The sequence below is a fragment of the Hirsutella rhossiliensis genome (genome assembly GCF_020360975.1).
Source record: "Hirsutella rhossiliensis strain HR02 chromosome Unknown scaffold00001, whole genome shotgun sequence".
NCBI classification, from domain to species: Eukaryota; Fungi; Ascomycota; class Sordariomycetes; order Hypocreales; family Ophiocordycipitaceae; genus Hirsutella; species Hirsutella rhossiliensis.
In genome coordinates, this window is record NW_025408667.1 from 3936870 (window position 1) to 4072939 (window position 136070).

The following is a 136070-nucleotide window of genomic DNA, read 5'->3' on the forward strand; positions in this document are numbered from 1 at the left end:
CGTTCGACCCTACTTCTGTATATTGTCCATGTATCGGGACCCTGCCTTGCCAAAGACGGACCTTTATCGATCCCACGCCCAGGACGCGATCCCCACGAGTTGATCCGGCACTGCGTACATGTATGCACAGTTATGCACGCAACGCACCTTTGCCTCACACCCGCATCCACCTCCACTCAAAGGTCTAGCCCAGATGAGTCGACGGTGCGTATTATAGTGCAGACAATCTCAAAGCTCGTTGAACCGTCCATGCACAGTACCGGACCCAAATCTTTCCATCTTCACGGGGTAAATTAGTATAGCCCTTGGGGAAGCCAAGTCACTTGAGAATGTCCTGGAATATGCCGTCTCAGGTCCCCTGACTGCGCAGTTGTACTTTCAAGGGGCCTTTTTCACCGAGTTGGACGGGACAGTCTCGAAAGAGTTGACAAGCTCCACAGACACGTGCTTCGAACACATCTATCTCCCATTAGCTGTCTTCAAAACAGGTGCTCCAGGGTCAAGCCCACCGGACGCCAGGCAGCTGCGAGACAATGACCAGAGTCTCGACCAGATTGGGATCCCACCAAAGCGCCACCAAGTCCAACCTTGGACGCAGTGCAACCAACCATCCACAATATTCTTCATGTGAAGTCGGCTACATGCACGGTACATGCAACCCGTTCAAAAGACTCCGAGACTCTGAAACCCCAGAATGGCACAACATGGGACAAATCTACGTCCTGTTAGCAGGTCTGGACTCCTCCATGGCCTGTTAGCAAGTCTCGCCATTTCATTTTCAGGCAAGGACACCATGGGGTGAATACACCGCGTTCCATCCAAAAGTCCCAATGCCGCCTCGCAGTGGCCTTATTTTCCTTGGTTGAGTGCTTGAAGTCAACTTCCCCTTCCTGGAGCCCGCTGCAGTCATCTCCACACGCAATCGTCGGCCATGCACGGCAGCAGCTGCCGAAATTCAATTTGAGACCGCATGATCATGTCCGCATTTTGCAGCACCATGGAACTACTTCAATGCCTATACTGGTTGCTGGGCTGTTGGAGCAGCCATTATCTAGTACATCGACTCTCTCAAAGCTTCTTCTTCGCCGAGCTGCTTCTACGTCTAGATTCTTGGTTAGCTTGGTGAAAGTCGTCGACTTTTTCATCTGACCGGGGTGCAGCCGCGAGGATTAAACAGTTCCCGTCTCAAGAAGTTTATGGCTCTATGTTCGCGAGAGACTTTAATGTTATTTCAAGAGAAAATAGGCGCAAGTCTTCGACAAACCATAGTTCATCAAGACTTCATCAAGGGATGAGTTGGTAGGAAGTTCTACATTATGGCCATGATAATCTAAATCCAGCTTCAGTTACTAATCCCCTCGCGGCGGCAATACAAGGTAAGAATGAACTCAAGCACCAGCGTAGCAAGCTTGACGAAAGCGAGGCAATTTTAGTACCATCCCCCGTAACATGTCCAACCGCACACTTTCAGCTATAGGTGTCGTTCAAATTTCTATTCTTATCAGCCAGGGGGACTAGAACCCTTTCTCGGGATATTCGTCTATACTTAGTTCAAAACATTAGCGTTGAGTACCTATAATTAGCTTACTTGGAAAGGTTGAAACCTCGATGGTCTGCAAGGGACAAAGCGGCCTAGCGAGCACGAATTGGAAACTCAGACGAAACCGAGGATATGCTTTACATGTGTCACCCTATCAAACGCTCTCCATTCCCATGCCCCGCCGTACTAGTGCTACGAAATTTCAGCACACACTCGTCGGACCGGGCAGTGGTGGTATAGACCTCGGTAGTCAAAGCCATTGTCTGCGTGAGTAAGTTGGCTATATCCGCCGATACGCCTCTTAGCTCGCTACTTCAGACATGCTATTCTTGTTTTGCCGTTCAAAATACGAGAAAGTATCTCCATCTAGGGTCTTGTAATGCCGATTCAGATTCTCAAGGGAGTTGGAATTCGTGAACATACTGCGAGTCAGACCTACGAAGGGATGCTCAGTCAACAGACAGTCGGATGCAGACTGAAAGTCGACAGCGCAGCGTTTTCTTTGTCCCCGCTCTCGTCGCCAGAGGCACCTATGATACAATCAGAACAGGAGTCTAGACTAACACTTGGCATTCTCAGGTCGAGCTGTTAGTGAGGTATGGCCAAGGCGCTGCCAAGTTCATTAAACCTTGAATGTCGTCCTTAAGTGACGCACCACCGCCTTCAGCTCAGCATTTACGACAAGCTCATGTCCAGCGACTCACCGACAAAGGCCAGCATGGGCCATTCGTTGCATGATAACCACCGGAGAATTCCGCGTTGAATGCTCTTGTCCAAGAAGGCTGGCCTAGCAGAAAGCCAAGGCCTAGTCCCCAGGCACCAACTCCACTCCCCTACCGAGGAAGCCCGGCGACACCGAGAGCCCCTTGGCAGGGCTGAGAGGGCATCCGTCAAGGCAGCACGTGTTCCACCGCGTGCCTTTGCGGGGTGATTCAAGAGCGATGTGAACGAACCCGCGAGCATTGGAAGAATTGACTTCAAAAAGGCTGGGATGAGACATTTAGCCGTGGTCCCTGAGCGGCTCGCCTTATCAACCCCGTGTGTCAATCCCACGTTCCCCGAGCCAGCGGCGCAAATGCTGAGACCGTAGACAGTATTCAGTAATCCTCGAAGTCCGAATCCGAGGCTCCGGCACCGGCCCCCAAGAAGACAGGAGGAGACAGGGAAGCCAACTAAACAAGACGCCAAGCTTGACCAATAGGGGCAACTACAAGGGCAGGATGAGAACGTCGCCGCTGTCAAGGAAAAGCCTCCGATGGTGCGGAATTTATGAGCCTGACGACGATGTGATGAACGATGCTGAAGAATACACAAGTACACAAGGCCACTTCATGCTCCAGCCACGGGGAATTCCCCGTCTTCTTGGTGTGCCTCACTGCCTAGTCTGCCCTCGGTAATACCTTTTGGAGTTCCTTGTGGGTCAGCAGGCCGTGGATGGACGGGGCCGTAACGCAGGGATGACCTTTCTTTTTACAACTTCGTTTGCTGAGATTCTTTGCGTCTGCAAAAATGATAGACCGCCGGACAAGGCTCCCTTGCGAAGAATCAAGTGACTAGCGAATACACGCATGACGAGACGCGGTTGGAGAAAATTTCAAGCATGGTATTTGTCCGTACTCTGCGGACTTGGGGAGAGGCATTTTAACTGTTGAAGCCAGCATAATACGTGGTTGAGTCTTGGTCATATTACACTAAGTTTGGATGGAATTCCGAGGACGACGGGTAATAATGACAGCCATATCTATAATAGCCAGACAAGCAGTAGGGTCTAGCCTGCATATTGTGTTCCAGAATGTTTCTTCCCCCACAGAGCACCACGGGCAACTCCGGCTCTCCTACACTCCGAGCCTATGTAGCGTTACAATAGTAACAACGCCAGGATGCCAGCACGCCGCACCGGTGCAGGTATAGTACCAACCGGAGGACGATCTCATCGCCGATCATCCCAGTGAAACTGAGATCTCGATAGCACGCATTGAATGAAACATTGCATGTAGACGTGTAGGAGCTGCACCCGCTTCATGGGCGCCGTTGACTTAAACCGATGTGTAAAGCCATTCAGCTGATCGTGCCAGCCATTGCTCGATCGCCACCTTGGGAGCAGAGTTTAGCGATTGTCGTCTGACCCTGTAATATCAGAGCAGTCCTATGATTTGTCCCCACGTATTCCGAGTGCCACCGTTCATCGGCCCTAATCATACACCGGCTAAATTGAAGCACCACGTCCTTTTTTTATTGGAACTCTATGTGGCTATTGTTCAGTATGTTTTCTCCACAAAATTTTCTGCGAGGGATGGGCTAGCTTGACAAGAAGCTGGAGAAGCTTGTTAGCAATACTCTATATTCGTCTGTTTTGAACTTTAAGTCGTGCCAGTGTTCCACTGCAGTGAGAAAAGGGTATAACGGTTGACGGCTCTCGCATCTCACGAGGTCAAAAGGGCGATACGAGCTACCGGATGTGAGCTCTCCTGATGTAGGATGGTACGAGATCAGACTTAGACACCTTCAGGGAATACATGACCTGCTCTCCGGTGCTCAAAATACGCGCACATGGATATTCGGGTTCATACGCCTTAGAGCCGTTTCGCAATGGCATGCTTGTCTTAAGAGAGACCGCCCGCGTATATTGCCAGCGTGCAATGGATACCTTTGTTCAGCAGTCCATATCCGGATGCACTCGGCTATACATGTTTGTCAACAACAAAGCCTTACCGCTGTGGCTTTAAGAGCTCTGGCCATTTCGGTGACTTGCTGGGCAGGAGCGTTAATCAGTCCAATCGTCCAACTCAACGTCACGGCGTGGGTTGCCACTGACATTGCAAGAAGCCTTGTCCGAGGAAAGAAGCATCGACCATAAGTAAAGCGGCTTCTTTCTTCCCCACACGGAACTGCCCGTGTCAGCCAAGATTCAACAAACCTGACGAGAAACTACCGTGCCGGGTGGAGAAGACCTGAGCCTATTCAATGACTAACCGCGCGTCATTACATGTTTTGCTTTCAACGCGTGCACTGAATGGCGTGAGTGCCAAGATGGATTCATCGAGAGGGTCGAAGGCCTCGGCACATGGACTGCATCACTCTGACTGCGCGTTCGTGTCGTAGGCAAGTCGTCAGGCCACGGCAGTGAGCTGATAGTTCCGGGACAACAGCTAAGTTGTTCGAAATTTGTATTTCCAATCTTGCTTGTGGGTGTGTAATCTAAGAAACTCCAATCGCTTGCTCAATGTGAAACAAGATTGGCTCCCCAGAGCTTATTGGGCTGTGATATAGCCAGCTGCTTCCTCACCGACAGAGACTACTTACGGAGCATTCGTATCAGCAGATTATGATACATGATCTTGGGGTATTACCATCATCCTATAACAAAGAGCATTGGACGATGCTGTACGACGGTCAATGCCGGATTGGACCACGACATCTACGTTGCTTAGTGGCAGTCGAGGTGTCGTTTATAAATTCTTGCATGTCCTCTCCCGTTTCGTCGGCTACCCCGGCATCCTCACTCTCTGTTCACCTGTTCTTAAGACTATTCTGGTAATCCAAAATTTTAATGCCCAACATGAAAATTACATCTGCTGCTGCCGCCCTTTTCGGGCTTGCCCTCAGCAGCCCTGCGCCACCACCCGCTGGGGAAAAGCAACCTTGGCTCGAGACAGACTGGGACATCGTAACCAGATTCCCGCCCGAGGATCTATGGAAACAGCCGGAGAACGTCCAAGGCACCTGGCTCTACTGCTCGCGCTTCGACCACCCCCTCGAGTATCGGCCGGTTGGGGACTACACGAGCGCCGCAGACTGCAGAGCCAAGCACTACAAGGCTTCCTGGCGTCCGGGAAATCCTCTCTTACCGTGCGACAGAGCCACTGGCTACATCCTCGAGAATTGCGGCAAATATGCGTACTGTAAGCAGTACGACGTGGAGGGAGATAAGCCTGTGCCCGCGTTGTTCGACAATTCAGAGCTGTGTAACAACTTTTACGAATCGGGGCCGATCACGGAGGACAGTTAATAGTGCCGAGGGCTGTCGAGACCATCACCATGGCTCAAGGCGAAGAAGTCAATCAGCTCCTGTATAGCTACCTACATTCAGTTACCTGGCCGGGATATGTTAGGGAAAAGCCATTGATTAAGTCTAAATGGATATGCGTTAGCCTGAACATATTTTGCAACGTCCTGGCGGCCTTCCCTGGTCTATTGAGCGGGGATTTTGGTATGATGACTATTTGAGAATGAGCTTGAGCTGTCGTAGACTCGTAGCTATCATGTAGTTTTACTTCCATTGACTATATGTCCATTCCAAGAGAGGTTGTATAGAGCTGGCGAAAAACCATATGTTGATGCAGGACCCGAAGGATCCCCAAGTACCCGATATTCCCAAGGGCTGATTTCCCTTGAACTGGACGTGGACCGGCTTATGAGACCGCCCCTCTCACCTGTGAGGGAAAATGATCAAAGAGTCGCGCGCGAGACCGTTCCTGTTTGCATTTTAATGAACAAGCGGCATCGAGGACGCTTGAAAATATGTGCTGCCCTCGTCTCTGCCATTCGAAACTTGAGTGGTCCGACAATGACACTCAGGGGACTGATGCAGCAAGCTACTGAGTTATATGTGTCCCTTAGTTATGACTATCTATCTGGGTTGACCTGTAACCGGCGACAGGCGACGGAACATCAAGACGGGCACGTTAGGGTACTGGGGTTAGGATGTACAGGCCATCCCTTTGGCTGTCATGAGACCGCACCTATGTCACGGGCCCCAAGCGAGGTAGCTACAGTGCAGATACGGGCCACGGCGGCTCAATAGCAAGACAGGGATTTCGAGCTACGGACGCATTTACACCCATTTCGCAGCATAACTACGTCTAACGGTCAAAAGGCTCACTCTGCGATACTTAGCAAGGCTTCAAGGCTGGCTGGCTAATAATTATCACGAAGTCATGGTACGCCGCTTAGTGCAGCCAGCGGCAATACGAAGGGATGCGACGAGGGCAATGTAGCTATTTGTATAAACTAGTTGTAAATTGAAGTACGGAGTACAGAGTACACCCCACTAGGATTACAAAAACCCTTGCAGCGACAAGCCCCACAGACATAAATTTGATCGGCTATATCAGCTATAAGTCACTTCTCGGGCTAGCTACTAGTAGAGGTACCGCCGGCTTGATCTAATCTTTTTCTTTAATACTACTTTGGGCTGCTTATGAGGCTATTCCGGAACATTTACTTAAGAGACTAGCTCGAAGCATGCCCGCCCGCCCTCACGATGTAATTCAGAGTGTGGGCAGCAGACGAAGTAGCAGCAGGGACACCAGTACCTATTTTCCCACTGAATTAACTAGTGTTTTATGTCTCTATACTCTTATACTACTTGTGGGGCTTGTAGTTGCAAGGGTCTTTGTAATCTTAGTGGGGTGTACCGCTGACAGCGCGACGCTCTTATTGGTCTATATCCCTGCCCGGAACCTACGCGCGGTCCTGGGACGCCCGGGGGGAGCACGTGACTGCGGCTCCTCGGGCAGCCCCATTGCTGGAAGCCGGCGATTGGCCCGCGGTGGGGCCGGGCTGCGGGCCCGGGCTCAGGTACAGATCGAGTGGCCGTGTGGCCGTGTCTTAGGTAAGCCGCTGCACGCAGGCTGCCCGATCGACGATGTGCAAATCATGACTTCATCGCCCTCACGGCCTCTCGAATCGGGCGATTCTGTCACCCATCGCGCCCGGGCCAGCTTCATCGCCCGTACATGACATGAGCGCGTCCTCTGGTTGGTAGTTACCCGCCTCCCACCGCCCTTGCTCTCAGGCCTCCGATTCCTTCGCTCGCTCTACGCATCGATACAGCTTAGAGTCGCACCCCGACGACAGCGCGGCACGCAGCCTGGGTGCCATGACGTACCAGCAGCCGTCATCGGTCCTGATCTTCGGATAGAAACCTCCGCCTGCTCGCCTGTGCTCCCCAGCCAGACAGACACCTTGCAGCCGGGGGTCTCGCAACTCGACGTCCACTTGTGCAACCAGCAGAGGCCTCGATATAGCCAGCCCTTGCGCCATCGCCGCCCGCCTAGATAGGCCTCTGCATGCCTCCCTCCCGCCTCCATTTCCATTGCCTGTGTCGCCAACCGCCGTCGTCGTCAAGTCTTCCAGCCAGTGCCCAATTCGCAAGCGCAGCCATGCCCCCGAAGCGAAAGAGGACCGGCCCCCAGCCTCGGCAGACTCGGTCCCCGCCAACCCAATCCGACACGCCGAGGAGGAGCAGCCGAAGAACGGCAAAGGGCGCCGAACAGCAGCGAGACGGCCCCTCCAAGTCCACGGCCACGTTGAGTTTGAGAGAAGCCGTCGAGCGCGCCATGCAAGACTTGAGTCAGATAGAGCACAAGTTGCACAGCGACGCCAAGAGGCAGCGTCTGGCCGTCGAAAGTTCCGACTTGAGCGTCTTGGCCGAGGCGGGCACTGCCGATCAACCATCAAGTACCGCGTCCACCATGGCGGCGGCGGCGGCGAAAAATCGCCCTCACGACGATGCCGCCCCTGGCGTTGCAGGCGCTGCTCTGGATGTGAACGCCATCTTGCCTGGCCTCGCCTCCGAAGGGGACGTCCAAGAGAGGGGTGCCAGACGACGGCCCCCCGTAAACAGTGAGAAACTGCCTCTACCCTGGTCCGGTCGGTTGGGTTATGTGAGAACGCCTGGAGAGCAGATTCGTGGCCATGCCGCCCGTCTGACACGCTGCATCCATCTCGAGAGAGCTGACTTTGGGCCCAGGCCTGTCTCAACACGTATCTGAGAGCCGCAAACCCACCGGTGTTCTGCTCGCGGACTTGTCGCCTGACTTCGATACTTGAGCACCGGCATCCGTTGCTGGACCCTTCTCAGCCTGAGCACGCCACCAAGAACCGCCCCGACAAGTCGCAGCCGGCCGACGTCAAGCGGGGCCTCGCTTATATGCAGGACATTGGCTTCGCCAACGCCGCCGACATTGTCAAGATGATTCGCTGGAACGACAAGTATGGCATCAAGTTTATGAGGCTAAGCAGTGAAATGTTTCCCTTTGCAAGCCACAAGGAGCACGGCTACCGTCTGGCCCCCTTTGCCTCGGGCGTCTTGGCCAAGGCCGGCAGGGTGGCCGCGGAGTTAGGCCATCGCCTCACGACGCATCCTGGGCAGTTTACGCAAATCGGCAGCCCGAGGCCTGAGGTTGTTGAGGCAGCGATGCGCGACCTGGAGTATCATAACGAGATGCTCTCCCTGTTGAAGCTCCCTGATCAGCTCAACAGAGACGCTATCATGATCTTGCACATGGGTGGCACATATGGCGACAAAGATGCCACGCTTGCCCGGTTCCGCAACAACTACGCCAAGTTGTCGGATGGAGTCAAACGCAGGCTGGCACTAGAAAACGACGACGTCTCGTGGAGCGTGCATGACCTGCTTCCCATATGCGAGGAACTCAACATCCCGCTCGTGCTCGACTTTCACCACCACAACATCGTCTTTGACCCGAGCATCCGGGAAGGAACCCATGATATCGTGGGCATGTATTCCCGGATCAGGGCGACGTGGACGAGGAAGATGATAACCCAGAAGATGCACTACAGCGAGCCGACGGCCGCGGCCGTGACGCCTCGTGACCGCAGGAAGCACTCGCCGCGGGTCAAGACCCTGCCTCCTTGCGCACCGGACATGGACCTGATGATTGAAGCCAAGGACAGTGGTGCCGCATGAGCGTGACGATGAGCCCCGCAAGGCTGTGCTCAAGAAGACTAAGGTGAGCAAGAAGGCAAGGGCCAATGGCGGCGAAGCAGAGGAACTGGTCGAAGTCCCGGCGAGAGAGGTGAGCCCCGACAGCTTTGGCATGGGCGGGCCGGAGAACAGGGTATACTGGCCCGAGGGCATGGAGGAGTGGTTGCGGCCCAAGAAGAGAGAGGCGAAGAAGAGCAAAAATGATGATGTGAAACGTGAGGAATGATGTATATAGTACAGACATTTTCGGTTCACTCTTTTGTATGATTCAGAGCGGTCGTCCAGGCGTGTCTCGGTGGTAGAAAGTGCTTGGCCAAATTTTGAGACTCAAGACTCGATAGTAGAGAGGTGTATTGCAATAATTTGCTGTTGAGTCGACGGACGATGCCAAGCTGCATCTGTTGCAGCATGTAAGTTAAAGAAAGCAGACCAGACCATGGGTGTACGGACGCACAGTGCAGCAGCTGGCACCCTGCGCGCGCTAGTGGTGAGTTGACGCACTGTGCATTTTTTTCACCCCTTGGGGGCATCCGCTTGGGTCAAACGTCTGCTCACCATCAGCGTCCAGCCAAGTCAATGGGCCTCCAATTGGCATCGAGCAGTGTCAATCGAAGCCTTTGAGCGTTGTCCGAGATTATCTCTGGCTAAGATGGCTTCGCCCGCCTTTTGCAGCACAACGGCAGCCTTTGTGCACTGGTTTCAGTCTCTTCCTGGCGCAACATTTTCCAACTCGATCGAGATCGTCGACTTGCGTTCTCGCAATGCCGGTCGTGGGATAGGTGTGTATGCCGTGCGGCGGCGAGTAATGACCTGCTAATCGCCGTCAGTTGCCATCCGCGACATTCCCGCAGACACCACCCTCTTTACGATCCCGCGCAGGGCCATTGTCAATATCGATACGTCGACGCTGCGCTCACAGCTTCCGCATCTCTTTGAGAGCCAAGGCGATGGAGACGATGAGCAGGAGCTGGACTCGTGGAGCGCCCTCATCCTGGTCTTGATGTACGAATACTTCATGGGCCCGTCGTCTGCGTGGAAACCGTATTTGGATGTCCTTCCCGATGCTTTCGACACGCCCATGTTTTGGTCCGACGAAGAGCTTCAGGAGCTCCAGACCAGTCCTCTGCGCTCCAGGATTGGCAAGACCGATGCCGAGGAAATGTTTCGCTCCAAGCTACTGCCCGTCATCCGGAGCAGGCCGGATGTCTTCCGTTCGAGCGAGGACTACGGCGATGAGCTTCTCGTTCAGCTCGCGCACAGAATGGGAAGCACAATCATGGCGTACGCTTTTGATCTCGAAAAGGAAGACTTGGACTTGGACTTGGACGACGACGGCTGGGCTGAGGATCGCGACGCCAAGTCCATGATGGGCATGGTCCCCATGGCTGATATGCTAAACGCCGACGCCGAGTTCAACGTCAGTCTTGCCTCTGTGACTCACCGGCGAAGCTGACATGACGCAGGCTCACGTGAACCACAGTGACGAGAGTCTGACTGTGACGTCGCTGAGACCAATCAGGGCGGGCGAGGAGATTCTCAACTACTACGGGCCTCATCCAAACTCTGAGCTTCTTCGTCGCTATGGCTATGTCACCGATAATCATTCGCGCTATGACGTAGTTGAGATTCCCTGGGACGTTGTCGAGGGTGCCGCGGCAGCCCAGCTGAACATATCCAGAGATGCTTTGGAAGCGGCGGTAGGTCAATCGATGGACGGCACAAATGACCTGAGTGCTCGCTGACCGTACCAAGCGTGGCCGAATTGGAGAAGACGAGTGGGAAGACTCCTTTGTCCTGGAGCGCGAGGCGGGCGAGCCGAACTCGGATGGCACATTAGCCGGCGCGGCGTCCCTGAACGACATGTCGGCCGAGTTGCAAGACCAACTGAGGATGTTTCTCAAAGCTCTGCAGGAGATTGATGACAAACTCGTGCAAGGCAAAAGGAGCCGGCAAGAGGCTCTGCAGCTCATACTGCTCCGGTCGATCCTGACCATAGAGTCGCAATACCCGACGACCATTGCAGAGGATGAGTTGCTCCTTCACAGAGACGGCCTTGGCCTGCGCAACAGAATGGCTGTCCGAGTCAGGCTTGGGGAGAAGAAGCTTCTGGAGGAGGCCAAGGGGCTCCTATCAATCTCGTCGGCAGACGACGAGCCCGACAGTCAATCGATGCCTTTCAAAAGGCCCAGGCGGAGCAACTGACAGCGGCTCTCAAAGCGACAGCTCTCTAATCGCCGAGTCCGGCCGGCCCCAGTCGACAGCTTTTGGGGATGATCGGAGAGGCAGATGAGGCAGCTGCGCAGCCCTGGAACTAACTACGCAGCCGTCGGCTTATGGTGAAGAGTCCGGACGGACCCCTGGCTGTTTCATGGAAGTTGCCCCAAGATACTCAATACATGGGCCGGAGTCACATTTCACCGAGCCTGCTTCTTGCTCATCGCCCATCACACACAATCCTCGGCTGATGCGCCCAGTACCAACTCTGGTGGACCTTGACAGCCTTTGTGCATGAGAGTTGGCTAGGCATGCATGGGCTGGGAGCACCAAATGGGGGCATGCAACAATATCACGCGACCCTTGGGCTTCAACAAAGGTTTGCTCGTGGGCAAGAGCGGGTCTGCCGGGATGAAGAATGGATAGCCTCACTTTTGCTGACCGGTCCAGAACATCATCCGACTCTCTTTGGGGTTTTGTTCTGGACTCGCCCTGCTCCCCTCGACGAGCCCGTCGTTGCCTCTTCTTCAAACGGGATGCTCGACGAGGACCTAAACGGTGGCACTCCATCCCAGACACCGGGCCAATCAGCGCAAAAAGTGCGTGAGTGGATTCGCCTGATTGCTGTCACACCGACTCCGAGCTGGTGGCCGCATTCCAAATGCTGTGTAACACAGCAGCAGCAGCACGTTCCGTGTTGCATGAAGTGACCAAACACTGCCCGTGAAAGTGACGAAAGATGACATGGGCTATATAAGCTGGCTTCAGCAGCGCCCTCGCCACTGGCCAACGACGACGAGGACGCTCTCATTCGATGAGGACCTTGCGCAGCACCCGTCCGGCCCTGTCGCTCTACCAGCCGTTGTTGTCCGTCTCCCAACGCATCATGGGCGCAACCCCTCTTTCCATTGCCGATCTTGCGTCCCCGTTGTCCATCTGCGGCGCTCTCGAACCGGCCAGGCATGCCGACGTCTCTGGCGTGGCTCCTTGTTCGCCATTTTTGCTCAGCAAAAAGGACTCTCCGACATACAATACACAAATGCTGAGGTTCAGATGGCTTGCTCCGCGATCACGCCAACGAGCGGTGGTTGACGGTGGCTGCATGATCTGACATCTCGGCCGGTCCTCGTGAGCTCTATCAACTTGGCAAGTCCAACAGCCGTCCTGCCATGTCACCCCGGTCATTGCCAATCAAGCCCTCGTCTCGCGCGCGGCTACTGCTCACACGGCCAGGGTGTCTTGCGCGCTGCTTGTTGCACGAAAAGCCTAGACTCGTTCCCGACGTTGGGGCTTCTTTTCGTGTCGACGTGGCCTATGGTCTTGGACGGATAGTAAGAGGCTGTCGATAAGCCCCCGGACACGGCCGTAATCGTCGTTGACAGCCCGTCGCTAAACTCGGATGCAATGCCGACCTCGATTGGTCCACGATGACTCTCTGGCCCTTTGTTGATGGGACACCCTCAACCCCACTGCCCATCGAGCTCTTCATTCGCCGCCAAACCGTTGCCTGCACATCGACGTCTCCTGGGCAGAAGACGTGGTTACATGCATGGCCAAGTAGAAGTCATGGCACGGCTGGCCGGTACATGTCAGAGAGCGGGAGTGGCCACGGTCCCACACGTGACGGTTTCGTGGTCGTGAAGTCGACCCTCTGCGCTTGACTCTGGAGAACGCGAGGGCCCGAGCCGTGCAGCTCACGAGGTAGCTCCCGCGTTGACAACGTACTGTATGTACTACTCCGACGGCCAGGTCTTGCATGGAATCTGGCGCCGCTCCCCCCTCGCCCAGGAACAGGCTGCTGGCCAGGCTGCTTCGCCCCCCTTGTCTGCCGGCCGACATCAACACCCGTGCCAATTACAGCCCAGAAGCCCAGACCACCTGCCGCGGCCACCTTTGGGGTCGAGAAGTCGGCCGACCAGGTCGCCGTGTCTGGACGGTTGATGAGGCCAGCTTGACGCTATTCGGACTTTGTTTTCGTCTTTTGGTTTGTTTCAGGTGTCGGTGCACAGCATCACGGCCTAATCTCACCGACGGTCCTCTTGGATACTCGACCTTGGGCAGCGATACCTCTGTTGACCGCGAGACGTTGGAGGCGGAGATGGGCACCCGAGGCACGATATGTAGCCCGGGCCCCCTGCAGCTGCTCTGCGTGTATCGCCTTCACGGCCGAGTTTCGTGGCTGAAGAGCACCTCCGGAATATCTCCCAGCGTCGCACTACGACGACATGTCCTCCATGCTGGACGCCTATGTGCGTGTATCCCTTATGGTGCGGTTCCTGTTGAAACTCGCTGATGCGCCTCGTCCTCCTGCCGCAGACGAGAGGCGGTCGATCTAGGAAACAGGCGGACAAGCACAAGACCGGCAAATCCAAGTCGAGCTCGAGCAGCCCGCCCGTCGGCTTCCTGTTTGTGGTCAATAAGCTGGACTTCTACCGGGGGGAAACTTGTGATATTAATAGAGACACCTGGCACAACACCTTGCCACCGCGCAACTGCTTGGGATACGAGGGCGAATCTCCCAGTCGCGTCATGCGGTACGAGGGCGGCCAGGTCACCGAGGCATGCGGCTACCAGTGGTATCGGCCAATGCTGCGACAGGAGGGCTATTGCCTCGACCCGACCCTCGCGCCCGTCGAGCGCCACAGCCACGCGGCCGTCTTCTCGTGCAACCCGCACCTGCCCGTCGTCGTGATCCCCGAGGACCCGACGACGCTGCCCGACCAGGAGCAGACGATGCACGCGCTGCACTTTTTCCACCCGCTGGCGCCGGGTCTCAAGGGCGTGTCGCAGGCCACGACGGTCGACGCCAACTACCTGCCGACGGGGGGCGGGCCCCTCAAGTACGTGGCCGGGCGCAACCCGAGCTGGATGCCCGGGCTGGTGCCGCAGACGTACGCCTACCCGGGGTCCGGCGGCCCGCCGTCGCGCGGGCTCGGCGGCCACTTACCCATTGTGCTGGGCCTCATGGCGTTCAGTGGCCCGCCGGACCAGGTGTACATGAGCCGCAGCGAGTCGGGGCATCGCGGGTTCTGGCGCGATGGCGTCTGGACGCACAACTCGCCCCCGGCTCTATGTACGTTTCTTCCCCCCGCCCGGACCCCTGTTCATGCATGGAATTCAGTGGCTCGCCGTTCCGCGGACTTTGTTTTGCTGGCGCGACGTTTCCTGTGCCTTTCAACGTTGCTACCCGCCCCTCGGATAGATCCTGCTAACACCGGACGCGCCCCAGATCCAAAGACCGACGGCAGCCCCCGCGGCTTCTATGTCGCCGTCTTCTACGACCCGGAGAACCCGGACGGCTCGATGCCCGAGCGCATCCGAAGCTTCGAGTGGGACAGCCCCGTGGTCGGCGAGTATCCGCCGGGCTCCTCCTCCTCCTCCTCCGCCGGCGCCTCGTCGTCGCGGAGATGAACAGGGAATATAGCAGCTTACCACCACTCTCCCCTTTCCTTGCCTCGTCCGGGCTCCCCCCCCACCTTTCGCCTCCGTGCCACCCGTCTCCGCCGTCTCGGCGAATCTCCCCTCTCCTACACTTCTCCGGCCCTGCCTCTCTGCCTGACGCGGGCGCGGCGTTCCTTGTCCGCGTGTCATCAGGGGAACATGGGGGAAAGGGGCAAATGGGCTCCCCCGCGCGGAACGAGGTTCGCTCTGCTGGGAGACAAAGTATTGGACAGAGGTTTCAAGGCCGAGTTGGAAGGCTTCTCGCGGAGACATAACCCTCGTGTCGTGGGATGGGGCCTGGGCACATGCCGGCGTCGTCTTGCCATTTCACCATCATTTCATTTTTTTTCCATCTATTCGGATCGGTCTTTTGTTTTCCAGGTTTCCTCTAGTCCCTCATGAATTGACAATGCTCGCTCATTCGACGACATTCCTTTGTCTCCTCCGCGCAACACGGGGTCAACCGACCCCGTGCTTAGCCACCCCCCCCCCCTTACAAGCACGACTGCACAGCTCTCCCCGTCATGTCATGGTGCGGCTGCGATATGTGTGTCCCTGTGCCCCGGAGCCGTGCAGCTCGGGCCGCCTGACGATCCGTGGCCATCCCATCCCGCAGCGTAAACGGTGTGCCTTGCTTTTTCTCCCTCCTCTTGAGTGTGTGCGTGCGAGGGAGAGAAACATCCGTATCCAGCACGCACCGCCATGTGTACGACCGCGGACACTGCGCGGCGTCGGGGCTGGACTACGTGCACGAGCCGGCAGGCCCTGGCCTCGTCGTTCGACAGCCGGGGCTTCAGACAGCGTCGGGAAGCCGGACGGCAATATCGCCCGACTGCGTAATGTAGCGAACCCACGGCAGGGAGGGATATTGAAGCTGCGCCGCAAGTCAGCGAGGCGTCGGTGGCACAGTATGGGGGAATAGCTGAAGCCACTTACCTTTGGTTCCGTGATCTTGAGGTACCGCACTTGAATGCCGCTCGTGGTGAAGTAGGGAATCTCAAACTTGACCTGAATGGGCCGCTTGGCGCCCTTGCCCATGCCACCGACGCCGCCCATGCTCCCGCCGAAGCCGCCCGTCATGCCGCCGCCGTGCTCGTCGTCGCCCCGGACGCTAGGCAGGCCGAGCTCCGCGCGCATGAGAAACTCCTTTTGGCCGCCAAACTGCTTGATCTTCCAGACAATGGCGCTCTGCTCCGGGGCGTAGTGGACGGAGCCGATGTTTGTGCGGAAGCGGGGCGAGTCGGCGTCGTCGGGGACGGGGACGATGATCTCGACATTGTTTGCGGTGCTGCGGCGCTTGAACTGGGCCTTGGCCTTGAGCATGTACTCGATGCGGGAGCCCGAGTGGGACTCGACGACGCATTCGACCCAGATGAGGGGCTTGACCTGGGTGTTGAGGCGGTACGACATGAGCTCGAACTCGCCGTCGGGAGGGATGAAGGAGATGGTGCGGTCGTTTTCGAAGCGTGACAGACGGACGCACTGGTGGAACTTGACGTCCTCCATCTCAATAGCCTTGCCGCGCGTGGTGCGGCCCGTCGTCTCGAACATGACCTTGTCGTTGAGCCCCAGGCGCAGCTCGGGCATGCCACTCAGGTAGCACTTCATCTTGATGGCGCCGAGGATCTCGCTGCGCAAGACGTTGCCGTTGGAGCTGACGAGCAGGTTGAGGCTCTCGACGACGTCGAGGAAGACCTCGTTTTTGCGGTAGCGGATGCCCTCGGAGCGCCAGGAGACGGCGTTTGTGACGGCGATGGGCGGGCGGGCCTGGACCTCGAGTTTGTGGGATTCTTGGGTGATGTACTCCTGCAGGATCTTGGACTCGGTGGTCTGGGGGTAGCCAAAGTCCATCATTTCGTCGAGGAGCTCATAGATGATGACGAAGTTGTCGCGAATCGACTCTTCTTCGAGGGCTTTAAAGTACTCGGTGAAGACCTCGACGATCTTGTGGAGGAAGAGGAGAATCTCGGCGGCATTGGTGTTGCGCTTGGTGAGGGCGAGGAGATAGAGGTTATTGTGGCGGATGTAGAGGTACTGTCGGCGCGCCGTCAGTCTGCTGCGCGCAAGGAGGGAGGGGGAGGACGCACGTTGACGCCCTCGTGGGAGAAGCAGGGGGGGACGGCGGACGATTCTTCTTCGGCTTCGGAGAGGAGGACGGGGAACTTTTCGACGGCGGACATGGGGATGTCGCCCCTGTAGTTGCGGGCGAGAAGGGTCTATCGGGGGGGCAGGTTAGCCGTTGGCCCTGGGCCAAGGGGAAGGGGGGGGAGGGGTCATTTGTTACCTTGCCCTTGAGGTCTAGAAAGAAGAGCGCCGAGGCCATGGCTGGACGATGGCAGCCGGGCGAGGCAAGCGGGAAGCAGAGGAGGAGAGCAGCGGCGGAGAGAAAGCCGAGCGACGGGCGGCTGTTGCGGCCAAGGGGGGTGGTGAGGAGACAGCGAGAGGCGGAAGCGGTGCCTTTGCCATGCGCGGGCCGGGGGCTAAGGGATGTTGTCTTGTCGCGCAATAGGGCGGCGTCAGCGAGGAGTCATGATGGGGAAGCTCGGCACGCGAGAGTTGTCGAGCTTGCTGGCTAGCTGGCGGTGGTGACGACGGCGAGTCGCTAGTTGAGCCCGGCCCAGGTTGACGCGGCAAAACCCCGGGCCATCCTCAGGCCAGGTCTCAGGCCAGGTCTCAGCAAAAAGGGTCCAGATCACGTGATCCCAGTTGACGAAGGGGCATGTAAAGAAATTTTCAGCACCGCTTTTCCGCGTCCCCTTCTTCTCCTTCTTTTCTCTCTCCAACGCGCCCATTAGACAGTGCAGCCCGTCCTCTAGCCCGCGCCCGGGTGGCATTTTGCCGCTCGGGATGCGGCGCCGTGGACGGCCAGCTGCGATTTGGCGGCGCGGAGAGCGGAAGGATCACACCTGATGGTTCCATTAAGAGCTGCCCAAGCCTCCTGTTGTTGCAACAGCACCGTGGCTACGGCGGCGTCAGAGGAGCCGCACATTTCTCTCCCAGTCCCCTTGTGAACGCGCAGTCGCCTTGTGTGATGCTCGTCCTACCTCACGCCCCCCCCTCTCGCGGCGTGACTGGACGGCGGCCTCCGGCAGCGCATGTCCGCCGCCCGGTCCCCAGGGCTCTCGATACTTTTTCGAAGGCCGCCGTTGGTCCCGTGCCATGGCGACAAAGGCCCCCGTCCGAAACTGGTCAAGCCGAGGAACAGAGTTTGTTCAGGCTCACAGGCACGATGGAGCTGCAGGCTAGCTTTGACGGAATCCAGGGGGCTAGCCCATCGGCCATGCTCGCAAGGACGTCATGTGTCACCGCTTAGCAATCACCCCGTGCTTTGATGAGCTGCAGGTGACAAGAAAGTAGACGAAATCGCCACTCTCTGTTCTCGTCGGTGCGGGAGCACGGCGGCATGCAAGCACGACTTGGCAAACGGGCCAGTCGGCATCGGCAAATTATGGTGGTGGGCAAATCCTCCGTACGGAGTGCTGTACAGTACAATGCGTTACTTGCCGGGCGAGGCAGGCGAGGCAGCGGCCACGATGCCCAGTGATCCGTCGGGAAAGATAAGCACTAATGGCCGGGGAGGATCCGGACCTTGGGCATTTGCGAAGCCATCCTCGACGTGCATGACAGCTCCGGCGGCCGCTCAGCCTGAAGACGGCCGCACCCGGTACAAGCTCAGGCCGACGACGGAGCACGGTGCACTACAATGCCAAGTGCCTCCCGAGATGGCGACGGAGGAGAGCGATTTCAGGGCCGGATCCGGGATTCGCAATGCCAATGGTATTTTTTGGGGGGGGGTTGCATTCCGTCGCCTCTCCTGGTCACGCTCGGCTCCGAGAACACCGGGGCGGAACGGAGCACTTTCGGTACATGGAGATGCACTTCCAGCTTCAGCAGCCAGACCTTGATGTCTGCCTCTCGCGGTGAGCGCCATGTCAGCATTGGTGGAAGAAGTCGGACGATGCACTGAGAGCAGTAGCATCTGCCTACAATGACGTGAACACTTGGCACTCTTCTCTTCTGCTGCCTCCTCTTGCGTCTTCACATGCCGTCCGAGATACGAGCGAAAGTACCGAGTACATTATACCCGCCTCGCCTATGGGGGCCTGTCGACATGTGCCCTGAACCTCCCCTGCCAGCAACAGCGCAGCATAGTACCTACCCAGTACTGTACCTCTAGGCCTCAGCTGGTATCTGCATGCGCTGCAAGGCAAACCCCCAGGGGTCTCAAGTACCCAGTACACGCGAGTCAGGGCGGGGCCCGGCGCCCGCCACAACATTTCGCCGACACGTGAGACTGGATGAAGTGGCCCGCAATCACATGCTGCAACGGCCGCCCCCCATCGTGAAAACCGGGAACCCCCCCCCTCTCTCTAACTCTCTCTCCCGCCCCATTTGCCTCGCACGGAATCAGGATCCATTGTTGCCCTCGGGGCCGCCGCCACAAACTCCTCCACATCCAACACCACATTCCTCGTGCTGCTGCATATTCGTACATGCCATAATTCCCTGCGCATCGCTGTCGACGGCCGACAACCACCTCCGCCCGAACATCGCAATCAGGCACATGCACGACGACGACAAACCCGCCTCTTGGCTTCCACACACCCACGTTTAGCTTTCTCTCACCGACTGTCTAGCCTCTCCCCTAACAAATGGCCTCGATGCAATTCTCGCCGCCCCCCGACATCGACCCGCTGCCCACCAAGCTCCCTCCCCTCAAGAGCCATGATCGCGACACCATGCTGCCCTCCCTCAGCAGCCTGACTGCCGACGTGCCGCCGCCGCCGCCCTCGAACTGGCCGACCCTGAACAGCCCGCTGGCCTACCGCCCGCCCCAGTCTCTCGCCTACCAAGTCGACAGTCCCGCCACCATGGATCTCGACGCCAGCAGTGTCGTGAGCACCGCCACCTCGGACCGCCAGTTCGACGGCGCCTCCAACACCGGCCTCACCCTCGACGACCCAGACGTGCGCTTGGCCGCCGAGGCCTTGGGTGACTTGAGAGCCGGTCAGTGCCTAGCCAACTCGCCTGCGCCATGTGCACCCCTTGACTGACCTGGCCATGTCCATCGCAGACTTTGTCTCGTCGCCCCCAGACAGTGGCTCTCTGCCTGCAATGAGCCCACGCGCCAGGAGCGCCCAGCCCACGCCCCACTCACGAAGACCCGGGTCGCCTCAGCATGAGCCTTTGTTGTCCTTGCTCACCACCTCGCATCCGCTCCTGGCAAGCACCATTGGCGGCGCCAGCTCGGCCTATGGAGGAGCCAAGAACTTTTCGCCCCGCTTCAAGTCGAGCGCTGAATACGTCGAGGGCTACCTGACCCCCATCGCCAACACCGTCAACTCGGTTGGCCGTGTGACCGGTGTCGAGGGCGGCGTCAGGTGGTTCCTCGGCGCCAACCGCCGCCATGCCTCATCCTCGGACTCGGATCTCGGCGGAAACTCCAACAAGCGACGCAAGGTGGACAGCGAGCGAGACATGGCTGGCCAGGACCACGCAAGGGGCATGCAGAAACTCTGGGCTGAAGAGTCGTCCCAGTTCACTCCCAGGACCCCACGTCGCCTGTCCTCGACGAGCACCGTAGACACCCTGCCTGCCTACGACGAGATGCGATCCCCGGCCTACACAGAAACCACGGGCCCGCAAAACCCCCCGCGATCCAGTCCCTCGGCCGCCCCATGGCAGTCCCGTCTCATCATGTCCACGTCGGGGCTCAGCGTCGCCATGAGTGCCGAGAGCTTGCGCAGCCTCAAGTACTGCCTACGCTGGCTCCGCTGGACCAACGACCACATGGGCCGTGTCATTGGAACCCTCAAGTCGACCCTCGAAGAATACGAGAGGACAACTCCCGAGAGGGCCCGCATCCAAGGCTCCGCCGGCGAGGCAGGCTCGGATGACGAAGCGTCGGAAGCGGCACCGGAGCAGTCTCGCGTCGAGCTCGCCAACAGGATTAACTCGCTCAACGGCGACGTTCTCAAGACGCTCCAGGATGCCATCAACACTGTATCAAAGTATGCCGGTGGCGCGCTCCCCGAAAACGCCCGGGTGCTCGTTCGCCGACATCTCACCAGCCTTCCTCAACGGTTCCGCGTGGCCACCATGTCCAGCGCACCCGAGGGCGGTGATGGGGACAGCGAGTCGGCCATCCGCGACGGCGCTCAGAAAGTGCTCGTCCTGGCGAAAGAAGGGCTCGACATGGTGACGCAGATCAGCGGGGTTGTCGACGGCACCATTGTAACCGCTGAGGAGTGGTGTGAGCGCGTGGGCAGGAAGAGGCAGAACTCAGGCGAGGAGGAACAAGAGCCTGCCGTCTGCCGGCAGGAGCCGGATGGCGATGTCAAGGTGAATTGAGTCGAGACGCAAGGAAGCACGTTCTTGCCTCGGTCGGCTTCAGATACGGCGACGACCGGAACCTGCCCTGTGGCGTGAAATCGTGACCAAGGTCCGACGGGCACGGCACACGAGATTGGGTCTCCAACACACGCTGGCCGACTCGGTCTGGGGGAGAGGCGAGCGCAGCGTGAGGTGTCGGCGAGCGCCATGCGTTCCTTGGTCCGTTGTGAGGACACGACCATTTTTCTTTGTCCCTTTCCCTTTTCTCGTTTCACCGCATGTCATTGATGAGCAAGCGTTTTATCCGTCCTGGGTTATTCTTGGAGAGCAAGCGGCACAGAGCACGAACTGCATTTCCCGGGAAATGATACCTCATTTGCGTTTGGCTCCTTGGGCCGGGGATCGGATTATTGTTCATTTTCAAGGGAACGGGAGCATTGCCACGGCCGCCATAGACGAGGTTCGCTGGCCCGGACATGAGGATGGCTGATGCTGACAGACCATTCCTTGACGGCTGATTTTGCTTTCTTTGGGTTCTCCTTGCTTATCATCTAGCTTCTGTGTCTGGCGTTGATGGCGGGCTTGGCAGATGGGCTTCAGTAGACGACGCTACAGCTTCTTCTTGTTTGAAAGCGTTTGAATCAACTGGCTTCTCGAGTAACAGCCAAGATGGGCTTGTCTCATCGTAACGGCTTCCTGGACTTGGGAGTCTGCACAGGATAAGCCCTTTACGCCTTTCCATCGCTCGAAATGGACCTACCTCTCGTTCGGCGTGTTACTTCGAGGCCTCGGCGGTTACACGCGTGCCTTGTCCCATTGCGGCCGGATTGGCATCCTAGTGATGTGCGGGGAGTCGACGTTCGTGTCTGGGGGCAACATGGTTTTGAAAACGCACCGCTGGCAGGTCGGATGACCAAACAGAAGGGCATTCTGGAGCCTTTGGACTCCGGCAGACAAGTACTAGTCGCACAGCTCGAGCTGCCTGAAGGAGGATATTGAATATCATCAACCTACGTTCATGGCATTTCGAGTAGTAGTTGTGAGTGGTCATAGCCTTTAGTTTGGAGATGCCCATGATGGGCTGGGCGCACATCTGGCACCTTAGCGGTGTGTTCCATCGCACATTGACAGGAGTGAAGCGAAAGAGCATGTGCAAGACGCAGTATGAGAATGGAGAGAGATCTTGATCGGAGTGAAACGGTGGCAGGAGAGCCCTCGTTGTGTCAAGTATCCAAGGGCCTTGCTAGGGAATAGTCCGACTACATGGACCTCACCGAAAGATCATAATCTGCAGGGTGAGGGCCCTTGGATGAGACTTTGGGTCTTTAGCATATCTCAATCGGGCCTGTTGGACGCTTGTGGCGCAACGAGTTTGAGCAGATGGTGCACTGATAGAAACTTTGAAAGCATCCAATGCTACGTTGCTGCGAGGGAACTATTCCTCAACTGTACATGTGCTCCCAACTCCCATACTTGGCTCTCCACGAACTGGAGTCATCGTGGGAGCTGAAAGAGACCCCATGGCGCCGAGTATCGTGTACATTATGCCGGCCTATGTCACTGTCCATTCATGTTCTCACCTCATGCATCGTGTGATTTGCCGGTGACGTTCTTGCCAGCACGGTGGGCTTCCTTATCCCCGGCGCTTGGCTCGGCCGATCCGCGACTCTCAACCAATCGAGTGCTAGTTGGCGATGGTGCGTTCCCTTATAAACTTCGTGGCTAGACGCCACAGTCTAGTCAGTCTTATAAGCCGGCGGCCTCTCTACATGTAGTTACCGTAGCACGCGATCCTCCCGTGTCCAAGTTTACCTTTCTCCTCCTTCCCGTAGCACGTCAACATTAACCAAGTCGGGCTCGGCTCGGCTCCAGTGGCGTTTCTTTCAAGCATACTTGCCCTCTTCCCTTTCGAAGCTCTCCGCTGACTAGGCCGTCAAGAGAAGCCGTGAAGAGGCTAGCCCTGGCTAGAGGCCGCCATGGATCGGTTGGCGGCCGGTGAGGGTAGTCTGTGCTGGCAGAAGGCCGCCGGTCAAATCTTTTCAAGATGTTCGTAATGGACGTCGCTTGATCACCGGGTCCGAGGGCGGTTGGATTTTCTGATCGGTGGACCAACCGGTGGGACGGATGTGCCCACGGTAGTTGGAGTAGTGAAGTTGACGGCGTGAACGAGGTGCTACGATAATCGAATACGACGTGCCGGGGGTTCGCAAAGTCGGTCACTATAAAGATGGTCTAGCCCCTTTCCCTTGCCAGATGAAATGGCCAGCAGTCTGTCAGAGTGAAGACCACGCTCCAGTTTTCTTAACAGACAAGCACATTCTCTCGCCCCTCAAGGCAACAAACAATGAATCAACAGCCTCTACGATCAACCATGATGAAATTTGCCCTCCTTTCAACCTTGATGCTGTCTTCAGCAGCCTTCTCCGCGCCGCGCCAGCCCCGGGAGGCCGCGGCCGTGATGGAGAACAAGATGGGCAGTCTCATGGGCATCAAATCGTCTCATTTTGAGAAGAAAAAAGCCGCCGGTGCGTTTGCCAAAGACAAGTACAAGGCCATGGGCGCCACCCCGTGCAAGGACGGCAAGGCGGGCGAGTACAGCTGCGAGAACGTGGACCTTCAGGCTTTTGTCACCCACGGAGACATGGGTAGCCAGTCCCGAGCGGGAAACGACATCTGGGGTGAGTGAGAGGCATTGCCGAGCGATTGCCTCATCCCTTGGCAGTTTTGCGCCGATATCATGGCATGTATTCAGCATAGCTAACTGTGTAAAGGCTGGACTTCGGACGACGGCCGCGAGTTTGCTCTGGTCGGCCAGACAGACGGGACAGCGTTTGTCGAGGTGGTCAAGAACGGGTCCTTGAACTACGTCGGCCGGCTTCCAACGCAGACCGAAGACGCCATCTGGCGAGACATCAAGGTCATTGGCAACCACGCCTACATCGGAGCCGAGTCGAGGGACCACGGCCTGCAAGTCTTTGACCTGCGCAAGTTGCTCCTCGTCGGCGGCAACAGGACCAAGAGGTTTGACGTCAAGACGGACCTGGCGGCGCTGTACACGGGCTTTGGCAGCAGCCACAACATCGTGGCCGACGCCGAGACCAACACCATCTTCGCCGTGGGGGCCTCGCGGGACGCGGCATGCAATGGCTCCAACGGCGGGCTCATCATGCTCGACGTCGAGGAACCGTCGAGGCCGACGCTGCTGGGCTGCGCGGGCGACGACGGCTACGTGCACGACGCGCAGTGCATGGTGTACCGCGGCGTGGACAAGAGGTATGCCGAGCGGCACATCTGCTTCGCCTTTGACGAGTCCAAGCTCGCCATCATGGACGTGACGAACAAGACGCAGCCGGCGGTGCTGTCGCGCACCTTCTACGACGGCTTCAACGGAAAGGGGGCCTACACGCACCAGGGCTGGACCGTGGACAAGGACATGCGCTACCTGGTGCTCGACGACGAGCTCGACGAGCAGATGCGCCGCAACGCGTCCCAGGACACGCACACGACCACTTACATCTTCGACCTGGCGGACCTGACGTCGCCGCGCTGGACGGGCCGGTACAAGAGCCCCGTGCGGTCCATCGACCACAACCAGTACGTCGTCGACAACGCATTCTCGTACCAGGCAAACTACGCCTCGGGCTTGCGTGTCGTCGACGTCGCCGGCGTGCCCGACGACCCGACGGGCGGCAACATGAGGGAGCTGGCGCACTTTGACTGCTACCCGGAGGACGACGCGGATCCGCAGCCCGAGTTCAACGGCGCCTGGAGCGTGTATCCCTGGTTCAAGTCGGGGACGGTGGTGCTGAATTGCATCGAGAGGGGGCTGTTTGCGCTCAAGGTCAACACGGGCAAGTAGATGCTTTGAGTGCCTTGTTGTTTGTGGCTTTTGGTTGTTTGATACCCGGCAATAGAGTTGTTTTCCTGCGTACATCTGTCGGGGCTTCTCATCTTTCGTTGCGATTCTAGTACATATATGATTTCTTGTCTGGCCGAACCCGTATAGTTGGCGAAGCCGTCGGCAGCTTAAACGTTTCTCTACCCGATACAAGCCTAAATGTGCATTACAAGTAGGCAATTTCATGTCAAGCCATGTGAATACATGATGAAGTTGCCGAATAACCCTATTTACAACTATGCCTTCACCCTGAGGAGAAAAACACTGTCCTTGCACCAATGGTCCAAGGACCAGTCTGGTGACGCCAATGCAGGAATCCGGCCGCCGTTGAAGGATCAAAGCAAGCGTTGCCGGTGAAGAAGGGGAGCTTGACTATACACTTAGCTGGTGGTATTTAGGCATGGTGTCGAAAACCTAGCATTCGAGTGTATTACTCGTGTATAAGATTATGCAGCGACTTACATGCTCTAGTAGACACCTATCTTGCATGAAGCGTCTATGGCTGCAACTGTTGCTACCCCTCTCTGTAGTCCCGGCTACGTCTTTAGAATGAGGCTTCTTCTGGAAAATATTCAAGGTTTGAATCTGTCTCTTTTTTCTTCTTCGTCGTAAAACGCAAGGCATTATCACACCTTCAAGCTGGATGACACCAGCAGCCGATCCTTTCGAGAAATGCAAGAACGCGGTCGAATGCTAGCGCAGGAGCTCTAGTTTCATATTTTCCTCTTACTATATTGTCCAAGTTTGCTGCAAAGTTGACATGAAACAGTCCGGTGCACAAGTTCCGGCCTCCCACATGCCCCTCCTCCGCCTCCTCCGCCTCCTCCGCTGAGGCACTACAAGCACTTACACTCAATACCTGATTTGTGCTCAGCAAGGCCCATGGTCTGAATGTCACGGCCGAGTCTCCGGACATGCCGCCGCCCCACGAATCGGCCTCGCTCCATACCCAACCGTTAACCGTTTGGCAAGGTCAAGCACTAACTTTGTCCCCTGTACGGTTTCATCTGTCATCCGGACCGTCCGTCTCTGGTACGGGATTCCTTTTCATCTATCCTCATGTCCCCCCAGCGGCGCAGTCGAGACCAGGCACGATCCATGGATCCACTGCAGCTGAGCTGGCGTTCATGCTGCCCCTCAAACGGCGAACTCTCCCCTGTCAATGCAGCGGTTGGCCGATCCCGAGGGCACCTCCAAAGTACAGTGGTTAGCCAAGCTGGAATTTCCTATGGGAGCATTGCATTCGATTACTCATGAGGCTACAACGGCTTCCTTCGCTTGCGTGATTGAGTGTCAGAGAAGGCTGATACTCGGCGCACACGTCTGCTATTGACGCTTCAGACGAAGAGTCGAAACACAATCCCTGCAGCGGCCGTCAATGCTTTCGCACATGATCAGACGGACAATGTTTCGCAGCATCCGGAAACAGGGACGTTCGACCGAAGTGGGCGATATCCAGTGCTCTTATAAGGGTCGTCACGCTTCCACCATGGAAGCTGTTGATCATGTTCGTCAGGCATCTGATATTCGTCTACTTCAATCGTTCTTGCAGATATATATATATATTCCATTCTCTACAGTTTGTCCGCCAGCCCAACTTGCGGTTCCCAAGCGGCAAGCCGCCATACAGAGCCATTTTGGGATCCAATAGGCCACCGAAATGCACTTCAATAGAGTCAGCACCCTAGCCGGCCTGGGGCTGGCCATGCTCGGCAGCGCTCTCAGCAAGCCCCTCATCTTTGGCTACATGCAATTCTCGGACAAGGCCAACCTTGAGCTCGACTTTAGCAAGTATACGCACATCAACCTGGCCTTTGCGATACCCAAGCCAGACGGGTCCTTGGCCTTTGACGGCAACGCGACACTGCCTCAGGCCGTTGACAAGATTCACGAAAAGGGGGCCAAGGCGCAGATCTCGATCGGTGGCTTCCTGGGCTCGGCCAACTTTTCAAACATTGTCAAAGACCAGGCTCTTCGCAGCACGTTCACTGAGAACATAGTCAATTTCCTAAAAACCAACAAGCTTGATGGTGTCGACGTGGACTGGGAGTTCCCCGGCAGAGAGGGCGATCCGTGCAATGTCGTCGACAAGGAAAACGACTCGGCAAACTTCCTGATATTCTTGACCGAGTTGCGCCAGAGGTTTACCACGGAGTTTGGCAAGGACAATATGCTCATTACCATGGCGGTTCGCGTGCAGCCGTTCGACGGCCCGGATGGCCCGATGAGCAACGTCTCGGCCTTCGCAGCGCAGACCGACTACGCGTTCCTGATGGCGTATGACATCAACGGCCCCTGGGCCGCCGAGTCCGGAGCCAACGCCCCGTTGAATTTTGAAGTGGGCAAGGGCGCTCAGTTCTCCGCCAACTCGAGCTTGGATAATTGGCTGCTGGCCGGATGGCCGGCCGAGAAACTCGTGCTCGGTGTCCCCTTTTACGGCCACGGGACACAATTGGAGAACTCGACGGCAAATGCCACAAGCATGTACCAGGCGCAGTCTACACAAGCACCACTGGGCGATCAGGAAGACGCCGTGTCGACGGATGCTTGCACTGGAAAGAACGCTTCGTCGGGGGCATGGAGGTGGAAGCACCTCCGGGGCCAAGGGTTACTGGACACTGCGACGACGGCCAAGGAGCCGTGGGTCAGGCAGGTGGACGCTGCAGCACAGGTGCCGTGGTTGTACAACAAGGAGAATCACCAGTTCATATCCTACGACGACCCAGATAGCCTCAAGGCCAAGGCCGAATTGGCAAATCTTAAAGGCCTGGGCGGCATGATGATCTGGTCGATTGATATGGACACGAACGACTATGAGTTGACAGATGTGATAAAGGACAACTTGAAGGTTGACCAATGCGGTAAAGGACCAACATCTTAAGGGGTGATGACGGACCGTGGGATGCAGAATACATTTCCATGTATAGATCAAAAATACTGGATTTCTCCACGCCATATCGGGCTCTACATGTAGCCGGTCTCTCTACACGTAGATGGGGCCCATCGTGCGTGTGGATGACCCTGGCACAGGCCTCTTGATTCATCGACTGGTGAGATGGATCAAGAAGAAATCATGTCCGTATTTGTACCAGTTGCCCAAGTCTGGGACAGGGCTCGCATGAACTTGAATAATCATGGTTCATGAGCTTGCTTATATATCGGTAGCCACTTTGATTAGATGGGTGTACCGTTTCCCTACTTCTTCCTTGCCGGTGGTACTGAAATGGAGTTTGTGGCCAGGTAGTATTTGATAGTGGCCGAGCCCAGCCTGTTGGTTCCGCTCGACTCCCCAACAGGTACGGCTCCTGCCCTTTATTCATCAAGCAGCAAGCTTGGACTATGGAGTATGGACAAGGTGAGGGGCTTGAGCCGCCTCTTGATTTACAGACCTGGAGAGCCATGGAGTCCTCCCGTCACCCTGCTCTCGCGCTAGGGCTGCGTGCGTCGGTCATGGTGACGGCGAGGGTGATGAATCCTCGGACAAAAAGGAACGCCGAGGCGAGAATAATTGGGTCCAACGGATCGGCCAATGTGGCCAATGCCCAATCGCGGCGTTGCTGACCACGTCAGGCCGGCCGGCAGGGGCCCGAGGCCGTATTCCTCGCGTCCAGAGATCCCCGATTACGACGAGTCCAGGCGGTCAGATTATTTTCCCAAAGCGGTTACAACCATGGAAGCTAAGACCTGTTTGCTGTCATCCGATGACTTGGCCCCTTGCGGTTTTCAAATCCGCCAGGTTCATGTCGGCGGTCAGCTTCGGGACTCGCTGCCATTGGCGATTCGACATGGGGCAGCGTAGGCGGCAGCGTGAGGGCTTGGGATGTGCTTAGATGCCTATCACGGTGCATTGGCGCATTACTTGAGGCTATGCTGGCCGTTGACGTTGGCCATTGCGTAGGTATCCCGAGACTTCGCTGAGTGATGATGGCGTTCATATAAAGAGGCATAAGTAGCCATGCATGCTGGGCTCTCGCATGGATATAGAATCGTTCCTCAGCTCCTTGGGTGAACAGAGTTGAATTCAGCAGCAACAACATGAAGTTCCTGACCCTATCGTTGGCACTTGGCCCCTGTGCTGTCTCCGCGATAGCCTCATTGCCCCCTACCGCCACCATTGACACCGGCCCCCTTGTCGGCGTCACGACCAACTTGCCCGGTGCTCTCGGGCCGGTCAATAAGTTCCTCGGCGTTCCCTACGCTGCACCCCCCGAGCGATTTAGCCTCCCCCGGCGCCCCACGCCATGGACCTCTGCGAGGAATGCGACGGCTTTCCAAGCCTCTTGCATCCAATACATGGTCGACGCTGGTAAGTCTTCTGCCTCGAAGTGTTCTCGTCTTTGTGACGGTTGACCAACTCTCTTCCTCTTCCTGGAGATGTCGGTCCTGGCCGGGACGTCATCGATGGGCTTTTTAACACGCACCCCCGAGAGAGCGAAGACTGTCTATACATGAATGCTTTTACGCCGGCGACGCAAGGGCCGCCCGAGGGTCGCGCCGTCGTGGTCTTCATCCCCGGAGGTGGCTGGCAGTTGGGAAATGGCCTGCTGGACCTTTCTGGGTTCGCCGGCTACGAAGACATTGTGGCCTTTACCTTCAACTACCGCACAAACAGTACGCTGGCCCCTGTCCTCTCTTTGATATGTCGCTGACGTCGTTTGTTCCTCGTGCTCAAGTTTTTGGCTTCCCCAATGCCGCAGAGATAGGCCTCAGCCAGAGGAACTTAGGCCTCCATGACCAGCGCCGTGCCCTCGCCTGGGTGCAGGCCAACGCGAGAGCCTTTGGCGGGGACCCAAAAAAGGTCACCATCTGGGGCGAGTCGGCCGGGGCTATGTCCGTCGACCTTCACATGCAGGGCTACGCACAGGCGCGCCCGCCTCCCTTCCGGGCGGGGATCATGTCCAGCGGCCAAATGTCCTTTGGCTTGCTTTCCATCACGAACAGCCCTCGAGACACGCGGAGCTGGGACAATCTCGCGGGAGAGGTTGGATGCAGAGGAAACAGCAGCCTGGCCTGTATGCGGAGAGTCCCGGCCAAACAGTTGGTCGAGGGCATGGCCAAGGCAAACATGACAGCCCTTCCCATCGCCGACAACTTGACGGTTCCCGCGAATCGAGCGGCGGCCTGGAGGGACGGGAGAGTCGCCAAGGTGCCGGTGTTGATGAGTACCATGGCCCAAGAAGGACGGGCCCTGGTGAATCGCAACATCACGATGCAACAATTTGTCGGGACGTACCTCCCCGAGACCCTGGTCACTCCCAAGCAGCGGGACGCCATCGTGTCTTTGTACCGAAGCAAGCCAGGCCTTGAGTCCGACTTTGACGTGGCCGCCGCCATCTATACGGACTTGCTCTGGCAATGCGTGAGTCTTGGTGTTCCTCGAAGGGGTTAAACACGAACTAGAGCTGATACCAGAGATGGGCGCGTAATTCAGCCGCAGCAGAATCTGGCCAACGTCTCGGCATCCACCGGACTCGCAGTCTGGCGCTCGTACATCAACGCCTCGATCGCCGAGCTCCTCCCCGAACAGTTCCAGTTCCTAGGCAAGTTCCACGGGGGGGATGTCGTGCTACTCTTCTCGACCCCGACGTTTGAAGGCGGAGGCGGCGGCGACGGCTTCAAGCTGACGCCGCAGCTGTACGCCTTTGCCAACTATTTCCGGGGCGTCATCGGCACCTTTGTTCGGAACCCGCACGGCGGTCCGGGCTGGCCAGCTGTAGGGTCGTCGTACGCCCCCTTTGACGTTGTGGCTCTCGGCGACGTGGGCGAGCAGCGCAGCGCCGGGGCCACGCCCGTGAACCAGACGACGTTGGACGCGGACTGTGCCGTCTTCTCAGACATTTACCCGCTTGTCGAGAAGTTTCTATCCGTGTCTTGAAGGGAATAGTACGGACGCGAGTGTATCTTGTCTCACTTGTATATTATATATTTAACCTGTGCCTAATCTGTATCTGTCCAACTTCTCCGCGTCCCTGTCCTGCCAGCCACCGCCCGCGGACTGTTGCTTATGGTCAGGATGACAACACTTGGGCGCTCGGTGCAATGACTTTTGCTCGAGTCTTGTAACTTACCGCCAATCAACTTGTAGAAGATGTCGAGACAGACCGAAGCAGAGATTCCGATGCCAAGCCCGGGCCAGTCTTGGCGCCCGGCCCGTTGCGGCATGCGGTGGCGGAACCTCGCGTGCACCAATGGGGATTCCTCCATCATCGCACCAGCATCCACCAGTATCGTGTGGTGTTGCAGAAGCCGTCGTATGTAGTCAAAGATTCATTCGACACCAAGGAGGAGCCCGTTGGACCGACGGCTCCCGTTAGTCAACAATGGACGACAAGTGTAGGACAAACGTAGGTTTTCATGCCTCTAAAGGCTGAAGCTGGTGGCGAGGGCGTCGCCGAGTATAAGACCGGCATTGCCTGCCGACATACAAGTTCATGAACATATCTACTGCACATATAACACCTCAACCAAAAACCGCAATCCCATTCCCGCTTCACACAAACCCTTTTACTGACCGCATTGGGCTACCTAGACACCTTCACCGGCTTCTGTGTCGACGGGCCGGACTCGTGGAGCAAATTCCACAAGGCCGAGCTCAAGCCGAAGCCGTTTGGGGACCACGACATTGACGTTCGAATCGACGCATGCGGCGTCTGCGGATCCGATGTTGACACTTTGACGGGAGGGTGGAGAATATATCAGGGCTCTTTCTGCGTGGGACACGAGGTCGTCGGCAAGGCCGTCAAGGTCGGGCCACACGCCAAGGGCATCAAGGAGGGTGACCGCGTGGGCGTCGGTGCTCAGATCTAGGCGTGCCTCGAGTACGACCTATGCCGTGACAGGAACGAAAATCACTGCCCCAAACTCGTCGACACATAAAACGCTCAGTATCCAGATGGCTCGTGGGCTCACGGCGGCTTTGCCTCACATATACGCACCCACGAGTATTTTACCTTCAAAATCCCAGACGCCCTAGACATAAACATGGTAGCTCCGCTTCTGTGCGCGGGTATTATAGTCTACTTACCCACGGTGCGTGCTGGCGTCGGACCGGGGAAAAGGGTAGGCATCGTCGGCATCGGCGGGCTGGGCCACATCGCCATGCAATATGCCGTGGCCCTCGGAGCCAAGACGGACGCCCTGACGCACTCGCCCGGCAAGGAAAATGACTGCAAAAGGATGGGTTCCAAGGACGTCATCGTGACCGGAAAGGAGGGCTGGCAAGAACCGCACAAGTTCAAGTTTGACTTGATCCTCAACTGCGCCAACGTGACGGACCGGTTCGACATTCCGTCTTACTTTTCGCTCCTCAAGCCCGGATCTGACTTCTACATGGTCGGTCTCCCTGATAGAGCCCTGCCATAGATCATGGCGCAAGACTTTGTCGGCAACGCGCCCCAGCTGAGCGGCAGCCACATTGGCAACCATCAAGAGATGGAGGCGCTGCTGAAGCTTGCTGCGGAAAAGGGCGTGAAGCCGTGGGTTGAAACAATTGATGTTTCGGAAGAGGGTTGCAAGCACGCCGTCGAACGACTCGAGGACAATAAGGTCGCCTACCGGTTTACGCTTACGGGTTTCGACAAGGCACTTGGCCGGGCATAGACGTGCTGTTTAGCGGGGGTTGGAGGCCGGGAGTTGGGAATGTTGATCAGCGTGGGCGATTGATGCAGAGAAACCGGAGTCGAAGAAGAGAGTGAAGAGCAGCATCATTTTCATAATGCACAATGCATTCTACTATTTCAAAGCCTGCATCGATGACATGATGTAAAGAGTCTTGGAGTAAGCAGAATTGTGCAGCAAGAGCTGACCCATTATCAAGGGCTCGGCGACATGAATGAAGGCAACTTTTCCAGCGGCAATATTCGGTTCACCAGCGAGACCTCTTGAAAGAGGATGGAGATGCTTTGGTCGGACATCGAAAAGGCGTCTTGCGGCGCATTCTCCGCCCGCCTCAAGCCAAGTTGCTGTCCCAGGACACGTGTGGTCGAGTTTCGATGCCGTAAGAAATGTTTTCCAGAACAGCCCCCTGAAAACACACTTATTCAGCGTTGCATATCGCAGTCGAAAATCTGCCTTTGAGTTCAGGCCGGCTGGACCCAGTCTCCAGTGTGTCTCGAGCGGCGAAATGTCATAGCCGTATAGGTATTTTTAAAGTGTCGCCCCGCATGGTGTAAGGTTCCCGTAGCGGAGTGGTTACCGCGTGACTCTTATAAAATCAGGATGCTTTTGGTTTTATGGTTAGACATGTCAAGGTCCGGGGTTCGACCCCCCGCGGGAACATTTTTGCCTGCTAGACCTGGTGGCCGTGCTCTTGATGGACATGTCTTTTTTTGTCCTTGAATCAATGTTCTTGCTTTCTTTTGCCTCTGCTATTCTGTTCAAATTTGCGTGACGTTACTTTCCAAGAGGCTGGTCGAGCACGCGTGCTAGAAAACCCCATGCCCGCCATGCGTCCTCTCATCCCACGGCCGGACACGCACGATGCATCATCGCCTTTACTTTTCAGTTCCCCTTTTCGCCCTTCTTTTGAGCATTTTTCTCCCCTTCAATCCGTTCTTGACAGCCAGCCAGACATGGTTGCCATGACTTACCTTAATACGCCGAGCTCAGACGCCTGTTGTGATGATTTCACATTAGCCAGACTCGACTTACGGCCAAGAGCCTTCATTATAAGCAAGCATCAACCTACCAATGGCCCTTGCAATGGCCTCGCCGACCCCCTTGGCCGAGGCAGGGTTTTGGCCGGTAATGATCTGGCCATCGACAACAATCATCTCGCCCCAGGGCGACGGCGCCATCTGGAAATCGGCGCCAACTTCAAGCAGCGACGTCTCGAGCAGCAGCGGCATGGCGTCGTCGAGCTTGACGTCCTTTTCCTCACGGTTGGTGAAACCGGTGACGCGGCGGCCCTCGACGAGCGGCTTGCCGTCAATCTTGGCCTTGTAAAAGACAATGGGCCCGTGGCACACGGCGGCGACGGGCTTGCCGGCCTTGTAAAACTCCTCGATGAGCTGCAGCGAGTCCTTGTCGTTGACCAGGTCGTACATGGGGCCGTGGCCGCCCGGGTAGAAGAGGGCGGCAAACTCGGACGCCCGGCCGAGGAACTGCTTCAGCGGCGTCGTCTTCTCCCACACATCCTTGTGCTTCTTGAGGAAGTCGGCCGACGACCTGTCGTTGGCAAACATCTCCACGGAGCCGGGGTCGAGCGGGGCGACGCCGCCCTTGGGCGAGGCGACGACGATCTCCGTCTTGGGGCTGAGGACGTCGTAGGGGTGGGCCAGCTCGGGCTGCACACGTCAGCCATGGTCACACATGATCGGGACTTCTCTCATAGTAATTATGCAAGTCGTATGTCCGCGCCGGCCTCGGAGCGGGGATGCACAAGGTGCCCCCGGAGAGGCCGGGCCGGGAATGCTCACCAGAAACCAGCCCGTGGGCTTGTCGAGCCGGTCAATACGATCATGGCTGGTGAGCACGACTAGAACCTTGGGAGCCATGGTGAAGTATCGTGGTGAAAAGGCTGGAATAGGCCTGTCTTTTCGAGATGGAGGTGGGGGGTGGAGGGATCATGTATGATGCAATGCAGGCGGTGCGGAGTGGCTTCGTTGGTTATACGTATACCTGTGTCAATCAATGCCTCGGCTGGCAAAAGAGGGGGAAGCCGATTATAAAGCAGGAAAGGCCGAGCATGAAGAATGATTTTGTGTCTCAAGAGGCCAAGCAGGCTTTGTGCCGGCGATGCCCACGAACGGATATCCGGCACCACGCCAGAGGAGGCTTTATACGGCCAGCTGTTGCTCTTCGATGTCATGCTGGTCTTTTAGATCCGTCGTGGGTGTTCACGCGTGGCAAAATTCAGTCGTCTGAATTATAACATGCACGGCCACCAACTATCTATATAGGCCACGGCACTGCCCTTACTAGCATGAATGATTTACACGCAATCCATACACGCATGTGCGGTTGCAAGGGCTCATCCCAAAGCGATGGGACTTGGACACTTTCTCAGCCAAAAGCCGTTGTTCTCTCGAGAACAGACACAGTGCCGTGCTCTGTTGGTCCGGCACAAGCTACCCACCCCGTGATACTGCTGTGCACCTACAGCAACCCTGTTGCCCTGGAACGTGTGCAAGCACAGACTCCGGGCCTCTCATGTCGTTGCTGCCGCCCTCGGAGGGGAGGCCCCATCGGTACTCTCCCTGGAGGGCAAAAGCGTTGGAACCCCCCCCTTTTCTTTCAAGCCCACGCACGCTCCAGCAGGCGGCCAAGTCCGAGGTGCTTGCCGCAACTGGACCAGCGGTGATATCCGTCCACAGGCCTTCGCGGTTGGTCGTTGGCCCGTTGGTCGCTGTCTGTCCAGAACCCCTGAGCCACTACGTCGCATAAATTCGAAATTTGCCCTTGCCGTACGAGACTCCGGCTCCGTGACCCTGTCCAGCGTGTCAACTGCGTCAAACTGTACCAGTAGCTCTAGGCTTTACCTTCTATCCATGCGCTCGGTAACGGCGGCAGAGACTGGATCCAAATGATAACGTATGCTCCGGGGAGACTGGAGCTCCGGGCTTGTGCGAGTCTCGCTGCGCCATGCCACCTATATCGTCGTGACTCTCTCTCCCGATCTCTCTTCCAGGTCTTTGCTGGACTCTTCCTCCTCGAGGGCCAGCTACGTCATCTCGACCATGTCTCCCAACAAGCCTGGTGCCGAGAACAATCCTCTCCTATCGACGACGACCCCTTCCGATGCCGACGACTACGACAGCAGCGACGCGTACGCAGCCGAGAAACATGTCCTCCCGCGCCGCATCACCGTCGTCATCCCCTGCCTCTTGCTGCTGGTAGCTATGGAGATTGGAGGCACTCTCGTCGGCGTGCCCATGAATCAGATCCAGGAGGGCATCCTCTGCCGGCAGCGGTACCCCAACGTTCTGGACACGTCGACCGATGCGCGGTGCAAGAGCAGTAATGTCCAGTCGGCGCTCTCTTCCTTGCAGGGCTGGGAGCTCACCTTCAGTCTCATCCCGGGCATCCTGACTGCCGTCCCCTATGGCATCGCGGCGGACAGATATGGCCGCAAGGCTATCCTCGGCCTGTCGCTGTTGGGAATTTTTCTCGTACAAGCCGTCGACATTGTCGTGTGTATGTCAAGTCACGGCCTTCCGAGCTCCTGAGCTACTCGGTCAAGACTATGGCTGACGCGTCAACCTACTTCCAGGCAGCTTCCCCCAGATCTTTCCCATCCGCCTGGTATGGCTCGGCGCCATGTGCAGTCTGATAGGCGGCGGCCCTTTTGTGTACTCAGCAATGGCCTTTACCATAGCCAACGACATATCCACTGACGCAACAAAGTAGGTCAAAGATAAAGGCCTTTCCCCTTTCCCACCGAGCAGCCCGGGCTCGGTCGTTTGGACATCAAAGCTAACTTTGACCCGCTGGCCATCCATCTTCTTCTACCTGTCGGCCGTGCCGATGGGATGCGAGCTGATATCCATGCCACTGGCCTACGTCGCCATGCAGCGCGGGCCATGGTTCTCCGTCTTCGTCGGGCTCGCGTGCATGTCCACGTCGGTCCTCATCGCCCTCATCTGTCCCGAGACGCGCAGCATGGCGGCGCCGGAGAGTGACGCCGAAGGCGTGGAGCAAACCCTGGGCTGTGGCCGGGTGGCGCTTAAAGACTTGCGACCACGACTCTTGACTCTCGTGGAGCAGGTGACCACACTGTTCCAATCCATGTTCTTGCAAGATAGGCGTCTTGGAATACTTCTTTCTAGCTTGTTGTTTACCACACTTGGAAGATACGCATCGACCATTCTCATGCAGTACACGACGAAGCGGTTCGGCTGGTCCTGGTCTCAGGTAAGGAGCTGCAGGGCATTTTCTTTCTCACTTTGCTCTGAGCAGCGGTATCCCGAGCGACGCCCCATAAAGTGTTCATATACTGACACCTCTCCAAACAGGCCGGTATCATGTCCTCCGTCAGCACCCTGGTAAACCTGATCCTCGTCGTGGCGATATTGCCCCCTCTAAGCCACGCACTCCGCTACTATCTCGAGCTCGGGCCTATGATCAAGGACCTGTGGATCGCGCGGGCGAGCATCTTCGCCCTCATCGCCGGCTCTTTCGGCATTGGACTGTCTTCCACCTCGCCCATGCTGATGGGAAGTCTCATGGTCTACGGCCTGGGGTCCGGCTACGGCGCCGCCATGCGCGGGCTCCTGAGCCAGGTGGCAGGGAACAAGCACGTGGGCGCTCTCTACACAACCATGAGCGTTGTCGAGAACATGGGAATGCTCATCGCCGGCCCGTTGCTGGCTGCGACCTTCAGGGTCGGCCTCGGCTGGGGGACCGCCTGGACTGGCCTTCCGTTCTTCGCGGCGGGAATCCTGTTGGCGTTCGCGGGTGTCATTGTGAGTGGTGTGCGGCTTCAGGGGCTGGAGAAGAATAGGAATGAGGAGGAGGAGGAGGAGGAGGAGGAGGAAGGGGAGGAGGTTGTGGTGGTAGAAGAGGAGAGATTGGGAATCCGTCTTGCTTGATGGACTTGAGCCTGCTTGTGCAGGTGGTGAATATGATGCACGAACATCGGTACGTGTTTACTGCAAAGAAGCTTCAACGCTAGAAACTGGGCTTGAGCATTGCGAGAAGAGCATATACATTACGGGCCCTAGCCTACATGTCCTCAAGCTCTCACCACATCCGTCTCCTCGTTGGCCGAGACAAGCACACACTCGAATACGTTTAAGGGAGACTTGCACAATCATATTTTGGCGGCCTATACTCAAAGATAGACCGCTGAGAATACGTGGCCTTTTCTTCCTCACTCGTCCCCAGCTCGGCGACTGAAGTCTGCAAAGTCTCACCTAATTGACATGCCTCGAAGCGATATCAGGACTGCGTTGACAATTGACATAACCCCCCATCTCCCCCTTTTCCCCAGTCATAAGAGTAATAGCCCGCTTAAGCCAACTGGCGACAGCCAAATTGACTCGCAATTTTCATGCAGGTAGAAATGAACTGGTCGCGGCAGGAAGCGGGAGCCCGCGTGGGAGAGGATCAACGCTCATGTTGTTGGTTGGAGGTTCGACGAGGGCCGAGCCGCCGTCAATAGACTCAATAAGCCGCTAGGCGCACGGGGCCTGTTCTTCTGTCTCTTCATGTCATGCCCATTTGAACTGAAGAACTGCTCTCACTGTGCAGATTTCCGTCGTCAAGTCTGGCCGCCGGGACCAAGCTGTCATTTAACGCCAGGGAGGAAACGGTAAGCGATTGGATAGTGCAGCCCAACGAGGCGTTTGCCTCGAGCCTCACTCCTTTCGGCTGCGTGCCGCATGGGTCTTGTTCGTGTATGCTTCAAGGCCCTATTTCGACGCGACGGCGTTCCGAAATGACGAGAGCCGCGACTCCGGTCCTTGCCGTGGTCTCGACTGCCAACCTCGCGCCCCCTTCCCCCGAGCCAATGTAGGCAGGATGATGACATGGTCCAGGGGGTATTGGCCTGCCCGTCCCGCAAGCCATGTGAGAAACCTTTCCCAAACTCAAGCGTCGGCTCGCCGCCGTAGGGAGGCATCCCCAGCCATGGACTCGCCGGCGGCTATGACTGACGCCTCGTTTGGTCCGCGGCTGTGGCCAGAGTTTGACTTTACCCTGCTGTTCGAGCAAACGATACTCACCATCCTTCCATCGGTCTTGCTGCTGCTCGCCGCGCCGATCCACATACGCGGCGTCGTCCGCAGACCCGTCTGCGCCAGACCGGGACTTCTCCTCTGGGCTAAGCTAGTAAGGGCAGCTCTCCACCTCTCTCTCCCCCTATACGCTTCCATCCGGAACCTCTTTCCCCGCCTGTTGGCTGAAGCGCTCCTAACCGTGGTCACACAGACCGCAGCTCTCGCCCTAGTTGGGGCGGAGTTCACAAACGTGCTCCTCTGGAGCCTTGCCGCCGCTTCCGCTCCCGCTTCCAGGGTCTCGCTGGCCGCTGGCGCCGTGTCATGCGCCGGTGCCCTCTGCATTGGCGCCGTGCTTTATGCAGAGCACCGTCATGCTCTCCGGCCGTCAAACCTCCTCGGAGTATTTTTGACCCTGGCTGTGCTCTTCGATGCCGCCAAAACCCGTTCGCTGTGCCTTCGCTCCGGCCTACCTATCGAGGCCGGCCTGGCGGCAGTCGTCACGGTGGTCAAGGTTGTCCTTCTCTTGTTGGGGGAGGTTTCGAAGAGCTCTTTGTTGTGTGAGGACTCCTCGTCATCTGACGCAGCAGGGCCAGAAGCCACCGCAGGATTTTGGAACAGGTCACTGTTCATATGGCTCAACTCAACCCTCCGGATGGGCTTCCAAGGCCTTATCCGCATCGACGACCTGCAAAGCATGGGACCTTCGTTGAGCTCCGAGCGTCTTCTCTCTAAATTTGAAGTTGTCTGGGTAAAAGGTCAGTCCTCTGCGTCTTTTACCATACCAAGCAGTCTCGCCCCCTTATTTGAGAATCGATGAGTTTAGTAATGGCACAGAAACGCCGTCCAAAGCTGATGTCTCCCACAGCAAACAAAATGTCAGCCCATTGCCTGGCCAAGGTGTGCCTGCGCGCACTCAAGCGGCCCTTTCTGGCGGCTGTACTTCCTAGGCTGTGCTTGATCGGATTCACATTTGCCCAACCGTTTCTTCTCCAAACGGTGGTCCGCATCATCGGAGAAAGAGATTACCCCCACGAGGTCGTCGGCGGCCTTGTTGGTGCCACCATTCTTGTTTACCTAGGCATCGCGGTACGCTCGACATCTCGCCCGGCTCTGTAGCTATTTCACCTACAACCTTGACGGTATGTACTGACGATGGCTTTAGGTGGCCAAGGCTCACTACATGCATAAGACCTATCGGCTCATGACCATGCTGCGCGGGGCCCTCATCTCGGCCATCTTCAAGAAGACTCTTGGCTTGGAGCTTTCGGACGCTAGGGGTTCGGCCGCCATGACCCTCATGAGCGCCGACATTGACGGCATACAGACCGGCCTCTCCGTACTACATGATGTCTGGGCGAGCGTCATTGAGTTAGCTCTCGGTATCTACCTGCTCGCCACGCTTGTTGGTAGTGCGTGTGTCCTCGCGGCGTTGCCGGCACTTTGTGAGTCTTGCCTTGTCTTGAGCTTCCGTTCTTGAGTCAGCCGCTGCTGAGGGCCTGCATCTAATCGTCAACAATTGTCAACGACATATAGTCACCACGCTGGCTTCCTTCGAGATCGCGAGGAGAATGGGTCCCGCCAGGGTAGCGTGGAACGAAAAGATACAGACGAGAGTGTCGGCCGCATCAAATGTCCTTTCCCAGCTCAAGAGCATCAAGATGAGCGGCCTTGCGCCCGCCGTGACAGATTATCTTCAGGAACTCCGCGTCAACGAGATGAAGTACTCCAGGAAGCTCAGAGTGCTCTTCATCGCAATGCACGTCATTGGTAAGGCCTCTCCATTCCGCGTCATGTATGGGGGAAGCACAGCCGCTCACCGTGCGCACAGCATCCCTTTCCTGCAGCATGACTTCCGTCCTAGTCATAGCCGGCGGACTGTTTTGGACCAAGCTTTTCGGCCCCCTCAGCGCTGCCGAGGCGTTTACGACTCTTTCCATCGTTGGCCTCGTTTCGCAACCCGTGACCATCTTGTTGGTGGCTTACCCACAGGCGGCGAGCACGTTGAGTTGTTTTCATCGCATTCAAAAATTCCTTCTCTTGCAAGAAGTGCCGCAGCACCGCAACGTCGATGGCCACCCCGACAGTCAAGATGCATCCACTTCCTGTGCCGGGTCATCCATGCACAAGGAAGCACGTGGCGGATACGGTCAACAAGGGGTCCTCATGGAGATGGATTCGACATCGACTCTGAGGGTAGGTGGATGTGCTGCCGAGCTCATAAACGTGTCGATAGCGTCAGAGAACAGATCCAGGGTAATTTTGCGAAACCTCAATATCAGGCTCATGCCGTCCAGCCTTACGGTGGTACTCGGGCCCGTCGGCTCCGGAAAGTCGACCCTATTAAAGGCATTTCTTGGGGAAGCGCACCTGGTCGAGGGCTTTGCATATATCGAGAGTCGTAGCATGGCCTTCTGCGACCAGCTGTCCTGGCTTCGGAATATTGCCGTACGCGACAACGTCAAGGGTCAAAGTCCATACCACCGCGACTGGTACGAAGCCGTTCTCCACGCCTGCCTGCTCGATGAAGACATGAGGGAGCTCCCCGAAGGCGACCAAGCCATCGCAGGGAGCGGGGGGGTGAATCTGAGCGGAGGTCAGAGGCAGAGAGTTGTATGCCATACCTTGGTCCCCGCAGGAGTGTCGTTCTAAACCCATTCTTTAGGCTCTCGCGCGCGCAGTCTACTCACGAAAGTCGATTCTTATTCTCGACGATGTGCTCAGCGCTTGCGACGGCCGGACCTCGACTGCCATACTTGCCCGGCTATTCGGCAAAGGCGGACTGTTAAGAGACTCAGGAGCGGCAGTGGTCATGACCACTCACTCACGTAAGCACAGTAAGGTCTCGGTGTAGGATAAGAATACTAATAAATCGCCATCGAGGCAGTTGAGCCTCTCGCCGTGGCTGACCAGATCATCGTGCTCAACGGAAAGGGCCAAGCATCGGAGCAGACGGCAGTGAAAGGGAAATGTTTGAGTGACGACAACTCGTTCCAAGATTCGCTACAAATCAGTTGCGATGGCATGCGAGAGAGTGGCTCGAGCAGTGGTTCCAAAACGGCATGTCAGTCCGCCACTTTGGCATCGAAACCGCTCGCAATCTCAGAAGATGGAAGCAGTCTTGAGGTCCAAAGAGGAGACATGAAACTGTATTCGTTTTACCTCGAGTCCATAGGCAAGGTGCTCTTTGCCACCTGGCTCTTGACCGTTGCTGTGGCCGCCGTCTCGGACAAGATGCCGCGTAAGTTCATGCGGCCAGTTCGTCCCTCGCTCCGCCGTTGTCAGCTTTTCAGTCTGTCAGACTTCCAATGTTAGCTGACCTTTTGATGCAGAGATATGGATCCGGGTATGGCTCGAGCAAGATGCAAAGGACAATCGCTATTTCGCCGGATACGCCGCTCTTGCTGGGCTGAGTTCTGTCTTGATCTTGATCACGCTCACGTAAGTTGGGAGAGTCCCTTGAGCCTACAGTTGACGCGAAACATGAACTCACCAAGCTCCAGCTTCTATATCATAAAACTGGTCCCCATGTCAGCGGAGAGACTTCACCAGATGCTTCTGGAAGCCGTCATGAAGTAAGAAGACCCGCCGCCCTTTCAAGAACCCGCCTGCTGACGAGACTCATTCTAGAGCATCCCTCTGGTTTCTCTCCTCCACCGATAATGGGTGCCTTCTCAACAGGTTCGTGGTTTTCGCCCCGGGAGTAGCGGTGTCGAAGCTTGCTGAGCACAGAACGCGTGCAGGTTCAGTCAGGACATGACACTTATCAGCCAAACTCTGCCCATTTCAGTTGCCAATGTTGCGTACCGTATGCCACGTTCCCTCTCTTTATCATGAATCTTGCTGTTCCCAAGGTCAGCTTCCGGGCTAACCGTTGTTGTGGAGTCTCCTTTTCTGCCCTCACCGATATCACCATCATCGCCTCGGGAGCCAAGTATGCCGCAGCCAGCATACCCGTTATCGGCATTGCGCTATGCTGTCTCCAAAAGTTCTACCTGCGCACTTCGCGCCAGATGCGGCACCTCGATCTCGAGGCCAAGGCACCCCTATACACCCAGTTCACCGAGACGGCGGCAGGCGTGCAGCACATTCGGGCCTTTGGCTGGCAAGCTGATGTCCTAGCCGAGAGTCTGAGGCTCCTGGACCGTTCCCAGAAGCCGCACTACTACATGTTTTGCATCCAGCGCTGGCTGATGCTGGTACTGGACATGTCGGTTCTCGTGTTGGCGGTTGTACTCGTGGCCCTGGCCCTCAGCTTCCACAGGACGACGACGCAGAGCGCGATTGGCCTGGCGCTGGTTAACGTCGTATCCTTCAGCGAGAGCTTGTCACAGCTTATCGAATCATGGATGGAGATGGAAACCTCGCTCGGAGCCATTGCTCGACTGAGGTCGTTCCTCGTGCAGACACCCATGGAAAAGGAGCCGGGTGAGGGGGTGGTCGAGTTGCCAGAAAGCTGGCCGCGGCATGGCAAGCTTGAGCTGAGATCTTTGAGTGCCACATATAGGTATGTCTGTGCTACCAAGCACTCTGCCTTCAGGATTGGTAGGTTTTGACGCTCACACGTTGCTAGTGGTGGTGATGGCCACGAAGCCCGGAGGCCAGTCCTGGACGACGTGTCGATCGTCATCCAGCCCGGACAAAAAGTCGGCATCGTGGGCCGCACAGGGAGGTAAGGAGTCTTGCCCACCAGACAAGAGAAACGGGGACAGACGAGCTCACCACATACATGCATTATGTGAAGCGGCAAGAGCTCGCTCATGCTCACGCTTCTCAACATGCTCGACCACACGGGTTCAGTGGTCATCGACGGCATAGAAGTGTCGCGAGTAGCTCGCCACCAGCTCCGGTCCCGCATCACGACGTTCCCCCAGGAGCCCGTCGAGCTTCCCGGCACAGTGCGCAACAACCTCGCGCCATCGGATGCTCGGCAGGGGGGTCTCGGCGACGCGGTCATGGTGCAGGCGTTGGCCAGCGTCGGCCTCTTGGCGCACATTGCATCACGCGGTGGACTCGATGCACAGCTTGCCACCGTGGGTCTCTCGCATGGACAGAAGCAGCTGCTGGGCCTGGCGCGCGCGCTGCTACACCACGGCAGCTCGGGAAGCCGGGTCGTGCTGATAGATGAGGCGACGAGTAGCTTGGATAAGGAGACGGAGGCTTGCATGCAAGCTCTTATGAACACAGCGTTTGCGGGCTGTACGCGGATAATTGTTGCCCATCGCCCCGAGGCGATACGGGGTGCGGATGTTCTCGTGGAGCTCGTCGCAGGCAGGCTTGTCCAGGTAACGAGGCACTGACGATTGTGTCCCAAGAACTCGTGATTCTAGATGGTAAAGTCGACGGAGAGGGGCACAGCGCGTGTAAAAATATGCATTTGATGCATTTGATAATGCGATGATAGTCCAAGTTATATCTCAGGTGCCATGACAAGGCCATTTGCTTCATCTGCGTCGTCGTCAAGCAGTTAACCATCAAGGTGCCTACCTACCCTAGACCTCAGACCAACATTCCGGCCTCAGCCACACCGGCACCTCAGCCTTATTCAGCACCGCCTCTCCTCACTTCAGCATAAGCATCAAGCAACCCCTCCTCCCATTCATCTCCTCAGCCTCGCGCCTGGAATCGCCAATCCGCCATTTCCACCAGTTCCTCGCGCGCTGCGTCACTGCGCGCCCCCTCAAAACCCCATGGCGACCGACAACATCAAGCCCAAGCTGCTGTGGAACTCGGAGAACGTTAAAGACGTGGCCGAGTCGGTCGGCATCAGCAACCTCAACGAGGAGAGCCTCAAGGCGCTGACGCAGGATGTCGAGTACCGCGTCGGCCAGGTCATCATCGAGGCCCTGCGCCTCATGCGTGCCGCCCGCAGGACCACAATGACCGTCACCGACGTCGCCCTCGCCCTCAAGGTCCTCGACGTCGAGCCGCTCTTTGGCTACGACTCGACACGCCCTCTGCGTTACGGCGAGGCCAGCCTGGGGCCGGGCCAGCCGCTGTTCTACATTGAGGACGAGGAGATTGACTTCGAGAAGCTCATCAACGCGCCCCTTCCCAAGGTCCCGCGCGACATGAACTTTACGGGTATGTCTTGGCTCGCGTACCGGCGTCTGTATGGTATGTGCTGACCGTCCACTCAGCACACTGGCTTGCCATCGAAGGCGTCCAGCCCTCGATACCCCAAAACCCAACGACGGTCGAGTCTCGATCCCAAGACCTTTTGCCCAAGGGCCCTGGCACCAACCCGTCCCTAAATGCGCTCGCCGGTAACGACAACCTCTCGGTCAAACCCTCAGTCAAGCACATTGTGAGCAAGGAGCTCATCCTGTACTTTGACAAGATCCAGGCTGCTATTCTCGATGACAACCCTGACGAGGAGGTGGTGCGCCTGCGACAGGCCGCGCTGGGCTCCGTGAGGGACGATCCGGGCCTGCACCAACTTATCCCCTACTTCATCAACTTCATCATGGATCGCGTCACGCACCACCTCGACGATACCTTTACCCTCAAGCAAATGATGGAGCTGACACACGCCCTCATCGAAAACAAGAGCCTCTTCCTTGACCCGTACGCGAGCTCGCTCTCGGCACCTGCCCTCACCTGCCTCATGGCGAGGAAGCTGGGCACCGACGACGGCACCGACGTCCTCCGGGAGCAGTACGAGCTGCGCCAGCTGGCCGCCTCGCTCGTCGGCCGCATCGCCCGCAAATACGCCGCCTCTAACACCCTCCTACGCCCCAAGCTGACGCGTACGTGCCTCAAGTACTTTTTGGACCCGACGAAGCCTTTGGCAGTGCTGTACGGCGCCCTTTACGGCCTGCTCGAGGCCGGCGGGCCCGAGGCCATCCGCGTGCTGGTGCTGCGGAACCTCAAGGTCTTCGACTCGGGCATCCTGCAACCCCTCAAGGACAAGTCGGACGGGAGCATCGACTACGAAATGCTCGTGCAGGGGCTCGTACAAGCAGTGGCGTCGCTGGCCCAACGCGGCGAGGGCGACTCTGCTACCAACGGGGTGGGCAGCAGGGCCTCGGACGTTGAGGCCGCCGAACTCATTGAGTTTATCGGTCCCACCGTCGGCCAGAGGATCGCCTCGTCAACGAATAATCGGGGTCTGATCAGGACGATCCTGGACGCTCGGCTTCTAGAATGAGTGACGTTGTCGGCGCGGTTTGGATGGGAGGTCATGATATCCGGCAAGAGGCGAATGGCGTTTTCGGGAGCAGATACCAACAGTTCAAAAGGGGTATGCCTGGAAGAGGGCCTTGGGCGAACGGGGTTCTTTATTGCGCGGAAGTTCGAACATGACTTGCGTAGATTGGAGGTGCCACCCATAGTATGGGTCAAAGCTCAAAACAATGTGGCCTTTCTACGAATGTTCCATGTTGGAACTCTTTATTCGAAGCTTGGAAGCAGACACCTTGAATCTGCCGTGTAACCTATAACCGTATCACCCTTGACCCCTTATTGCACCTAGACTCGCGAACAATCGTCCCGTAATCTCGCGTCCCAAGTACCCCTCGTATCAAACGACAACGTCTCCATCCTACAAGCCGAAGGCCAGGTACAGACCGCTCAGGATACTCGACACCCACAGGGCAATCTCGCCTCTCTTGATGGTGGGCTTGGAAAAGCCTTTGCCGAGGTCGTAGACGAGGTGCTTGATGCCGTTGATGAAGTGAAAGGCAAAGGGAAATCCGAGTGCGAACTTGACGGCGCCCTTTGCGAGGAAGGGCAGGCCGGCAAAGGCGGCGGCGAGGCTAGCACTCTCGAGGTGGAGGCCGAGTAAGGGGGCGACGAGGTACGAGGCGAAGTAGGCGTATGCGGCGCCGGAGAGGGCGCAGCCGGTGATGCGGGTCCAGGCCGAGGCGCCGAACCACGTCTGCTCCATCTTGTAGATGCCGAGGTGCGGGGAGATGGGACGGTTGAGGCGCTGATTTGCGAGGATCTGGTGGCCCTCGTCGTTGGAGAGCTTGGCCGTTGCGACGAGGCTGTTGATGGTGTTTGAGGTTCGGAGTCAGCCGGAGGGCTTCGGGAGGGAGAAGCGGCGGAAGATTGGGGAGGCATCTGCTTAGTTAGCCGGGCGCAAGCTTACCGAGATTGGGTCATGGAGGGGCTCGAGGCGAGAATCAGCCTGGGGACGGTCTGGTTGAAGAAGACATTGGGTTTCGTTGCGCCTGCGGGGAGGAGAGAAGCCGTCTCAGTTAGCGAGCCTGTTTGTGGAGGTGAAGCACAGGGCGAGGGACATGGAGCAAGGAGCATGCAATGGAGGCAGCAGGACGGGAACATACCTCTGCGCATGGCAGCAACGCCGACCCGTTGAGCAATCATATCGGTCAGGGGATGACGGTGATGAGTCGGCTGGGCTGGGCTGGGCTGGCGCGCTTCAAGCTGTCAAAGCCGCGCCGCGTCTTGGTCTCGTTGTTCAGTCCTGTCCTTGAGAACAATTCCCCAGTCGCGGCCGTAGTCACCGTCGTCGAAGGCGTCGGTAAGGAGTTGCGGTTCGCTCGGCAGTTGGATGTGTTGACGAGGGCGCTGACGACGTCAACGATGATGGGCGATGATGAGGGAGACGGCAGCAGGCGACAGCTCGGCTCCTCGGTCCAGCGCACCAATCACTGCCCGCCAATTCCTCATCTACCGCATCACGTGAGGCCCATCCATCGCCTATATGACCACATCACGTGCGCTCGGCACATCCCCCGCCGGCATTCCGTCCATACAAATTGAATGAAAAATCCTCTCGCCTTTCTGCTCGTCTTCTTCTCCTTTCCTCTCCAGATAGCCACGAGCGCCCGCCGCCACGCCGTCGTTCCCGCACCCCCGTGGGCGGCGGCTCTGGCTGGCAGGGGGATTCACGTCCCTTCAGGGCAGTCGGAGAGGAAACCGGATCCTTCGTTAATCTCGACACCTGGTGTTTGCCTTTGCCCCGTCTGGGTGTCGTTTCATTCTGAGATCTACATTGTAGCAGCACTGGCCGTCACTCGCTTGCTTTTATGTCTTTGCTTACATTGATGAGCGAGTGGGAGCACTGGTAGTGTGCATGGCCGCGTGCTCAGGTCCTACTGGCCGCAGCGAACAGGCACAACACAGAGCAGCCACATCGTGAACTCGCCCACGACCCTCAGCGTCTCGCAATCGCACTTCCAGCTTCGTGAGGCTGCTGTTTCTGCACGCTCTCCACACTCTTGTACTCCACGGCCATGCAAAAGTGAACGCTCCCAACACGAACTCGCAACACCATGTCTCCGTCTCGCATGCGGAGCCCCGTCTCATTCAGGATGCTCCTCGTATAAATCAAAGCCCAGCCCCCTTCTTGCAAAGCCTCTCGTCACATCCTCTGGTCCCGTTCTATCCACGGCACCGGAATTGTTTGTCCAACGCCATATCATGCCGTCCGTCCTCATGGCTCTCGAAACACGTCGACGCCGCACCACCCCCGCCAGGCCGGCCGGTGCCGCTTCGAAATCCTCGGTCGTTGTACGCGTCCTTTCCGACGTGCCTCCGACTCACCTCGCCCACAATCCTCTCCGCCGGCTCCGCTCTGAGGGCCGCGGCGACGGCGGCACCAACATCTCGAAGCCACGAGTAAGGAAGAGGACGGTGAGAAGAAGGTCTCCACGCCCTGCGAGCCTACAGCGCTGGCGGCGCCATCGGCATCCGCGCCCCCGACCCGCTTCCTTGGCGGACAGCAAGTCCGGTGGCCCGGCCGAGAACACCGAGCACGACGCCCAAAATGATGGAAAAGGGATGTCCCGTACCTTGTCAACGGGCGATCGCCACGACTATGTTAGTCTGGCGGGGGCGCCCTTCATGGTTGAAGTGCGCCATGGAGTCCTCTTTCTGAGAAAGCGTCCTTCTCAAGCACCTGCACCCAAGACAGAAGAAAAGAGCCAGTCGGGGACAAGCAAGGCGGGATATATTGCGAGGTGCACTTCGCGAGATGCGTGTTGGCAGACGGCCCCCAAGGCAGAGGAGCAGCGAGGCACAGCGTAGTAGAGATTGCTGAATATATACGGAGTATATCGAGAATGTCATGCCAAGTGTACAGTGACGGACCCGCTCGCCCACCCAAGCAGGCAGGGTCCATCGGGTTTTACATCAAATGTTCCTGTGAGAGGAGACGCTCCCTTCTCCGTTTCTATCCGCCCAAACGCCATCAAAAGCAGAAGCATGCGAGTTGGCGCCCAGCGCCGTCGAGCCCCGCGCCATTTTCCTCCATCTCGTCTGTACGTATGGCTCTTTCCTTGCTGCCCAACTCTCGTCCGGTTGCGGCTCTGGAACCAATCATGGCTGCCTCAAAATGAATCCGGGATTCCCCTGTTCACAGCGCGCTCGGCCCCCACGCTTGGTACGTTGCCCAAGCCGAGGCCGCCAAACATGGCCGCCGACAGCTGCTCCCCGCCGTTGCCCACCATGTCTCCAAAGACATCCCAGTTCAGCGACGCCATGTCCAAGTAACCGCCCAGGAACGGGTCCATCTCTCCGTTCTGCTGCTGCTGCTGCTGCTGCTGTAGGTTCAGCTGGGACGGCCGCTGCTGATGCGGGTGCGGTTGTGATGATGGCAGAGTCGGAGGCGTTGCCGATGACTGCACCGACGAACGGCCGTCGTGCGACGTAGGGACGAGCTCGCGCAGGCGAAGGATAAAGTGCGGCGTCTCGAGGGCCTGGCCGGCCTGCATAAAGGCCCTCTCGCGCGTCTTCCAGGCCTTGACAGTGAACTGGGCCTGAATCGAGTACTGTTTCTGCGACATGTCATACAGCTCGGCATGGTGGCTGTAGACGCGTTCCGTCACGGCCCACGCCCGATCTGCGAGGCTCCCGGTGGGGCGCTGACACAGCTGGCCCGTCATGACTGCGAACATGTCGAGTTGAAAGTGCAGCTTCACAAACCAGAGGAATCCCGTCTGCTGCAACTTCTCAAAGGCGTCCATCCGCTGCTCGTTGCCCATGATGACCACCTTGAAGAGGCTGTCCTTTGGGCCAAAGATCTCGGTCCCCCACTCCGGCTGCTCGCGCACCGGCACCAGCATCTCGCTGAGCTTATTGGTGATCATGGGTCGGATGGTGAGGGCCGCCTTGTGCACGTTGCCCGCATTGACATCGACGTACTGGTTCTCGAGCTCAATCAACTTGTGCTCGAGCGCTTGGGCTTGCACCCGAAACTTTGTCAAGGCTGTCTGGTGCGTCGAGGTCGAGTCACTGGCGCCGTCCAAGTCTTGTCCCAGCATGGCAGCCTCAAACGCCGGCGCATCGTTGGCGTTGTCTGCGGCCATCTTGAATTTGTAAATCTCGTTGAACATGAGGCAAAACGCCATCTCGGTCGGGCCCTGGCGCGGCTGGACGGGCTCGGTGGAGCCTGGGATAATATCGGCGTCGTTTACGTTTTGCGGCATCTCGGTATCCCAGCGATGCGGGAGCATGGTGTGTCGGAGCCCGGACAGCATGGCGTACTTGGAGTCTTGGATGACGATTTGCCACCAGACTCTGCGTCGCATCTCCGTCTCGAAGGGTTCCAGGTGAAGCTGCTCACCGTCTCGATGATAGCCCATCTTCTGCGCGATGCGGACAATGGTGCCACTCAGGATCCACGCCGCGTGCCGGTCGTAGCGCCCTTGCAGCGAGTACTGCCTGATTGTTAGCAAGGTTAAGAGACGGGGTGTGGCGAGGACCCGTACCAGGTACAGAACCAGAGCCTGCAGGACAGACATGTTGTAGTTCTTTAGAAAGTTGAAGCGCGACAGGGCAGCCTTTGTGCCGGCCGTGAACCTCTGGATGGCCTGGTCCCTGGAGAAGCCAAAGGTTTGGACGCACTCGGCCTCGGAGAGGGAGATTACGGCCATGTTGTAGATGGAAAATAGAAGCGCCTGGCAGTGAAGGGGGACGTTTCTTATGCTGGTCGCCGCCTCCATGACGTATGGCTGGACGGTGGGCGCATGGATGACCTTTGTCAAGGGGTTGACGCGGTCGAGGAAGAGCTGCCATAGCTTGAAGCCGTGGATAGGGTCGGGCTGGAGGTCGTCGAGGTTGACGGTGGCGAGGTTGCCGGGAAAGAAGAGGTCGGTGTTGTTATCTGGCGTCAGGTCTTCGGAGCCGAGAATGCTCGAGTCCTCGGGGTCGTCTGTTTCGACAATGTCACGCATGGCTTGAAGCTAGAGAAGTTAAGAGTCAGCGACAGGAACGGGGGGGTGGAAGCTGTTGGCCACTCACCTCCTCGTAGACGCTGGCCCAGATGTAGCTGTCCATGAAGCGGGCGCCTCCCTCGTCGTTGACCATGATGCACGCGGGCTTCCAGCTGTCCTGGCTGTCGGAGCTGATGGGTGTAGAGTCCGACGGCTCCGACTTGACGTGGCCGACGGTGGGCGTGGGAGGCGATTGGCCCTGTGGCGGGGGCGGCGCGGCGCCGTTGGCATACTGCTTGAGCAGCTCTTCGCACCGCGACAGGCGCTCCTGGAGGTCTTGATTCGGACGGCGGCGCTTCCGGGCCGGGGCGGGCGTGCTGGGGGTGCAGGTGACGTTTGCCTGGGCCGAGAAATGACGTCAGTAGAGATTGCAGAGAGACAGGGACAAGAGCGTCGGCGGGGAAAAGAAAGGAAGAGGAAGAAGAAGAGGCAGGCAGACAGACCTTGATGCAGTTTGCGCAGGGAAAGTTGCGGTCGCATTTGATCTTGCGATGCTGGCAGAGGACGCAGGCCAGGACTCGGGCGTGCCTGTGAGGCGGCACGGGATTGGCCGACATTGTCTGCAGTGCGGCGCTCGCTCTCGCATGCCCGTTGGCAAGCGAGGATCCGGAGGCTCTCTCGGCGGGCGTATGGGACCCAACGGGGCGCAACGGATGGAGGAGACACTAGATAGGCGAGGCGGGCGAAGAGACACGGCAGCAATGGATTGCGCTTATCCAGACAGGCAGGCGCAAGGCACACTGGCTGGCTCTCCGATATGTGAGGATGGGTCTTGAAGGAGAGACTGGAACCAAAAACTGGGACAGATGGGGTAGGAATCACGGCTGAAGGGAAGTGGTGGAAGGTGAGGCGTGGAAGGGTGAGGCGTGGAAATATGCCAGCGTGGGGTTATTAAAGGTTGGATTTAGGGGTTGCGGCAACGGGTTCCTAATGAGGCAAGGTATCAATGGAAGCCTGCTGCTACGTGCTTGGTGCGCGTATGTACATAAGAGATACGAATTTAGGTCGTAGTACGCAAGGCTGGCCATGGGGGGACAACGCTGGCGATAAATCAGCAGCCCTTCTTGGCCTCTTCTCTTCTTTGGCTTGTTGCACGCACAGAGCGCAGCGAAGCGGCTGAAGACAACTCGGAGATCGGCCAACGCGGACGTGTGCTGGCCGGGGATGCCCGCTTACCTAACGCACTCGACTCAGGGCCCAAGTCAGGGGCGGGGGAGGGGCATGTACTGGGTACCTTTGACAGGGCCGTCTGCCTATCGGTACCTACGTAACCTGGGCGAGGCGGAGTAAGGTAAGGTACCGAGGTAGGTAGTGGACGGAGCGGAGATTGTAGCGGAGGTGGACGCACAAGCGGCGGAGCTGAGCGTACTCACTCGTCTTCAAGTGACGCCTGGCCGCCCTTTTTCCAGGCTAACGCGTCGTCAAGTCTTGTTGGGCTTGCAGAGATAAGAAGCTGCCGGGAATCAAATGTCGGACAAGAGTCCTCCTAGCCACCTCCGTCTCAACTGCTCGGACAACAAAGGTACCGAGTACCTGTGATGGGCGTCCCCGTGACTCGGTGAGTCCGCAGGCAGGCTTTTGGCGTCTAAACGGCGATTGGCTGCCAAACGGGGCCAATGTCGCTGGGTCAGAGACTCGGCAAAGTCTCACCCTGCTCACACGGGATGACTCTTCTCTGCACCTGGCCGAATTGAAGACGCTGCTGCGGCACAGACGAAGCCGAGGGTCCCCGTGGCAGATGAAACCCAGATTGCCTAGTGTCTCCAAACTTATCATCATGGCCCAAACCATGAATGCGTGTCATTCTTGCTTGATGCCTGACGTACTGTATGTGTAGTCTTGACTAACTCGACATCTACCAAGGTCGGCTATCGCGCGATGCTACCTCTGTTGATGGCGAGTCCTGCCAGCCTGCTTGATTCTTCTATGTCTCCTGTCATCTTCTTCTTCCACACAGACACATCCCGCCCTACTTGGGTGCGCGGCCAGCTCACCGCCAAAATGCGGCGTGTGACTCAGAGGCCAGATGCCTGGGTAGGACCAGAAAGGAAAAGAAAAGTGCTGCAGGGCCAGCAACGGCCTCGGACACGCCCCATGGCGCTACTACACGAGCCCTGGCGGCTGACGGGTGACGCAGCCAGACAAGGAAAAACCATCATCCTGCTCAACAGCAGTGACTGATGTGCCTTGCTGTCCGGGCTCGACTGCTGCAACGTTGTGTGCATTCGGACCTGCAGAGACTGAGAGAGTAGGCGGCCATTGAATGACGCATATCGCAGATAAGATAAACGGAATGAATAAGCGGGTGGGGCCTGGCTCGCCAATCTTAGCGGGCCAATGGCGGCCACGCCAATTCTGATTCAACAATCGCGGCCAACCCCAGATTTCGATACGTATCTCTTTGCCGAAGTTCGCGCGCCATCGTTACTGTCAGAGGGAGCAGACTGACGGTCTAATCCGCACACGTATAAACTCCGGTGAAAGAGGCAGGTCAGACACAAGGACTTGAGTCAGGTATCGATACAGTAGAGGAACATTGCCCTAATCGGGATACACGGGAATTGGCACTGATTCAGGGCCACCACGGGTCCCAGATTGGTATCTATTCGTATAAATACCCCCTCAATGTCGCACAGATAGATAAAAAACATGCATCATCGTTTGGACTCAATTGTGCCTGCCCTTATCCTTCCGCCCGCGCTCTCAGCTTGCTGAGAGTTATGAGCCCGGTTTGCGGTGCTCTTTATCCTTCGCATTCCTCTACCAACTGTGAGGCTATCACGAATCTCAACGCACCATATATCCTTCACCCTTGGGGTTGACGCGAGGAAGAGAGCAAAATTCAGGGCAACACCCACAACTACGCAGAGTCAACGTGACGCGTGCATCCTCGCAGGAGGTAAAACACACGATGACACTAGGCCCCAATATCAGAAGGGGAGGTGTACATCACCACACTCAAGGAAAGCCTTGACTGGACCCCATGGATTAGGGTATCAAATCATGGGCTCAAACGCACCACATCTGGGAGTACGTTAACCCAGAAGGGACCGTGGTGCTCGAGGAGCCCCTGAGGCCTAGCTGGGAAGAGCTACTCGAGAAGGTAGGGCAGAGGCCCCACTGAGGAAGCTTTCCCAACGAAGAAAATAAGTATAAGGCAGCAAGGGAAGACTTCAATGAGAAGCTTCAAGATGCCAAGGACCTCTTTAGGTACAAAGAGAAGACCTTCCAGGATCAATTGGACCGCTTCAAGGCTAGAGAAAAGCCATGATGCAGATCGAGGAGGTGATCAAGAAGTCCATCAGTGAGGGGCTCCAGGGCGAGCCCCTGATACAGCTGACGCCCCGGACAAGATCAAAGAACTCAAACAGAAGGTTCTCCCTCAGCGGAGGAAGAAAAGAACCTTATCGATGAAAGGTATCACCAAATCATCAACAAGAAAGGAACCCGGGACTGGAAGGCCTGGGCAGAGCAGCTGGGCCAAGTCATCCTGATTCAAGAGACCTAGCGGTCTCGACTATTAATGACACAAAGATTCGTCAGGACTTCCTCAAAGGGACCGAAGAATGGGACCCTAGCTGGCCCATGACGATTAGGCTGCTGGACGCACTCCTGGAGAGAACAGGACTCCCAGCAACCCCTTTGCGCACCCTGATTGCCGACTTTAAAAGGGAGGTTGGATTCAGGAAGAAAGGAAACCTCAGAAGACCCCAGGGGTCAACAACGCAAACAACGCTCCAAGATCATCTGATCAGAGGACTAGGAATGGCCCAGAGGGTCACACAAGTGCCCGGCATGTAAGCAACACTGGGTCAAAAGGATGAGTGGTGGGAAAGCTGCTGGACCTTTAGAGCGATGTTCCAGAAAGACCCCCCCGAAGGATGGATTCCCAGGGACCACCTTAAGGAGGCCATCAACCAGCACCTTAAGGAGAACCCCTTGACAAGACCAAAGCCATGGAGTGGAAGCCAAAGCCAAAGACATCACAGTCCCGCAGAATAACAACAACTCGAGCAAACAGGCTAATACAGTGTCGCACGTGCATAGCACTAATACGAGTGAAGACTCTCTCGAGGACAAGGCCATCTATGATTCAGGGGCTAGCGTACATGTCTTTAACGACCTACGATGGTTCGATGAGGATACCTTCACCTGGGGATCGTCAGAAGAAGTCCGGGCAGGAGAAAACTCCCTCCAAGTCAAGGGGGTAGGCATGGCCGTTATCCCAGTGAAAAACGGGATCAATTTGAAGCTTGAGAGCAGCTACTACATCCCAGAGATGCCAACAAGTGTGTTCTCAGCTCGTCAGGGGATTGTTGCGAAGATCTATTGGAACCAGGTTAACGGCACACTCTACCATGAGCCCACAGGGCGCACTCTGGTCAGTCTGCAAGAAATTGAAGACCAATACGTTATTGCAAGCCTCTCAAAGCGGCCCCAACACAGCGTCTTTGTCACAAGCAGGGCTCCTAAGCCACCAATGGGTGGGCAAGCAGACCTTTGGCACAGACGGCTAGGACATCCGGGGCCAGAACCCCTTAGCCACCTAACCAAGATGGGGGGACCGGCCACGTGTGAATGCGAGGTCTGCGCAACAGGCAAGGCAAAGAGGCAGGTCTCCCGTGAGGAGCCCACTTTACGACCCAGAGGGGCCGGAGCTCAATTTAGCTTCGACTTACACCCAGGCCCGGTGGCCGGATCTGGGGTGAAAAGTACTTTGCGCTCTTCACATGCATAACGACCAGGATGAGGTTTTATTACGCGTTGAAGAGCAAAACCGAGGTCCGAGATGCCTTCAAGAAGCTAACATCAATGCTAGAAACTCAGTACGGGATAAAACTGATCAACCTGGCTTCTGACGGAGAAAAAGCCCTTCTAACAAAGGAGCTAGTCAAATTCATCGAAGGATTGGGCATTCGGGTCTTCCAGTCAGCTCCATCCACGCCCACGCAGAATGGGCATGCAGAAAGGTCCGGGGCCGTGGTCAAAGAAAGGGCCCGGCTTATGAACCTGGACTCCCGCATCCCGGAGGAGCTCTGGACCGAGACCTACCGCACAGCAGTGTATTTGCTCAACCGTACGCCACTTAAAGGATCTGATCATAGCTGGAGAAGCCCACACGAACGATGGTGGACCTATATGAGGGACCACAACCTCTATACGGCCACATCAAGCGAGTCCAGCCGAGCATAAATCACCTGCGTGTCTTCGGCTGTGTGGCCTACCCAATGACAATCACTGCGTTGGAGCATGTAAAGTCACATAAGACGCAGTCCCCGCTTGAGCAGAGAGCTCATATCGGTTACCTGGTGGGCTACAGATCGACCCATCAATATGTCGTGTGGATACCCTCGATCCGCCAGACCAAACTGATGGTCTCGGCGAATGTACAATTTGATGAGTCAACAATGTACGATCCGAAGAGGAAGAAGACGCGGAAGCCTTCCAGGTCTATACATACGATGTTCTTCGTCAAATGGTGGCGATAGACGTCCCTGACGACGAAGACATAGAGGAAGCAGGAGTGCGCAATTACTCCGATGATGAGACAGATGACGGAATGACGCCGTACACCTCGGAGTCAATTGCGGCACCCTCTGCAGACGAGGCGACACAAGAAGCACCGAATTTGAAGACTTCGATGAGGGCTACAACGGACAGTGCCTATATTTCGCCTCCAAGCACTTCAAACAGTAGGGTGGAGGAAGAAACCTCGCCCTCCCCACCAAGCTCTGTCACCACTAGCGTGACCCAGCAGGAGGTCACACACCACGGGAGTCAGGACCCGGAGGTGGAAAACTCAAGCATTATCTCGAGCCCTACGCGGACCGACCCGGAGCCTCAGGTATCATTAGGCACGCCGATCCTAGACGTATTGAATGAGCGATTGAATGAGCCGCCTGTCGATCCGGGGGGTGGTGCGCTCGAAGAGCCACAATGGTCAGAATTCGAGGAGCTGTCTCTGGGGGGTGGGGAGAGCCCGACCCCAGAGTCACAATCACAACCTGAAAACGACCCGCAAGGCGAGGACAAGTCTCAGGGATAAACCCGCCAATGTGCTTGAGGGCAAGAGACAGAGGAAGCCGAAGAAGGCCTTCATCAATAACATCATTGCTAATGCCTCGAAGCACAGGCTTCACGTTGAGGATATGCCTCCTGTGCCAACCTCCTTTAAAGCCGCGATGGCTTCGGAATACGCCTCCCAATGGATAATGGGGATGGGGCGTGAAATTGAGGACCAGATGAAGCTCGAAACGTGGACCAAGGTGGCCAGAAAGATGGTTGAAGAAGCCGGCCACTTCATAATCCCGTTGCGATGGGTATATGCATATAAACTGGATGAGCAGGGCTACGTCACTCGCTTTAAAGCCCGACTTGTGGTCCGTGGAGACCAGCAGCCGGAAGACAACGAGGACACATACGCGGCCACACTACGAGCAAGAACCTTCAGAGTGTTAATGGCCCTCTGCTGTCTTGAAGACCTTGAAACAGAACAGTACGATGTGAAAACAGCGTTTCTGTATAATAAGCTCAAGCATGCCATCTATTGTCAGATGCCACCAGGCTACCTTGAGCCTGGGCTATGCTTGAAGCTTCTCAAGGGACTATACGGGCTTCGAATCGCTCCAAGGCTGTGGTTTGAGGAGCTCGGCTTCTTCAAGAAGCTGGGCGCTCAACAACTCGTCGAAGATGCCTGCGTGATGACTTATAAAGGAGTCATCATCTTCTTCTTTGTGGATGACATCGTGATGATGTATCCAAAAGAAAAGAAGGCCGAATGGGAAGAACTTCACGCTGCCATTATGAAGGAATATACCATCAACCACATGGGGAACTTCGCTGGTTCCTAGGGATTGAAGTCATCAGGATAGGGCCCAGAAGAAGCTTTGGCTCGCTCAAGCCTCGTATCTCTCGAAGATGGCCAAGAAATTCCACATTGAGGACGATGATCAGATCCTGGCGTGCCCCAGATCCCGATAACGACCGAAGAGCTCAAGCCATACGAGAAGACGGCTACTAGGGACGAGGTTCATCAATATCTCTCTCTAATTGGCTCAATTCTTCACCCAGCGATTCACACCAGACCCGACGGTGCGTTCCCGGTTGGAAAACTGGCACAATTCAGCCATAACCCGGGCCCGAAGCATAGGAGAGAGGCAGGAGATGCCTGGCATACCTCTATCACACGAGAGATCGCTGCATCTGCTTCTCAGTCAAAGAAGCTGAACGCAGGTTCCTCTGCGCTTCTGATTCATCCTTTGCAGACAACCCGGAGACTCGAAAATCCTCACAGGATATGTCTTCTTGTTTCTAGGCGGACCCGTTGACTGGAAGGCTACGAAACAAGCGACTGTGACGACGTCGTCCACAGAGGCCGAATTGCTGGCCCTGTCAAGCGCGGCGAAGGAGCAAATGCAATTTTCCCGGCTAATTAAAGAGCTTGACATCAAGGTAGAAGGCACCAATGAGCTATGGTGCGATAACCTGCAGACCATCAGGCTCCTGACTGAACTAAGCGCAAAGCTCAAGACGAACCTTAAGCACATCGATATCCATCGTCACTGGCTTCGACAGGAGGTTCAGGAAGAAAGACTCCAGATCACATGGATCAAGTCTACGGAGAATCCCGCTGATGGAATGACAAAGGCCCTTCCCCAGCAAAAGCACGAAGCTTTGTCAAGCAGCTAGGGATGCAAGGGAGACCGGTGGCACCAATTGAAGCCGATGCGCCGGAGGACAGTTTCGACAGTATCACCACCCAGAGAGATATAGATGCTCTCGAGCATCACCCAGGCACGGGATGGACCCATCATTTTGCTGGTATTGACTTGTTAAAATGCTCCTGGTCACAACACCAAGGAAGACATCATGAAGAGCATCTCCTCAACGGTAGTAGCCTCACTCGCTGGATATTTGATAAGATTGGATGATTCGTCTGTCTCTTTTGCTTGTTTGCCTCACTCACCCAGTGAGACCGAGGCAAAGGGGTGTGTCAGAGGAGCAGACTGACGGTCTAATCCGCACACGTATAAACTCCGGTGAAAGAGGCAGGTCAGACACAAGGACTTGAGTCAGGTATCGATACAGTAGAGGAACATTGCCCTAATCGGGATACACGGGAATTGGCACTGATTCAGGGCCACCACGGGTCCCAGATTGGTATCTATTCGTATAAATACCCCCTCAATGTCGCACAGATAGATAAAAAACATGCATCATCGTTTGGACTCAATTGTGCCTGCCCTTATCCTTCCGCCCGCGCTCTCAGCTTGCTGAGAGTTACTAATTACTCCTTCGCCGAGACCAGAACTTTGAAAGGCTTTGCCATGCTGCCCAGCCACGGAGACCGTGCCCCTACAATCGAGCCTTGACCAGTTGCCGACCTCCTTCTGCCTCCTACGACTTGCCCCGACGGCGCACCGCCCAGATCATCCGGGCCCCGATGCTGTCTACAGTACGCCCAATGCCTTGATCGTCCCTCGCCCTGCTACCTGGACCATGCGACAGGATGGCTAACCGTTGTTCCCCTCTCCGCAGCAAAGGGCCGCGGCCCGATCCATAGCCCGGGCGCCGGCCCGGCTGCTCCTCTCCCGTCCTCGAATCCTCTCGTCCTCGTCTCCGTCTTCCTGCTGCTGCCGCCATGCCAGGCTGAGCACGTCTCGCCCCTTGCGAAGTACCCAAGCCTCCCCCTCGCAGCTGCTTCAGAGCACGAGCCTCGCCTCCAACCTCGGCGCCGTGTCCGAGAACCCGCAGACACTCACGGAAAAGATTGTCCAGCGGTACTCAGTCGGCCTCGCACCCGGCAAAAAGGTCAAGGCCGGCGACTACGTGACGCTCGCGCCTCACCACTGCATGTCGCATGATAACTCTTGGCCCATCGCCCGCAAGTTCATGTCAATTGGAGCCTCGAGCATCCACGACAACCGCCAGGTCGTCATGACGCTCGACCACGACGTCCAGAACCGCAGCGAGGCCAATCTCAAAAAGTACAGGCAGATTGAGGAATTTGCCGCTACCCACGGCGTGGACTTCTACCCGGCCGGCCGCGGCATCGGCCACCAGATCATGATTGAGGAGGGCTACGCCTGGCCTGGCACCGTCACCGTCGCCTCCGACAGCCATACTAACATGTATGGCGGCGTCGGTTGCCTCGGCACCCCCGTGGTCCGCACCGACGCCGCCAGCATCTGGGCCACCGGCCGCACCTGGTGGCAGATCCCCCCCATCGCCAAGGTCACCCTCACCGGCGTTATGCCCCCCGGCGTCACCGGCAAGGACGTCATCGTCGCTCTGTGCGGCCTCTTTAACAATGATGAAGTCCTCAACCACGCCATCGAGTTTGCCGGCTCTGACGAGACCATGCGCTCCATCTCCGTCGACAACCGCCTGACAATGGCCAACATGACGACTGAATGGGGGGCTCTCACCGGTCTCTTCCCCATAGACTCGGTCCTGACCTCGTGGCTGCGCGCAAAGGCCACCGCCTCGGCCATGCTCAACCCGGACCTCGGCGCCAAGGGTCGCTTCAACCACCAACGCCTCGATGATCTGCTCCAGAACCGCCTCAGCGCCGACCCCGGAGCCACCTATGCCAAGTCCCTCTACCTCAACCTCGCGACCCTCTCCCCCTTTGTGTCCGGCCCCAACTCGGTCAAGGTCGCGACCCCGCTGCGTGACCTCGAGGCCCAGCGGATTCCCCTCAACAAGGCATACCTTGTCTCGTGCACAAACTCTCGCTCCTCCGATATTGCCGCCGCCGCCCGTGTCTTCCGCGAGGCGGCCAAGGACGGGCCGATCCCCAAGATTGCCCCCGGCGTCGACTTTTACATCGCTGCCGCCTCTATCCCCGAGCAGCAGATTGCCGAGGAGGCCGGCGACTGGCAGGTGCTCCTCGACGCCGGCGCCCAACCGCTCCCTGCCGGCTGCGGCCCGTGCATCGGCCTCGGTGCCGGTCTACTCGAGCCTGGCGAGGTAGGCATCAGCGCCAGCAACCGGAACTTCAAGGGCCGAATGGGCTCGACGGATGCCAAGGCGTACCTGGCCAGCCCCGAAGTGGTGGGGGCTAGCGCTCTCAAAGGCTACATTGGCGGTCCTGACTGGTACCAGAAGCCCGACGGCGTGGAAAAGGTCATTATTGGCGAGGGCAGCGGCGACGTCGCAGCCGACACGGCTGCCAGCGTGGGCGATGCCTTGGACAAGATCATTGCCGAGGCCGAGAGCATGATAGCCGGAGCGGAAAAGGACCTGGGTGGTGAAACTGCCACCACCGAAGCCACTGAGCAGGCACTGGAGACACTGACGGACATCCTGCCTGGCTTTCCCGAGAAGATCGAGGGCGAGATCGTCTTTTGCGACGCCGACAACGTTAACACGGACGGAATCTACCCCGGAAAGTACACGTACCAGGACAACGTGTCGACAGAAAAAATGGCCGAAGTGTGCATGGAAAATTACGACCCGGCGTTTGCCACCATCGCGCGGCCCCGTGATATATTAGTGAGTGGTTTCAACTTTGGTTGTGGCTCCTCGCGGGAGCAGAGCGCCTCATCCATCCTGGCCAAGAAGATCCCCCTTGTCGTCGCCGGCAGCTTCGGCAACATCTTTAGCCGCAACAGCATCAACAACGCCCTCATGGGCGTCGAAGTACCCCGCCTGGTCCGCCGCCTGCGAGAGGTTTTTGCCTCCAGCGGCCAAGTCGCCACCCGCCGCACGGGATGGACGCTCGTCTGGGACGTCCGCCGCAGCAAGGTCGTCGTCACCGAGGGCCCGGGTGGCCAGACGTGGAGCCAGAGCGTCGGCGAGCTGCCCCCCAATGTGCAGGAGATAATCGCCAGAGGGGGGCTGGAGAAGTGGGTCAAGGCTGAGATTGTCAAGTAGGGGAGCGGCCATCATTGGTAGAGAGAAAGAGGCGGAAGGGAGCTGCCAGAGATACCCCATGCGACAGTTTTGTCATCTCCCTGCCCAAGGGGGTTACGGCTTCATTTACCGCGAGAACTTGGGCTTATAGAAAGTGTGTTACTCGGGGCTGTACCCATTTGGGCCGAGTTGTCTTGCAAGATGGGTTGATAGATTTGGATAGAAGGGCGCCGGCCATACATGGTCACGGGCCACTACCGAAGCTCAAAATAAAGACGCTATGTTGGGGCTCGACGGCGGCGACGAGCTACCTGCCTCGGCCGGTCCTCCGGGGGGCTCGTACGGCACGAGCGCCAGCTTCTTCCTCTTCTTGATCGCCCTCCGATGGGCCGCGCCCTTGACGTGCCTCGCCCACGCCTGCTCCGTCAACACCACCGTCTGGCAGACATCGCAGGCCCGCCTGTGCGGCGTCTCTGCGGACGGGGGGTCGCCGAGGCTGGTGAGGACCTCGGCCGCGCGCAGCGACAGCTCCGTGGCCGGCGGAAGAGACTCGCCGTGCAGAAACTGCTCGGTAAGCCTTGCGGCGGGCTCGACGACGGCGGGCTCGAAGCGAGACACGTCGGTGCTGTCGAGCAGGTAGAGGCTTTGCAGTGCTTCCGGGCCGTGCTCCCGGAGGCGGCGCATCTGCTTGAGCCGGGTCCACCGTGTCTGGTAGTTCGCGTAGCGCCGCGTGGCGGTCTTGACGTCCTCGAGGGCGTCCGCCTTGAGCTGCTCGAGGGCGGCCGCGTCCTTTCCCTCGTCGAGAGCTTCGAGGTACGGCTCAAACTGCCGGTAGCCGATGGACTGCCAGATACCCTTGGACATATCCACGAGCTCTCCTTTGGCTGCCTTGTCACGCTTGAGACGGAACAGCTCTTTGACCTCGTCCAGAAGACCGGCGCGAAGCATCTTGTCTAGGCGCTGGTTCAGCCGCTCGCACAGAATCTCGCGGTCTGTGTACACCCAGAACAGGAGCTTTTCCCAGGGCTGGGCGGCGACGGCCGCAGCCTTGCGATCCTGCTGCTCTGCGTAGAGTTGCGAAGCGGGCTTCCCGGTGTGCAGGTAGATCTCGAGGGAGCGGAGGATCTTGCGCCTGTCGTTGGGGTGCCAACGGTTAGCCATGACGGGGTCGCATCGCCTCAGCTCCTCGAGCAGGACATCTGTGGGCTCGTCGAGGATAGCAAAGGACTCTTTGCGGTCAAGCGCAATGTCGTCGAGGATGACGTCGGTGAAGAGCAGCGAGTCGACATAGTAATGGGTTCCGCCGACGAGGATGGGCAGGTTGCCGCGCGCGCGGATCTCGGCCATGACCTTGGTCGTCTCCCGCTTGAAATCCTCAACGTCCCAGGGCGGCTCGGCGAGGGAGATGTGGCCGAGCAGATGGTGCGGGATGCCGCGCTGCTCCGGTAGGGATATTTTGTTGGTGATGACGGGCAGGCCATTGTAGAGCTGCATGGCATCCGAGTTTATGATTTCGCCTCGAAACCGAGTGGCCAGTTCGACGGCTAGCTGTACCTCGTGTCATTCAAAAAGGCCGGTCAAGGACTAGAAACCAGCCACCCACCTCTGACTTGCCCGTCCCCGTCGACCCGAGGACGACCAGCAACGGTTCGGCGGGAGCTCTGCGGGTGGCCATTGTAGCGGCATTGCGGCGGAGCAGGGGCTCTAGTTGACGGAGCATGCACGTCTCGAATGGACGGCCTGCTATGATGGCGCGATGCTTTGCGGCGGCCGCATCGGGATCGCATCGGGATGCGGAGGCTGAAGATTTGTTGCTCTGGAGAAGCGGCGGGAATTATTTATTCAATTTTGCAGAGCCCTTCCCTCCTTATCTTATCACAGTATGAAGCATTTGAAGTATTGCCCCACCGACAGGGGCTGACAGAAGGCGTAGGCCTAGCTACAGGCCAGCGATCCGCTTCCCATGGGCTGGTCACGTGGCCAAGGCCAGCGGGCAATTTTTGGACTGGACACATCTACATTTCCGCGCCACGCCAACCATAGAAGCCAGATCGCCGCCAACCTCTCTCCCTAAACTGGCTTCCTCCCATCGGCCTTCTTCCTCCCCCCCCCCTCCTCCTTCTCCTCCCAACCTCGCCTCCCGAGCCCACCACAGCTCGACCTCCTTCTCCCCTTGTTTCCGTCCTTCTCTGGATGAATTGAGCTCCATTCTTTTGTCTCCCCTGTCTTTCCGCTGACCACCGCCAAGATGAGCTCCTGTGAGTTGCTCCCCTCGGGCGCGCTTCATGGGCCTGCCGACCAGCCGTTGGCGAGGCGCGGCGGCGTTGACTGCGCGCCTCGCCGGCTTCTGAGGACTTGCTGCTGACGTGCGCCATGCTGCTGCAGTGCGATTTCTTGACCTGGTCAAGCCGTTCGTGCCGTTCCTCCCCGAGGTTCAGCAGCCGGAGACCAAGATCCCCTTCAACCAAAAGATGATGTGGACGGCCCTGACGCTTCTCATCTTCCTCGTCATGAGCCAGATGCCCCTCTACGGCATCGTCTCGTCCGACAACTCAGATCCCCTCTACTGGCTGCGAATGGTGATTGCGAGTAATCGCGGCACCCTCATGGAGCTTGGCATCACCCCCATCATCTCCTCGGGCATGGTCTTCCAGCTTCTCGCCGGCACCCATATGATCGATGTGAACCTCGACCTCAAGTCGGACCGCGAGCTCTACCAAACGGCCCAGAAGCTGTTCGCCTTTATCCTCTCAGCCGGCACCGCTACCGTCTACGTTTTCACCGGCCTCTACGGCCCCCCTTCGGATCTCGGCGCCGGCATCGTCTTCCTCCTCATCCTGCAGCTCGTTGTTGCCGGCATGATTGTCATTCTGCTCGACGAACTCCTGCAAAAGGGCTATGGCCTCGGCAGCGGCATCTCCCTCTTCATCGCCACAAACATCTGCGAGTCCATCATGTGGAAGGCCTTTTCCCCGACCACCATCAACACCGGCCGCGGCCCCGAGTTTGAGGGTGCCGTCATCGCCCTCTTCCACCTGCTCATGACGTGGCCCAACAAGCAGCGCGCTCTGCAGGAGGCCTTTTACAGGCAGAACCTGCCCAACATCATGAATCTGCTCGCCACCATTGCCGTCTTCGTCGCCGTCATCTACCTCCAGGGCTTCCGCGTCGAGATCCCCGTCAAGTCGTCGCGCCAGCGCGGCGCCCGCGGCTCGTACCCTGTGCGCCTCTTCTACACGTCCAACATGCCCATCATGCTGCAGTCTGCCCTCTCGTCCAATGTCTTCCTCATCAGCCAGATGCTGTACTCGCGCTTCTCCGACAACCTCCTCGTCCGCCTCTTCGGTGTCTGGGAGGCCAAGGACGGCTCTTCGCAGCTGCACGCCATCTCCGGCCTCGTCTACTACATGTCGCCCCCGCTCAACTTCAAGGATGCCCTCCTCGACCCCATCCACACGGCTGCCTACATCGTCTACATGCTCGGCGCCTGCGCGCTCTTCTCCAAGACATGGATCGAGGTGTCCGGATCCAGCCCCCGCGATGTGGCCAAGCAGCTCAAGGACCAGGGACTCGTCATGGCCGGCCATCGTGACCAGAGCATGTACAAGGAGCTCAAGCGCATCATCCCCACGGCTGCTGCCTTTGGCGGCGCCTGCATTGGTGCGCTCTCCGTCGCGAGTGATCTTATGGGCGCTCTTGGCTCCGGCACTGGTACTCTCCTCGCTGTAACGTGAGTCATTTCCGCCTCGTCCCCTTGATCTTCGATCCATGTTGACTGTCGCTAACCGATTGGCAGCATCATCTACGGCTACTTCGAAATCGCCGCCAAGGAAGGAGACTTGTCCGGCATGAAGGGCATGGTCATGGGCTAAGCGCTCCGCTGCGACTGGTGTAAACGTATCTTCGGCATGGGATAACCTACTCGAACTGGAACAGTCTCGACGCCGGATAGCAGAGAGGGCCGTTTTTTTATGTACCAATAGTGGCATGACTGGAGCCAGGGTGGAAGGAAAATATACTGCAAAGGCATATGTGGTTTTGTTCAAAACAGCGAAGAGGGAGCCCCAACTGAGTGAAACTAACGGGCTATCGGGTTTGCGCAATCGCAATGAATGGGCGTCGGAAGCCTGCACTATGGTGGTCACGACAAAATTCAGCTCTGGCACCGCAGAGAAATAAAGGGACAGGATTGATTCAAGATGCTGGTCGTCGAGTCGACGAGGCCCACGAGGTCATGAAAGGGCATTTCGATGTACCTACCCAAGACGAGTTGAAGGCGTGGGCAGCAACGAGGGAAGACGTCAGCTGAGCCAAGGCGTTTTTTGACACTTTAAAAGGTGCAGATGTTCAGTCGGGGAAACAACTCTCATTTTGTAGTTCGTCTTGGAATTTCGTGCTTCTCGCTCCGACAATTTGGTCTACTACCTCTGCCTTCCCCCCTGGTCCTGGAAACGCCGTCCGAAGCCTCGAGGCCTCGGAGAAATCAGTTGAAACGCCAGGGACTGCTTTGCGTCACGAGACGGCCTTGTACGAAGGGTAGTAGAGTTACATCTCTCGCGGACGTAACCCTCGTAATCGACTCGAGAGTCGAGACAGCCAGCTTCAACACCGAGCATTAATTGACAGCCAAGCCAACTTTGGAATCCGCGTTTGATACACTCGTTGGCCCCATCTTCTACGAAGCCGACGGGGCTCCCCATCGGTCGAGTCTTCGAGTCCGGCGTCTCAGATCTCGGGTCTTGCCAATGCCAGCCCCGGTGGGTTTTGCTTAGCTCGTAACGGAGCGCCTGTTTTAAAGTCGCTTGTGGTTGCGGGAGGCTCTGTTGTGCGATAGATTGCAGCTTATCCACCATTGCCTCGCCTTCTACGAAGCCTGCTGCGGATCATTCTTGGTTGGCAAGTTGACACCGGAGAACATGGAAGACTACGGATAGAGAAAGACCAAGCCAAGGCAAGCCTGTTACGGCCTTCAGCAATCGGTTCAGACGGCGCTTCTTGAGATTGTGCCGCCTAAACGCAAGACTTCGGGTAAGCAGATCATGTTACTGAGGGACAAGGGCGGCACGCCCGCGGGGATGCTGCGTGGAAATAGACTGTTGAATGTGGATCAAGGCAGGCATCTGGAGGGCGGGAGCGGAGGCATTAAGACTTAAGCTCATTGTGCGAGGAAGCATGATAGCTAGGTGGTCTTGGGCTAAGTCGAGGTCAGTGCAATGGGACGAGGGGGTGGGAGAGCGAGCTGTTGATGTAGGAAGTTCAAATGGACGAACGCCTTGTCGTCAATTACTGGGAACAACCATCTCCGCCGCCAAGAGCACGCCGACATACGCTCGCAGATACTGTTTCCCTTGTTTTTAAAGTTGCTCGAAATAGACTCAAACACTGGTCCGGGATCCCAGAGTTATGGCTTGACACGTCTCGCCTCTCGCCTCTCGAGACAAGGGGCCGCGGGGACTAACAACGGCGACTTGCTCTCGGCAGGGGCCTGTCCACACGCCGTCGTTCGTCTGTAGTGGCCCGCAGAAGCGCCCTTTGGATGTTTCTCTTGACGGCGCCCGCGCGCAACGTCACTCGGACGGAAAAGAACAGGCCCTGGCGCCTTTATTCGTGGCATAGGTGCCGCTGCGGAGCCCGTGGCCCCCTCGGGGGTCCGAGCGACTCCTGAATAGAAATGCTGAGAGAACCAAGACCAGCAGGGCGTAACCGGCCGACCACTGGTTTTTTCCGGAGCGCTTCCAGATTATAGAGCCGCTCTTTGAAGCCTGGCTTAGGGGTACGTGGTTGCAGGCCGTGCTCAATATCCGCGTGGGCACGAGATCCAGGAGGCCCTTATTTCAACTCCCTCGAGTGGCTAACTTGGCTGCCTCTGTAAAGAAAGGACCCCGAGCTGTTGCAGATGGGGCCACCGGTAGCGCCATGACAGGTCATAAGTTACAAACCCGCAACTGCTAAAGCTGTTTGACAGCTTGAAGATCAGAAAATAGCTCTTCGCACCACACCCTCTCCGCTCGGAACGGCCGTATGAGCCAAACCAATCGCTTTCCACAGACAACATTAGCCTCGAAACATTGGTGTACTGCTCCAATTTTCGTCAATGCTAATTCACCGCCGTGAAACGAGTGTGCCTGGCAGGGCTATGCAGTATGGATTCGCTCCCAGCCACCCACTTGAGGCTGTCTTGCTGCCAACTCCCCTTCCCATACGCGATGCGCAAGCCATGAGTAATGCCAAAAAACGGACAATTCGAGATCCGATAGTGACATTTTTCTTGTCTCCGCACCCCAGTATTCACAATATTCTCCGGCGCTGCTCCATGGTCAGGACTCATAGCTTAATACATACAGCCTCGTTGCCACTCAACCTCATCCCCGCCCTGTCACATCTGTCCCTCAGCCTATCTTATTCACAAAATACGAGAATAGTCACGATTATCGTCATAGGTCCTTTTGGCTGTTCTTGTTCTTACGAGTTTGTATTTTAAATGGCAAAGGGCCCGGGAACTATGCCGGTCTTACCACGTCGCTCGCTCGTTTAGCTTCGTGACAATTATTACTTTACTTTTCTTTCTACTCTCTTATACCGTCTCAAACATTCACTTCTCATGATGCTTTCCAACGCTGGTTCGGTATGAGCTCCATTTTCCGCAAACCCTCTCTCCTTCGTTCTGTTCACCACTAACTATACCAGTTTGGCACTGTCCTTCTTGCTGGACTTGCAGCTGGAGCCAAGACTCCTGGTACATCGTCCACAAATCTCTCGACATGACCAACTCGGTCATCCACTACAACCCTTCCGCTAACGAACCTGTCATCTCAGTGTCACAGGAACGGTTCGACCAGTTTGTGCGATATAGTCAGATTTCCTCCGCCGCGTACCAGAAAAGCTGCGCTGCACCGCCGCAAGGCATCAAGCTGGTGAAGGAGCTGTCCGACGCTGCGACCAACACGGAAGGCTTCATCGCCGTAGATGGAGCAGCCAAGGAGATGATTGTGGCGCTTCGTGGCACGTCGAACTTACCAGACGCCTTCACCGACCTAAACTTTGTCCAGACCGACTACCAAAGCCCGGGTGTGAGGGAATGTAACGGGTGCAAGGTGAGAGGACCGCGGACATATATGAGACAGCTCAACTATTCATACCGCCTCAAATTCTTGGTCTCAGCAAAGATGAAGCCCCAGACTCTACGCCTAACACCTCCGAAGCTGCTCGAAACAGCTCCATGTGCCCACCTTGGCTGACAGCTCTTTTCTACCCAGGTACATGGTGGATTCCTGGCTGCGTGGAACAGTATCGCCAACGAAACCATCTCGACCGTGCAGAGCGAGCTCGCCGCCAACCCAGGCATGAGGGTGACTGTCACGGGGCACTCGCTTGGAGGCGCCCTCGCATCCCTTGCAACCATGTCACTTAACGGCTCCGGCATCGAAACGACGACCTTTACCATGGGCCAGCCCCGTACGGGCAACCAGGCCTACGCCGACTTTGTCGACCAGAAGGCACCCAATTTTGTCCGCATCACGCACTCCAACGACGGCGTGCCGCAGATCCCTCCCCGCATATTGGGCTACCAGCACCATTCCGGAGAGGTTTGGCAGCCGGAGAAAGCGGTGCCCCAGGAGACATTCCAATGCGAGGGCCAGGAACCAGGTGTAAGCAAAGTCCAATCGAATCCTCGAGCGTCGGGGTGGCCATGGCGTACCGTTTCAATACAGAAAGGAATGAGAGACTGATCATGATATTACAGGACTGCAACAACTCTGTCCCGGGGCTGGGTGTCAACCTTGCCCACCTCTCTTACATGGGCGTCCAGATGGGTGACTTGCCCGGCAACGCAAAGATTTGCGGCGACGAAGAGAAGGGCCTGCTGGGAACGCTGCTCGGCTTCGTTGGTGTTGGCACAACTTGAAGACTGTTCCATTCAACCTGGAGCCGAAATCCAAGAGCAGGCGCACTTAGAATACGCTTGGAGGAATGAACGCGAGCTGTCTTGACGATGTTCACAGTTGTTGATGGAATTTAAGCCGTCAGGCACAGCTTGGTTTACTTTACTCATGTTCACGTATGTATTATGGCCGACGAGCAAATGCAAATCGAAAAAGGTATATATTCACCGCAAGTGTCCTTCCATTTTATGGGGAAGGATGCCATTTACCGGGAATTTTCTACCCGCCGGTCTACGGATTGATGACCCGTTGGTCAGATGTAAATTTCATTATAGCTCTGGCGGAAAGGAGCAAAGAGACGTACTGTAGAGTAATCCGAGTCAGTTTCTGAAATGCAACCCTGCGGTAAAGCTACGTGCCTGTACTTTGTGACAGATTCTACGGTACGGGGTCATGGCAAGAAACTGTTGACTGAAGCGGCCACTCGCTGCATTAGATAGTTTCTTTTAAGAACCCCCCCCCTAAGATCATGTAACGTTTTCTCTCACTCCCCTGTCTTCTCTTCTCTTCTTCCCTGGTGTCAAGACACGGACAGCTCCTGCGGTGCGCATATATCGTTCAGCGGGCAGGTGTGCAACGCCTGTATAAGTGGATGAGTCGAGACCAACAGCACAAACGGGCCCAATAAACACTCGACACGCGAGCACAGGAATCCCGGGCGTTTAATTTAGCTAGTCTTTTGGTGTCTCCGTCCGTGAGGCAAATTTGCGACGCCAGCCAACGGCATGTGCAATAAGTCCGCAACTCCGCATGTACAACAGAGGACTGGTCAGCTGTTGACCAGCTTCAGAGCTATTCTTGAGATGGCTGTCGAAAGTCTCCTTGGCAGCAGAAGATGAACTTTTTTGATTGACGTGACGTGGACTTGTTAGGGTTCGTACATGTTGGATCGCAATGGGCAGCAGTTGCCACGGGGACCTTTTCGAGAGCATCATGAGTTGTAGTTGATACGGGAGCTGCTGCGTTTCACCCTGCCGCACCCTACAACTGGCAACGAGCTTTCATTTGGGTGTATATAGTTCGGATACTATTCTCAATTGACTGGCGCTATCCAGGCTGCTTTGCAGCCGTGATGCCTGGTGTGGGACACAGCTGTCCGGCAGCGAGGTAAGTTAGCTATTAAAAGAAGGGTAAATGTAATCTATCTTGAATAACCGGCTGAGTAGTATTCTTAAGCCCTCGCTGATACCTCTTTACTCTTCTTACTCTCGTCCTCCTCGGTACTCGGTACTACAGCCTCTTTATTCTCTTCGAGGCCATAATCAGTGTCTAGCTGTTTTCTCAGCTCCACGTCGCGCTCCGCGCCGACGGCGAAGAAGCTAAAGAGGCTGATGCCCAAGCAAACCCACCAAATCACCCTCAGACTCTGTGTGTAGACGTCGAGGACCTGGCCCCAAACGACGGGGTTGGGTGTATTGTACAGTGCATGCGCCTGACTTGCAAACGAGTAGGCAGCGCCTCCCTGTAGCTGAGACCGGAGCGACTCATTGGAGATGTGATCGAGGTTCTTGTCGAAAACGGCATTGAAGATGACGCCGGGCATAACGACGCCCCAGATATAGCCAAAGGTGCGGACGAGGCTATACGTGGCCGCGGCTGCCGCCACGTCTGTCTCCGGAAGCGGAGCCATGACGGCGGGCAGCAGGGTGGACATGACGAGTCCGGCGCCGGCGCTGTTGACGAGCTGGAACAAGACCCAGGCGACCTTGGGCGTGACAGCGTCAAGACGAGTGAACAGACCGAAGGCCAAGGCTGAAAGACCAAACGCGACGGCATGCAAAGGCCGGTAGACACCGAGAGTGCTGAGCAGGATGCCGCCCAGGATGGCGAAGACCAGCGAGCCCATGGCAAAGGGCAGGAAGAAGGTGCCTGACTCCTGAACCGTCGTGCCTTGGACGGCCTGTAGGTAAACGGGAAAGAAGTAAGAGATGGCCTGGACAAGCACCGACGACGTAAAGGTCAGTAGTAGCGCCGTGGCTGATGTGCGGTTGCCAAATAGCCGCGGCGGCACGCTGGGCACGCTGGCAAGGAAGACCTGATGGGCGAGGAAGGCGAGCCAGCCGATGACACCGAGCACCAGCGGCACGATGATGCGCCATGACGACCACGGGCGCTCGACACCGCCCTCGACGAGTCCGATGAGCAAGGAGACGGTGCTGGGGATGAAGATGAGGTTGCCGACATAATCGAGTTGCTGGGCCCGGGCCGCCAGGGTCCCTCGCCGTGAGTCGGCACTATTATCGACATTGCCGGTCCCGACGCTCATAAAGAGAAGCAGACCGGCGAAAGACAGGCCACAGAAGGGGAGGTTGAGGTAGAAGATCCAGCGCCAGTTGGACGCGGCCAGAGCGCCGCCAACGGGGGGCCCAATGGCAGCTGCGACGCCCGACCATGAGAACAGCAAGCCAAGGTACTTGCCGCGCTCTCGTAGCGGCACGAGATCGCAGCAGACAATGTCGAGCAGGACATACATGCCGCCGGCGCCGGCGCCCTGGATGGTGCGGCCGGCCAGCAGCATGGCGACGCTCTGGGCGGCGCCGCCGAGGGCGCTGCCGAGGGCAAAGAGGGAGACGGCGGCCACGAGCGGGCCGCGGCGGCCGAAGGCATCGGCAAGCTGCCCGAAGAGCGGCTGCAGCACGCACGAGGCGGCGACAAACGAGTTGGCGATCCACACGTACTGCCGTGCTCCGCCAACCTCGGCCGTGATGGTGGGCAGTGCCGTTGTGATGATGGCCACGTCGAGGGCCGAGATGAAGGCGAGCAGGCACAACGACACGAAGATTCCCCAGAAGCGAACGCCGTGCTTGGGCCGGGGGCTCATTTTTGCCTCGCTGTTTGGCTGCGCGGTGTTCTCCCCTGCGCCCTCGTGCTTGATGGTCTCCATCCCTTTTCTTGGGTCGGATGACATTGAGTGCGGCAGGGGAAGGGACGGTAGACAGCTCAAGGGTAGGGGGCGCTGCAGAGAAGCAAGAGGTGGAAGGGTTGAGGGATGGATGCGAGCACGAGCGTCCTTTGATTTTTTGTGATAGTCAAGGCCATGTATAGGACCTGGACCACTAAGAACTTGCTGGAACTGCCGCTACATATATCAATGGGCCTTGGGGACGGCACTTGAAGCCGGGCTCTCCTGCAGTAGCTTTACCAACATGGTCAAGGTGCTCATGGGTTGGTTGATGTGCCTCGCCCGGCTCGTTCAAGTCCGGTTTGGGGACCAAGGATTCAGTCAACCTGCAGGCTGCGCTCATTCTGTACTCTGTCCGAGTTGGGCTGGACCAACTAATTAAAGGCACCCTCAGGGGCCTGTGTTGGTCAGCCTGGCAACAATCTACGTGGCGAGGGGGCAGCCGTTGGCCCAACTTGCATATGCACAGAGACGGCTCTTCCGTACTCGGTAGGTAATTTGCAAGGGTAGTAAGATTGTTTGCTAATAAACTGCGTGCTTGCGTTATGCGGTGTTCAAAAAACGACGCCCCCGTCCGCACCTGTTCTATGAGAGAGGGGGGGGGGGGGTTGTTCACCCCTTGCGTGCCTGTGAGGGAACGATCATGTGACTTTCATACTTTATGAAAGGTCCCGCTTTTATTCATGTAAATAGCGAAAGTCAGAGTCTTCCTTAGGAACCTCTTTCTCTCTTGTAGACAATCACTTTACCCAAGTCGCACTCGACCTTGTTCGTGCACTTGTACCGTCACATATTGTCTACCGACTACCCTTCCTCAATAGACCACTGTCCGCGACGTGACTATTGATTTCGATACCTCTAACCTCACCAAAACACCCTGCAACCAAATTTCCACCTAAACCACCACCACCGCACCAAATTCACCAATCAACGAATCAGCAAACCAACAAACCAACAAATCACAATCGCAAAGTCAACTAAAACGTAACGAAACTGTCGAACGCCACCTGCACTATAGCCATCACCGTCAACAACCCAATGGCTACCGCTACCCCACACCCGTCGATCGAGTGCCCCCTGCCCCTCCTCAACGCCAGCAATACCGATGAAACGTTCCGAAATGCCTTTGTTGCTAACCCAGCCGGTCTCATGAAAGAAGTCTTCCTCGTATGCAATGCCGCATACAGTATGCAAGCGGTAATCGATTCACTACGTGCCTCGACCACGACGACAAATAGGGCAATGGAGGACCTCCAAACCCGCCTAGAAAACACGCTCATTTCTAAAAGTGATGGAGACGCAATGATCGCCCGTCTTATGGCAGAAAATGAAGCGTACATAAAGATCATTCAGTCAAAGGAGCTTCACACCGCACACCAGAACACCCTGATCCTGAGGCCTTCACCGGAGAGGACCCCACGCTTCTGCCGAATTTCCTCCAGCACCTCGAGTTGAAGCTCGAAATGAATAAAGATTGGTGGAACTCGGAACCTCAACGTATGGGATATGTCGTCTCATGCCTTAAAGGCAAAGCACATGACCAAGTCCGCTACAACATTAAAGATGGGGTGGTTCTCTTCGACGATGTCAATGCCATAAAAACACCCTTCAGTCAGCCTTCGGGGATATTGACGCTAAAGCTACCGCCCAACTCAAAATCTTTGACATGAAACAAGGCCATAGATCCCTTACGACATTCCTCCCCGAATGGTATGCCGTCGCCAAGCTCACCGACTGGGATAGTGGGGCGCTCATTGCTCACCTCCGACGTGCCCTCCACGACAACGTTATCTGGAGACTTTCTCACTAAGGGCAAAGATACTCCTACCGAAATTAGTCAATTTATGGACCTTGTCCGTATCTGCGATAACGAATGCCGTCAAGTCAATGCCAATTACTTCAAGAAAAACACCGACAACTCAGCAAGTCACAATGCAACCTTACAACCCTCCACTACGCCACAATCGACGACCTCTAACGGCGGGGATTCAATGGATTTGAGCGTCATCACCTGGGGGGCCAAAGATGTCGCCTCTGGTCGTAGACCCCAAACGGAAGCAGAGAGCGGCACGCAGAGCCTATTGCACAGCGCATGGACTCTGCCATTGGTGCAGCTCAGGCAAACATCGTTCCTCAATTGCGACACCGCACCATGGAGGACGGAAAAAGTGTAGTCTCCGACGGAAGTCGCCGCAGGAGACGCAAGAAAAAGGGCGATCTACTGCTCTCTTCTCTGGACACTAACCAAGCTCATTTGCTACTGCCTTGTAACCTAATCGAAGACAATTCCACTCTGATTAAAACCGAAGCAATGCTTGACTCAGGTGCCACTGGAAAGGGGTTTGTAGACGAATCCTTCGCGCACGCCAACAAACTCACGCTTTATGAACTACGAAACCGTCGCCGGCTGAACGTAGTCGATGGAAGACCCTCCTCGGCTGGCGATATCACTCATGTGGTGAAACTCAACATGGAAATCAAGGGACACAGGGAGAAGATGCTATTTTACGTAACGAAGCTTGGGAAGTACAATGTCATACTCGGAAAACCCTGGCTGACAGATCACAACCCAATCGTCAATTGGAGCACGAATGTGGTCACTTTCAACTCTGATCACTGCCGCAAATACTGCATGGAGAAAGGACAATACCAACTGCCTGTTTCTGGAGCTCCCTCTTTGTCAATTTCTGCAACCACGACTATACTGGCACGCCCATCAATCCCCCGAAGAGTCGGCGCAGCCGCATTCCATATGCTGACCAAAACCGCGACGTCGACGTATTCTCACTATCACTGTATGAGATCGACAAAGGCTGGCTGAACTTGGAGTCATCACAGAAGCCTCCACCTTCGTAGAACCTAAAGCACGCCGAAGGGTCCGATTCGACTCTGCACTCACAGACATGGACAAGATGAACCGAGAACTCCAGCTACAGGACGGAATCACCTCCCTTGACCCCAAGGACCAACAAACACAGGAACCTGAGCTTCCCGGAAAACGGCAGCCGATATGTACCTTTCAGGGCATCACTCGAAGACATTCACAAAGCCCTCGAACCCAAGACTTTGATCGATCCTGCAACAAAAGTACCCCAACACTACCATGAATTTTTGAAAGCATTCGACCAATCAGAAGCGGATAAACTCCCCACACCGAGACTGCGACCACGAAATTGAACTTCAACCTGGAACGACTCCACCACATGGACCTCTGTACGGGATGTCACAAGACGAACTTCTCGTCCTCCGGAAATTCCTTCAGGAAAACCTTGATAAGGGTTTCATACGCGCTAGCACCTCACCGGCAGCCTCGCCAGTGTTATTTGCAAAGAAACCAGGAGGGGCCTTCGTTTTGCGTGGACTACCGAGCTCTTAACGCGATAACCATCAAGAACCGTTACCCCCTACCGTTGATCCAGGAGACCCTTTCCCAGCTAAGCCAAGCCAAGTATTTCACCAAACTCGATGTCGTCGCAGCGTTTAATCGAATCCGCATCAAGGAGGGTCAGGAATGGATGACGGCGTTCAACACAAGATATGGTCTCTTCGAGAGCATGGTGATGCCTTTGGACTATCAAACGCCCCGGCTACCTTTCAAGCTCGAATTAACGAAGTCTTACGCCCATTCCTTGATAGATATTGCACGGCCTACATCGACGACATTCTCATCTACTCAGACGACCTTGCCACCCACAGACTCCACGTCAAATCAGTACTCCAAGCACTTGAAGCCGCAGGCCTACAACTTGACGTCAAGAAATGCGAATTCGAGACTACTGAAGTCAAATACCTGGGCATGATCATCTCAACCACTGGAGTACGGATGGACCCAGAGAAAGTCAACTGTCTCATCAACTGGGAGGCCCCTATCAATGTCAAAGATGTCCAAGCCTTTTTAGGATTCTCAAATTTCTACAGACGGTTCATCAAGGGATTTTCACGCATCGTACGACCACTTGTTGCCCTGACACGGAAGCTAGTCAAATGGAACTGGACTTCATCTTGCCAAGAAGCATTCGATATGCTCAAAAATAGCTTCACTTCAGCGCCAATCCTCAGACACTTCGACCCCGCAAGAGAAGTGTTTGTCGAATGCGACGCGTCCGATTTTGTGTCTTCGGGTATTCTCTCCCAGGAAGACGATCAAGGAGTGCTACACCCAGTGGCTTTCATGTCCAAAAAGTACGACCCGGCCGAGTGCAATTACGAGATATATGACAAAGAACTTTTGGCTATTGTACGCTGCTTCGAATGCTGGAGACCCGAACTCCAAGGCACACACCACCAGATTACAGTCATCACTGACCATGCCAACCTTCGATATTTCATGACAACCAAGCAACTTTCAAGACGACAAGTCAGGTGGAGCGAATTCCTATCACAGTTCCAATTCGCTATCAAGTCAGTGCCTGGGAAAGAGAACGGAAAGCCTGACTCACTCACACGGAGATCACAAGACTTACCGAAAGATGAAAATGACGACCGCATCCAGTACCAACAACAGTCGCTGCTTAAGCCTTCCAACATAGACTCCTCTGTACAAGAACAACTAAGGCTTGACCCCGAGCTCTCAGAGCTCTTTGCAAATCTCTCCTGGGAACAAGAGATTGCACTATGTCCCGCCATTCTTGACGAAATTCAGCCAGAACCAATCAACCACAAAATCACAAGACTTCTAGACAAGGGCTATGAGGAGGACGAATGGTGGATGAAAATCAGGGACGAGATGCTCAAACCCCATGGAATTCCCCACTCAAAGGAAGTTTCTATCGGAATGCATGATAAACGAAGGCCGATTATATTTCCGAGAGAGGCTATACGTACCCGCAGGCGAACTACGGACCCTTCTCACTCAACTCGCCCATGACAGCGTCGAATCAGGCCACCCCGGGAAAAACAAGCTATACGAACTCATTTCACGCTCTTATTGGTGGCCAAAGCTTAGCGCCGATACGAAACAATTCACACGCAATTGCCACGGATGTCTGAGGAACAAAACCTCCCAGTTGCGGTACCAGGGGACATTGAAACCGCTCCCAATTCCCTTGCAAAGATGGAGAGACTTATCCGTTGACTTCATTGGCCCAATTCAGCGCACAGCTCGTGGATTCAACGCAATCATGGTGGTAGTCGATAGGCTGTCAAAGGACAGACATTTCACGCCCTGCAAGACCGACATGAAAACACATGACTTGGCAACACTCTTCGTACGAGATGTCTGGAAACTCCATGGACTACCGGATTCAATCGTGTCTGATAGAGGACCACTGTTTGTCTCGGAATTCTGGAAAGCGGTTTGCCACCGTCTACGGATCAATATCAGCCTTTCTACAGCATATCACCCCGAAACTGACGGCCAGACGGAAAACGCTAACTCATTTCTCGAACAATACCTTCGCCAATATGTTAGCTTTGCTCAGGACGACTGGGACGAGTGGCTCCCATTGGCCGAATTCGCAGCCCGTAACGTTGTCAGCGATTCAACGGGAATGTCCCCATTTTTGCGAACACAGGCTATCACCCCGAATGAGCTTTGGTCCCCTCGCGCAATACCACTCGCGGCATCCAAAGACCTGGCAGAACGCTGCAACGAGGGGAACGAATTTGTCGCCAAGATGCAAGAAATCACTGATCTACTTCGGACAAACCTGCTCTCAGCTCAAGCCTCACAAGAGCAGTTCGCCAACGCAAATAGATCACCGGCGCCAGCTTACCGAGTTGGAGACATGGTGCTACTTAGCACACGCAACATTGATTCAGCCCGACCCATCCCAAAACTAGATCACAAGTTCATTGGCCCTTTCGAATCGAGCGCGTGCTCAACCTCACTCCTACCAACTGAAGTTGCCACATGAACTAGACTCAATTCACAATTCATTTCACACCAACCTCCTGCGACCGTCACCAAACGACCCGCTCCCCGGCCAATACAACACACCGCCCCCACCAATAACGCTAGATGCAAAGGGGGAGAAACTCTGGGCGATTGAAGAAATACTGGACTCGAAACGCACAAAACAGAAAGGCTTCCAGTACCATATACTATGGAGAGGCTTCGACCTTGAGCAGGCAACATGGGAACCACTACACAACGTCGTCAACGCTCACATCGCCATCAAAGAGTTCGAGAAGCACAACAAAACAAACCCAGACCGACGAAACAAGAAGCGCAAAATGCTCGCCTACAGGCTCAGCAAGACGTGGAAGAATCAGAAGCGATGGAGTAAAGGAGGCCCATGTGTGAGGGAACGATCATGTGACTTTCATACTTTATGAAAGGTCCCGCTTTTATTCATGTAAATAGCGAAAGTCAGAGTCTTCCTTAGGAACCTCTTTCTCTCTTGTAGACAATCACTTTACCCAAGTCGCACTCGACCTTGTTCGTGCACTTGTACCGTCACAGTGCCTCTTTACACAGTTTGTGGAACGCCCCGTTCAACATCCTCCCGTTCAAACTCCCGAGATCAGCACACCGCATCGAGACATGCAGAGACCCATGCTGCCATGCCACCTTCAACGTCCCGCCCTTCTCCGGATTCGTATATTTGCGTCTGACGGATACTTGACCCACATCATGTGAACCGGCTTTGGTCTGGACTTGAGGTACTCGACCTCGTAGTTGAGCAGCAGGTTGGCGACAAAAATCTTAAGCTCGAGCAGTGCAAAGAAGCGCCCTGGGCACGCGTTCCTGCCAGGGACGCCAAAGGCCAGGAAGCTCTCATCGAGCGTCACCGTCGACTTGACCTTAAACGACTGTTTCTTCTCCCATGTCACGACTTCGTTGTTATCGTTGTCGGCGGGCTGCACGAAGCGAAACGGGTTGTAGAGGTGCGCTTCGGGGTATGCTTTTGCGTCGTAGTGGATTGGCTCAACCGGAACGACTATACGAGTGCCTCTGGGCACAGGGACGCTCCAGCCGCCGATGACGATGCCGTCAGGGTCCAAGACCTATTGGGGTACGTGGCATGAGTATGGGACTGACTGTTTTGTAGCCAAGAGAATACTCGGTGCAAACAACGTCACAAGGGCGGTTTGCGACACGCTATGAGAAACCGTACCTTTCTGGGTAGCAGGACTGATCCCAACGGCGAAATTCTCATCGACTCTCGAATTGCAGCGTCGACAAGCCGTAGATTCTCCACCGCGTCCGGCGTCCATTTGCCCCCCGACTCTCGAAGCACGTCTGCGCATTCCTCGCGCAGCGCATCGACGTATCCTCGAGCAGGGTCCGAGCTGTAAAGGTCGAGAATAAAGTTCTGCGCAGTAAACGCCGTCGTCAAGAGTGATATGTCGTTGGCGATCAGGAGGCGCTCGCAGACGCGCCCGAGGTCCAGTTGCTCCCGGTTTGGGCTGGCGTAGCACTCATCAATGATCCATTGGAGAGCGTCTTGCTGTACGTGGGTAAGTCAGCCGCCAATGATTTTGCTTTCTGCAGGATGAAAGGAGAAGAGTAGGGGGGGCTTCTTGCCGGAGGTGTCCACTCGTGGTCGGGATCGGCCTTGAGCCTGGCGGTATTTTCCAGCCTCTCTCTCACAATCGGCCGGCTTCTCTTCATCACTCGCTCTGCCATGAAGCGGGACACTATCATGAGTATAGGCCCGAACACGCGCTGGAGCGCCGAGGGCAGGCAGCTCATAGCAATCGCGCCCCCAAAGAGGCTCATGGCGTGGTCCCTCAAGCGGTCCAGAAATACCACATCTCGACCTGTCAAGCCATGTCAACATACGCCGGTGAACCATGACTGCGGCAAGACCTACAGAGCGGAAGGCCACAGAAGGCGCCATTGGCGGCGCCCGCGATGATACGCAGCGCCGAGCTCCAGGTCCTTACCTCATTCCACTCGCCGTCGTAACCCCAGCTACGCTCAAATCCAAATTCGATCTCGGCAGCAACTCGTGGCGCAAGTATGGGGATGTTCTGCGTTAGCTGATTCCGCACAACCGTGATATGAAGTTGCTCCGCGTGTAGGTGCGGATCCGGAAACGTCCAGCGCAGCTGCATGTTCTCGTGCTGGACTTGCTTCACGTCCAGCACGCTCTCGGACAGGCCATAGACCTTCTTGATCTGCTGTGGCGGGATCACCACGGTCAGGCCATGCTCCAGCGACGGTATGGCGAACGGCAGATTGACTTTGCAGTACTAGATTTATGCATTTCTTGTTAGAATAGATGCTCATATTTGTACAGGCGCAAGACATAAACACTTCAAAGGAGAAGGGAGGGGGAGAGTTGGGAAATAGGCCCGGCATTGGCGGCACCAGCCTGACCTTTTCATATCCTTCAAACGCCCATTTACTTGTCTCAGTGAACGATCTCAACCGAGCTCGGACCCAGCGAAATCTCTCTTCGCGAATACCAAACACGGGTTGCGTCTTCAAAATTCTGGTGTCGTCCTTGTCTTGCTTGTGGGCGAGGCTGGTCAGTCGCCGCAGATGCAACAGTCCAATGACGACGACTAGAAGCAACCCCAATGCTTGTACTGATGCAAACATTCTCTCTCAATGCTCAGATGATACGGATCTTCAAGTTGCTGTGGAATTTTGTGCAATGCAGGGCGACCACCAAAACGGTCAGATCTATAATTGCTTGCGACTGGCGAGATATCCTCAAAGACATGACCACCTTAACAATCAAAACAGAAAGACGACTCTCAAGGGAACGCTAGGATATCGTGTTGCTTGCCCTGGCTGGGCTCGACTACCGCAGCCCTTCTGTTCACAATTGATCAGGGCCATTCCGAGGTCTTGCAGGAAATGCAGTGTTGGTTGGCCCCCCCTGCCGCTTATTCCTCATTCTCGTGCAGGGGTTGAAACAACGTTGTACACGCGAATGCTCGGGTAGTATCTACCCGTTGATCTTGGTGTGGGGCCACAGCAGCCCAACTAAGTGTCTTCGCCACTTAGTTGGCCCAAAAAATCCGGCACAGCCCAAAAAATCCGGCACAGCAGCCCACCTCCAAAACGTCAACCCTATGCATCTCAACCGCGTTTTCTCGCGCAACTTGACTTTATTTACGTATCTTTTTGCCGGAATACATTATGACAGATAACATGGCTACCCTGGAGGCAGCAAAAGCCGTTCTGGCGTCTCGTCGCGACCCCAGAGCCGATGTTCGTCGCTCAACAACACCAAAAAGAACGCCTCTTTCCGTGCGAGATGCGGCCATCCGTTACAATGTGAAGAGCTCATCCGTACAGAGAGCCATTAATTTCATAAGAAACCCTTTTCCCGTGCTCCAGGGCGTCCATTGGCGCTGACGGAGGACGAAGACGACGCCCTGGTTGCGTATGTACAGTGGATGGAACGCACCGGCATGCCCGCCACGAGAGAGCAACTTGAAGCTGTTGCAAATGCAATAAGAATGCGTCGAGATCCCAATGCCCGCCCGGTCTCGTCAAGTTGGCTTGACAATTGGCGTGGAAGTCATCCTGCGATCGCGAAGACGTATCTCAAAGCAGTTGAACGAGCCCGGAAGTCCTTTGAAGCCCACGGGGTAGAAGAAGTCGAATTTTTCTACTCAAAGCTTCGAGAAATCATCACCAGCTACCGTATTGGCAGTTCAGAGATCTGGAATGAAGACGAGGCCGGAATACGCATTGGGTGCCTGCGAGAACGCATCCAAGTTCTCATCACGCGCACCACTAGAGTCAAGAGCACCCGGCCCCGAGTTTTAGACCCAGCAAACCGAGAATCCTGCACGGTAATTGCCTCAGTTAACGCAGTGGGGGACTCTCTTCCACCCTGGCTTGTTTTCCAACATTACCCTACCACCAACTGGGCCGGCATCGACATCATGACAGGCGTACGGTTTGCCCAGTCGCCAACTGGCTTTTCCAACGCAGAGATACACCTTGAGTGGGCAAGGCATTTCAACTGCTGGTCTTGGGCATCGTCAGCGCAAGCAAAACAGTCAGGAAATTCGCTGGAAGAGTGGTTCGGCTGTGACGAGCATCTTCGGCGCCCCAACATGGGGATGAGTCGCGTGGAGGCGCCGCCAAACCAACGGCCTGACGACGAGAAGATCTACCGATTGCTTGTTGTGGATGGCTTTACAGGGCATACCACCCTTGACTTTGCTGAGTATTGTATCAAGTTTGATATCATCATTGCTATTTTCCTCCACATTCCACCCACCTCATGCAGCCGCTTGATGTTGGGGTATTCCAGCCACTAAAGTCAGCACATCAGAAAGCGCTTCGGAAGTCGCTCGCAGAAGGCAACATATCATTTTCGCGGGTCAACTTCCTCACAGCTTTTCAGGACGTATATGAGGCTGGCTTCACGCGGCATAACATTATGGCGGCATTTGAAAAACAGGCCTCTTTCCTGTCGACCCAGCGCCGGTGATCACCAAGATCCTCCACGAGCAGCTACGACAACAGCAGCCGATCAATCCTGCATACGCCTCGCTCCTACCCTCGGAGACGCGTTTCCAAGTCGCCGCGGATGCCCTCAATGATATCCGGCAACGGTATGGGCCCCTCATGAGCTCGCCATCACGAGAAAACTTGCGGGTTCTTGCGAAAGTGAACACCGAGTCTATCGCGATGGCGTCACATTCCCAGGGCATAGTCAGCGATAAGAATAGCCGAACCCAGGCGTATGCGAATCGAATGAAGAGAGGCAAGATTGTCAGGCCGCGCGGAGAGTTTATCACGAGCTCCAGCATGGCCGACATCACCCGGGAGTATGAGGAGCTCCAGGCAAAGCAAACCCGGCTTCAAACGCGCCAGGAGATAAGGATGCATCTTAAACGAGTTCGTGGAGAGATGCAGAAGATCCGAGAAGACTATAAAGTCGGGAAGAAGCAGTTAGTCAATGGCAGAGTCAAGACATTGAACTTTAAGCCCTGGCTAGAGTTTACGGGACGAGACGTTGAGTTCTACACTCTGGAGCAAAGTTGCGATACCCTCATGCGGGAGCTCAAAGAGCCATCCAAGGAATCCTTTTCTATGATACCACGAAGAGAAATAACTCCGCCAGAGATGTCAGGGCGCGCAGCGACCCGACCTCGCCCACTTACAGATATGTCGTCGTTGCCCGGCAGTGACGATACCGTCTATTTCACAGGCCTCGATCTTGACAAACATAGTGAGGATGGCGCCGACGATGAAGACGAGGACAATTTACTCGACACGCAAGAGAATATACCTCATCGCCGCCGTTAGCAGCGGTTGAAGCGGTAGTCGATACACCATGCCCTCGACCGCGCACCCGATCGTCCAACAAGATACAGCAGACGCTCCAGGAACACAGGTATGGATAAAATAGCTCTCAGAGACGCACAACAGGCGAAATTACTACATAATACGTCTATTTGGACTCACAAACGCGGTCTTCCTATCTCTTCGACTGGAAGGCGGCAGCTCCTAAATAGGCCCAAAGACGTGATTTTTCACTTTTCGTTGTTACTTGCGTCTTTAGGTGATCCGCAGCTATTGATCACATGTATATTTTAGCTATTTGAAGTCGCATTGACGGCACCATGAAGCGAAGCGTAGAATTTCCCTTGATTTTGCACCCCAAATTGAGGACCCTGCTGTGCCGGATTTTTTGGGCTGTGCCGGATTTTTTGGGCCAACTAAGTGGCGAAGACACTTAGTTGGGCTGCTGTGGCCCCACACCAAGATCAACGGGTACATTTATAAGCACCTTGGCGCCCTAGCAATATAGGTAGAGGCAAAGAATTAGGGCAACAGTGTAGGGCAGGCGCCAAGCGATAATGCTAGCAACCTATCCAATATGTTCTTTCTTACTCAAGGTGTTAGAGTAATGCTTATAATTAACCTATAGTAGCTAGCTAGCCAAGTTCATACTGCCTAGGGAACTACATATGATATCGCCTAGAATATCGGCGCTAATGTATCAGAAGATCCTCTGGCTATTGTTATAGTAGATTCTGATGGCTGTGATGGACTGCTGTATTTAACAACTAGCCAGGGCAGGAAAATCCCATCTATCCTCCCAGTATGACGGGGATGGGTGATGGTGGCATGCGAGAATAGCCCAAAAAGCGTGACACTCTCGGGAGATGCAGAAGCCGTTGACAGGACTCTCGGCTTAATCAAGTCGAAAGACCCGTCCATTTTCACCCGGCGATAACGCGTTGACATGGCATACCACTCTCGTGAGTTCTGCACTCACTTTCTACCCACTCTCTGGTAACAACCGCTGATCCGCGATACTTGACACTCTAGACCACATACTTGACATTGGGGACATGTACGAGCGATTGCTGGAACTTCACGTATCCGGGAAGGAAGCCACCGTTCCGCTCTTTTCTACTGTGACCGGCGAGCGTGTGGCGTCCGAGTTTCAATTTGGCCCGAAATACTGGAGAGACAACCTCGAGTCTCCAGTCCCCTTCAACACCACCGTTCAAGGAATTTTGGACGAACTTGCACCCGGGGCCATCTTCTTGGAAATTGAGCCACATTCAGCTTTGCAAGGTCCCCTCCGTGAGATCTTCCGGGCCAAGACGGACAAAAGACCCAACTACGTCCCAACCTTGGTGAGGGGAAGCGATGCAGTGGAATCAGCACTTCGGGTTGTGCGCCAGCTGCTCACACATGGTTATCCAATCGACCTTTCCTACATCAACCCGGAGACGCCTGTTCTGACAGACCTACCTAAATACCCCTGAGACCACGGTTCGGAGAATTGGAGTGAGAAGCGCATCACACAGGCCTGGAGATTCAAAAGATATCCTCACAATGAGCTGCTCGGCTCCAGGTGCCTACACGGAAGTGATACGGAACCAGCATGGGGAAATGCGCTCAATGTCCTTGATGTTCCATGGCTACAGGACCATAAGATTGGGGATAACGTGGTGTTTCCCTGCGCCAGATACATGGCTATGATGGGTGAGGCGATTCGACAAGTAACGGACTCTAAAGCATACACATTACAAAACTTGGTCGTTAGGTCTGCCATGATATTGGGGGAGTCAAACACGATTGAGATCATGACAACCATGAGGCCTGCGCGGCTATACAACAGTGAGAATTCCTCCTGGTACGACATCTCAGTGTCTTCTTTCTCCGGGACATATTGAGCTCAGCATTGCGTCGCTCAGGGAAAGGCTGCCGTAGAGCGTCCACCACGGGAGGAAGTCATAACGCCCTTTCCGCGGATGCTGCCAGAAACCTTTTGGTACGATAGGTTGCGTCATCTGGGTCTCAACTACTTCGGTGTATGCTATCTATCTAAACCTGTGCTCTCTAGTAGAAGCCTAGATTTTGCTACGCAGGGCTCAACTTTCGCGTATGTGCTCGCACGAAATCACCTCCCTACATAGGATAGTGCCTGATGTCTCTATAGGATATCCTCATGACAATGGGAATTGTCGAAGGTCCCAAGTTAAAGTCGGTGATCAAGTCATGGCCATGGACATTGGCTGCCTTTCTACGCGCAAGGTGGTGCCCGGCAACTTGGTGACTCGTACTCCGGACGGTCTGAGCCTTGAAGAGGCTGCTACCTTGCCCATTGTCTACGCAACTGATATCCATGCCGTCATTAACCTAGGTCGGCTCAAGAAGGGACAGGTCAGTTGAGACAAGCCAAGGCAACGGCCAAAGGCTAACAATAAATCAGTCGATTCTGGTTCATTCTGCTTGTGGAGGAGCTGGGCTGGCCGCCCTTGAGCTATGCACCGCACCCGAGGCAGAGGTAGTAACTCCGTATATCACACGCCTTGGCATATTCTAACGCTTCTGTAGATCTACGTCACGGTAGGCAACGATGAAAAGGTTCAATATCTGATCAACAGCTTTGGCCTTGCACGGGAGCGCATCTTTCACTCCCGTGACGCCTCTTTCCTCCCTGCAGTCATGCGGGCAACAGGTGGTCGTGGTGTCGACTTAGTGCTCAACTCACTGTCGGGCGAGCTTCTGCACGCCTGTGGCAGTGTGTTGCGAGGTGCGGCAGCATGATGGAGATTGGCAAGTGTGACATTCTTGGCCACGGGGCTTTGGCGCTCAACCCGTTCAACGAGAACCGGACATTCCATGGCATTGGCTTGGCTGGCCTGCGACAGGACAATCCTGCCCAGGTTCAAGAGTAAGTGTGCCTGTATAACGCTGGACGCCGACACCGAACACTCAGAGAGTGCACATATTCAACTTGGGTTTATTAGGTTGATGGAGCAGTGCGTCTCCTACCATAAGCAGGGCATCATCAAGCCGATCCAGCCTATTCGCGTCCTCCAGGCCAGCCAGGTGGCCGAGGCATTCCGCTACATGCAGAATGGATTACATCTTGGCAAGGTACTCATCAGACTTTCAGGAGAAGCGAGAAAACTTCCTTGCACCAAGCTACGGCGAGGCCCTACCCTCTCCAGTACATCAACCTTGCTCCTCGTGGGGGGGGGGCTTGGCGGCCTGGGAAAAGCCATCACGACATAGTTGGTGGAACGCGGCGCCAGAAACTTTATGTTCTTGTCTCGCTCCGCAGGCAGATCTGCCGACGACTGCGCATTCTTCCGCGAACTAGAGTCACAGGGCTGCCACGTGGAAGCTGCTACGGGGAGCGTGGCCGACAAGGAGGATGTTGAGCGAGCTGTGTAAGCTGCGCCGATAGGCATTGGCGGTGTTTTGCAAATGGCCATGGTGCTAATAGTATGTCAACCTCTGGTAGGCGGCTAATATCTGTTTGCTAATATAAATTACTGAACCTTGAACCGTAGGACTGCCCTTTTCAGCAGCTAGGTCATGATGCTTGGGGTAGCGTGCAGAACCCCAAGGTCAAGGGAACGTGGAATCTCCATCGGGCGCTTCTGGGCACCAAGCTGGACTTTTTTGTTCTCTTCAGCTCCGTGGCCGCTGTCTGGGGCCAACCCGGCCAGGCGAACTACGCGTCCGCCAACACGTTCCTCCATTCTTTTGCACAATATCGCCACAGCCTCGACTTGCCTTGCTCTGTCATTGACATTGGAGTCATGGAGGGAGTTGGATACGTCAGCCAAAATCCTGCTGTTCTGAAGCAGCTACGTCTCATGGGTGCCCATACGCTTCAAGAGCAGGAGCTGCTCGATGCAATGGGGACCAGCGTCGAACGTGGCCTGCCCTGGCACAAGGCATCAGCCGGGCACCACGGCGGATCCAGCAATCCGAGTCAGGTAACCATTGGTTTGAGGTCGTGCCGGCCATTGTGCGAGCCTAGCAACCGCGTCCCTTGGAAGCGCGACATTCGCATGAGTTTATATCGGCAGGTCGAGTCAACCACTGTCGTGAGCTCCGACGCCGGCAACAGACGCCTGCAGGATTTCCTCAGCATGGCCGAGGGAACCCCGGGCGTTCTGTCCGACGAGGCCAGCATAAAGCTTGTTACGTGGGAGATTGCTCGCACCCTATGCGGCTTCTTGCTGCAACCGGAGGAGAACTTGGATATCACCCGGAGTCTTGCTTCCATGGGCATTGACTCTTTGGTAAGCGTTGAAATTCGCAACTGGGGGCGCCGAACGCTGGGGGTCGACATCAGTGTCCTTGACATCGTCAATGCAGGAACGGTGGAACGACCAGGCAAACTCGCAATAGCTTTGCTGCAGGAGAAGCACAAGGCCAAAGACTCGATAATTTCGAACGAGAGATTCCTAGCAACGAAGGCTCCCTGAGAATTTAAAGCTGCCCAATACACAATCCGAGTCTTGATTCTCCCAGACCATGGCATATTATGCAAGTGACAAATCTCCCATTAAGTCGGTGATGGGTGAGTCTTGGCTGCATTGGCGGGCGGTGCGTAGGTTTCCGGGTATATAAACTCTCCCGTTGCTCAAGAAGTGGCCTTTCAGCAGCCTACCATGCACTTCGTTCATACGCAGAGCCAGCAAAACCTTGGCTTTAGTTCCTTGAATCAGGCGCCATAAGCCACCCTAGCTACTTTTCACAATTTCTTCTACTCGCCTACTGAAACACTGTTACTAAAATGCGTTGCAAAGAGGCTAGGCTTCTTAAAGCTCATGTGCAAAAGACCAAGAATCGTCTTGGGCAAACCCAAGATGCAAATTTGACCACGGTTGCACGTCAATTCGAAATGCTACATGGCCGCCCGAGAAGCCGTCTTGACCGAAGAACGAGCTAGACCGACCGCCAACCAAAAACCGAAGATAGACAAGCCAAAAGAAGATGCACTGAAAAGCAGGCAAGGGTTAGTAAGGAGCCAGACAGTCTTCGAGACCAGGTGCGGATGAGAAGCCTCAAAGCGAGCCGAGAAGACGCAAGACGCATGTCTACACACAAGGGAATGACTCGATTGTACTAGGTAGAGCGTGCAAGCATTTCTGGGCAAATGACGAGGCATAGTAGATCCCTCCTCACTTCGTTCCTCGATCCTCAATGCATTGACAACGGGAAAGCCACGCCGCCCTCCCGCTGGTGGACCCGAGCTCGACAAGATCGGTCATGACACCGACGCCATGCTGCCAGCGGCAATAAGCCTGGCCCTTAGGTCGGGCAGGGTGGCGGCCAGGGGCAACAGACCAGACGAGACCTGCTTCTCCGCGTCGCTTGTTTCCTTTTGCCTAGGAAGGAGGGGCGCTTGAGGGGCAAGACAGGTCGCCCCTTATGCGTATGTACAGGCTTGGTGTCGCGTTGGGGAAGGCCCGCAGGGTTTCTTCCAGCTCGCGCAGGGCGGCCCGGGTGCGGGAGTAGACGTTTTCGATCTCGTCGACGCCGTCGGGCAAGAGGCGCGCGGCACGGTCCAGGCGGGCTGCGTAGGCGGCCATCCAGGCGGCGTTGGCGGCGCGGCCGTGCTCGAGGGCGTCGAGCAGCGGAGCGACGTCGAGCTCGGTGGGCGAGCCGCGGAACAGCGGGGACCAGTCCTCCCAGGGGGCCTGATCGATGTCGGCGTACGAGGCGGCGGCAGCGGGGGGCTCGAACCAGGGGCCGACGAGGACCAGGGAGCGCAGCGACGGGCAGCGCGTCTTGACCTGGGCGAGCGAGTGCCAGAGCTGGGGCCAGTCGCGCGGGTTGAGCACCATGTGCTGGACGCGGGCCAGCACGTCGACGTGCTGCTGCATCATCAGGCCGCGGTCGGCGCGGGCGTCGCGGAAGAAGAAGAGGTGGCGGGCAAAGTCGAGCCAGCCGAGCCCGTCGACGTGCGCGCACGAGGCCTGCATGACGGCGCGGGCCTCGCGACAGGACTGCGGCACGGCACGCGGCACGGCGCCGACGAGCCTGACACGGCCGCGGTGGCGCTTGAGGCTGGTGACGGCCCAGCGCTGGGCGAGGGCGAGGCGCCAGACGTGCTGGCGGATCTCGGGCGGGAGCTGCGCGAAGAGCGGGAACCCGCGCTCCATGATAGCGCTGTCTGCTCGGCGATGCTGGAGCCGCGAGCGGCGTTTGGGGGGGGGGGCTGTCGTGGGTGGTCTTCAGAGGCAGGGAAGAAGAAAAGGCGGAGAAAGGAGCGGAAGCAAAGGCCGCGGAGATGGCGAAGCAGGAGTCCGAGCAGGAGCAGTCAGCTGATGCAGCCACCGGCGACTGCCTACTCGGGTGCTGTCACTGTCAATCTGTCAATCTGTTGGCCTCGCCCTCTGCCGTTGGCCCGCCATCGCTGAAGCCTCCTACACTCCTTGTAAGCCGTCGGCGAGGACAAGACGACGCATGCTACACACCTTGTATGCAATCATGACACTCGGCACGCCGAGCGTGTCCGCGGGCGGCGGGCAGAGCGGCATATAACGGCGGCCTTGGACGGCCATGGCAGTCGACGAGGGCCAAAGCCGTCCATCCATCCACTCGCAACCGCCAACAACATGCCCTCCCTCCGCAGCGTCGTCCTTGGCCTCGTCGTCCTCGCCGTGGCCCCCGTCTCCCTGGCCGTCCCCTCTCCGCCCGACGAGGGCTCTGTTGCTCCGCTGCAGCAGCGTGACGGTACGTTGTTGCATGCCCTGTGGTGAGCCGTGGGTGGCTGTGACTGCACTGACGCCAGCTCCCACAAGTCGCAGCCGACGCCGCCGCCCCCTTTGAGGAGCCCGACGCCGGCGAGCCGGACTCGGTGCTCGACGCACTCGCCGGGGGTGCCCAGGCCGCGCGCAGCGCCTGCTATGTGACCAATAGGCGTGGCCAGACCGGCTGCGCCGCTGCCACGTGCATCCCGGCCCAGCAGTGCCGGCCCAGCAGCAAGGGCCGGTGCGCCTTCAAGGAGAAGAACATCAGGAAGAGGCCGTCTGGGTGCCGCGCGTGTAGGTGCGCCCGGTACAAGGGCTCCTAGCCAGCTTGTTCAGACGACCGGTGGTTAGGAGAAACTGTATGTAGACCGCAAGACGCTCGTTTGAAGCCTTTGAAACACAATCATTACACACAGATACCGCTGCTTAGATAGTACACAAACAGTCGCTCATATAATATTGCATCATTGTCATGATGAGGACTCGTGGATTTTCAATGTAAACGCGGGTAGGAAGTTGAGTTTTTATATCGAGCGATCCCAGTGCTAGAAACGGCCTGCTACCAACACCGACCACTGCCTGTTAGGCAATATAATGAATGTGTGACTGCTGCCTGCTAATAAGTGAGCGACCTGATCCCAGCAACTCGTCTAGTTGCAGGCTACGAAGCATCGAGCTTTCACCACCCGAAAGGGGACGTGACCAACCTCTACTTCGTGTTTATAAGGCTCTCGACCGGCAGCACGACAACGTTGGCGAGGCTCGCGTCAGGAGGCGAGTAGCCTTCGACGTTGCAGAAGTTACCGAGGGCGAAGGCGATCTTGGAGCTCGAGTCCTGGCCAGTCACTCTAGAACTGTGCAAGATAGGTTGGACCTCCCAGACGGACATTTCCTTAGCCTTTGACTTGCTCGTATCCCAGAAGCGCCGGGGGGCGTGGCTCCCGCGGACAGCGAGGTCGTCACGTAGGCACCAGATCCTATAAACATCGGGCTCATTCCAGCCCTTGTGCGCAATGTCGCCTAGCGAGATGTAGCCCTTGGGCGGCACAGGTCGCCAGAAGGAGACGGGCTCCTTTGCTCGTCCCAGATCTGGGTATGGCCTGTAGGGGAGGCCACGGCCGGCTTTCGGCTATGATGGAGATTGGACTCAACCAGGAGTGACCGACGATTGCCGTTGATATCATCATAGCTTTCAACGCCAACGCTGCCCAGGGGTCGCAGAAGCCCTTGTGACTTGGGATTCCAGAAGCCGGCGTATCTCGTAGCGCCAGTGCCACGATCGAACAAGACGGCATCGTACGATGACGTTATGGTAATAACGAGGTCGCTATACTCGGAGGCTGAGATGGACATATTCAGATGTTTAAGGTTGAAGATGAATATTCCTGAAAGCTTTTTAATGCTCCGCGCGGCTTATAGTAGATCTCGACACGAAGGCAGTTTCTTCATTATACTTATACCGCGACTGTAGTTTTTCGGAAATGCCGAGCCTAGTTGTCCCGTTGACGCTCCAGTAAGGTCATAAAGTACTGCGGCCGAGTTTCCTCGTTGGGCCAACCCGTAACGTGATCTGTCGTAGGTATAACGAGCCGAGTCTCGCCGTCCGTGCTGGATCGACCTGCAGCTTGCCCGATGCCAACGATTGAGAACTATCTACATGTTTAAGAGGCGCCTAGGTTCTGGCTCCCGTACGGGAGAATTCTGCAGTAGCCGGTTAAAGATATAGCCCAGGTTACGATACGATCATATCATCATGCCAAAAATGAATTTACAAAAACTCGATTTTCGTAAATCCAGTGCAGCCGGATCCGACCAATCAAATCTAATACGTATGGTCTTTTCTGCCAGCGCGTAATGCATGCCTGGGAGTGCAATGTATTATTTAGTACAGACTAGAGCCTCAGTCAATCAATCTTTGCGTAACCGCTGCCCATGCATCTTGTCGGCATGTGGTTGACGTGGACCGTGGGAAATGGTACAGATAAGCAGAGTTTAATATCTATTAAAAGCCTAAAGGGTCTGTAGTACGGTGGAGGATCGCTAACTAGTTTGGGCGCCTGGGTGTATAGGTGCCTGTTAAGCTGGTAAAATACCGCTACACCATGCAAAATGAGGGCACCCCCGATAGAGGTGTTACTAACGCGTATTATAGGCCGTTGTCCTGACAGTGCCCATATACTGGTCGCCATCTCGCTCGCTTGGTGAGATCTAAACGTAACACCACTGACACTGATGCGCCAAAAGGATGGCATGGCAAAGTATGGAGGGGTTACTGGTCCGCAATGGAGATGGAGGAGATTCCCGCGAACTAAATATAGAGAGGATCGGTAACTGATATCCACTCTGTGTATATAAGATCCATCGGCCACCGACTTCCTAACTTAAGTTTGAGTACAGAGCGGGCGCTAATTATGGCCTACCCGCTCTTCGGGCGCGACCCTGGAACCGGCCTCTCGTTAAATTAGTTGTTACCACAAACTGTCTCCATGACATGCCGACTAGACCGTACCCATCGAAAACGCCGTGCGACCGCCACGCCAAGGCGGCACGATGTTCCTGGTCCCCTCCTGTTCTCAAAGCAGAGATGTGCAATTGATATGCTTAGGAAAAATAGAACTGCTAGACTACCTAGTTTCCGTCCTTAACCATCCGAGATACATGTCTTGCCGCATCAACAAAGCCCTGATATCCTCCAACATGATTCCTCCATCAATCCAGACGTCCGATGTTGTCTTGAGCCTTGTACTTGTCATGAGGCGTCAAGTGTGTTGTACATCAATTCCCATTGCCATCCTCCCATCGCCATCCGTGTACGCAATGCAGGGTGGCTCGATGCAAGCTGGACTGCACCGTCACGGGATGCACCGCTCACCCAGCGCCCAATAAGCGCATTGTCTCTCCGTAGTCGAGTCTACAAACGTGCCAGGAAGGCGGTAAACGGTTTCCGGTGGCGTCTCAAGAGCTGGCGGCCTTGGCTAGGACCGTGGCCTTCGCTCGCGACCGTACCTGTCGACAGCGTCCTCCCGGGCATCAGAAATTCTTGCTGCGCGCCTGTGGGCAGCCTTCGCCTCGCGTCTATGTGGCGACCGTGGCGTGGCAAGCTGCGGCTCCCGACTCGGCGTACGGGTAGGTTGACCACTCCGCCGCGCGTGCCTGCGTGGCGGATAGACAACCAACGGGGGGGTAGGTGACGCCGCCGGCCGGAGAGTTCTGCGGTCGTCATCCCTCGTTGGCAGACGGTTGCCTGGGGCCGGCCTTGGCTCGGCATAGGGCGCAATGGGAGGGACTCGCGACCTGGGTGTCGTCAAGCCCTCGCCGCCGAAGAAGTGCATGAGCATCTGCGCGGCCGATGCCCGGTGATTTGGATCAAGCCTCCCCATAGGCTCCAGCTTGGATGACAAGTGACATTTTTTCTCGAGCACGCGCAAAACAACGTGGTAGTCGCTGGATTTGGGGGGGAAATCCTGGAAGGCCGACTGGACTGCAACGATGCTCGCAAAGAGGGACCAGATGTCTAGCTTAGGACTCTGGCCGGCGTAAACATTGGAGAATTGAGGGTGAAGCTCAGGTGCTTGGTAGTAGCCAGTACCACATATGGTCTTAGCTAGCATGCAGTGATGGGCGAGTCCAAAGTCGGCCAACTGAAAATGGTAATAGTTATCGCCTTGCTTAGAATAGAGAATGTTATCCGGCTTGATGTCCCGGTGGACGATATTCTCATTTGCAAGGTAATCAAGGGCACAAAGCATTTGTTGGAGGGCGATTGTGCCAAGATTTTCGTGGGTGATCCTTAGGTCGGGTGATTTGACGAGGGATGTCAGGGTCCCATCACGCAGAGGCATGAATATCTCGGGGTGTGGAGTATGGAAGAGTTGATGGCCTAGATACTCGATGATATGGTCCTGGAAGTAAAGTCAATGTAAGTCACAGGAAATACTAGGCTGGGGAGAAAAGTAACTGACGTGATTCAACCTCTCCATGATTTTGATCTCTCTATGGAGAACAGCTCGAGCGGCCTCGATATCGAGGTACTGGTTGGAGGCAAGGTCGACAACTTTGATGGCAAAAAGATAGCCGGAGGAGCGGTCGACGGCTTCAAACACCTTGCCAAAGGCTCCCGACGCCCTCGCCACACGAAGCTTCTCCATATCCTGGAAAAGAGGGAGTTTTGCCGTGTTGAACCTAGTAATATGCCACGATAGCGCCTCAGAACCATCGACCTCAGTTGGCCGGTCACGCGACCTCAAACCCTGCACTCGTTGAAGAGATGACTGGAAACCCTGCACGGTGAGGCGCTTAAGGTAGTGTTCGGATATTGGCCGCCAGACTAGCGAGAATTCGTAGGATGCAATGCGAATTTCATAGTTTTGCCCGTAGAGGATAACACCTCCGCCAGTGATAGTCTCTGCGTCGTCGTTATCGGGAATTTGAAAAGTGACCGACGTAAGGCGTTTCGATCGGACAGATAGAAGCACATGCTGTGTAGCCGGGTTGATCTCGAAAGCGACATGAGTGGCAGACATGGGCTGTCGGGACGTGACCTGTCGCAGGATCAGATCAGCATCTCGCCCAAGTCGGGTGATGACATGACCCCCAGGCTTGGACGGAACATGAAAGCCAACTTCGAGGCCGGCCGAGCGTCCATTGAAGCTTGAGATGAAGCGTTGGTTGTCTGGGTGAAGCAGAGCATCGCGGGCAGTCTGGTTCGTGGGCTTGAGGTGGAAGAGTGTCTCCGGATGGGGATTTGGAGGCATGGCAACGACCAGGCCAAGATGTGATTTTGGAAATAAAATTCAAAATAAAAACTGAGACTGGATGCAAAGCTAGGTATCATGAAGAACAGCCTGGACTGGATGCCATCTGAGAAGTTGAGAACCCTTTTTAAGTTATAACACAGTGAAGGCCGCCAGACGTCTCGCCCAGCCCAAGTCGCGGCTGAGTCAACGGGCGCGTAGCCATTGGACGCCAGGACCCGGGCCCGTAGCGCCCGAGAAGATGCGCATATGCGGCCGATTGGCCAGATAATCATCGGCCTGCGGCCTGCGGCTGCGGCCCGGATGTCTCTCCTCATTGGTCGAGCAGGCGAGCTTCCTTTTTTGTCTAATGGCCTGATTCTTTGTCCGAGAGAAGGAAGGGGCGACGTGACTAATAATCCCGTGGCTGGCCTGTGGTCGCCCTCCAACCAAAGCTCGACAGACACCTCGTCCCTCCGCCTCCTTTTCTTCCTCCAAACCAAGCTGCATCCTCGGTGCCAGAGCCATGCCTCCATTCTTTGACGGCGCCCAGATCCGCGATGCTCTTCGATACCAAGCGATCCCCGCCATCGAGGCTCTTGCTGCCAACGAAGACCTGCACCGCCGGTCGCTCAGACGCTTCGAGCGCGATGATCCTCCGCCCTACGCATCGTCGACTGACTCGTCAGAGCCAGACGACACTCCGCTCTTGTCATCCGACGAAATCGACGCAATCCTAGACCCACCAATCACCGATCAAGAACGAGATTGGATGGCCCAATTCATGGCAGACATCTTGCATCCTGGCAAGGTCTATTACAAGGAGTGCCAAATCGAGGCTAAACGGCTAGACTACTACCGGTCTAGAAACGTGATATTCAGCGGAAAGAAGGGCAGAGAGCGATTTGGCGTCATCGTTCGTCGCAACGTCAGGCATCGCTGGGAGAAACTCGGCATCTGGAATCCTGCCTGGGGGTTTCCCGGCCGTAGCCTGGAGCCCAAGGACCTCATCAGCACGTGGAACTGGTGGTGGCGACAGTCCGGCCCCTGGAAAAAGAGTGATGGGGAGGAGCTCGTTGACCGTGCTCTACGCCAGCGCCAGAACCTTCGTCGCGGCGAGAGCGTACCTGTACCTCCACGCTCTCACTTGGAACACGGCATGGACGCGTCTCAAGCCGACTCTTTCATCGTGACCAGACCTTGGTTTGTATTCCAGCTCGAACTAAACGAGGAGTCCCTAAAGTGCCGGCGCCGCCTCCCCACTGCCCAAAGACATCAGGTTGACGAGATGAGTATCCAGCGTGTGAACGGGTGGTGGAGAGACCGCGGCGACTGGAGAAACGAGTTTGACAGCACTCAAAGACTTACCTCGTGGAAATGGCGGCATGAGTCTCCTTCCCCAGAACCCGAGGATATCACGGCCTTCGAGCCAACCAACAACACTGAGGACAACCCGCTCGACACAATGGACTTGACCCCCTCGGAAACTGATGCTCTAGAGACCATTGAGCTGCCGAGGTCCGAACAGCCCAAGAAGTTCTGGGCCATATTCTCGGGAGACTTCCCGCCCTTCTTTCCTGGACAGCAGCAGCCGGACCCTGCCGAGGACCAGACTCCTTCCCCAAGGTCTCAATCTGCACTCCCGGCGTCATCGCCTCCCGGATGGGCTCTCTTCAGACCGACGACGCCATTGCCACAAGAGCACGTCGAGGGGCCACCAGAATTCCAAGAAACTTCGTCACAGCCGCAACAAAACACTTCCGCCAGTCCTCCCCCTCAGAAGCCACGACGCCGGGGCCGGGGCAGACCACGACGCGGGGCAGGCAGGGCCCAGGACCCGCAGTCCCCCTCCCTGCCGCCTCGCCGTAGCGCCAGGATTGCAGCCATGAAACGTCCCGCCGAGCTACCGCCTGCGCAAGCGGCGCCAAACAAAAGGCCCAAGACCAGGACAATTCCACAGGCCACAAGGCCCGCCGCCCCACAGCCTCCTGCGCGGGATACTCCACGTACCAAGCCAAGGCCCATCCCTGCGCGTCCTCCGGTCCTTACGGAGCCTGAACCTCTTGTCCAACGAGGGCGGGGGCGTCCGAGGAAGGAGCCTGGGCGGGACAACTCCTCTGCTGTGACGAAAAAAAAGGCGGGGAGAGTGGCCGTGACGAAGAAACCAGCGGGGACGACTGCTTCAGCCGGGACCCCGGTCCGGCCGCGAAAGAGGGGTTTGAGGAGACGAGGCGCGCATTGTACGTAAGGGCGGGTCGTCAGGGTGGCTCATCGGCATTCTCCCTGTTGTGAAATATATGAAAGGATTTAATACATGATGCGTCATTACAGCCATGCCTGGCCACCTGGTAGCCGAGGCGCTGCTCGGGTTCTATTGGAAATGTGGTCGTGGCGCGGCTTCAGAAGTTTCTTGTTGTGAGACTTGCCAGGTTATTAACCGTCGTACTATATTGCATCGTAACCTTCCTATTCAGGAATTCTTGGGAACCTCTAGCTTCAACGAGCTACGCACATGCCCTGGCTGCCTCTCTGTCGCCTACCCCTGCACGCCTTCGGTCATTGCCCGGCTCGCTTGAGGTTCTTCAAACTGGGCCGCTCAATTGACGGCCTCGCATTCAACCCGCTGGGGCGCAGCTCGCCCGCGGGTGATCCGTCCGCCTTTGTCCTCCCTATGGTTGCCAGAGTTGATCCCTGTCTATAAGTCCTTTGCAGACGCGCTTCCACGGCATCATAAAACCCCCGCCGCCATTGCATTTATGCCACGGTGTTTCATGGAACGAACTAAAAGTATTCCGCGATAGATGATTCGTCAACCAAGAGGATAACATGGCGGCTACTCACACAGGGGACCATGAAGGCGCGTCGCCATTGTACATATAAGACAAGACGTTATAGCACGCCCGCATACTCAGGTGCATCAAACGAAACATAGAAACCAACCGCGGTCATAATATCCGTGTAAATCACATGCAATATCACCAACTTGCAGTACCAATGGCTTGTGCCCCGTCCACTTGTTAGGCGGAGGCCGGTCGGTAAGACGAATTTGTGCACCCTGCAAGTAAGCGCTTGGTCTGGCACATCTTGCCAGAGGTCGGTTGGTAAGACGGGCTCGTGCATCCTGCAAGTAGGCGCTGGGTCTGGCGCATCTTGCCGGCTGCAGGAAGCATATTTATCGAGTCAAGTCTTCAATATCTACCCAACACCCAGCATCGCCTCACTCAAATTGGAACAGGGGCATAAGGCGGCCATGTAGGGTCCGTATGTGGTCTCAGCACCCGCACGCCTTGGAATAGACCTTGACGGCTCCCAGACAAGCGGGCCTACCAGGAGCCGCGGGATATACTCCATCCCCATACCGAGTTTCCGACCTAGAATTGGCAGCATAGCAATAGAAATTGAGAGTTCATAACCGCCTCTGCCCGGGCCGTGTTTTTGACAACCATATTGTCAGCGAAGTAGAAGATCCATATCGCGGGGAGAAGCCCGAGTCGTCCCACACTGCGAGCTGTGCCATTGGCCGCAGCTTATGCGCTACAATAGTTTCCAATCAATGGTTTTCACATCGAATTCGTGTGATGGGTGGCGGGAGTGGTTTCTCTCCAGAGGCGGCATCATAACCAGAAGCAGCCAACCGCATTTATCGCCGGAGACTTCTCCTGAGATCAGAGTCTTTTAGAATAAGTTGGGCACGTCCCGCCCGATCCAAAGGCAGGAGCGAAAAAGGCTGGCAAATACCTTGAATGTCGACATCTTGGGGCGCTACCATAGTTCTAGCCATAATATCAGCTGTAATAGTGATTAAGGACTGAGATGTGTCAAGCGTTTTTTCTCTCGCTCTTTCACCTGTTCCCTACGGGAGCTGGGGACGGAAGTGCTGCCCCACCTTCTTGAGACCGACGACTTGACAAACAATCAGTAACACAGGCAGGATAGATGACTGACAGCAAAGGGGCAGAGTTTCCTATTGTATCAGGCAAGAAGTATTTCTTGACTAGCAACTGAGTCAGTCATGGTGGTGCCGTTAGAGAGGAATCAAAGGACTTATGGCATCGATTCCATTGTGCCGCAGCAGACTGAAGTTTAATCGACGGCCTGCCTGAGTCACCTCACCGCCCAGCACAACCCCTAACTCATGACCTTCACTGCCCCTATCATCATAGTTGATATGGCAGTTCGCGACTTATTGATCCATCTACTGTGTAAGACTACTTTGGGAGAAAAATGGATGGTCAAGGAGCTGGGCGATCTGACTTCGTCTCGTAGGCTCTGTCGTAACCATCCTTCGAATGAGATCGAGAAACACCTCACTCCCAGAGTCGCTTTTTGGTCGACGAGACTCCCAGGCCTGGTCCGTATCGAAGAAGGGTAACACCGGCTGTCTCCAGCTCTTGGTACTCGCGCAGAACGTCGTCAAGTCCCAAAACTTGGACCAGTCCCTCGGTGGTGCCCCACCGAGCCGCAAAGCTTGGTAAAACTGATATTGGAAATCGCCTTGCACTAACAGGAGTTGGCATCCTGTCTTGAGCTGGTATGCCTGTCCAACCCACTTAATACATGTCTGGCGTGGTGTTCGAAGGAATAACTTACTATACACCCAATTGCCCAGATGTCTGCTTCTTTGCTCCAGACGGATCCGATTTTCCATCGGATAGTATATGCATATAGACCTCGGGCGGCCGAATCGTGGGAGGGGCAGCACCTAATAGGTCTCCGGCAATTTTATCTGTCCAGAAGGCTAATGAGGCACGGACCTGTTAGTAACCTGGCAGCGTAACGCGAGAGGGATATTGGCCTACCTCTTCCAAAATCCAAGATCTTGGAACAGATTTCCTCGCTTGGGGGAAAACAGTGCTTATCGGTGGTGCCCGCAATTGCGTCGTAATTCACTTAGACCACGTGACCACTTATCGCCCGCAAAACGCCGCCCGTGAAATCGTGTGCAGGACGCCTGATAAGTGCATTTGATAAGTTCCCACCCGACTTATCGGGTTTCCGGCCAACCCAGCCCAGACATTCGCCCCGTAGGAAGGTTGCCCGATCGACCGAGATGGCCGCGGACGACTCGTACACGGCAGCTGACGAGCGCGCCCGTGCCGCCCGGAGGGCGGGCATCCAGGCGAAGAAGGACGAACAGCCGGCGAACACGACGCGGAGTTACGCGGCGAAGCAGCGGGAGTGGAAGGCGCGTCCCCCGGCCGGTCCTCCACTTCGATCCCTGTCACGTACGGCCCCCTAGGCGGCTAACAGACAAATGCGTATAGGCCTGGTGCCATACGCCTCGGGCTGCAGCAGACGGCTCGCTCTATAGCTGGCCCGACGGCGAGCTCGTAACGCCGGACAAGCTGGCGGCGTGGCTCAAAGAGGATATCCTGTTACGACGCGTTGTGCCGCCGCAGAAGAAGAAGCCGCGCGCGGGGTAAGATTAGGGGCAACGGCAACGGCGAGGCCGTACAGGTACGGCAACAGCGCGAACAGGAGCAGCTCGAGGCCGCGGCCATGGCAGAGGCCGAAAGCCTGGCCGAAGCTTTGAGGTCCCCTGGCCGAGGCCGCCGAGCTGCTCGCTGACGACCGCGAGGGCTACGTGCCACCCACAGGCCTCGCGACGGCTGCAGTAGACCTTACCGAAGGGTCTTTGCTTACGAGGGGCACTATCGACGCCTATATCGCGGCCGTTATCGAGCTATGGAGGCTCCAGGTGGCTCACGGCAACGCGAATACGGAGAATCCCCGGGGCGCCGCCGTACGAGGATTCCTTGAGCAACGGGGCCGCCAGCGGGGGAAGCACGACCGCGCCTCCTTTAAAGACCGCGGAAGCGACGGGATCCAGGCCGGCTACCTCCCCGATGAATGGCTTCGGATCCAGGATCTCCTTCTCACTGGCGCCGCGTATACGCCGCAAAACCTCCGTACGCGAGTCGACCTCCTCTCGGCCACTACTACCTCTTACGGGGAGAACCGGCGCAAGATGGAGCTTGCAGACCTATCCCTACTCGACTATCCGCCTTCGGAGGGCCCGACCCCCTGTGGTTGCCTGGTAAGCCTTTTACGGGACGGCAAGCTAAATAAGACGGCGAGCAAGGAGTTTATGGGCGCGCTCCGGCACAAGGACCCCTTATTCTGTACGCAAGGGGCCCTAGCACAGCTCTTCTTTGGCGCTGGCACGTCGCCGGCGAACCCCGTCCTTCCGGCGCCGTCAGGACTGGTATCGGATCAAGGTCCTCGTCGGGCGGGACCGCGAGCAGGAGCTCTCGTACCCGACGCAGCTACAAGAGACCTGGCGTATCTTCGGCGCTGCCGGCCTTATCGCGTCGAAGAAGACGCACCTCCCGCGCAGGGTGGGCGCCCAGGACGCGGAGACCCATGGCACGTCGCTCGCCCAGATCTCGCAGGCCGGCCGCTGGAACCAGAGCGTGCTCTGCCAGGCATATCTTACGCACCTACCGCGGCAGTTCATGCGTATCGTCGCCGGCTTCTCGGCCTCCCCGGGGACTACTCGCGCGTGCGGCTCACGAACCCCGTACGTCTTACAAAAGCAGCTGTGGCCGTGGATCGAGGAGTGGAACCCGCTTTGAGGCGCGCGCGCGCCGGCAATGCTGGGCAGAAGGCGGTCTCGACGACGACGACCCAGCCGCTGACGGCTTCCTTGCTTATGCGGCGCCTGCGTATAGTACTTCTGCAGGACCTGGCCGTCCTACAGCTCCGCTACCCGTCGCTACCGTTCTTCGCCTACGCCCCTTTGGCGGGCCCGAGTGGGACGAGTTCGCCGTCGCCGTGCGGTCCACCGCGGTAGGGGCTATGGAGCCGGTAAGCCTGCTCGTACGACGCGCGCTGCCGGAACTAAGCGGCGTCATAGAGAGCACGCGGGAGGCCCTGTTACAGAATAGTCAGCGGCTCGCCATCCGGCTTGAGGCCCGGCTGGACGGGATTCAGGGCGGCCTCGATGCCCTCCTCCAAGGCAAGGTCCCTATCACCTTTACCGGCTACTTCGGAGCCGGGTCAGCAGAGGCGCTGGCCCCAGCCCCGGCCCCGGCCCCGTCAACAGTACCTACCTTGAATCTCAATACAGCCCGGCCCGGCCCCGCCCCCGCCCCAGAGCCTCTGGTACCAGGCATGCCTATCGTCACAGCCCTGGCAAGGGTCTTTACGGTGGGGACGTCTGGAAGGAGTGGAGGAAGGGTTTGCAGGTCAGAAGGCCGTACGGGAGCTGGAAGAGACGTGGGAAGCCGCTGGCGCCGGGGAACGGGGTCAGAGTGCAGTTCTGTCGCCCGAAGGTGATCTGGGACGAGCTGTTGGCCCGTATGGCGTCCGGCAAATGCAAGGAGGCGGCCGTTGCAGAGCTAGAGCTGTTACGCGCCGGCCGAAGCTTGAACCGACTCGTCGACGAGCTCAAACAGCGCCGACGGCGGGGCCAGGATCGGGGCCAGGGCCAGGGCCAGATACGGGTACAGGTAGGGACCCCGTGCCCGATGACCCAGGTCCAGGCCCGACCAGGTCCAACTCGAGGTCAGGGCCGTCGGGGCGGAGGACCCGGCTGGGAAAGCGGACCGCCCTCGTCGACGTAAGCCAGCCGCCTCGTAGAGTCTTTATACATATTTATATCCATGTAACTAGACATATTTTTGAGGATCAAAGGCCGTAGGATCAGTGCATTACTATCTCGCAGTTCCTGTAGCCGAGCCTAGCCCCCCCATTACCCATTCGCGGCGCTGCAACGCAAATATCTCGACGGACAGTAGCCTATACGGAGTGCTCCTCGACCAAACGCGCCGCCGGAGTGGATTAGTCCCCCAGGCCCCGGAATGGCCTCGATTGGGCTGCTGGCCGTGGAGATATTCGCGTGCGCGGCGCCGGGCACTTATCAGATGGTAGATATGTAATCGCATACGATTTCCCGAAATTACTCCGCAAATCGACCCCACGATAAGTCCTGCTTATCTAGAATGAATGATCCTAACGAGACACTTTCGGCAACGTAACTTGGTATCGAGTCTCTTGGAAACGATGGATCACGCGGCACCACTGTTATAACAGCAGGGTCTGCGAAGTAATCTGCTATCGTCTTTGCATCAAACTGCTGTAACTGTGGTATTGCGATACCAAAGTTAGCATAACTGGGGTCTACACACCAACCGTTAGCTATACACCTCTGTAATTACTCACGTTTAGGATTTGTTCATTGGATTGAGCCTTACCTCCATGCACCAGCCCCTCGTTGTGTAGAAAATGAAACTCCCTCAATACTTGTTCAATCGCTTTCCGAGGCGGGAATTGCTGTTGGATAGACATATTTTCGAGGGGCACAACGACTTCTGTTACCAGACATCCATGGAATCCATTCGGGCTCCGTATCGTAAAGACATCGTATATTTCGACAATATTATTATAACCAGGCTTACCTTGTCCAGTCTGACGAATTTGACAGAGAATTCTCGTTTCATTGCTCTGAATGAGCTTGTTAGATCCGTGACAGACTTTGAGAGCAACATATCTTCTGTCAAACGATTACTGATTGCCAGCCAGTGCTTGCGTTATTAAAGGTCAAGACTTACTCCTCGCCGAGGTCACGCGCTAGCCAAACCGTTGAGAATGCTCCAAATCCGAGCTTCTGCGCGATCCGATATCTTGGCTGCTTAGCCTCGTCATTCATGCAACTGCCACGCTTTGGAAGGACATCGCCGAGAACGATGGGATGAAGTCCGCCAGGCTTGTATTTGGCCAGGTCTTCAACTCCTGTGCCGTCCCCGTTGTAAAAGAAAAGATCTTGCTGGCTGGGCTACATCGTGACTGAGGGACGGGCGATTCAATAAATGATGTAATACAGGCCCAAAGGATGCTTAAAGGTAAGTATTATAGTCCTTCTGAGTTGTTTTCCGATGAGAAAAGATATTAACTAACTGTTGAGGAGAGTAGGCATAAGAGGCCATAGTCATGCCTAATAGACCTAATAGGCATGCACAAGGAAGCCTGCCTGACTAATATGACTCCCCTAGCCTAAGGACATTATATAGGCCTAACTTAGGTATAGGAACATCTTAATGCCCTCTTTTAGCTAGCTATATATAGTCACTATACCTATATAAGCCCCTCCCTTATCCTAATAGATAGACTAAGATATATATTACTAAATTTACCTTTCTATGCCCTTATTTCTTCTACTATACTCTTAAGCTATAGCTTAAGAGTTATAAGCCCGGCCTATACGGCTAGATTATCTTTTGCCCGCCGATATTACCTTTACAGCTATTTACGAGCTATTAACGCCGAACCTAGCTATACTAAGGGGCACTACTAGAAATATATAAATTATATAAATTACGTATCCCTTAAAGAAGGATATTACTTATTAAGCTAGAACCCTTTATTTTCCTAAGATAATGTTAAAGGAAGTAAGAGGGGATAATTATATCGTAAGACTAAAGGAAAGCCTTAACTAGACCTTATAGATTAAGGGGATTAAATCGTAGGCTTAGACTTATAAGATTTAGAAATATATTAACTTAGACGGTATAAAAGAGCTTAAATAGCCCTAATAGCTAAACTAAGAGTAATTTATTATTAACCTTAAAGGGAGACCTTTTTAATAAGAAGATAAAACTAAGGCTATATTCCTTATTATAAAAGTCTTTAACTATTATAGGTAATAGGCTTAGGCCGTAGCCTAAGCCGTATAGTTACGTACGGAGGGCCGGATCCCGTATATATAAGGGCGGGCTAGCCGCGTATAGAAGAGCTCTATATAGCTTATTAATATTATCCTACGGACGGCACCTACGTATACGCCTCTGCCTACTCCGTAATAGTATAAGCTATTAACTAATAGATCTAATAGATATCTCCCTAGAAAGGGTGCCGCTTCCCTAAGGGAGCACCCCGCTACCTCCTAGGCGGATAGAAAGTATTGCAGCTATCCTAGAAGCGATTAGAAGCGCGATAGCTAGCGAGAAGAACGAGGTTCTCGCTATACTAAGGGAGCCGTCTATAAGACTAGCGTTAACCCCTATAACCTTAGTAATACCGGTTACGGCGGCGGCACTATTAATATAAAAGCCGCTTCCTTAGCTAACTTAGGACGGTAAGCTTAAGTCTTTCTACTTCTTCCTTAGCTAGCTATAGATAAAGTTTATAATAAACGAGAAATAGGGCCTAAATAGCTATTATAATATAGCGTAGTATTCGCTCCTCTATACGCTATTAGAGCCCTAGATATAGCGGATCTCTAGATTCTAGGATAAGGGCGGCCCTAGAGGTAAACGCGACCTATAGGACTTCTTTTAATACCTTATATATACGTTCGGTAACGTATAGGAGCGGGAGAAGGTATAGGATAAGCTATAGACCTATAAGTAGAGGGATAGGTAGACCTTTAGCGAATTCCTCCCTAACTTTAAAAAGACACTCTTATAAGCGGCGGGAACTATAATATAAGAAGATAGCGCGAAGCTTATATAGTTACGGAACTTAATTACGCTAGCCCTATAAGAGCTACTTATCCTTATAATTATACCTATTAACTACGGCGAGTATATAAGCCGGTTAATAAAGGTAGTATAGGGCTATAAGTAAACGCCGCGTTTTTAAAAGCTTTATAAGCATACGCTATACATACGCTATATAGCGGTAACGGGATTACCGCCCCTCTATAAAAGGAATAGCTAACTATCGATATTAATAGAGATACCTTAATATCGGCTACCTATATAGACCGAGCTAAACGCGGTAGGAAGTTATTATTAAATATCCTTTATACTATCCCGCTCTCTAAGTAGCGGGCAAAGTAAGTAACGAGTAAGGAAATTAGGAAAAAGAAGGCTAACGGCCGCTACCTATATTATAGCGCGTCTATATACTTTATATTAAAATACCCCTTCTTTTAAGCTAAGCGGCCTATAGTAGTTTAAGTAGCGAAGATAGAACCGCTCCTTGCCTTAGATAATAAAGAGGACTCCGCTCCCTTAAGCTTAGAGGAAAAAGAGTAGCTCTAGAGTAAAGACGGGCTCTAGAGCCCTAATTACTAATACTAGTAAAGGAGAAGGAGGAATTATCTGCCTATATAAAAAAGGAGCTTACTTTAATATAGGTTATAGTTAATAACTCCTTACCTATCGCCGCCCTTATAGATAAGGGCTACTAGTACTATACTATAGTTAATAAGGCGCTTATATAAGAGATATAAGTACTAATAGAAAAGATTGCCCTAAGGTAAGTAAAGGGCGCCTTAAGCGTAATAAAGGGTATAGTAATTAAGGGTATTATATAGCTAGCTATAAAGGTCGATAGTTACTATAAGCTTATTATAGCCTATATAATCCCTTAACTAGAGTTTCCCTTAATCCTTAGGAAACACTAGTTATTATATATAGAGTTATACTTAGTTTTATACTAAAAGAAGCTATAGTTTAGGCCTACGTAATAGTAGGTCCGCTATAATAACGGTTTTATAAGCGTAGGACTAAGCGTATAAGCTTTATACTTAGTATAAGAAGTCCTTACCTTTATCTTTATAGGAACTATATAACGGTTAAAGTAGGAGGAAGGCTAGGCAGCGGCTAATATAGCGGTCTATATAGTTAGCCTAGTAGATATCGATAAGGCCCTTTAAGTAAAGAAGCTAAAGTCGCCTTCTAAGCTATAATAGTAGATACTAGAGCGCTTTTATAACCTCTTACTACTATTTAAGTCCTAAGAAGTAGATAAGCTTAACCTATATAAGCTAGGGGTAAACTATAGGATTATACTTTATACCGATAAAAAAGGGTAGGAACTACTTATACCGTTTAGACCGCTATATAGTATATTATACGCGGAGCTATTAATACTAAAGAAGACGCTAAGAGACCTCTTAAATAAGGGTTTTATTTAAGTAAGTAGCTTTAAAGTAAGAGCGCTAGTCCTATTTATATATAAACTAAGGGGCGGGATATAGTTTTATTACGACTATAAGGCTCTAAACGTAATTATAAGGCTAGACCGCTACCTCTTACCCTTAATCTTAGATACGCTCTATAACCTTTTAAAGGTAAAGTAGTTTATAAAGCTAGATATAAAATAAGCGTTTTATAAGGTATAGATCTTAGAGGGTAATAAATAAAAGACAGCGTTCTATATATACTATAGCTTATTTAAGTAGCTTATAACGCCCTTTAGCCTCTTAAGAGCGTCCGCTACCTTTTAGTATTATATTAATAATATACTTTAGGACTTCCTTAATAAGTTCGCCTCTATATATATAGATAATATCCTTATTTATATAAGCGGCTCATATAAGGCCTATATATAGAAAGTATAAAGGGTCCTAGAGCGCCTTTAACTTTATAGGCTCTACCTCGACCTAAATAAGTACGAATTTAAGGTTAAGAGGGTTAAGTACCTAGGCTTTATTATCTATATAAGCGTAGGTATATAGGCGGATCCTATAAAGATCTAGGCGATCTAAGACTAAGCGGCCCTAACTATATAGATAAGCGTATAGAGCTTTCTTAGGTTCGCGAACTATTATAAGATATTTATTAAGGGCTTCTTTTATATTATAAGTCCCTTAAACGAGATTACTAGGAAATAGACCGCCTTTTATTAAGGGCTTATATAAGAAGGAGCGTTTTATATACTTAAGGACCTATTCTTATAGGCCCTAGTATTACTTTAGTAGGACTTCGACCGGTCTATATTAATCGAAGCGGACTATAGCGGCTAGGTACTTAAAAGAATACTCTCTTAGGAGGTAGACGGGCGGAAGTAACTAATAGCGTTCTACTCTTATAAGCTAACCTTAGCGGAGCGGAATTACGCTATTTATAATAAGGAGATACTAGCGATTATTAGCTACCTTAAGTAATAGTAAGTAGAGCTCTAGAGCTATAAAAGCTTCGAGGTTCTTATAGACTATAGGAATCTTAAGTACTTTATAACCCGCTAGTACCTCTTAGAACGGTAAGCCTATTAAGCGGAGTATCTCTTATACTTTAACTTCTTAATTAAGTACCGGCTAAGGTAGGACTCTATAGTCCTAAATACGCTTTCTTAAAAGGATTAAGACCGGCTAACGGGAGTAGATATCGAGGCCTAGGATCTATAGCTTATCTTATAAGAAGCGCTATAGACTTATATAAGAGCTTCCTTAGTAAAGGAAGGCGCGGCGCTAATAGATAAGCCTTCCCTTATACCTTTACCTTAGCTTAGTAAGGAGGGATAGACCGGCCTAAGGGCGCGTATAGCGTAGGTGTTTTAAGATAAGGTCTTCTAGCGCTTATAGGATAGGATGTCGTCTCTAGACCGTACTTATAAGAGCGTACGCGGCGCTATTAAGTCTAGCGCTCGATGCCTCGATCTAAAGCTAAAGCTAAAGGTATAAGTAGCTAACTATTATATCGACCTATAAGGGTATCTACGTTAGCGGGGGAGACTATAGGTGCTAGGCGCGCTATATACTATAAAGGCTAGGGAGAAAGATAGACCGCTAAAGCTAAACGAACGAAATAAGCTTTAAAGGAAGCTAGTTTAGCTCGTTTATAACTTTAGTATTATAAGCTACTTAGGTAGGTAGGGTATAGTAGTAGGCCTCGCGAGGGATTTCTACTAGCCCTTCTTATAGTACTATATTCGCTACTTCCTTTATAACTATAATATCTATAGCTATACTAAGATTTAAAGGGTATAGCTTAAGGGGCTACTTAAGTAGCTTCCGGTACCCGACTAGTTTTATATATATATATAGATAGACTTTATAATAGACCTCTTACTTATAAAGGGCGGTAACTATTATATATAAGTAATTAAGGACTAACTTAGTAAGTTTATAGTATTAAAGCCGATACTATCTATAGATATAAAGTCTTATATAGAGCGCTTCCTATAGTATTAAGCCCGCTTATATAGCTAGCTAGCCTTTATTATAAGCGATAAGGGATCGAATTAAACTAGCTGCTTTTAGTAGTACCTATACTAGCTACTTTAGATTACGTAGCTACCTAGTATAGTATATTACTTATAGACTAATAGAGGGCCTAAGAAGGTTAACTAGGAGGCGTAAGCTTACCTATAGGCTATTATAGCTTATAACTAAGTAAACTAAGACCGTTAGCTCCCTATAGCCTAACTTATATTAAATAGTAAACTATATACCTTTATTAAGATAGCCCCTCTCTTTATAATATATAGCTTTAAACTACCCTTACTAGTTCCCTTTATTATAGATATAGTAGCGGAGTAGTATAGTAATTTATTATTAGAGGGCCGTACCTCTACGTTTATATAAAAGCTATAAGAGACTATAGATTATTATTAATCTACGATAGCCGCCGCGGCATAAGATTAAGAGCGGCACGCTAATAAGACTAAGGCCCTAATAGATAGGTTTATAGTAAGAAATAAGGTATAGCTAGACCTCTATAACTATAGGTCGGTATAGTTAAAGAAGAAGCTTAACTAGCTATATATAAAGTTTATAATATAGAGGGTTATTAGCCTATAGGTTATAGAGCTTAATAGTCTCTTAATAGGGGTCTATAATAAGATTAATATAGACCTCTTTTATAGAGCCTCCTTTAACCCGCTACTTAAATAAGAAGTAGTAAACGCTTAACTGCTTATAATTAAGGTAAAGGGAGAGGACGAGTTTAAGGTTAAAGAGATATAGGCTACGCGCTAGAAAAAGGTTAGTAAGGGGAAACGCTAAGAGGTCCTCGTTAAATAGTATAAGTATCTCGACCCTATATAAGAACTTATATATAAGTTTATAGGAACTATAGCCCTTAATAAGTTTAAAGCCTTATTTAAAATAGTAAATAAGAATAATAAACTAATAAACTACTAATAATAGCCTAGGCTAAGACTATAAAGTAAGTAAAGTAAAGTAGGTAGTTATAATAACGTAAGTATAATAATATAAGTAGAGATAAAAATAGCGTTTATTTTAAGGTAGAGCCCTTAAACTACTAAGACTTACTCCTTATCTTTATTATCGTCTTTATCCTTATCCTTATTATCCTCCTTTACCTTATTAATAGCGGCGGCGCTTTCTAGGGCGCTTAGGCGGCCCTCTAGGCCTATAAGCTAGTTAGTAGTAGCGGCGGCTCTAGGTGCTCTAAGAGTAAGGGGGGCCTAGCTAGTAGCAGCGGCGGGGGCGGCGGCGGGCATAGCTAAGGGGACCGCTAATAAGGCGACGGAGGTAGTATTCCTAGTACTAGGAGAGTTAATAGCGGAAGTAAAAGAGCTAGAGGAGAGGAACTTACTTAGGGATAAGGCCCTAGCGCTTAAGGGCGCGGAGATTACGATAGGTAGCGGCGGCGGCGGTAAGGCGCTTCTTAGTAGCCCCCTATACTTACCTATACGCGCCGGCCTTTTAAGCTAACGCTATAGCGAGTAGGACGGGAGGCGCCGCCTTATAGGCGCGGCCGGCACGCGCGTACTAGTAATAACTACTACTATAGCGGCGCCCGACTTAGTCGGTATAAGGGAGCTCCTATAACGCGCACCGTATATAAGGGGCCGCGCGGGCGGCTCTAGCTTATACTTAGCGTTTATACTTTAAGAAGTTAGCGGAAAATAGCTACTACGCTTACTAGGTAGCGGACTTACGGGGGTAGTAAAGGCGGAGGCGGGGGTAGAGGGGCCGGGCGTTATAGCTAGCGGTAAGGATAGCGTTATTATATAAAAGGGCGATATAAGGGCGGCTAGCGTAGTAGAGGTAGAGGCGGCGGCGGTAGGCGCGGTTATAGGGGCGTAGGTAGGAGTAGCGGTAGCGGCGGAGCCGTTGTCGGCTATACTTAATATAGCGTCGACGAACGACTCTATATACTCCGAGAAGGAGGAAGTAAAGGAGGGGGAGGTAGATATATCTATCGCGGAAGTTAGTATTATAGATTATAGCCTCTTACTTTATAGGGTAAAGAACTTACTAGTTAAAGTTATTATTATTAAGGCTATTATTACTACTATAGCTACTACTATAAGTATATATTAATAAAGCGGCCTATATAGCTAGGAATAAACTAATGCCTTAAGTAAAGTAAAACTTACTTATTACTACTACTACTATAGTTAAAGAAGGAGGAGAAGGAAAGGAAAAAGGAAGGGGGGGATGCCGCTTTATATACCCCTAGGTAGAGGAGGCTACCTAAGGCCGAGGGAACGGGTAACCTAAGGCTTACGTAGGTCTAGGCCGGCCGCCGGCTACCTAGGGGTATATATAATAAGTCGCGCTCTTATTTAAACGGCTAGCCGGCCGATAAGTATAGAGCCCGGTTCTAGCTACCTAAGCTAATAGGCATAGGGATAATAGGGCTAGTAAGGCTAGTACGATTAACGGGAAAGGGTAAGGTAAAGCTAGCGGTATAGGCCTAATAATATAAAAGCTATTAATTAGGTAACGCCGCGCCGCGCTTAAGGGAGGGCATTATATAAGAGTCTTTAACTATTATAGGTTATAGGCTTAAGCTATAGCTTAAGCTATATAGTTACGTATAAAGGGCTAGATCTTATATATATATATATAGGCTAGCTATATATAAGAGAGCTCTATATAGCTTATTAATATTATCTTATAGACGGTACCTATACTTATACTTTTACTTACTTTATAATAATAAGCTATACTAAGCTTATATTTCGTTCCTAATTATACTATAAGAGCTTACTAAAATTTAGCTATAAATATATAAGGAACGGTGTTCCTACTATAAATAAAGTAGCTATAATATACTCTCCCGATTATATAAGCTAATAAGTAGTATATTAATTATAGATAAAATCTTATCTTATAGAGTAAGAATTACTTATTATATTATATATTATTATATATTAAACGGGTTGCCGGTTATTATATAATTAGGAATCGAAGGAATAGAGCTAGCTTAGAATACTAGCTAAGACCTCTTAAAAACACTAGTATAACTAACCTCCTTTAAATACGAATATTAGTAGAACTAAGATACTTTTAGATTTACTTAAGGTATTATAGAATTCCTTAGTCTTAGGGCTATATAGTAGCCTAAATCTAGTCTTAAAAGGTTCTTCCGTTAGCTATAATTATCTATATAAGATAGTATATCCGCTAGTAGATAGATAGAGAATTATAAACTTTAATACCTCTTCTATATACTAATATATTACTAATAAATTCTATTAAAAATCCTACCTTATACTCCTTCTTCCCCTCTATTACGTAGTCTTATATAATTCCTTAATTTCCTAAAATTCCGCTTTTGCTTATATACCTTAAGAGGTTATAAGCCTAGCTTACTCCTTTTAAGCTAGGAAATTAACTTATACCTTTAAAATTCCTTATCGAAATACCTAATTAAAATTCCTCTCGAAAATCCCCTTAACGACTTCTTCTACCTTCCTACGCTCTTAAACTCCCGCCTAGACTTCTTAATCCCTATAAACGATATAATACCGAATTTATATAAAATAGGTAGATAGAAAGAATATAAATTCTCTAGACTTAAGGGAAATTTAAATTATACTCTTTAAACTATAAGGATAAGAGCTATCCTTACTAAGGAAAAGCTTATCGCTACCTTAGAGTAAGAAAATTATATAAAGACTATAAAAGCTTTATCTTAGATTTTTCTTTAAGTCGAAGATAGCCCTTTAATATAAATTAAGTATTTAATAAATACTAAAGCTACTTAGGATAAGCTTATAAAGCTATATAATCCGTCGAATTTCTCGTCGAATTATTTACTTATAAAGCAGCTCTTTAATCTTAGTCTTTTAGGCTTTAATTTAGAGAAATACCTTTATAAGGTAAAAGAAATCTACGAGGATTTAAAATCCTATAATATAGAAATTCTAGAAGTTATCCTTATAGTATAGATTCTTAATTGCCTTAATAAGGAATTTAAAAGCTATATTATAAATATTATATAGAGCCTTAGGTATAATTCTATAGCGTTTACCCTTAAATCCCTAACAGCTAGTCTTTTAGATAAAGCTAGAAGAATAAAGGATATAGATAAATCTTCGGAGAAAGCCTTCTTAATATAAAGGAAGCCTTAGAAATCCTATAGAAATTCTACGGATACTCCTTATTATAAGGAATGCAAAAAACCAGGGCATTTTATAGTAAATTGCTATAAATTATACCTAAATAAGGCTCCTACTTATTAGGTTTTAAATAAAGGAAAAAAGGATAATAGGACTTAAATTTCTAAGAAGAGAAAATATTCTTCTTTATCTTCTTCTTTTAGAAAGAAATCCCCTTTTAGTAGTATTTCTACTACTAATAAAAGAAGGAAGGCTCGAATTATAGAGCTAGAGTCCGATTCAGACGATAGTAATAAGGTCTTAAATATAGCTTTATAAGAAAATATAGACCTAGATATCGACCTTATAGACCTTTCTAAGGCTCCGACCCTTATATAAACGTCTAAGAATTTAAAGGTAATTTTAACCTCTATAAATACCCCTATAGTAGAAACTAATAAAGACTCTCTTTTAAGACCTTTAGAAGCCTCGATTCCTAGAATAAAGGAATTAGTTTTAAAGGTAAGAGAAGGAGTATTTCCTAGTTATAAGAATAAAAGGATCTTTAATTTTATTTATAATACTAGAGCTACTAGGTATATAGTATCGAATAAAAATTTTCTTATTAACTATAAAGAAATTAAGTCTAAAGTTTACTAGGGAAAAGCTTCCTTTATATTAGTAAAAGGAAAGGGGGACTTAGTATTTAAGTTCCCGTATAATAGTAAAAGGTATATCCTTTAAGACTGCTTTTATATACCTAAATTAGGGGTAAATATACTATCCTAATCTTATTTTAATAATACCTATGCCTTAATAGGAGGAAATAAAGTCCTTTTATTAGATAATAAGGCTAAGGTCCTTACTAAAGGATTTCTTAGAAATAAATTATATTATATTCTTATAGAACCTTTATTAGAAAGCTAATTAATCCTTATTACATCTTTAAAGGCAAAGGATATAGATTTTTATACTTAGTACTTACGCTTAGGGTATATAAATAGTAGGGCGATTTTAGAAATATTAAAAAGATATAATAAGGATATAAAAATGCCTCTAAAAGAGGAAAATAAAATAAGGTAATGCGAAATATATATTAGAGCTAAAGTAACGAATAAGGTTAATAAATAACCTATATATAAGTCTTATACCTATTTAGAAAAAATAGTATTAGATATTTAGGGGCTAATTAAAGTGCCTACTTATAATAAATATTACTATTATATTTCTTTCCTAGACGTAAGAACCTAATATCTAGAAATATACCTTCTTTAAAAAAAGGGGGAAGCTTTAGATAGGTTCTTAGAATTTAAAAATAGGGTAGAAAATAACCCTAAAAATACTAGGATTAGAGAAGCATTTTCTAATAATGCTAAAGAATTTATATATAAAATAAAGCTTTATTATAAAAAAGAAGGGATTACCTTTAATTTTAGTCCTCCTAGGACGCTAGAATCTAATAGTAGAATAAAAAGAATAAATCGTACTATATTAAAAAAAGTACGAGCTCTTTTATTTACTGCTAGGCTTCCTAAATATCTATAGGGAGAAGCTATTTTAATAGCTACCTATTTATATAATAGATTACCGTATTCTACGATAGGATTTAAAAGTCCTATAGAAAAGAGGGATAATATAATACTACCCTTCGAGACCTTAAATAAAATTAAGACCTTTAGAAGCCTTATATATTATAAGAATAAATAAAGACCCTAAAGATAAGCTAGATAATAGAGCTTTTAAGGGAATAATAGTAAGCTATTTAGAAAATGCATATAAAATCTAGGATTTTACTAAGAGAGAGATTACTATCTCTAAAGATATTACTATACTAGAAAATAAATTTATAAAAAATCCAGGAATTTCTAGTAGTAATAATACCTTTAATATTAATTCTATTCCGAATAAAGATAAGCTAGAAAGCTATATCCTTATAAAGGAAGCTACTAAAGAACCTAGAGATAAAAGTCCCTTGCCCTCTATAGAAGAAAAGTCTTTAAATAACGATCCTATTCCTACTACTAGTAAAATAGTAGTAGAATTACCTAAGAAGCTAGAAGGGTTTAATTCTAACTATATCGAATACCCTAACGTTAATTTATTTCTAAACTACGATTTTATAGAGTTAATTCTAGCTAGTATAGAAAATTAGGATCTAAAAATTCTAAAGACCTATAAATAGGCAATAAATAGCCCTAAAGTAGTATTTTAGAAAGAAGCTATAATTAAGGAAATTAGCTAGCTAATTAAATATAAAACTTAGAATTTTCCTACCTCCTAGGGATAGGAGGCTATAGGAGGCCGCTAGGTCTATACTATTAAGAAGGATAGTTAAAATAATAAAATAAAATATAAAGCCCGTTTCGTAATATAGGGATTTAAGTAGATCTATAGCTTAGATTTCCTAGATACCTTCTCGACTATAGCTAGACCCGAATCTATTAGAATTCTACTTATTTTAGCTATTATCTACGAATTCGAAGCTTTATAGATAAATATAATAAATGCCTTCATATATACCGATATAGATAGCGAAGTATATATCGATCTTCCTATAGGCTACGAAGAATACGCTCTTAAAGAATACTATTTAAAATATAGATTAGCTTATAGAGCTAAAGGAATTAAATTAACTAAATTCCTAGACCTATATAAAACCGGTTAAATTAAAGCAAAGCTAAAGAAAGCATTATATAGCCTAAAATAAAGTCCTAAGCTCTAGTATAATTATTTAAAAATTATACTAAATAATCTCGGATTTCTTCCTCTTTTAATAGATAAAGGAGTATTTATAAATAAGGACTATAGTATAGCCTTAGTAATTTACGTCGACGACTTTCTTATAGTAGGGCCTCTAAATCTATAATAAAAGAAAGATTATTTAAAGAATTATCTAAATTCCTAGATTTTACTATCTTAGGAGATATAAAAGACTTCTTAGGTCTAAATATTATAATAAACCGAGAAAATAAAGAGCTATATATATCCTAAGAAAATTATACCTTAAATAAATTAAAGGAATTTAATAAAGAAGGTTTAGGAACTTTAAATTTACCCGCTATAGTAGGCTTTAAGCTTATAAAAGTAAAGGAATTACTTTCTAAGGAAGATATATTATAATTTTAGAAAGAAATAGGATCTCTATTATACTTAGCCTTATTTACTAGGCTAGATATCCTATATTATATAATTCCCTACGCTAGATTCGCGGCTAAGCCTAACTAAACGTATTTTAAGGCTTTAAATATAATTTAGAAATATTTAAATAAATTCCCTAGCCTAAAGATTAAATATAATTATAATATCCCTTTACCTATCTATATATAAAGGGTTTTACCGACTCTAGCTAGGCGTCGGATTTAACGGACGGTAAATCCTTTTCCGGTTACTGTTTTTATATATATAATAATATAATAAGCTAGGCTTACTCTAAGTAGAAGGCCGTTGCCCTTTCTACCTATAAAGTAGAGTATATTAGCTTTAGGGAGGTAAATAAAGAAGCTATTTATTTTAATATGCTTTTTAAAAATATTACTAAGGATCTATCTATTAAGATTCTTAATACTATACCTCCTATTTTAACGGATAATACTACTACTATTAAATTAGCAGAAAATCCGGAATTTTATAAAAGGTCTAAGTATATAAGATTAGCTTATTACTATACTAGAACTAGTATAAGAGAAGGGGAAATTAGAGTTTTTTATATTAAATTAGAAGATAATATAGCTAATATTTTTATAAAGGAATTAAGACCTAGATTACTCTATAAATTTAGAGACGGTCTATCCTTAGTATAAGTTCCTAAGTAATTAAAAGGGGTTTTTAGATATTTCTTATACTTTCTATATCTTTCCTTTACTAGGTTTTCCCTTTTTAGGTTTCCTAAAGAAATATTTACTAGGTTTTTATCTATTAAGATTTCCCTAGCAATAATAGGTTTTACCTTATATAAGGTTATCCTATAAATAATTATTATAACTATAGACTTTTCCTACTATAGGTTTTTCTATTAGTATATACTTAAGGAATTCTTTCCTAAGAAAGAATAGGTTTTTATATATCCTATTAAGGTATAAGAATAGTTTTCCTAAATTAGGTTTTTACCCTATATATATACTACTATAAATAAACTAGTAAAGAGTATATAAATCTACTCTTTAAGGGAAGCTATAAGGAATAGTATTCCTACTATAAATAAAGCAGCTATAATATACTCTCCCGATTATATAAGCTAATAAGTAGTATATTAATTATAGATAAAATCTTATCCTATAGAGCAAGAATTGCTCGTTATCTTATATATTATTATATATTAAACGGGTTGCCGGTTATCGTATAATCGGGAATCGAAGGAATAGAGCTAGCTTAGAATACTAGCTAAGACCTCTTAAGAATACCGGCACGACCAACCTCCTTTAAACACGAATATTAGTAGAACTAAGATACTTCTAGATTTACTTAAGGTATCACGGAATTTCCTAGTCTTAGGGCTATACGGCAGCCTAAATATAGTCCCGAAAGGTTCTTCCGTTTAGCTATAATTGTCTATATAAGATAGCATATCCGCTAGTAGATAGATAGAGAATTATAAACTTTAACACCTCTTCTATATACGAATATATTACTAATAAATTCTATTGAAAATCCTACCTTATACTCCTTCTTCCCCTCTATTATATAGTCTTATGTAATTCCTTAATTTCTTAAAATTCCGCTTTTGCTTATATACCTTAAGAAAATATACTTTCTTTATTAAAGATAATCTTATTTAATAGTTTATAATTACTAATAATTATTTATAGGAATATATATACTAGCTCTTTTATATTACTTACTTCTTTATATAGTAAAAAGTATTTATACTTTATTAATTTATTAGTAATAATAAATATACTATTATATTTAATATTAGTTATAGGTTCTTTTAATAGTAGTAGCTTTATAATATAGTTAAAAGCTATCGAATCCTATAGTTTCTTTAGTACTAGTAGCGGTTATAATTCTCTATATAGCTTATATTATTTAGCTTTACTTTATATATAAAGTTCGTATTCTTTAATAACTTATTATACTACTTTCTTAAGCTATAGGAAGTTATATTATCGTTTAATCCGTTTTATTATCCTTTAGATTCCTTAGTATCTATATATTAGATATTTATATATATCTTATATAACTTTATCTTATAATACTAATAGTATCTAGATTTTATTTTTATATATTAGAACTTTAGAATATTCTATATTATATTTATTTAGTGCTTTATATTCTTTTATTTATTTTAGGATCTTTTAGTATATTAAGTTATTAGGTTATATCTTAAATATTATATTTAGCTATTATTATTAGTAGTTCTTATTTTCGTTAATTTCTAGGAGCTATCCTTTCGCTATAGGTGCCTTTATATTATAGTTACTTTATCGACTAAGGGTATTAGCTTAACTATTTTCTATTTCTTTTCTATAGATTATTTTATAGTTAAATTCTAATAGATATTCGGCTTATTAGATCTATCGTTTATTTAACTATTATATTATTATAAAATATAAGATATTTTTATAGTTTATATAGACCTTAACTTTATATTTACTTTTAAGAAGGTAGTATTAAAATTCCTTAAAAGCTTAAATAATTATAAGGAATTCTTTATTATAAATAAGGTAATTAAGTTCTATACTATATAGCTTTTTTAAGTAAAATATAATTAGTCGTAGTCTTTCTTTATTATCTTTTTATCCGATTTATACTCTTAAAGTAAAGTCTAATATATTAGTTTTAAGTTCGATTTATTATTTTAGATTAAAGGTAGTTAAGACTAGTTCTTATATAATTATAGTTTTGATATATTTAAAAGCTTTATTAGCTTTATCGTTCTATAAAAATTCTTTTTCCTTCTTTATTAAGTTATATAGTAGTACTATAATCTTTCTAAAATCTTTAATAAATCGTTAGTAGTAATTTATAAATCCTAAGAAACTTTATATATCCTTAATATTCTTTAGCGTTAGCTATTCTTTAACTAAGTTAATCTTATCTTATTATATTTATACCTCTCTTAGTAAGATCGTATATTTAAGGAAGTCTACTTCCTATATATAGAACTTACTTTCCTTTAGTTTAACTAGTAACTTTATATTTTAAAGTACGTAAAGTACCTTATAGATATATTCCTTATATTCTCCTAAGGTATCTAAGAAGATTAAAATATTATCTAGGTATACTACTATAAAGATATCTAAGTATTTATATAGGATATTTATCGGAAAACGCAGTTATTAGTTATATATATTAATTATAGTATACTTATTAGAGCGCGTTCTACTTTTACCTACGTAGCGTAATAGTCTTCGCGATAGTTATAAGCCTAGGAGGGGGTAGTAAACTACCCCCTATAACTTCCGGTAACTATGCGTTGCGGGGTAATACCTATAGATAGCCGTATACCCCTCTCTCTCTTAGATTTCCCTAGGTAATAGGCGCGGTGCTTAGTATTCGACTCCCGCGTTATAGGCTTAGGTCTAGGAATCCCGGCGGAGCCGCGATCCCTAAGGGGGTATATCGGAAAACGCGGTTATTAGTTATATATATTAATTATAGCGTACCTATCGGAGCGCGTTTTACTTTTACCTACGTAGTATAATAGTCTTTATAATAATATTATTAATTATCCGTTAAAAGGTAGCTAGTATATTTATAAGTCTAAATAGTATTACTAGATATTTAAATAGTTTAAATTTCGTTTTAAAGGCTATTATCTATTTATATCCCTTTTTTATACGTATTAAGTTATAGGCGCCTTTAAGGTTAAGGGCTATAAACTATTTTTTACTATATAGTCGATCTTATAGTTTTAATATAAGTAGTAATAGTATTTAGTCCTTTATTATAATATCGTTTAAGCATTTATAGTTAATAACTAGTTATAGCTTACTATTTTTCTTTAAAATAAATATAACTAGGTAGCTTACTTTAGATATTAACGTTTATATATATCCCTTTTATAGATTCTCGTTAAGGTAGTCGCGTAGCGTTTATAATTACTTTTTATTTAGGTTATAAATCTTATAGAACGTCGGCGTTATTCTATCCTTAAGATAAATTTTATAGTCCTATTAGCTATATTTAAGTAACCCTATCTTAAGTTCTTCCTTAAAGAGTTTATTATATTTCTAGTATTTCTAAGGGATATTCTTTATTCTATCTTATATACTTTATTCTTTCTCTTAAGAGCTAGTTTCTCTTAACTTAAGCTCTTTATTAATTTATTTAAGGTCTTTCCTTAAAGTAGTAATAACTTTTTAGATCTTTATATTATATCCTTTATTTTATTTATATTAGATACTAGGTTATATAGCTATATTAGTTAGTACGTAGGTCTTATTAGTTAATTATATTATATCCGCTAGTTTAGTTAGTATTTTCGTTTATACTACTAAAGCCTATAATAATTTACTTAAACGGTTATCCCTTTTATCTTATTTAGTAGCTAAATTATTATAAAATTTTACTTTCTCTTAAATCTATTAGTCTTAAAAGCTTATATCCTCGTTTTAGTATAGCTAGCTAGTTTTCTAGTTAATTAATAGGTTGCTCTCCTATAGCTATAGAAGCCTTAATATAAAGTTATATTCTTTAATATCTATAATATTAAAGTTAACTTATTTATTATAGCCCTAGATATTAATATCGAGGTAATTAATCTCTATATTAATAATTCTATTATTATAGTTAAAGGCCTCTCCTTTAATATTTATAAGTTTATATAGATCTTTCTTATATCTTTATATAAGTCGGTAATAATTAATAACTTTAGGTAAAACGTAATTACTTATTATACTATAGTCTAAAAGTATACGCGCGTAATATCCTACGATTTAGATATCTAATACTATTTAGTTACTATAGCTTACTATTACTATATATAGGGTCCTTAGATCTTATTATATCGTACTAGTCTATAGCCCTTTTATAGATAGCGTACCTTATTTTTTACTTAGTCCTTATTTATTTTATTTAGGTATTCTTCTTTAATTTATTATTAATATTATTTCTTTATATTTTCGTTATATAATATTATATTAAGGCTTAAGAGACTAATTTCTTATAGCGAATTAAAGATTTCTTATTTCTTAATACTATATCGTTTATATTATATTACTTTATAGTTAATTATATACTATACTTTATAATTCTATTTATTTTTATATTAAAGGTTAAGTTTTCGTTTTATATCTTTTTATTTTTTATATAGTATTTCTATATCGATTTTTCCTTAGTTAAATATAACTTATAGCCTTTATATATATTACTAATAATCGTTTAGTATACTATTATTTCGTTTATACTATACTTATACTTTTTTATATTTATAAACTTTATAGTTTAAGTATATATATTTATTATAATCTTCTTTATTATATTTAATTCGTTATATAAGTCTTTAAAAGATTAATAGTTTAGATACCTTAAAGCGAGTAGCGTTATACTATTCCTTTATTTTAGTATATTTATAGATTCTATATATCTTTAAAAGATATCTTATTAATAAACTATAATTATCGCGGTATTTAAGTAGTATACTATAATTAGGTTCTAATAATATAACTTAGTCGTTTAGGTAGCGTTAATCGATTTTCTAATAGTTTAGTTCTATACTTAAGTAGGGTTTTAAAAGTACTTATCCTTTAAACCTAACTAAGAAAGCGTTATATTATACCTTTATCTAAAAGTATATTATATAATCTAGGTAGACGTATAATATTTATAAAATATACTAATAGTACTTATAAGTAAGTAGTATTTATAGATTATCTTTAAATTCTCCTTATAGTTACTATTCTTATTATAAAGCTATAAAGGTATTAACTATAGCAATAGCTATAGTATAGTCTCCTCTATATAGTACTAGTGAATATTAAATTAGTATAGCTTATTAGTTTTCTATAAGAATTTAAGGTATTTATTAGGTTTTAATTTTTAGTATTTCTTTAAATTCTTTAAAGTATAGAGTATATTCTTTAATCGTAGTATTTTCCCTTAATAGCGAGGGTAGTAGTATAAGTTCGTTCTTATCTTTTATTTCTTTAGGTATTTCTTATTCTTTAAAGCTTATATCGTCGATACTTTATTATTTCTCTTTAAGTTACTATCTAAGTTTTATAAGTATAAGGACTATATCTATATCTTCTTTATTATATTATTTATAGACTACTTATTATTATTATTAATTTTTATTTTATATATCTTCCTAGAATTATTTACCGTTCTTCTTAGTCTAGTCTTAAAAGACTCCTTTAAGATAGGGTATTTTAGTTCTATAAATTTAACTTATTTCTATATTTTAGGATCCCTTTATTATATTATTATAAGGGTCTTCTTTAGTAACTTTAGGAACTATTTAGTACTATTCTTATCGCTTAAGTATACTATATACTCGTTATTATAGTATATAGTTTAACTAAGGAGTTTATACTTTAATTCTTATCTATTAGTAGTATTTAGGTATTTCTTACCTTTTAAGGCTAGTACCTAGTAGGTTTTCTTCTCCTTATAAGGTTATCTATATTCTTTAAAGTAATATCTAAGTTTCCTATAGTTAAAATACTTTCCTTTACTTTTCTATATTATATTTAGATCTATCTTACCTAGGTGAGTTATATAGGTATAGGTAATAAGAGTTTTACGCTTCTTTTTATAGTTAGCGTATTAGTTAAAGCTATTCCTATAAAAAGGGTTTTAGTTTCCTTCTTATTTCTTTTCTTAGTATTATATATACTATCTATTATCGATTTATACTACTATAGCGATATAGTTTAAGAGGCTATTAGGTTAATCTTCTTTATAAAGTTCGTCCTTAACTTCTTTCTTAAGTCTATTATAGAATCGCAATATAAGGGGTTTATCGTTTTATTTAAGTTTTAAGGCAACTTAATAGAATTTAGTAGTATAGTTTAATATTAAGGTCTTTTATTAAAGTTCTTAAAGTTTCTATTTAGCTTCTTATTCTTTATTAGTTATTCTAAATAACTTAGTAATAGCTTCTTTAAATCCTTAAAAACTAGTAAAGACTTTATCCGTTTTACTATTTTATTATACTAGTTAGTTATTAAGATAGTCCCTTATAATAGGTCTAAACTAAGCGAGTACCGTTCTAGATAAATAATTTCCTATATAGAGTACCTTTTTAACTAAGTTCGAAAGTTTTATTAGGTAAAACTAATAGTAGGCCTTAAGTTAAGTAAGAAAGTCTTAAAGAGTGCTATAAGTACTATTAAATAGTCCTAGCTACTTTAGTTTAACTATTTCTTTAAGGTCCCTAACTTATCTATTACTTTCTTTATTCCTAAGTAACTATACCTCTTATTAAAGAGTAATAATCTCGCGTATTATATCCTAAGGCGATATAGTAGCTCTAGAGTTAGTTAATCTAGTTTACTATATAAGTATATTAATAGTTATAATATTACTTAGAGTAATATAGTATTATACTAAATAAGAGCTTTTAACGTATAATAACTAGTATTATTCCTAAGGGATAAACCTATTAAGGGGTTTATATTAGTAGATATAATAGGGCGTGGTCTAAGTAATAATAAGTATATTACGTTAGTAATAAGTCGGAGGTTATAGACTATAGACTATAACTAAGTAATTAGAATTAGAGATAGAATTATAATAAAGATCTATATTAAAAGCTAGAGAGCTATCTATTTAAAGGAGTAAAAGTAAGTAGCTATATATACCTATAGAGACTATCCTTAGATTACGGTCTTAGCTATAATCCCCTTTATAGCTTACTATAGCTTACTTATAAGCTATGCTCTTAAGTAGTAATCTATCTATATAAGGTTTACTTAGCTTATATATACTTTAGGTAAGCTAAGCTTAAGTAACTTCTTATCCTAACTATTATTCCGAGCCGCCTTATTATATAAACGTAGCCGGCTCTCTTATAGCCCGCTAACTATAGTCGTAATAACTTAAGATAAGTAATAAAAAGGCTAAGGGCTATAAAGCTTTATATAAAACTATTAAAGTATATCTTTTATTAATAGTTAGTTAAGTTCCTTAAGTTTATTTTATTTATTAATAAGGTATTAATAGACCTTTAATAAGTAAAGGTAATAGCTTAATAGCCTAAACCTACTACTTACTATAATATTTAGGTTTTCCTTAGGTTCTATAATTTTTACAGATAATTTATATATAGGTACTCTAGAGTTATAGCGCCCTTAACTATATTACTAAAGGGAAGTAAGAATAAAAAGAAGCTATGAAGTATAGAGCTAAACCTTACTAAAAGGGTAGCGTTTTAAGCTTTTAAGGATACTTTTTAAAGAGCCCTACTCCTTTAATATTATAATTTAGAAAGATATATTTATATAGAAATAAATATATTATAATTTACGATAGTAAGAATTATCTCTTAACTTAATAATAAAGGGCGTTATTATCCGATTATATTTTAGTTAAGCAAGTTTATTAAAGCTAAACTTAATTATAGTATTTTAGACTAAGAACTATTCGCTATTATTAAGTTATTTAAATACTAGCATTATTATATTAAAGGGGTAGTATATAAAGTAAAGGTATTATTAAACTATTATAACCTTTAAACGTTTATATACTAGACCTCCTTAAATAAGAGGTAAGTAAGATAGTATATATATTTAATACTATTTAACTTTACGATTAAGTATTATATAAGTAAATTAAACCTAGTAAACGCGCTATTAAGAATACTTAGATATAAAGGCGAGAAGCCCTTATCTATAAAACTATTACCGGAGCTATAAGCGAAACTAGCTACTATTAATACCGTATTTATATAGAGAAATAATAAGGCGTTTTTATAGGTAAAGAGATACTTAACCTTAAGTTAATATAAGTATAGTAAAGTGCCTTTATATAAGGAAATATATAAGCTTATTTATAGCGAAACTATAATAATTTAAGCGCGAGACCTAAATAATTAGCCGATTAAGCTAAAGAGAGAGCTAGTTATAAATAGTTACTCTTAAGGAAGACCGCTAAAGAAGCGGCTTACTATATAAAGGTTTATATAGTAGAAGTTCTAAAACCGTTACTAGAGTTACTAAAACGTACTTAGTCGGTTAACGTAGTTTAACGGTGTCTACGGTATATACCTAAAGACATACCTATGCTAACGGCAATAGCAGTAGCTAGATACTAAAGGACGAGGGGGTCTAAGGGGAACGAAGGAAAAGAGAAAGCACTAAGTAGGGTAAGGCAAAGGCAAAGAGGGCTAACAAGGTATATTAGTAGAAGAGGATATAGAAGAAGATAATAATACTAATGCTGTCTGCTAGCTAAGGAGGAAATGAGACCTCTTTTATAGACCGAATTTTCCCTCCTTCTTCCGTAGACGAACAGGGGCCAAGGGATCATCTGATTAAGAAGAGGGCTAGCCAGAGACTCTGCCAAGGATCCTGCCAAGGACCCTGCCAAGGACCCTGCCAAAGACTCTGCTGCGCGGGCTGTGTGTGTTCCTTAGGGTATAGATGCCCCCGTTAAACTCCTCTATAATAAAGAACAGACACCCTCGTCTGCTAGGTAAGCAGCAGCAACAGCCAGGAAGCAGGCAAGCAGACAGCAGGCAAGCAGGCAGGCAGCAGGCAAGCAGGCAAGCAGGCAAGCAGGCAAGCAGGCAAGCAGGCAAGCAGGCAAGCAGGCAAGCAGGCAAGCAGGCAAGCAGGCAAGCAGGCAAGCAGGCAAGCAGGCAAGCAGGCAAGCAGGCAAGCAGGCAAGCAGGCAAGCAGGCAAGCAGGCAAGCAGGCAAGCAGGCAAGCAGGCAAGCAGGCAAGCAGGCAAGCAGGCAAGCAGGCAAGCAGGCAAGCAGGCAAGCAGGCAGGCAAGCAGGCAGGCAAGCAGGCAAGCAGGCAAGCAGGCAAGCAGGCAAGCAGGCAAGCAGGCAAGCAGGCAAGCAGGCAAGCAGGCAAGCAGGCAAGCAGGCAAGCAGGCAAGCAGGCAAGCAGGCAAGCAGGCAAGCAGGCAAGCAGGCAAGCAGGCAAGCAGGCAAGCAGGCAAGCAGGCAAGAAACCAAGCAGCTAAGCAGGCAAGTAGGCAAGAAACAGCCCAACGGGAGACCAAGGAATAGACCAAGCAGCGGGCCAAGGAACAGGCCAACGAGAGACCAAGGGACAGACCAAGCAACGGGCTAATAGGCCAACTAGAGACTAACGGTAAGAAATAGTAATAGAAAAAGAAAAAGAGATTATTATAGGCAAAGGAAAGAAGAAGCTAACGAGGAAGGCAGAGGAAAGAAATCTTAGAGAAAAAAGGGGAAAAAGTCCCTAAAGAAATACCTAGAAAAATCATTTAAAATTCAAAAATTATACCCTCTTTTCCCCCAGCGACTTTTACGTCTAGCTAGCTTTACCTAGGCAAATACCTATGCCTAGGAGGAGAATACCGGAGATTGCTATTCTTATCTTATTTATTTTAGGTATTCCGAAAAGGGGGGACTTTTTATACTTTCGTTAAGACTACTTAAAGGTGCCTGCCGCGTCGGCTGCTGCGGACCGTGCCGGGAAAGGCGGAAGGAAGGATCTCTTATATATGCTATTATTGCTATCGGAAAGGTCGTCTATCACGGAAGACGTCTGCTAAGGAAAAAGGTCTATCGAGGAAGAAGCTATCTACTAAAAAGGTCCGTCTACAGCAAAGTAATTTATCTGCCGAGAGAAGACTATCTGCTAGGACGTCTGCTAAAGAGGAAATCGCCTGCCGGGACGGAAAAGGTTATCTGTCGGCACCGTCTACTAAGGAAGAAATCGTCTGCTAGGACGGAAAAGGTTGTCTGTCGGCACCGTCTGCTAAGGAAGAAATCGTCTGCCGGGACGGAAAAGGTTATCTATCGGCACGTCTGCCGGGAAATCTGCTAAAAAGGGGGGAAACAAGGCAAAAGAGAGGTGCCTGCAGTCTCTAGGTGCGTAATCGGATAGTCAGAATAGGTGCTAAGCTCGTGGGTGCTAAAGGGAGCTATTAGTCCGGGCCATTAGTGCCGAAGGAGCCGTTAGGACCATCTAATCGTGCGGGAAGGAATAAAATTAAAGGAAGCTGCCGTGCTAGACGAAGAAGTCTGCCGTACTAGAGGCGAAGAAGACTGCCGTGCTAGACGAAGACTACCGTACTAGAGGCGCTGCCGAGGAAATTATCGAAATACTTAAGGTATTACGGAACTCCTTAGTCTTAGGGCTATACGGCAGCCTAAATCTAGTCTTAAAAGGTTGTTCCGTTTAGCTATAATTATCTAAATAAGATAGTATATCCGCTAGTAAATAGAGAAAATATTATTAACTTTAATACCTCTTCTATATAATAATATACTACTAATAAATTCTATTAAAAATCCTACCTTATACTCCTTCTTCCCCTTTATTATATAGTCTTATATAATTCCTAAATATCCTAAAATTCCGCTTTTACTTATATACCTTAAGAGGTTATAAGCCTAGCTTACTCCTTTTAAGCTAGGAAATTAACTTATACCTTTAAGAAAGAGACTACCGAAGAAGAAGACTGCTGCAGAAAGAGCTTACAAAAGACCGTAGCCGAGGGGGTGTTAAGACCGTAGCTAGGGAAGCTGTCGGGACTGTGGCCGAAGGAGCTGTCGAGACTGTAGCCAAGGAAGCTGTCGGGCTGTGACCGAAGGAGCTGTCGAGACTGTGGCCGAGGAAGCTGTCGGGCTGTGGCCGAAGGAGCTGTCGAGACTGTAGCCAAGGAAGCTGTCGGGCTGTGACCGAAGGAGCTGTCGAGACTGTAGCCAAGGAAGCTGTCGGACTGTAGAGACTGCCAGTCCCGTAGAGCTGTTGGTCCCGTGGAGCTGTTGGTCTCGAAGAGCTGTTGGTCCCGTGGAAGCTGCTGGTCCCGTGGAGCTGCTGGTCCCGTGGAAGCTGCTAGTCGTATAGGCTATAGAACAAGTTGTCGTATTAGCAGAGAAAGAAAACCTAGAAAATGTCCGCTGCTGCTGCTGGCGCAGGTGTCTTCCCTCCATAATAAAGACTAGACGTCCCCGTCTATAACTAAAGTAGCTACCGTAGATAGAGCCTGCCGGGGAGGAAAGTTCGGTTCGTTAAAAAAAGAAAGTTCCGTCTAGTGTAAGGGACTCCGGCTAGGGCAGGGGACTTTGGCCGGGATAGGGGCAGGGGACAGGGGCAGGGGCCATAGTCTAGGCCAACGGCTAGAGAAAAAGAAAAAAAGTCGGTAAAATCTTTCCCTGCTTAGCGCTTATCTCGACGGGAAAAGTGCGGCAGCACTAGCGTAGTTCGTTTAGCTCTGCCCTTTTTTATATCTTCTTCCTCTTCTTAAGAGAGAGAGAGAGAGGGAAAGGGAAATAGAAGCTTTACGCTCTAGAGACTAGTTTTAACGGGGACGAGGGCATATACCTAAAGCACGCGTAGCACGCGGCTAAGGATTAGCAGAGTAATTAACTATATAATTATCTAATTATCGGTCCTATATATAGCTCTAAGGGTCTTAGGTTATTAATATAAGTCTTAGAGATTTCTTTACTCTATGCCTCTTTATCTCTACTAGAGTCGCGTAACTAGCGGCCTTTACTTTAAAGGGGGGAAAATAAAATTTAAATTAACTATAATTTAAAAAGATACCTTATTAGATAATTAAGGTCTTTATAAAGCCTTTAAGTATACTTAGAAGTAAGTTAGATAAGGAGTACTAAGGGTCTTATCCCTTTAATAGGCTAATATCTATAAGGGTATAATCTTACTTATTAAACCTCCCAGTGTCACGACCCTGGGCGCCGGCGTAGAGCCGCCAGCGCAGAACCTCACCAGTGTCACGTGCCCAAGCAGCATCACGTGCCCACGCGCGACCTCGTGTCTATATAAGGCCCGCTCGGTCGTGTAGTCTAGTCTTCCTTTCTTGCTCCTTAGCTTTGAGTCTTTGTTCATAGTGCCAATACATCTTTATAGCCGTCAAGGCTCGTATGTGCCTGGCCGTAACACTACTCAAAGCTCAATAAGATCGCTTGCCAGCGATTAAGCAAATAGGCACCGAGCTTTCACGTCACACGCGCCTGACGTAAATCCAGCGCATCCGTTCTGACCGTTCCGACCAAGACTCCGACCACCGACCAAGTGATCCTCAAGGCTGAGATCACGTCCGTTCCGACCAAGACTACGCGTGTGTGTAGCCGTCCGACCAACCGTTCCGACCAAGGGATTCGTCCCGTCTGACCTCCGACCGTCCCTGCTCGTGCAGGCATCTGACCGTGATTCCGCGTGGTATCATTTCCGACACCTATCACCTCGCGACTATGATATCCGAGGAAGCCCTGCCCTCTGATCAGCCTCGCCGTTCCACCCGGCTTGCTGGCCAAGCCACTGAATCCGAAATAGTAGCCATGGCTGCCCTGAGCCCCAAGACGCTCTCATCCGCGAGATGAGGGAACAGATTGCGGCCTTAACGGCCCGTCTAAATGAACGCTCTCCGTCTGTTGAATCAAATCGACAGCACCGGGAGCCCTCGATCGCTTTTGCCGGCCCAAATGGCCCGGCCTTCCGACCAACAGGCAAAGCTGCTGGCCTGTTTTTGCCCCTTCCCAGAGGGCAAGAACCCGAGTACAGCGACGCCGCCAAATCGCGCATCAAGGCCTCCGCGACGTTCTCAGGAAAGAAGGACGAGTTCCATTCCTTCATCCTGAGCATAAAGAACAAATTTGACGAAGACGTGCGAACCTTCCGGACTGAGAACAGCCGGATGGTCTGTCTGTATAACCTGCTCGAGGGAAAAGCCCGCCGAGCACTTGAAACCCGCTTCTCCTCTGACACTCGACCCTTCTCTGGAGTGGCAGAGATGATCCAAGCCCTCGAGTCCGCCTATGGCAATCCGAATGAGCTTTCCGAGGCTCTTGACCGCCTGCAACGCCTCCAGTTTACCGTGAATGGGAAGACCGACATTGTGGACTTCCTTGCGGAATTTGACTACTTAACTGCGACCGGTCGTGTGCCGAGGACCAGATGAAGCATACCTTGTGGCAGCACATCCCGGCCAACCTAGATAACAGCCTCTTGACCAAGACCCGTGACGAGTCCGTGACCTACGAGGTTTTCTGTGGGTTCATTAAGGACGCTGTCCACTGCCAGAAGAGGAGTATGAGGCAGACACAGGACTCCCGCTCTTCCGACCGATCTCGCCGCGCGCCGACTAAGACTGCTCCGACTACCGCCAAGACCCGAACAAGACCGGCTCGACCCTATCACCTCGCGTGATGCTGGCAGAGCCTTGACCGACGATGAGAAAAGGTCCATTGGGATAATGGCACCTGCTTTATTTGTGGAAAACAGGGCACCTCTCTTGCGACTGTCCCGACCGCACCCATGCTGTCTCCCGTGTCGCCTCCGTCCCTGTCCCTGGCAACGACTCTGATCAAGATTCGGAAACGAATAGGACCATCACAAGACTCCTTGATGGTCCCTAAGGTGTCACAGATAGCGAGTAGGTCTAGCAAGTCATTCACTCTGCCAAGTCAAGTCCAAGTGGATGGTGTGAGCTTACCTGCCCGCTCCCTCTGTGATACCGGAGCCGAAACCCGTTTGCTGGTTAGCCCAACCTTCGCCCAGTCCGCCGCCCAAAGACTCGGAGCCCAGATTAAGGAGCTCCCGAGTCGGATTCTCCAAGACTTCCGTGGAAAGCCAGCCGGCTATATCCAGAAACAGCTGGTCGCCACTTTCGTCATCGATGGCCGTTCGTTCGCAAACGAGACATTTGATATAGCTGAGTGTGGCCATGATATCTTTATCGGTCTTTTCTGGATGCGGAGAAGCGCCTCCTGCTTGACTGCGCCGCCCGACAGATCATCTGGCCAGATGATCTTCCTGCCTCGCCAAGTTCTCCCGACGATCCAGCTCTCTCGTCAAGCCCCGCTCTCGGGTCGGATCGACCCTAAGATCCAGGCCGACGCTGAGAGGCGGAACCGCCTGCTCGAGAAAGAGGAGAAACGCTACCGGATCCTCCACAAGAACTGGCGCCGCTCTGATCAAGCTCCTCCGGCCTCTGTCCCGACCCCGTTACCGACTCCGTCTCCGTCGTTTCAGTCCAAGTCTCCGTCTGCCAAGAAGTCTGTCCGTTTTCAGCTCACGACCGCCCCTGCTACCGACTTCGTCTCCGTCGCCTCGGTCCAAGCCTCCGAAGATCAAGCCCTGATTAACGCCCTGGTCTGCCAAGTAGAGTCTCACGAGAGATTCGAACAGTGGAACGAACTCGAACCGTTGATGCCCGGGATCCAGTCCAGCTCGAGCCAAGCTCCGGCCTTGACCAGACCGTCCCTAGTGCTCGAACCGTTGCTAAAGTCTCCCGGATCAGAAGACCTACCAGGGACAAAGCATTCCGTTCCCTCAGGAGAAGACCCTGAGCATGTTGCTTGTGTCCGTAGTCGTCTACCGCCCCAGCTCACCCATCTAGAGGATTCTTCTCGAAGAAAGAGGCCCACACCCTACCTTCGAGCCGACCCGGTCACGATGTAGTCCTAGAGCTTGAGAAGCCTCTTTCGCCGACAGGACCCCATCGTACCGCACGCCCGTTAAGTATCTGCCTCTAGAGAAAGAGACTGTCGATCACCTCCGGAGATAGACTTCATCGAGCCCGATCCGAGTCCGCACGCCGCATCCGTCCTCTTCGCCCGAAACCGAACACGACCGCCCGCCGCTTCTGCATCGACTACCGTTGGATGAACGATCATCTTAAAAGTCGCATCACGCCCGCTACGTCCCTCGAAGGTACTGCTGGTTGCCGTGAAGCTCAACGCTTCACGAAGATCGATGTGATCCAGGCCTTCCACCGTCTCCGCATGGACCCTGACTGAGTATTTGACCGCCTTTCGCACCTGTTTCGGAACTTTCCGCTGGAAAGTCCTCCCGTTCGGTCTGAAGGTAGGTCCCGCCTGGTTCCAGCAGTTTATCAACGCGCAGCTTCACGATCTCCTCGACCGGTGCGCCAGCGCCTACGCAGATGACGTCCTGATCTACTCGGATAAAGAAGAAGACCACTGGAAAGACTGTCAAGAAGTGATCTGGCGACTCCATCAGGCCAACCTCCAGGAGACATCAAGAAGTCTAGATTTAACGTGACCAAGGTTGACTACCTCGGCGTTCTGCTTGAAGCCGGTGTGGCCTTAGTGTCGACCCTCGGAAAGTTCGATCGATACAAGACTGGAAGTTTGAAGACCTCCGAGACCGCACCGCGATCCGATCATTCGTTGGCCTATGCAACTTCATCCGTGTTTTCTGCTACCACGCCTCGGAGTGGCAGAACCCTGAACCGGTTGCTTAAGAAGGATGTTGCCTTTGTGATGGGCCCGGAGCAACGCGAAGCATTTGATCAACTCAAGCGCCTGGCTATCGAAGCCCCGGTCCTCGCCTCTTTAGACCAGAACTGCCGACCCGACTGGAGACCGATGCCTCCCGGAATGCCACAGCTGGTGTTCTATGGCAGGAACAGCCTGATCAGACCTGGAAGCCCGTTGATTCTTCTCTAAGACCATGGCCCCGGCCGAGCGAGCCTACCCAATCCAAGATCGAGAGCCCTCGCCGTCGTACAGAGTCTAGAGCACTTCTACCCAGAGCTCTTAGGCCAGAAGTTCGATGTGATCACCGATCACGAAGCCTTAGTCCATTTCTCTACGAAGCGCCTGCTCTCGGTACGACAGATCAGATGGTCCGACTTTCTCGCCCAGTTCGACATCCGTTTCCTCTACCGCCCCGGTCGACTGAACGTAGTCGCCGATGCCCTCTCCAGGAAGACAGCGGAGCTCCCACCGTAAAGGCCCGGGAAGCCGAGGAACGCACGGTGACCCTGATCCTCCGGAAAGGCTAGGCTTCGCGACCGACTCTCTAGACCCTACGGCCGCCGGCAACCTGCCCTCGAACTTTAGTCCCGAACCTAAGCCTACTAGACCATTAGTCTGAGGGCCACGAGTGCCCTACAGACCCCAGAAGACCGAGGATACAGCAGACGCCCGATCAAGACCGCCCAGAACTAGACCCGAACTCGGTCCCGAAGGGAGCCGAACTCGTTTCGTTGATCCGCCAGGAGAACCTCCTCCAAGACCTCGGTACCCATGGAACACACCTGGTCGTACCAGCCCAGACCTCAGACAAGCAGACGTTTCTTCAGACCGCGCTCATTCGCGAAGCCCACGAACCCCAGATCTTCGCTCACGCCGGACAGAACAAGGTGATCAAGCTGCTCCAACGAGACTTCTACTGGCCAAGGATGAAGGAGGATATCCGTCGTTATATTCGAACTGCCACGACTGCCGCCGCAACAAAACCCTCGAGACAAGACCCTGGACTGCTCCATCCACTGCCCGTACCGACCTCTGTTTGGGAGCACGTCGAATGTGACGGGAAGGATATGCCGAAAGACCGTTACGGATATGACTATGTTTGGACCTTCGTCTGCAAGCTAAGCCGGATTATCGCCACGCTCCCAGGAAAGAAAACGATACGGCAGAAGTCTTAGCTAGCCGCTACTTCCGCTACCTCTATCGTTTCTTCGGTATGCCCTCGTATGGATTTCTGACAACGCTGGACAGTTTATTTCTGCCTTCCTCGCAGAGATTAACCGGCTCACGGAACGAAGCATCGTCATGGAAGCTCCCTACACCCTCAGACCCAAGGGGTGTAGAAGTTACAAATCAATACCTAGATCAAAAGCTACGATTCTACGTGACGAAGCATCAAGATAACTGGAGTTCCTGCTGCCCGCCCTCGACTTCGCCCATAACTCGTCTTGGCACTCTTCCATCGACATGGCACCGTTAAAAGTAGCCCTAGGCCGAGATATCCGGAACCCCCTGTCACTGCCCCCGACTGACAAGACCGCTGCCACCGGACCCGCCGCCAGAGCTAGGGAACTTGTGCAGACCGCCCAGGAAACCCAGGAAGACGCCAGGAATGCTGCCACCGCCGCTCAAGAACGTCAGAAGGAACAGGCTAATAGGAAACGACGACCAACCGACTTTGCCATCGGTGACCGAGTTTTTCTCAGCAGGAAAGGCTTCGCCACGAACGCTCCGACTACTCGGCTAGATAACCAATGGTCAGGTCCGTTCGTAATCCTGGAAGAACGCGGTCATAGCTACGTACTGCAGCTGCCCGAGTCGTACAAAATGAAGAACCTATTCCACGCCGACCGTCTTCGAAAAGCAGCCGATAACCCCTTGCCCCAGCAGATCCAGTCACCTCCGCCACCCGGGAGATCAACGGAGAACCTGAGTGGGAGGTTGATCAAGTCCAGCAGTCTCGAGTAACCGGTAGGAGTCGACGACTGGAATACCAGGTCTTATGGAAGGGATGTGACCTGATGAGACCTGGTACCCGGCTAGGAATTTCCGTAACGCACCAATGGCATTGAAGATTTTCCACGATGAACATCCGGACGCAGCAGGCCCACCCGTCAACCTGCAATACTGGATCGAATGTGCTGCAGCGGAGGAGGGCTGCGAGGAACGAGACGATGACGACACAGCAGAGAAAGCCGTGAAACCAAGAACCCGCCGCCACGACTGACTACCTTGATACGCATATCAAGGCCTTAGACGGGGTAGTGTCACGACCCTGGGCGCCGGCGTAGAGCCGCCAGCGCAGAACCTCACCAGTGTCACGTGCCCAAGCAGCATCACGTGCCCACGCGCGACCTCGTGTCATATAAGGGCCCGCTCGGTCGTGTAGTCTAGTCTTCCTTTCTTGCTCCTTAGCTTTGAGTCTTTGTTCATAGTGCCAATACATCTTTATAGCCGTCAAGGCTCGTATGTGCCTGGCCGTAACACTTAGTAACTTTCCGACCTAAGATACTAATAAAAAGGGCGCGATAATAATAGGTAAGGCTCTCTTCCTAAGTATATAAGTAATTAAATAAACTATCGATAGAACTTTTCTCCTTTACTATAATCCCTTCCCTTTACGTTATTTATTCCTCCCTTTACCTATAAGCTACTTATTTAGCTCTTTCCTATCTTTACTCGCGTACTTCCTTCTTTAAATAATTATCTACTACCCTTTATATACGCTCCTAAGTATTTACGGTTATTATTCTTAGGGGCGTTAAGGAAATAAAGTAGTTAATATCTTTACTAGTCTATAGCTTTAAGTATAGCTAGATTAAATAAGCTATAAAGTCTTATAAACTAATCGTTATTATATTATTAGTAGTCCTATATAAATATATAGAATTATAGTTATTAATATCCTAGTAGTAGTTTTAATATATTCCTAGGTTTTTAACTCCTTTAACCTAGGAGGGTTTAAAGCCTAGTATAAACCTTATAAGGACTATAGCTAGAGAGGCTATTACTATATTTTATTTTTAAGGAGTAATAGGGCGCGCTATAGGCGTTACTAAAGTCTTTAGCCTTAGGGTAATTAACCGAGCGCCTAGTAATTTTAAAGTCTTAGGGCGAGTTAGTAGCCGCGCTATCTACCTTTCTTCCTTACTAGCTTCTTATTAAGCTATTAGTAGGGGTATAGTTATAAGTCTTTCGCTCCTTTATATATTTAAAGGGGTCGTTAGTAGTAGGTAAGGAGTAGGCTTAATTAGCTATATATCTAAGGGGGAAAATAAAGGTATTGTTTTTATATAAATAAAGGGACTAGTAAGGGCGCTTAGCTCTCTCTTTTATAGATTCTAAGGTAAGGATCCTATCTTAAGGTTACTTAGGGAAAGGCTACTTAGTTTAAATAAGGAGCTTAATTTAGTTAACGCTTAAGGTAATAAAGGTCTAGGCCTATTCTTAATTCTTATTAGTATAA

At 51.8% G+C, this 136070-nt stretch overlaps 34 protein-coding genes and 1 non-coding gene across 35 annotated transcripts; 25 read left to right on the forward strand and 10 right to left on the reverse strand.

Annotated features, from left to right (window-relative positions):
• Positions 1-5099: 5099 nt before the first annotated feature.
• Positions 5100-5549, forward strand: HRG_00481 (uncharacterized protein; the record flags this gene model as incomplete). The annotated part of the gene is made up of 1 exon (XM_044858952.1): positions 5100-5549. The coding sequence occupies one exon, from the start codon at positions 5100-5102 to the stop codon at positions 5547-5549; it is 450 nt and encodes a 149-aa protein (XP_044725352.1).
• Positions 5550-7704: 2155 nt separating this feature from the next.
• On the forward strand, positions 7705-9254 carry HRG_00482 (UV-endonuclease uvdE domain-containing protein; the record flags this gene model as incomplete). The annotated part of the gene is made up of 3 exons (XM_044858953.1): positions 7705-8208; positions 8295-8536; positions 8588-9254. 3 exons carry the CDS (start codon positions 7705-7707, stop codon positions 9252-9254), a joined length of 1413 nt encoding a protein of 470 aa, XP_044725353.1.
• A 667-nt stretch (positions 9255-9921) lies between these two features.
• Positions 9922-11474, forward strand: HRG_00483 (SET domain-containing protein; the record flags this gene model as incomplete). Its single annotated transcript, XM_044858954.1, has 4 exons — positions 9922-10051; positions 10100-10689; positions 10736-10969; positions 11025-11474. 4 exons carry the CDS (start codon positions 9922-9924, stop codon positions 11472-11474), a joined length of 1404 nt encoding a protein of 467 aa, XP_044725354.1.
• Positions 11475-13711: 2237 nt separating this feature from the next.
• Positions 13712-14897, forward strand: HRG_00484 (uncharacterized protein; the record flags this gene model as incomplete). The annotated part of the gene is made up of 3 exons (XM_044858955.1): positions 13712-13735; positions 13803-14559; positions 14716-14897. 3 exons carry the CDS (start codon positions 13712-13714, stop codon positions 14895-14897), a joined length of 963 nt encoding a protein of 320 aa, XP_044725355.1.
• An 823-nt stretch (positions 14898-15720) lies between these two features.
• On the reverse strand, positions 15721-17250 carry HRG_00485 (adaptor complexes medium subunit family domain-containing protein; the record flags this gene model as incomplete). The annotated part of the gene is made up of 5 exons (XM_044858956.1): positions 15721-15801; positions 15864-16038; positions 16090-16961; positions 17015-17143; positions 17212-17250. 5 exons carry the CDS (start codon positions 17248-17250, stop codon positions 15721-15723), a joined length of 1296 nt encoding a protein of 431 aa, XP_044725356.1.
• Positions 17251-19579: 2329 nt separating this feature from the next.
• On the forward strand, positions 19580-21278 carry HRG_00486 (transcription factor opi1 domain-containing protein; the record flags this gene model as incomplete). The annotated part of the gene is made up of 2 exons (XM_044858957.1): positions 19580-19934; positions 20023-21278. The coding sequence occupies 2 exons, from the start codon at positions 19580-19582 to the stop codon at positions 21276-21278; spliced, it is 1611 nt and encodes a 536-aa protein (XP_044725357.1).
• A 2353-nt stretch (positions 21279-23631) lies between these two features.
• On the forward strand, positions 23632-25119 carry HRG_00487 (transcriptional regulator; the record flags this gene model as incomplete). The annotated part of the gene is made up of 2 exons (XM_044858958.1): positions 23632-23938; positions 24032-25119. 2 exons carry the CDS (start codon positions 23632-23634, stop codon positions 25117-25119), a joined length of 1395 nt encoding a protein of 464 aa, XP_044725358.1.
• Positions 25120-26818: 1699 nt separating this feature from the next.
• Positions 26819-28039, forward strand: HRG_00488 (glycosyl hydrolases family 18 domain-containing protein; the record flags this gene model as incomplete). The annotated part of the gene is made up of 2 exons (XM_044858959.1): positions 26819-27802; positions 27851-28039. 2 exons carry the CDS (start codon positions 26819-26821, stop codon positions 28037-28039), a joined length of 1173 nt encoding a protein of 390 aa, XP_044725359.1.
• A 1154-nt stretch (positions 28040-29193) lies between these two features.
• HRG_00489 (carboxylesterase family domain-containing protein) lies at positions 29194-31033 on the forward strand (the record flags this gene model as incomplete). The annotated part of the gene is made up of 4 exons (XM_044858960.1): positions 29194-29464; positions 29533-29769; positions 29832-30517; positions 30590-31033. 4 exons carry the CDS (start codon positions 29194-29196, stop codon positions 31031-31033), a joined length of 1638 nt encoding a protein of 545 aa, XP_044725360.1.
• A 445-nt stretch (positions 31034-31478) lies between these two features.
• Positions 31479-31965, forward strand: HRG_00490 (alcohol dehydrogenase groES-like domain-containing protein; the record flags this gene model as incomplete). The annotated part of the gene is made up of 2 exons (XM_044858961.1): positions 31479-31491; positions 31688-31965. 2 exons carry the CDS (start codon positions 31479-31481, stop codon positions 31963-31965), a joined length of 291 nt encoding a protein of 96 aa, XP_044725361.1.
• Positions 31966-32256: 291 nt separating this feature from the next.
• HRG_00491 (NADP-dependent alcohol dehydrogenase C) lies at positions 32257-32757 on the forward strand (the record flags this gene model as incomplete). Its single annotated transcript, XM_044858962.1, has 2 exons — positions 32257-32490; positions 32557-32757. The coding sequence occupies 2 exons, from the start codon at positions 32257-32259 to the stop codon at positions 32755-32757; spliced, it is 435 nt and encodes a 144-aa protein (XP_044725362.1).
• Positions 32758-33330: 573 nt separating this feature from the next.
• HRG_12037 lies at positions 33331-33435 on the forward strand. The gene has a single exon. It is a non-coding gene; the product is annotated as a tRNA-Ile (tRNA).
• Positions 33436-33761: 326 nt separating this feature from the next.
• HRG_00492 (DJ-1/PfpI family domain-containing protein) lies at positions 33762-34652 on the reverse strand (the record flags this gene model as incomplete). The annotated part of the gene is made up of 3 exons (XM_044858963.1): positions 33762-33769; positions 33845-34442; positions 34575-34652. 3 exons carry the CDS (start codon positions 34650-34652, stop codon positions 33762-33764), a joined length of 684 nt encoding a protein of 227 aa, XP_044725363.1.
• Positions 34653-35834: 1182 nt separating this feature from the next.
• On the forward strand, positions 35835-37685 carry HRG_00493 (major facilitator superfamily domain-containing protein; the record flags this gene model as incomplete). Its single annotated transcript, XM_044858964.1, has 4 exons — positions 35835-36291; positions 36368-36446; positions 36543-37008; positions 37110-37685. The coding sequence occupies 4 exons, from the start codon at positions 35835-35837 to the stop codon at positions 37683-37685; spliced, it is 1578 nt and encodes a 525-aa protein (XP_044725364.1).
• Positions 37686-38724: 1039 nt separating this feature from the next.
• HRG_00494 (ABC transporter domain-containing protein) lies at positions 38725-44110 on the forward strand (the record flags this gene model as incomplete). The annotated part of the gene is made up of 15 exons (XM_044858965.1): positions 38725-38925; positions 39025-39568; positions 39679-39899; positions 39976-40255; positions 40347-40580; positions 40642-41423; positions 41476-41638; positions 41698-42051; positions 42143-42251; positions 42314-42385; positions 42441-42491; positions 42554-42608; positions 42665-43317; positions 43384-43482; positions 43555-44110. 15 exons carry the CDS (start codon positions 38725-38727, stop codon positions 44108-44110), a joined length of 4374 nt encoding a protein of 1457 aa, XP_044725365.1.
• Positions 44111-44500: 390 nt separating this feature from the next.
• Positions 44501-45960, forward strand: HRG_00495 (TATA box binding protein associated factor (TAF) domain-containing protein; the record flags this gene model as incomplete). Its single annotated transcript, XM_044858966.1, has 3 exons — positions 44501-44894; positions 44951-45377; positions 45426-45960. The coding sequence occupies 3 exons, from the start codon at positions 44501-44503 to the stop codon at positions 45958-45960; spliced, it is 1356 nt and encodes a 451-aa protein (XP_044725366.1).
• A 393-nt stretch (positions 45961-46353) lies between these two features.
• HRG_00496 (succinate dehydrogenase/Fumarate reductase transmembrane subunit domain-containing protein) lies at positions 46354-47138 on the reverse strand (the record flags this gene model as incomplete). Its single annotated transcript, XM_044858967.1, has 3 exons — positions 46354-46798; positions 46903-46984; positions 47099-47138. 3 exons carry the CDS (start codon positions 47136-47138, stop codon positions 46354-46356), a joined length of 567 nt encoding a protein of 188 aa, XP_044725367.1.
• A 1967-nt stretch (positions 47139-49105) lies between these two features.
• HRG_00497 (fungal specific transcription factor domain-containing protein) lies at positions 49106-51546 on the reverse strand (the record flags this gene model as incomplete). Its single annotated transcript, XM_044858968.1, has 7 exons — positions 49106-49345; positions 49403-49783; positions 49829-49959; positions 50011-50434; positions 50486-50959; positions 51018-51329; positions 51433-51546. The coding sequence occupies 7 exons, from the start codon at positions 51544-51546 to the stop codon at positions 49106-49108; spliced, it is 2076 nt and encodes a 691-aa protein (XP_044725368.1).
• Positions 51547-57201: 5655 nt separating this feature from the next.
• Positions 57202-57840, forward strand: HRG_00498 (reverse transcriptase (RNA-dependent DNA polymerase) domain-containing protein; the record flags this gene model as incomplete). The annotated part of the gene is made up of 2 exons (XM_044858969.1): positions 57202-57492; positions 57544-57840. The coding sequence occupies 2 exons, from the start codon at positions 57202-57204 to the stop codon at positions 57838-57840; spliced, it is 588 nt and encodes a 195-aa protein (XP_044725369.1).
• Positions 57841-59432: 1592 nt separating this feature from the next.
• HRG_00499 (aconitase family (aconitate hydratase) domain-containing protein) lies at positions 59433-61867 on the forward strand (the record flags this gene model as incomplete). Its single annotated transcript, XM_044858970.1, has 2 exons — positions 59433-59444; positions 59528-61867. The coding sequence occupies 2 exons, from the start codon at positions 59433-59435 to the stop codon at positions 61865-61867; spliced, it is 2352 nt and encodes a 783-aa protein (XP_044725370.1).
• A 243-nt stretch (positions 61868-62110) lies between these two features.
• Positions 62111-63521, reverse strand: HRG_00500 (IPP transferase domain-containing protein; the record flags this gene model as incomplete). Its single annotated transcript, XM_044858971.1, has 2 exons — positions 62111-63394; positions 63450-63521. 2 exons carry the CDS (start codon positions 63519-63521, stop codon positions 62111-62113), a joined length of 1356 nt encoding a protein of 451 aa, XP_044725371.1.
• Positions 63522-64094: 573 nt separating this feature from the next.
• Positions 64095-65718, forward strand: HRG_00501 (secY translocase domain-containing protein; the record flags this gene model as incomplete). Its single annotated transcript, XM_044858972.1, has 3 exons — positions 64095-64104; positions 64232-65576; positions 65643-65718. The coding sequence occupies 3 exons, from the start codon at positions 64095-64097 to the stop codon at positions 65716-65718; spliced, it is 1431 nt and encodes a 476-aa protein (XP_044725372.1).
• Positions 65719-68607: 2889 nt separating this feature from the next.
• Positions 68608-69752, forward strand: HRG_00502 (lipase (class 3) domain-containing protein; the record flags this gene model as incomplete). The annotated part of the gene is made up of 3 exons (XM_044858973.1): positions 68608-68940; positions 69103-69495; positions 69591-69752. The coding sequence occupies 3 exons, from the start codon at positions 68608-68610 to the stop codon at positions 69750-69752; spliced, it is 888 nt and encodes a 295-aa protein (XP_044725373.1).
• Positions 69753-70960: 1208 nt separating this feature from the next.
• HRG_00503 (major facilitator superfamily domain-containing protein) lies at positions 70961-72697 on the reverse strand (the record flags this gene model as incomplete). Its single annotated transcript, XM_044858974.1, has 5 exons — positions 70961-71086; positions 71147-71541; positions 71584-71824; positions 71876-71983; positions 72035-72697. 5 exons carry the CDS (start codon positions 72695-72697, stop codon positions 70961-70963), a joined length of 1533 nt encoding a protein of 510 aa, XP_044725374.1.
• A 5171-nt stretch (positions 72698-77868) lies between these two features.
• Positions 77869-78546, forward strand: HRG_00504 (integrase core domain-containing protein; the record flags this gene model as incomplete). Its single annotated transcript, XM_044858975.1, has 1 exon — positions 77869-78546. The coding sequence occupies one exon, from the start codon at positions 77869-77871 to the stop codon at positions 78544-78546; it is 678 nt and encodes a 225-aa protein (XP_044725375.1).
• A 658-nt stretch (positions 78547-79204) lies between these two features.
• HRG_00505 (cytochrome p450 domain-containing protein) lies at positions 79205-81182 on the reverse strand (the record flags this gene model as incomplete). The annotated part of the gene is made up of 5 exons (XM_044858976.1): positions 79205-79639; positions 79750-80082; positions 80160-80395; positions 80449-80830; positions 80958-81182. The coding sequence occupies 5 exons, from the start codon at positions 81180-81182 to the stop codon at positions 79205-79207; spliced, it is 1611 nt and encodes a 536-aa protein (XP_044725376.1).
• Positions 81183-84801: 3619 nt separating this feature from the next.
• On the forward strand, positions 84802-85333 carry HRG_00506 (acyl transferase domain-containing protein; the record flags this gene model as incomplete). The annotated part of the gene is made up of 2 exons (XM_044858977.1): positions 84802-84817; positions 84888-85333. 2 exons carry the CDS (start codon positions 84802-84804, stop codon positions 85331-85333), a joined length of 462 nt encoding a protein of 153 aa, XP_044725377.1.
• Positions 85334-86069: 736 nt separating this feature from the next.
• HRG_00507 (KR domain-containing protein) lies at positions 86070-88223 on the forward strand (the record flags this gene model as incomplete). Its single annotated transcript, XM_044858978.1, has 8 exons — positions 86070-86234; positions 86284-86358; positions 86409-86420; positions 86597-86748; positions 86825-87027; positions 87268-87305; positions 87374-88114; positions 88191-88223. The coding sequence occupies 8 exons, from the start codon at positions 86070-86072 to the stop codon at positions 88221-88223; spliced, it is 1419 nt and encodes a 472-aa protein (XP_044725378.1).
• An 862-nt stretch (positions 88224-89085) lies between these two features.
• On the reverse strand, positions 89086-89983 carry HRG_00508 (uncharacterized protein; the record flags this gene model as incomplete). The annotated part of the gene is made up of 2 exons (XM_044858979.1): positions 89086-89206; positions 89262-89983. 2 exons carry the CDS (start codon positions 89981-89983, stop codon positions 89086-89088), a joined length of 843 nt encoding a protein of 280 aa, XP_044725379.1.
• Positions 89984-90439: 456 nt separating this feature from the next.
• Positions 90440-90897, forward strand: HRG_00509 (uncharacterized protein; the record flags this gene model as incomplete). The annotated part of the gene is made up of 2 exons (XM_044858980.1): positions 90440-90557; positions 90632-90897. The coding sequence occupies 2 exons, from the start codon at positions 90440-90442 to the stop codon at positions 90895-90897; spliced, it is 384 nt and encodes a 127-aa protein (XP_044725380.1).
• A 386-nt stretch (positions 90898-91283) lies between these two features.
• HRG_00510 (vacuolar protein sorting-associated protein 62 domain-containing protein) lies at positions 91284-91927 on the reverse strand (the record flags this gene model as incomplete). The annotated part of the gene is made up of 2 exons (XM_044858981.1): positions 91284-91674; positions 91737-91927. The coding sequence occupies 2 exons, from the start codon at positions 91925-91927 to the stop codon at positions 91284-91286; spliced, it is 582 nt and encodes a 193-aa protein (XP_044725381.1).
• Positions 91928-93649: 1722 nt separating this feature from the next.
• HRG_00511 (kinase) lies at positions 93650-95328 on the reverse strand (the record flags this gene model as incomplete). Its single annotated transcript, XM_044858982.1, has 4 exons — positions 93650-93784; positions 93869-93912; positions 93981-94476; positions 94537-95328. 4 exons carry the CDS (start codon positions 95326-95328, stop codon positions 93650-93652), a joined length of 1467 nt encoding a protein of 488 aa, XP_044725382.1.
• A 505-nt stretch (positions 95329-95833) lies between these two features.
• Positions 95834-97365, forward strand: HRG_00512 (uncharacterized protein; the record flags this gene model as incomplete). Its single annotated transcript, XM_044858983.1, has 2 exons — positions 95834-97172; positions 97268-97365. The coding sequence occupies 2 exons, from the start codon at positions 95834-95836 to the stop codon at positions 97363-97365; spliced, it is 1437 nt and encodes a 478-aa protein (XP_044725383.1).
• Positions 97366-100357: 2992 nt separating this feature from the next.
• Positions 100358-101882, forward strand: HRG_00513 (centromere DNA-binding protein complex CBF3 subunit; the record flags this gene model as incomplete). The annotated part of the gene is made up of 4 exons (XM_044858984.1): positions 100358-100492; positions 100572-100726; positions 100954-101344; positions 101508-101882. The coding sequence occupies 4 exons, from the start codon at positions 100358-100360 to the stop codon at positions 101880-101882; spliced, it is 1056 nt and encodes a 351-aa protein (XP_044725384.1).
• A 27820-nt stretch (positions 101883-129702) lies between these two features.
• HRG_00514 (uncharacterized protein) lies at positions 129703-130284 on the forward strand (the record flags this gene model as incomplete). The annotated part of the gene is made up of 1 exon (XM_044858985.1): positions 129703-130284. The coding sequence occupies one exon, from the start codon at positions 129703-129705 to the stop codon at positions 130282-130284; it is 582 nt and encodes a 193-aa protein (XP_044725385.1).
• Between the last annotated feature and the right edge of the window lie 5786 nt (positions 130285-136070).